Here is a 144,179-nt window from a genome sequence, read left to right as displayed (position 1 = left end):
AATGGAGTCTGCCCGGTAGAGTTGGCTACAGCATTGTTCAAAGCAAATTCGCCCAAAGTAACAAAGATGCCCAGTCATCCTGCCTGGCGGAGACAAAATGTCGCAAGTATGTGACCAGAGTCTGGTTGGCCCTCTCTACCAACCCATTCGTCTCGGGAGGGTATGCAGAAGAGAGATTCAGCTCAATGCTGAGTAAACGACAGAGCTCTCTCCAGAACCGAGACGCAAACTGAGGACCCCGGTCACTGACAATTTTGTCAGGCATGCCATGTAGATGGAAAACATGTCTAATGAACAATGCCGCTAAGGCCTGTGCAGAAGGTGACCGTGGAAGCGGAACCAAGTGCACCATTTTAGAAAAATGGTCAGTGACTATCCAGATAACTGTGCAGCTGCGAGACTTGGGTAAACCTACCACGAAGTCCATCCTGACCATCTCCCAGGGCCTGTCTGCCACTGGCAGGGGGTAAAGTAGCCCAGCAGGCCATGGATGAGGAGACTGATTCTTGTTGCAGGAGACACATGCCTGAATATGGTCCTCGACGTCACGGGCCATTTGTGGCCACCAGTACGTCCTCGCCAAAAGCTCAAATGTCCTGTTGGTCCCAAAATGTCCACCCACCCTGGACAAGTGAGCCCAAGAGAGAACCTGCAGGCGCAAATTATATGGACCGAAAGTCTTGCCTGGGGGAACAGACTCTAGCGCAACCGGAGCCACAGTTCTCGGGCTCTCTGAAGGAACTATAAGTCAAGGCTCCTTCTCTGATGACACTAAGGAGCGGGAGAGAGCGTTGGCATGAGTGTTCTTCTCCCCGGAGAGAAAATGGAGGGTAAAGTGGAACTGCGAGAAGAACAGGGATCATCTGGCCTGGCAAGAGATTAGCCGCTGGGCGGTTTGCAAATACACCAAATTTTTGTGGTTGGTGAAAACTTGGAAGGGAAAATGATCCCCCTCCAGGAGGTGTCTCTACTCCGAAAATGCCAACTTCATGGCTAGCAACTCACTATCCCCGATAGAATGATTCCTCTCCACCGGAGTGAAGGTCTTGGAGAAGAAGCAGCAAGGATGCTTCCGATCTTGAGCATCGTTCTGGAAGAGGACAGCTCCAACACCGACGGAAGAGGCATCCATCTCCATGATAAATGGTTTATCAACATCGGGGCAATGTACAATGGGAGCGCCAGCGAAGTGTGACTTGATAGAGAGGAAGGCCTTGGAGTCCTCCGACCACAATTTGGGAATAGCTCTTTTCTTGGTGAGGGCAACCAGAGGAGCTACCAAAGTTGAGAAGTGGGGAATGAACTGGCGATAATAGTTGATGAACCCCATAAAGCGCTGCACCGCTTTGAGAGAATGGGGTTCCTGCCAGTCCATCACAGCCTGTAGCTTGGCGGGATCCACAGCCAATCCTTGGGCCGAGATGATATAGCCCAAGAAAGGCAAAGACTCCCTCTCAAACACACACTTCTCCAACTTGGCATAAAAGGAATTTGCCCTAGGAGGTCGAAGACTTTGCAAACATCTCTCCGCTGGGCGTCTATATCTGGAGAGTAGATGAGAAGATCATCCAGGTAGACTATAACCGAGGTGGAGAGCATATCCCGGAAGATATCATTCACAAAGTCTTGGAAAATGGCCGGGGCATTACAGAGCCCGAAGGGCATCACCAGGTATTCATAATGCCCATCCCTTGTGTTAAAAGCCGTCTTCCATTCGTCCCCCTCATGGATGTGAATCAGGTTGTAAGCACCCCACAGATCTAATTTAGTAAATACCCTTGCTCCCCATAGCCTATCAAAGAGCTCAGATATCAGGGGTAGTGGGTACTTGTTCTTAACGGAGATGGCATTAAGACCCCTGTAGTCTATGCATGGATGTAGTTCACCACTCTTCTTCTGCACGAAGAACCCAGTCCCAGCAGGTGACACTGACTTCCTAATTAATCCTCTTGCCAGATTCTCTTGGATGTATTCAGACATTGCCTCTGTCTCCGGGAGAGACATCGGGTAGACTCGACCCCGGGGAGGCCCAGCACCAGGCAAGAGGTCAATAGAACAGTCATAGGGGCGGTGAGGTGGAAGGGTCTCGGCAGCCCTTTTGGAGAACACATCCGCATAGGGCCAATATTGCTTGGGGAGAGAGGAAAGATCTGTGGGTACCTCAGTAGTAGCAACCTGAACCCATTCCCTCTGACATTTACCTTCACAAGATTCACTCCATCCCAAAGTTCTGCCTGTGGACCACTCAATATGAGGGGAGTGGTACCGTAGCCAAGGTATCCCTAATAGGACCTCATCAATTCCCTCAGGAATGATGAGCAGAGATATAATCTCCTGATGAGATGGCGACATACATAGAGTAAATGGGATGGTCTGGTGTGTTATCTGTGAGGGCAGTGTCGACCAATTCACCGCTCGTACGGTTACTAGTTTGCCAAGAATCACCAGGGGTATTGCGTGTCTTTGGGCAAAGGCAGATGACATAAAATTGCCCTCTGCCCCGGAATCCACCCAAAGCTCTACCGAATGAGTGGATGAGCCTATGGTAATTGTCCCCTTAAAGGACAGTTTGGAGGCAAACATCGCCGTGTCTAGTGTACCTCCACCTACTACCAATAGACACTGACGATTCCCCTACCACTGGGGATATCTGGTGGCAAGATGTCCTGACTGCCGGCAGACATGACAGACCTTGAATGCACGAGCTGTCCAGGACTTAGATCCCTCTCTTGACACCTCCATGGCCTCATGTGCATGGACCGGAAATTCCAAAGGCTTGGTGAAGGTGGGAGCCAGCCGAAACCTCTCCCTACACTGGGCTCGCTCTAACCTCCGCTCGTTAAAATGGAGGTCAGTGCGAGTGGATATAGCTATTAGCTCCTCCAGTGTTGCGGGAATCTCCCTAGTGGCCAAAGTGTCCTTCATATGGTCAGCCAGCCCCCTCCAAAATACAGGGATGAGGGCTTTATTTGACCACTCCAGCTCAGATGCTAACGTCCGGAGGTGGACGGCAAAATGGCTGACCATGGACGAGCCCTGAGTCAATGCCAACAGTTGGAGTGCCATATCATGGGTGACTCGAGGTCCCAAAAAGACCTGTTTCAGAGTGCTCAAGAACAGTGGAGCACTCTGCACCACATGATCACCATGCTCCCATAGCGGCGTAGCCCACTCCAACGCCCTGGCCGACAGAAGAGATATAAAGAATCCCACCTTTGCCCACTCTGTGGGAATGCATACAGCCAGGAGCCCGAGGTGTATTGCACACTGGCTTACGAAACGCCTACAAGATGCACTATCACCAGAGCATTTATCTGGCAGCGGGGGGCGAGATAAGGTCGGAACAGGGGTGGCAGTGGACAAACTTGCTGCAGCCTGAACAGCTAAGGCGGAAACATCCACAGCTGAGATTGTGTGCTCGAGAGCTGCCAACCTGCCCTCCAGCTGCTGGATGTACCGCAGCAGTTGCTGTTTGTCCGACATTACTAGCCATACCCTAGCGCTAGTATACTGTTAGGGCTAGCGGAACGCACCAAGAAATAGGGTGATAGATACGAGATTTGCAGCCCAGGGTCCACTGTGCAGAGATACCTGCTGCAAGTAATGGCGGATGGACACTGAGCTCACATGTGGGTTAAACTTCACCCCGTATGAAATTAAAGCGAGCTCTGTTGCCTCACAGAGTCGTGCTGTACACACTCTGGAACTCTTCTGTGCTAACCGTACACATGAAGGAACCAGATGCTAAGCCAAGGCTAATTACCCCCACTGATGCTAGCTGCCTGCCTGAATGTACATCCCCAAGGCTAAACAGACTCACACCACTTATATACAGTGTGGCAGAGTATCCACTGGCAACTGCCAAACACAAATTATACTAGCGCATGGCCATGCGGCCATGCAAACCTTTTATAGCTGTAGCAGTTCAGGACCTTCCTAGTGGACCAATAGGAGCTGCTACAGGACCTGAGCGTGTGACCCCCGACCTCCAATGAGAGGTCTTCCCCTGGGCATACTCAGGAAGGGAAAAGCAGGAATTAGACCCAGGAGCACCTGCTCGCCGACGAACAGCACTAGTTATAATGGCTGAATCTGGAAGGGCAGCAGTAACCAAACGTGCAGTATCTGTCCTGGCCAGGTGCTTGGACTCACGTCTCTACTGAGCAGGCTCCACTGCGGCTGGAGAAGAATGGGAGACAGCAGCGGACATGGCTCGAAATTCATTCCCCTTGTGCAGCGGTAGGAACTCGATGCCTAACAGCCGCTATCTCATACCCACTTCTATGAACAGCTCTCACGCTCTTTCCACAGTCTTAAACCACAAAAATTCATTCACTCCCACCACACTTATCTGTTTCTTGGAGACTGGTTGCGGCCAATTTTGGATTACCTTTACTTTGTTCACTTGTGGCTTTATTTCACCCCTCCCAACAATAGAGCCTAAGTATTTTGCCTCCTTCTTCCTCAAAGCAGACTTCTTTGGATTTATGGTAAACCCTACCATCCTCATTGCATCCAGTACTGCCTGGACCTTCTGCAGATGACTTCCCCAATCAGATGAAGATCACAACACTTTGAACACTTCGCATAACCCCTGCCACTGAGCCAGAAATGTACTTTCAACAGTGGGAATCCGCACTTACACCCAATATCCAGGGCTAAATGGTCTCAGTTTTGCCGACCGATTGTAGACTCTTGCCTGGGCCTCTTGTACCTGATGGAGGCTCTCTCAAAATAATCATCACTTGTGCAATCCTTTCCAGCATTTGGACCACATGCTCAATGATACTCTGGTGGGGTGTTATCTCTGCATCCCATGTCTCTGTTGCAATATTCAGAAGTCCCCAAAGGTGCAGGCTGTACAACAGCTCGAAATGTGAGAACCCAGTAGAGGCATATGTAACTTCCCTAATAGAAAACAGCAGATACAGGAGTAGGCAATCCCAGTCTCAGCCATCCTTCTCCACGACCTTCTTAAGCATGGACTTCAAGGTTTGGCTGAACCTTTTCACCAAGCTGTCCATATGTGGATGGTACACTGATGTACTGAGTTGTGTAATCTTGAGAGCCTTACACAAGTCACTCATCACTCTGGACATGAAAGAAGTTCCTTGATCCATCAGGATCTCATTCAGCAGGCCCGTCCGAGAAAAATTATGAACTAGCTCTTAGGTTATACTCCCGGTGGAGGAGTTTCTCAGTGGTACTGCCTCTGAGTTCCATGTTGCGTAGTCCATGAGACCATCAGCATATATAGGTGTCGACAATATCCATGGCGATTCAGTCAAATAGGACCTCTATAATGGGTAATAGCACTAGGGGACTATGGAAGTGAGATGTTATGGTCATGGACGGGATTTGCTTGTCCGTCCTCTTAGGGTTAATTCTGTGTCGCCTCCCTTTGAATTAGGGTTGAATCTCTCTGGCTTCTGACCCCGGCTCGCTTCTTACTACGCTATTTGGCTTTCCCTCCGGTTACCATGCCATCCTCTGGTCTGATCTTGGCTTGCCTGACACTTCTCTTGTCTCTGCTGGCCCGTCCTAAAGTCCTTGGGGGTTCGGGGTATGACTCTGCCTCCAGCCACTTCCCTAGTGGTCATGTGCCGCAGGTCCTGCTCACCTACGGCTCACTCACCACTGATGCCACACGACACGGTAGTAATCCACGAGCATCCCCAGCATTGTCCCCAGACATGAACCGCTGGTTAAGTTGCCCAACACCTTCTCTGGGGACAAAAGTAGTTTAGAGCTTTCAGAGAGGGGTGTAAGCTATTTTTTTTGTTACGACCTCGTTCTTCGGGGAATGAGAGTCAGAGGGTGTGAGTCATAATTTCTTCATTAAGGGAGGCTCCGCAGGCTCGGGCTTTCTCTCTCTCCCACGGCTCCTGAAAGAATGTCAGTGGATGGATTTTTGAGGCCCTCGGGCACAATTAAGATGAGCCTGATCGTGGGCGTCTGGCTGAGGACATGGTTATGAGTATGGAGCAGGGGAAGCACTCAGCCGAGTGGTTTTATTCAGAATTCAGGCATTGGGCTGCTGAGGTGTTCTGGAACAATGCTGCTCTCAGGGATTTGTTCCGCAGAGGTCTCTCCAAGCACCTGAAAGACCTGCCAGAGGAGTGATGCAGCTGGAAACTCCTTTGTATCCCAGTAAAAGTGATACATCATTGACTGCTAAACCTATGGAGATGGGGGCCATTTCATTCAAGGAGAAGGGAAGGAGACGCCTCAAGGATAATCAACTGTGTTTTTATTGCAGAGTGTCAGGACACTGGATAAAAGTCTGTCCTTCCTATTCTTCATCGGCTAAGATGTCGGGAAACGTCTAGGTCTGGGTAACAGTCGAGGAAGTTACCTAGACCCTCAGGTACAATTTTCCTTATTTTCTAAAGTTCTACTTTAGGTGGAGCTGAAGGTAGACGGTTGTCTGTCCTTTACCACTGCCTTTGTTGATTGTGGCTCTACCATCAATTTGATTGACTCTCAGTTGGTGACTCACTGCAAGATAGGGACAGTTAGGCTGGAGACTCTGATTAAAGTTGTGGCCATTGACTCCTCTCCTCTCACCAAAAAGGGATCCTCTTTGTCTTGGAGGTCTTTTTACTTAAGGTGGGTCCTGCACATGTTGAAAACATAAGTTGCTCTGTTTTGGATAAACTACCTGCTGGGTTGGTCTTGGGAATGCCTTGGTTGCAATGTCATAACCTGGTTATCAATTGGTAAACCGGGGAAATTATCCAATGGGGTCAAACTGTACCATTCTATGTTTCAAATCTGCGTACTTGTCTAAAACCTTGAGCTCTGAATCTGTGTCATCTGTCGGTCTGGAAGGTATTCCGGAGTACCTGAAGGACTTTGAAGACGTGTTTTCCGAAAGCAAGGCTAATGTTTTACCGTCACGTTGATATTTTGATTGTGCCATCGAGTTAATTCCTGGGGCTAATTTGCCCAAAGCATGTTTATTTAATCTGTCTGGTCCTGAATGCCTGGCCATGAAGGCGTATATTATGGAGAGTCTTCGTAAGGGGCATATCTGCCCCTCGGTTTCTCCTGTGGCAGCTGGTTTTTTCTTTGTTAAAAAAGATGGTGGTTTGCGTCCTTGCCTCAACGTTTAGGAACTCAACAAAATTACTGTGAGAAACACATACCCACTCCCTCTTATTCCTGATTTATGTAACCAATTTTCCGGGGCTAAATGGTTTTCAAAATTAGATTTACGGGGAGCCTATAATTAGATAAGGGTTCGAGAAAGGGATGAGTAGAAGACTGCATTTCTCACATCTGAGGGGCTTTTTGAAAACCTAGTTATGCCCTTCGGGCTGACTAATGCCCCGGCCATTTTTCAAAACTTTATTAATGTGGTGTTTTCAGACCTGATCAGTCGTTTTGTGTTTATTTACCTCAATGACATCTTGGTTTACTCCTCAGATAGTCTAACCCATTTGCAACGTCTGTGTACTGTCCTTCAGAGACTCAGGGAACACCAACTTTTTGCAAAATTGGAAAAATGTTCATTTTTTGTACAGGAGTTGTCATTTTTGGATTGATCGTTTCTAGTGAGTGGTTTTGCATGGTTCCCAAGAAGATGAAGGCTATTGTTGATTGGGTTCAACCCAGAGTCTTGAAAGGATTGCAACACTTTTTGCGATTCCCAAACTACTATCAAAAATTCATCAAGGGTTTTTCACAGGTGGTTAAGCCTCTTACTGACCTCACACTAAAGGGTGCGAATGTTAAAAATTGGCATACGTCTGCCATGGAATATTTTTTGACATTGAAAAGGTGTTTTATGACCACCCCGGTATTGTTGCAGCCGGATCCATCTAAACCTTTTATTGTGGAGGTAGACGCTTCCGAGGTGGGGGTGGGAGCGCTTTTGTCTCAGGGACCCGCCACATTGACCAATCTCAAACCATGTGCCTTCTTTTCCAAAAAGTTCTCATCAGCAGAGAGAAACTATGATGTGAGCAATAGAGAACTTCTTGGGGTCAAATTGGCGTTTGAAGAATGGAGGCATTTTTTGGAGGGGGCGGCCCACTCTATCACTGCGGTTACCGATCATAAGAATATAGCCTACATCGAGTGCAAAAGATTGACTCCCAGGCAAGCCCGGTGGTCGCTTTTTTTTTTCTCGGTATCAATCCTCCATTACCTTTCACCCTGAATCTAAAAATGTTAAAGCTGATGCATTATCTCGAAGCTTTGATCCAGTGTCTCCTCCTGAGCCTCCATCCTCCATTCTTCAACCCGGGGTGGTTGTGGCCGATATCTCATCTGAGTTGGAATGAGAGATTTTTGAGGCCAAGTCTCTTGCTCCTAATTCTAAGCCAGTTGATGAATTGTTTGTCCCTGAATGTTTTTGTCTTAGACTCCTCTGGGAGTTCCACAAATCTGTGTTGTGTGCTCATTCGGGGATTTTGGCCTCTTGGGAGGCCGGCGCAAGAGTTTTTTGGGAGCCTTCCCTGATAACTGTTATTAAAAAATGTATGTCTGCATGTGGGGTTTGTACCTATTCCCAGAGTTCTCATGGCCGGCCTGCGGGAGAATTGGTGCCTTAGCCAGTTCCAGACAGACCATGGACTCATCTGTCCATGAATATTATCTCCAATCTCCTTCCTTCCAGGGGCAAAACCGTGGTGTGGGTGGTGGTGGACAGATTTTCTTAACCAGGCTCATTTTGTACACTTGTTCGCGTTAAACTCAGTGGAAACCTTTTCCAGGCTGTTTGTGCAACTGCAACATGTGGTGCATCTGCATGGGGTGCCTGTGAATGTGGTGTCTGAGAGAGGTGTGCAATTTGTGGCCAAGTTTTGGAGGGCATTCTGCAAAAAATTGGAGGTTTCTTTGTCCTTTTCTTCTGCTAATCACTCTGAGTCTAATGGGCAGACCGAACATAGTAATCAGTCCCTGGAGCAGATTTTGCAGTGTTTGGGCTCTACCTGGCAAGAGGACTGGTGTGATGCTTTTCCTTTGGCTGAATTTGCTTTCAATATTTGTGTTAGTCAGACCACTGGTATGTCCCGCTTCCTTGTCAACTATGGATTTAATCCACCTTTTTCTGGAGTTTTCACGCTTGGATTCTGGTTGTCCTGGGGCTGAAGGTTCTGTGCAGCATTTGAAGGTTCTGCAGGCTGAGGTTCATCAAAACATCACCAGGGCTCAGGAGAGGTACAAGCTGTTTGCAGATAGGAAAAGGGTGTCAGGTCCTACTTTCCAGGTAGGTGAGAAGGTATGGTTGCCCACCAGTAATTTAAAGCTCAAAATTTCCTCTGCCAAGCTAGGTCCAAAATTAATTGGCCTGTATGAAATTGTGGAAATTATTAACCCGGTGGCCTGTAAGTTATGTCTCCTGGCTTCTTTTAAAATTTCCAACATTTTCCACAAGTCCCTTTTGAAACCTTTGGGTACTGTTGAGGTGGCTTCAGGGTCCACTTTTCCCCAGTATTGGTTCACATGGAATACAAGATGAGACACATTATTGATTCCCAGTGGATGCGCTGTACCTTGCAGCATTTGGTACAATGGAGGGGGTATGGTCCTGAGGATCGGTCATGGGTCCCAGCCCGATCTGTACTTGCTGATCATCTGATTTGGACATTTCATGGCAGACATTTTGAGAAGCATGGGGTCCAGTGGCTCTCCATTAAGAGGGGGGTACTTTTATGGTCATGGACGGGATTCCGTTGTCCGTCCTCTTAAGGTTAATTCTTTGTGGGTTGACCTGAAGGGCTGTACACAGGTGAAGTCCTCAAAATCTAATAAATTAGGAGCTTTACTGCAAGGAAGAGTTGATAATGGTTACCAATTCTAGATGTCTTCCTCAAAAAAGACGAAATGCTGTCATAAACTGAAAGGGTAGTTCAATAAAGTATTAGTTTCAAAGTGTTCATATTAATTCAACCACATTATTTTAGTTCTATAGTTTTCTTTTTTTCACCCAAACAAATTTCAGTGTATTATTCAATTGAATTGTACAGGCCATGGGTGACATTAACCCCTTCCTGACATGTGCCTTACTAGTATTGCTTTGCGGGAACCTTGAGGAAGACGCTTTAAGCGTCGATACGTGTGGGTCACACATTGCGTTAGTCTGCCCTGTCATCTAGTGAGGTGACCCTGTCTGTTGTTGGGGTGGTAAGATTTCGGGCCTCTAGGTGCGGCTTACTCTGAGAGACTTACTTAGGTCTATTACGCCCTTTCAGATACTAAGATATCCCCACTAACTTGTATGGGAGATTGCCTTATAAGTTTGCATGCTATTTGTACATTTAATAGGATATTGGGACATTGAATCTATTTGAAGTTTTGTATCGATAGAAGACACAGCATGCTTATAATGTTTGACCCGCACCATCTTTCATGTGGTCACACTCTGAGAATGGTATTCATAAATGTGGTATAGACTATGCAATGTTCTTCTGAGTATTCAACTTATATATTGTATGGACCCCTATCTCCCACTGTTGTTTATAGGAGTTTTTAATTGTTTTTAAATTACAGTTTTCTTTGTGTGGTGTTGTCTAAAATAATAAAAAAAAATTGTTATATTTTTGTACCTAAACTATTGGTGTGGTGATCCCATTTGTATGATGCTGGTTCCTTTCTTCATATAGTGTCGGTTTACATAGACATGCATCAGGTGATCCCCCCCTCTCTTATTTGAATTGGATGTTGCACACTCAACCTATGCTTTTGTTCTGTATGTGACAGCTAGCACTGATTGTGGGCATTTAACCCCTCTGATGCCACTGTCAGTAGTGACAGCGACATAGAGGAGCATCGCGCAGGGACGGGGGCTCCCTGCACTCTCCCACCGGAGCAACGCGATGCGATCGCATTGTTCCGGTGGTCTCCATGGAGTCCCTCGATCCAAAATGGCCACAGGGCTCCTTCCGGCTCCTTCACGGAGGTGGCTTGCCGGCGCCAGCTGAGAGCAGGTGCTGGAGAGCCTTCTGCATTGCCTGTCAGATCGTTGATCTGACACAGTGCTATGTAAAGTGTCAGATCAGCGATCTGATGTAATATAGTGATGTCCCAACCTTTGACTATGTTATAAAGTAAAAAAAAAGAATCACCACATGAAGAAAAAAAAATATATTTTCCAATAAATTCATTTATTTATGTAAATAAAAAATAAATAAAAGTACACATATTTGGTATTGCCGCGTCTGTAACGACTCGCTCTATAAAACTATCCTACTAGTTAACCCCTTCAGTGAACACCGCAAAGAAATTAAATAAAAAACGAGGCAAAAAAACAATGCTTTATCATCATACTGCCAAATAAAAAGTGCAATAAAATGTGATAAAAAAGACGGATGTAAATAAACATGGTACCGCTGAAAACGTCATCTTGTCCCTTAAAAAAAAGCCACCATACAGCATCATCAGCAGAAAAATAAAAAAGTTATAGCTCTCAGAATAAAGCGATGCAAAAACAATTATTTTTTATATAAAATAGTTTTTATTGTGTAAAAGCGCCAAAACATAAAAAAGATATAATTGAGGTATCGCTGTAATCGAACTGACCCAAAGAATAAAACTGCTTTATCAATTTTATCACACGCGGAACGGTATAAACGCCCCCCTAAAGGAAATTCAGGAATTGCTGGTTTTTGTTCATTCTGCCTCCTAAAAATCAGAATAAAAAGCGATCAAAAAACGTCATGTGCCCAAAAATAATACCAATAAAAATGTCAACTCGTCCTGCAAAAAACAAGACCTCACATGACTCTGTGGGCCAAAATATGGATAAATTATAGCTCTCAAAATGTGGTGATGAAAAAACTAGCTTTTGCAATAAAAAGCATCTCTTAGCGTGTAACAGATGCCAAACATAAAAACCTGCTATAAAAACCTGTTAGAAATAGTAAATCAAACCCCCCTTTATCACCCAATTAGTTAGGGAAAAATAATGAAATAAAAGAATGCATTTATTTCAATTTTCCCATTAGGTTTGGGTTGGGGCTAAAGTTAGGGTTGGGGCTAAAGTTAGGGTTGTGTTATGGACCTGGTGGTTAGGAGCACCCGGAACGACCTGATGGTTAAACTCACACAGGACAAGCTCTGGGAAGTGGGAGCTCTGCTGACCGCAACCCCTAATCCTATCACACAACTAGAAATAGCCGTGGAGCGTACCTAACACGACCTAGACGCCTCTTCACAGCCTAAGAGCTAACTAGATAACCATACAGCTGCAGCTTGGATAAACCAAGCTGTTGCACAACTCTCAGGGTAAATAGTAGATAGCAGCCGGAAGAGTATAACCCAATCCCCGAGGCGCTGACTACATCTTACACGGTGGGGGGTGTCCGTAGTAGGACTCATTTGGGCCTGTCCTTGTGAGGACAGGAGTTATTGCTGGGGCACGACAGGGGTTTAGGAATAAGGTCCCCGTCCCCTCTGTCTGATCCTACAACTACCGGACCCTCCCTGGGACCCTCAACTATTGGCATGGGTACCCTCGTCCACAATTGGTGAGACCAAACCAGTTTTTTAATAGAGCACAGTTTTCGGCGTGAGCACCTTTTTTTGTGTTTGTGTTGTGTATTTTTTGTCCATTTTTAAACAGTATTAGTAAAAGTTATGTTTTAGTTCTATTGGGTTATACTCTTCCGGCTGCTATCTAAGAGCTAACTAGCCCTAAAGATAGAAAATAAAGCCTACCTTGCCTCAGAGAAATTCCCCAAAGGAAAAGGCAGCCCCCCACATATATTGACTGTGAGTTAAGATGAAAGTCACAAACACAGAAATGAAACAGGTTTCAGCAAAGGGAGGCCAGACTTACTAAACAGACTGAGGATAGGAAAGGTATCTTTGCGGTCAGCACAAAAAACTACAAAAGACCACGCAGAGTGTGCAAAAAGACCTCCGCACCGACTTACGGTGCGGAGGTGCCACTCTGCATCCCAGAGCTTCCAGCTAGCAAGAAAAAATCATGATAGCCAACTGGACAAGGAAACAGTGAACAAATAATTAGCTAGCAGGGACTTAGCTTCTGCTGGAGTAGACAGGTCACCAGAAAGATCCAAGAGCGAACTGAACCAGTACAAGAACATTGACAGCTGGCATGGAGTAACGATCTGAGTGGAGTTAAATAGAACAGCCAGCCAAAGAATAAACTACGTCACCTGTGGAAGGAACCTCAGAAGCAGCAGCTCCACTCACAGCCACCAGAGGGAGTCCATGGACAGAACTCGCCGAAGTACCATTCATGACCACAGGAGGGAGTTCGAAAACAGAATTCACAACAGTACCCCCCCCCTTGAGGAGGGGTCACCAACCCTCACCAGACCCCCAGGCCGATCAGGACGAGCCAAATGAAAGGCACGAACTAGATCGGCAGCATGAACATCAGAGGCAAAAACCCAGGAATTATCTTCCTGACCATAACCCTTCCACTTGACCAGGTACTGGAGTTTCCGTCTCGAAATCCAAAATCTTCTCCACCACATACTCCAACTCCCCCTCGACCAACACCGGGGCAGGAGGATCAACGGAGGGAACCATAGGCGCCACGTATCTCCGCAATAACGACCTATGGAACACATTATGGATGGCAAAAGAAGCTGGAAGGTCCAAACGAAATGACACAGGATTAAGAACTTCAGAAATCTTATACGGACCAATGAAACGATGCTTAAACTTAGGAGAGGAAACCTTCATAGGAACATGACGAGATGACAACCAAACCAAATCCCCAACACGAAGTCGTGGACCAACACAGCGCCGGCGGCTAGCGAAACGTTGAGCCTTCTCCTGGGACAATGTCAAATTGTCCACCACATGAGTCCAAATCTGCTGCAACCTGTCCACCACCGTATACACACCAGGACAGTCCGAAGGCTCAACCTGCCCTGAAGAGAAATGAGGATGGAAACCAGAATTACAGAAAAAAGGTGAAACCAAAGTAGCCAAGCTGGCCCGATTATTAAGGGCGAACTCAGCCAAAGGCAAGAAGGACACCCAATCATCCTGATCAGCAGAAACAAAGCGTCTCAGATATGTCTCCAAAGTCTGATTAGTTCGTTCGGTTTGGCCATTTGTCTGAGGATGGAAAGCCGAAGAAAAAGACAAATCAAGGCCCATCTTAGCACAAAAGGACCGCCAAAACCTCGAAACAAACTGAGAACCTCTGTCCGAGACGATGTTCTCCGGAATGCCATGCAAACGAACCACATGCTGGAAAAACAATGGCACCAAATCAGAGGAGGAAGGCAATTTAGACAATGGTACCAAATGGACCATCTTAGAGAAGCGATCACAAACCACCCAAATGACCGACATCCTTTGAGAGACAGGGAGATCTGAAATAAAATCCATGGAAATATGCGTCCAGGGCTTCTTCGGGACCGGCAAGGGCAAAAGCAACCCACTGGCACGAGAACAGCAGGGCTTAGCCCGAGCACAAGTCCCACAGGACTGCACAAAAGAACGCACATCCCGTGACAAAGAAGGCCACCAAAAGGATCTAGCCACCAAATCTCTGGTACCAAAGATTCCAGGATGACCCGCCAACACCGGACAATGAACCTCAGAGATAACTCTACTAGTCCATCTATCAGGGACAAACAGTTTCTCTGCTGGACAAAGGTCAGGTCTATCAGCCTGAAACCCCTGCAGCACGCGCCGCAAATCAGGGGAGATGGCAGACAAAATTACCCCCTCTTTGAGAATACCCGCCGGCTCAGGAACACCCGGAGAGTCAGGCACAAAACTCCTTGACAGGGCATCAGCCTTCACATTCTTAGAGCCCGGAAGGTACGAAACCACAAAATCAAAACGGGAGAAAAACTGCGACCATCGAGCCTGTCTAGGATTCAACCGTTTGGCAGACTCGAGATAAGTCAAATTCTTGTGATCCGTCAAGACCACCACGCGATGCTTGGCTCCTTCAAGCCAATGTCGCCACTCCTCGAATGCCCACTTCATGGCCAACAACTCTCGATTGCCAACATCATAATTGCGCTCAGCAGGTGAGAATTTTCTAGAAAAGAAGGCACATGGTTTCATCACCGAGCCATCAGAACTTCTTTGCGACAAAACAGCCCCTGCTCCAATCTCAGAAGCATCAACCTCAACCTGAAAAGGGAGCAAAACATCTGGCTGGCACAACACAGGGGCAGAAGAAAAACGACGCTTCAACTCCTGAAAAGCCTCTACAGCCGCCGAGGACCAATTGACCACATCAGCACCTTTCTTGGTCAAATCAGTCAACGGTTTAGCAACACTAGAAAAATTAGCGATGAAGCGACGGTAAAAATTAGCAAAGCCCAGGAACTTCTGCAGGCTCTTCACAGATGTCGGCTGAGTCCAATCATAAATGGCCTGAACTTTAACAGGGTCCATCTCGATAGTAGAAGGGGAAAAAATGAAACCCAAAAATGAAACCTTCTGAACCCCAAAGAGACATTTCGACCCCTTCACAAACAAGGAATTCGCACGCAGGACCTGGAACACCATTCTGACCTGCTACACATGAGACTCCCAATCATCATCCGAAAAGACCAAAATATCATCCAAATATACAATCATGAATCTATCCAGGTACTATCGGAAGATGTCATGCATAAAGGACTGAAACACAGATGGAGCATTAGAAAGCCCGAATGGCATAACCAGGTACTCAAAATGGCCCACGGGCGTATTAAATGCTGTTTTCCATTCATCGCCCTGTTTAATTCGCACAAGATTATACGCCCCTCGAAGATCTATCTTGGTGAACCAACTAGCCCCCTTAATCCGAGCAAACAAATCAGACAGCATCGGCAAAGGGTACTGAAATTTGACTGTGATCTTATTAAGAAGGCGGTAATCAATACAAGGTCTCAAAGAGCCATCCTTCTTGGCCACAAAAAAGAACCTTGCTCCCAACGGTGATGATGACGGGCGAATATGACCTTTCTCCAAGGATTCCTTTATATAACTCCGCATAGCGGCGTGCTCTGGCACAGATAAATTAAACAGTCGGCCCTTAGGAAACTTACTACCAGGAATCAAATTATTAGCACAATCGCAATCCCTATGAGGAGGTAAGGCACCGGATTTGGGCTCTTCAAATACATCCCGGTAATCTGACAAAAACTCAGGGACTTCAGAAGGAGTGGAAGGCGAAATTGACAGCAATGGAACATCACCATGTACCCCCTGTCAACCCCAGCCGGACACAGACATAGATTTCCAATCCAATACTGGATTATGGACCTGTAGCCATGGCAACCCCAACACGACCACATCATGCAGATTATGCAACACCAAAAAGCGAATATCCTCCTGATGTGCAGGAGCCATGCACATGGTCAAATGAGTCCAGTACTGAGGCTTATTCTTGGCCAAAGGCATAGCATCAATTCCTCTCAATGGAATAGGATACTGCAAGGGCTCCAAGAAAAAACCACAGCGCCTGGCAAACTCCAAGTCCATCAAATTCAGGGCAGCGCCTGAATCCACAAATGCCATAACAGAATAGGATGACAGAGAGCAAATCAGAGTAACGGACAAAAGAAATTTAGACTGTACCGTACCAATGGTGGCAGACCTAGCGAACCGCTTAGTGCGCTTAGGACAATCGGAGATAGCATGAGTGGAATCACCACAGTAAAAACACAGCCCATTCCGACGTCTGTGTTCTTGCCGTTCAGCTCTGGTCAAAGTCCTATCACATTGCATAGGCTCAGGCCTATGCTCAGAGAATACCGCCAAATGGTGCACAGCTTTGCGCTCACGCAAGCGCCGATCGATCTAAATGGCCAAGGACATAGACTCATTCAGACCAGCAGGCGTGGGAAATCCAACCATGACATCCTTAAGGGCTTCAGAAAGACCCTTTCTGAAAATTGCCGCCAGGGCACACTCATTCCACTGAGTAAGCACAGACCACTTTCTAAACTTCTGACAGTACACCTCCGCTTCATCCTGACCCTGACACAAAGCCAGCGAGATTTTCTCTGCCTGATCCACTGAATTTGGTTCATCATAAAGCAATCCAAGCGCCAGAAAAAACGCATCTACATCACGCAATGCAGGATCTCCTGGCGCAAGGGAAAATGCCCAGTCTTGAGGGTCACCACGCAACAAAGAAATAATGATTTTTACTTGCTGAACGGGGTCACCAGAGGAGCGGGGTTTGAAAGCTAGAAACAGTTTACAATTATTTTTGAAATTCAGGAATTTAGATCTTTCCCCAGAAAACAAATCAGGAATTGGAATTCTAGGCTCTAACATCGGATTCTGAACCACAAAATCTTGAATGTTTTGTACCCTTGCAGTGAGATGATCCACACAAGAGGACATACCTTGAATGTCCATATCTACACCTGTGTCCTGAACCACCCAGAGGTTAAGGGGAAAAGAAAGACAAAAAACACTGCAGAGAAAAAAAAATGGTCTCAGAACTTTTCTTATCCCTCTATTGAGATGCATTAATACTTTGGGCCAGCTGTACTGTTATGGACCTGGTGGTTAGGAGCACCCGGAACGACCTGATGGTTAAACTCACACAGGACAAGCTCTGGGATGTGGGAGCTCTGCTGACCGCAAGCCCTAATCCTATCACACAACTAGAAATAGCCGTGGAGCGTACCTAACATGACCTAGACGCCTCTTCACAGCCTAAGAGCTAACTAGCCCTAAAGATAGAAAATAAAGCCTACCTTGCCTCAGAGAAATTCCCCAAAGGAAAAGGCAGCCCCCCACATATATTGACTGTGAGTTAAGATGAAAGTCACAAACACAGAAATGAAACAGGTTTCAGCAAAGGGAGGCCAGACTTACTAAACAGACTGAGGATAGGAAAGGTATCTTTGTGGTCAGCACAAAAAACTACAAAAGACCACGCAGAGTGTGCAAAAAGACCTCCGCACCGACTCACGGTGCGGAGGTGCCACTCTGCATCCCAGAGCTTCCAGCTAGCAAGAAAAAATCATGATAGCCAACTGGACAAGGAAACAATGAACAAATAATTAGCTAGCAGGGACTTAGCTACTGCTGGAGTAGACAGGTCACCAGAAAGATCCAAGAGCGAACTGAACCAGTACAAGAACATTGACAGCTGGCATGGAGTAACGAACTGAGTGGAGTAAAATAGAACAGCCAGCCAAAGAATAAACTACGTCACCTGTGGAAGGAACCTCAGAAGCAGCAGCTCCACTCACAGCCACCAGAGGGAGTCCATGGACAGAACTCGCCGAAGTACCATTCATGACCACAGGAGGGAGTTCGAAAACAGAATTCACAACAGGGTTGGGGCTAAGGTTAGGGTTAGGGTTTGGATTATGCTTATGATTGGGGTTGGGTTGGGATTAGGGTTGGGATTAGGGTTAGGGGTGTGTTGGGGTTAGGGATGTCGTCAGAGTTATGGTTAGGGTTAGGATCAGGGTTAGGGGTGTGCTTAGGGTTATGGTTGGGATTAGGCTTAGGGGTGTGTTGGGGTTAGAGTTGGAGTTAGAATTGAGGGGTTTCCACTGTTTAGGCACATCAGGGGCTCTCCAAATGCAACATGGCATCCAATCTCAATTCCAGCATTGAAAAAGTAAAATGCTGCTCCTTCCCTTCCGAGCTCTGCCATGCACCCAAACAGTGGTTCCCCCCAAATATGGGGTATCAGCGTACTCAGGACAAATTGGACAACAACTTTTGGGGTCCAATTTCTCCTGTTATTCTTGGGACAATAAAAAATTGTGGGTAAGTGTGGACGGCGGTAAGTGTGACTTGTGATTCAGTGAAGAGGTATTTGGAAAGCCTTTAACAAATACCTGTGTGAATTGGTGTGAGTTGCTGAATTGGGGGTAGCTATATTCATAAGGGGTTAACTTAGCGTGGGGGCTCATAATTAAGGGTTTATAAGGGGCAGCTGTTTGGGGCTCCAGTCCTTTTTGGAAGTGCATTTGGACAGCAAGGTGGATTGCTGTTAAGGGAGAGAAAAAAAAAAATCTTTAAATCTTCAGCATAGCGAGTGTGAGCGAGCTGAGTGTGGCCTGAGCGTAAGTGTGGACGGCGGTAAGTGTGACTTGTGATTCAGTGAAGAGGTATTTGGAAAGCCTTTAACAAATACCTGTGTGAATTGGTGTGAGTTGCTGAATTGGGAGTAGCTATATTCATAAGGGGTTAACTTAGGGTGGGGGCTCATAGTTAAGGGTTTATAAGGGGCAGCTGTTTGGGGCTCAAGTCCTTTTTGGAAGTGTATTTGAACAGCAAGGTGGATTGCTGTTGAGGGGAACTAGAGAAAAAAAAAATCTATAAATCTTCAGCATAGCGAGTGTGAGCGAGCTGAGTGTGATCTGAGCGTAAGTGTGGACGGCGGTAAGTGTGACTTGTGATTCAGTGACTTTGGAGTCAGGGAGTTTCCAAGGGAGGAATTACTGAATTGCTGTCTGATTTTTATTAATACTTTGTATTTATTTTTTATTTTTTTTATTGAACTGTTCTGTCTGGTGCAATCCCCATTAGGAAATGTGCTCCACTCGTGTTAATGTCATCCAGTGCACATCTTGCCACATGTATGCAATCCTTGAGCAGCCGATCGAGGGTGCATACTGCTGTGCGAGATGTGAGCACGTTGTGCATTTGGAAACCCAGATTCTGACTCTAAATATGCAGCTGGCAACACTGAGATCCATAGACAATATGGAGAGGAGTCTTCTGCTCACGGAGCAGACGCTCAATGGGACAGATGAGGGGGGGGATGGTGGGATGGAGCTGCAGGACAATGAATTAGCAAGCTGGGTGACAGTTAGGAAGCGGGGTAGAGGGAAGAGTGCCAGGGAGGCTAGTCCTGACCTGGCACACCCCAATAAGTTTGCTAAGTTGGCAGATGAGGGGGGTGCCAGTACAGGGGTAGCACTGCTGCAGCCAGGCATGTCCTCTGAAAGCCGGAGGAGTGACTGCTCCAGTAAGGAGGGAAATATGAGAGCAGGGCAGGCCAGACAGGTGCTGGTAGTGGGCGACTCAATTATTAGGGGAACAGATAGGGCAATCTGTCACAAAGACAGGGATCGTCGAACAGTGTGCTGCCTACCTGGCGCTCGAGTCCAACACATCGCTGATCGGGTGGACAGATTATTGGGAGGGGCTGGTGAGGACCCAGCGGTCATGGTTAGTGTTGAGCATTCCGATACCGCAAGTATCGGGTATCGACCGATACTTGCGGTATCGGAATTCCGATACCGAGATCCGATACTTTTGTGGTATCGGGTATCGGTATCGGATCAATAGGGATGTGTAAAATAAAGAATTAAAATAAAAAATATTGATATGCTCACCTCTTCGGCGGCCCCTGGACATCACGCTGGTAACCGGCCGGCTTCTTTGTTTAAAATGAGCGCCTTTAGGACCTGAGAATGACGTCGCAGCTTCTGATTGGTCACGTGCCGCCCATGTGACCGCCACGCGACCAATCAGAAGCCGCGACGTCATTCTCATTCACAAAACTCCTAATTCTAGGAAATAAGGACCTGCGAATGACGTCGCGGCTTCTGATTGGTCGCGTGCCGGTCACATGGGCGGCACGCGACCAATCAGAAGCCGCGATGTCATTCGCAGGTCCTAAAGGCGCTCATTTTAAACAAAGAAGCCGGCCGGTTACCAGCGTGATGTCCAGGGGCCGCCGGAGAGGTGAGCATATCAATATTTTTTATTTTAATTCTTTATTTTACACCTCACTATGGATCCCAGGGCCTGAAGGAGAGTTTCCTCTCCTTCAGACCCTGGGAACCATCAGGATACATTCCGATACTTGATGTCCCATTGACTTGTATTGGTATCAGCGATATCCGATATTTTTCGGGTATCGGCCGATACTATCCGATACCGATACTTTCAAGTATCGGACGGTATCGCTCAACACTAGTGTTGAGCATTCCGATACCGCAAGTATTGGGTATCGGCCGATACTTGCGGTATCGGAATTCCGATACCGAGTTCCGATACTTTTGTGGTATCGGGAATCGGTATCGGATCCATATTAATGTGTAAATTAAAGAATTAAAATAAAAAATATTGATATACTCACCTCTCCGGAGGCCCCTGGACATCACCGCTGGTAACTGGCAGCCTTCTTTGTTTAAAATGAGCGCGTTTAGGGACTTCCATGACGTCACGGCTTCTGATTGGTCGCGTGCCGCTCATGTGACCGCCACGCGACCAATCAGAAGCCGCGACGTCATTCTCAGGTCCTAAACTCCTCATTCTAGGAATTTAGGACCTGAGAATGACGTCGCGGCTTCTGATTGGTCGCGTGGCGGTCACATGAGCGGCACGCGACCAATCAGAAGCTGCAACGTCATTCTCAGGTCCTAAACGCGCTCATTTTAAGCAAAGAAGGCTGCCGGTTACCAGCGGTGATGTCCATGGGCCTCCGGAGAGGTAATTATATCAATATTTTTTATTTTAATTCTTTATTTTACACATTAATATGGATCCCAGGGCCTGAAGGAGAGTTTCTTCTCCTTCAGACCCTGGGAACCATCAGGATACCTTCCGATACTTGGTGTCCCATTGACTTGTATTGGTATCGGGTATCGGTATCGGCGATATCCGATACTTTTCGGGTATCTGCCGATACTATCCGATACCGATACTTTCAAGTATCGGACGGTATCGCTCAACACTACTCAACACTAGTCATGGTGCACATTGGCACTAATGACAAAGTTAGAGGTAGGTTGGAGGTCCTTAAAGATGATTTCAGGGAATTAGGCTGCAAGCTGAAAGCAAGGACCTCCAACGTGGTATTTTCCGAAATACTGCCGGTACCACGTGCCACGCCAGAGAGGCAACGGGAGATTAGGGAGGTTAATAAGTGGCTCAAGAATTGGTGTAGGAAAGAGGGGTTTGGGTTCCTGCAGAACTGGGCCGACTTCTCAGTTGGCTACAGGCTCTACGCTAGGGACGGGCTGCACCTCAATGGGGAGGGTGCAGCTGTGCTGGGGGAGAGAATGGCTAGAAGGTTGGAGGAGTGTTTAAACTAGGAATTGGGGGGGAGGGTATTCATTTTATAGGAGGGGAAGATAGTGCAGACAGAGACCTGGGCACAAATAAGGAAGTTGGGGGTGGCGGTGGCATGGGGGGTGGGGTCAGAACAGTTAATAATTTAAGAAATAGAAGTACAGAGAGGAACATAAAGTGCATGTACACTAATGCCAGAAGCCTCACCAACAAAATGGACGAATTAGAACTAATGTTGTTGGAGCATAATTATGACATGGTGGGGATATCTGAAACGTGGCTGGATGAGAGCCATGACTGGGCTGTTAACTTGCAGGGCTATAGCCTGTTCAGAAATGACCGTACAGATAAGCGAGGGGGAGGGGTGTGTCTATATGTAAAATCGTCCTTAAAACCCATCCTGCGCGATAATATAGGTGAATTTAATGAAAATGTAGAATCCCTGTGGGTGGAGATAAGGGGAGGGGGAAAAAATAATAAATTACTGATAGGGGTTTGTTATAAATCTCCAAAAATTATGGAAGCAATGGAGAATATCCTCGTAAAGCAAATAAATGAAGCTGCGACTCAAGGAGAAGTCATTATTATGGGGGACTTCAACTACCCTGAAATAGATTGGGGAACAGAAACCTGCAGTTCCAGCAAAGGTAATCGGTTTTTGACAACTATGAGAGACAATTACCTTTCACAACTGGTTCAGGACCCAACAAGAAAGGGGGCACTGCTAGACCTAATATTAACCAACAGGCCAGACCGCATGTCAAATATAAGGGTTGGGGGTCACTTGAGAAATAGCGATCACAAAATAATAAGTTTTCATGTATCCTTTAAAAAGATGTGTAGTAGAGGGGTTACAAGGACACTAAACTTCAGGAGGGCAAATTTCCAACGGATGAGAGAGGATCTTGGTGCAATTAACTGGGACGATATCCTTAGACACAAAAATACACAAAGAAAATGGGAGACGTTTACTAGCATCCTGGATAGGACCTGTGCACAGTATATACCGTATGGGAATAAACATACTAGAAATAGGAGAAAACCAATATGGCTAAAAAGAGCTGTAAGGGGCGCAATAAGTGACAAAAAGAAAGCATTTACAGAATTAAAGGAAGTAGGTAGTGAGGAGGCATTAAATAAATACAGAAAATTAAATAAATTCTGTAAAAAGCAAATCAAGGCAGCAAAGATTGAGACAGAGAGACTCATTGCCAGAGAGAGTAAAAATAATCCTAAAATATTCTTTAACTACATAAATAGTAAGAAACTAAAAAATGATAGTGTTGGCCCCCTTAAAAATAGTCTGGGTGAGATGGTGGATGAGGATGAGGAAAAAGCCAATATGCTAAATGACTTTTTTTCATCAGTATTTACACAAGAAAATCCCATGGCAGACAAAATGTCTAGTGATAAAAATTCCCAATTAAATGTCACCTGCTTAACCCAGCAGGAAGTGCGGCGGCGTCTAAAAATCACTAAAATTGACAAATCTCCGGGCCCGGATGGGATACACCCTCGAGTACTGCAGGAATTAAGTACAGTCATTGATAGACCATTATTTTTAATCTTTAAAGACTCCATAATAACAGGGTCTGTGCCACAGGACTGGCGTATAGCAAATGTGGTGCCAATATTCAAAAAGGGAACAAAAACTGAACTCGGAAATTATAGGCCAGTAAGCTTAACCTCTACTGTGGGTAAAATCCTGGAAGGCATTCTAAGGGATGCTATACTTGAGTATCTGAAGAGGAATAAACTCATGACCCAGTATCAGCACGGGTTTACTAGGGACCGTTCATGTCAGACTAATTTGATCAGTTTCTATGAAGAGGTAAGTTCCGGATTGGACCAAGGGAACCCAGTGGATGTAGTGTATATGGACTTTTCAAAAGCTTTTGATACGGTGCCACACAAAAGGTTGATACATAAAATGAGAATAATGGGGATAGGGGAAAATATGTGCAAGTGGGTTGAGAGCTGGCTCAGGGATAGGAAACAAAGGGTGGTTATTAATGGAGCACACTCGGACTGGGTAGCGGTTAGCAGTGGGGTACCACAGGGGTCAGTATTGGGCCCTCTTCTTTTTAACATATTTATTAATGACCTTGTAGGGGGCATTCAGAGTAGAATTTCAATATTTGCAGATGACACTAAACTCTGCAGGGTAATCAATACAGAGGAGGACAATTTTATATTACAGGATGGTTTATGTAAACTAGAAGCTTGGGCTGATAAATGGCAAACGAGCTTTAATGGGGATAAATGTAAGGTCATGCACTTGGGTAGAAGTAATAAGATGTATAATTATGTGCTTAATTCTAAAACTCTGGGCAAAACCGTCAATGAAAAAGACCTGGGTGTATGGGTGGATGGCAAACTCATATTCAGGGGCCAGTGTCAGGCAGCTGCTACAAAGGCAAATAAAATAATGGGATGCATTAAAAGAGGCATAGATGCTCATGAGGAGAATATAATTTTACCTCTATACAAGTCACTAGTTCGACCACACTTAGAATACTGTGCACAGTTCTGGTCTCCGGTGTTTAAGAAAGACATAGCTGAACTGGAGCGGGTGCAGAGAAGAGCGACCAAGGTTATTAGAGGACTGGGGGGTCTGCAATACCAAGATAGGTTATTACACTTGGGGCTATTTAGTTTGGAAAAACGAAGACTAAGGGGTGATCTTATTTTAATGTATAAATATATGAGGGGACAGTACAAAGACCTTTCTGATGATCTTTTTAATCATAGACCTGAAACAGGGACAAGGGGGCATCCTCTGCGTTTGGAGGAAAAAAGGTTTAAGCATAATAACAGACGCGGATTCTTTACTGTAAGAGCAGTGAGACTATGGAACTCTCTGCCGTATGATGTTGTAATGAGTGATTCATTACTTAAATTTAAGAGGGGACTGGATACCTTTCTGGAAAAGTATAATGTTACAGGGTATATACACTAGATTCCTTGATAGGGCGTTGATCCAGGGAACTAGTCTGATTGCCGTATGTGGAGTCGGGAAGGAATTTTTTTCCCCAATGTGGAGCTTACTCTTTGCCACATGGTTTTTTTTTGCCTTCCTCTGGATCAACATGTTAGGGCATGTTAGGTTAGGCTATGGGTTGAACTAGATGGACATATAGTCTTCCTTCAACCTTAATAACTATGTAACTATGTAATTTTCACGCTCTACATTATAAACTTTAGTGAAACAATTGGGGGTTCAAAGTGCTCACCACACATCTAGATAAGTTCCTTAGGTGGTCTACTTTCCAAAATGGGGTCACTTGTAGGTGGTTTCCACTGTTTAGGCACATCAGGGGCTCTTCAAACGCGACATGGTGTACGATCTCAATTCCAGCCAATTTTGCATTGAAAAGTCAAAAGGCGCTCCTTCCCTTCAGAGCTCTGCCATGCGACCAAACAGTGGTTTATCCCCACATATGGGGTGTCATCGTACTCGGGACAAATTGCACAACAACTTTTGGGGTCCAATTTCTCTTGTTATTCTTGGGAAAAAAAATTGGGGGCGAAAAGATAATTTTTGTGAAAAAAATATGATTTTTGTTTTTACGGCTCTACATTATAAACTTCTGTGAAGCACTTGTTACCCTTGGTAAAATAAAACAAATTGAATCTGAAGTAAAAATTTTGTGAAAAAAAGTTAAATGTTAAATTTTTTTAAACATTCCAAAAATTCCTGTGAAGCACCTGAAGGCTTAATAAACTTCTTGAATGTGGTTTTAAGTAAATTGAGGGGTGCAGTTTTTAGAATGGTGTCACTTTTCGGCATTTTCTGTCATATAGGCCCCTCAAAGTCACTTCTAGGGTTGAGCAAAACGGGTCGAAATATTTCAAAAGTCGCCGACTTTTGGCAAGGTCGGGTTTCATGAAACCCGACCTGACCCCAGTGTGGGGTCGGCCATGAAGTCGGCGATCTTTTGAATCTGGAATCGGAATTCCGATACCGATTCCCGATATGTTTAAGATATCGGGAATTGGTATCGGAATTCAGATTTAAGTGTAAAATAAAGAATTAAAATAAAAAATATCGCAATACTTACCCTCTGACACGCCCTGGTACTAACCGGCAGCCTTTCTTCCATAGAATCAGCCTTCCAAGACCTTGCGGTGACGTCGTGGCTTCTGATTGGTCGCGCGGCGGTCACATGGGCGGCCGCGCGACCAATCACAAGCCGCGACGTCACCGCGACATCACCGAAGGTCCTTGAAGCGCTGATTCTTAGGAAGGACCTTCGGTGATGTCGCGGCTTGTGATTGGTCGCGCGGCCGCCCATGTGACCGCCGCGCGACCAATCAGAAGCCGCGACGTCACCGCAAGGTCTTGGAAGGCTGATTCTAAGGAAGAAAGGCTGCCGGTTAGTACCAGGGCGCGTCAGAGGGTAAGTATTGCGATATTTTTTATTTTAATTCTTTATTTTACACTAAAATATGGATCGCAGGGCCTGAAGGAGAGTTTCCGCTCCTTCAGACCCTGGGAACCATGGAAACCCAATACACTGCATTGGGTTTCGCGTTTCGGCCGACCCCGACCCCGACTTTTTAATAGGATCGGCCGATTTCACTCGACCCGACTTTTGAAAAAGTCGGGTTTCGTGAAACCCGACCCGATCCTATAAAAGTAAAGGTCGCTCGACCCTAGTCACTTCAAGTGTGAGGTGGTCCCTTAAAAAATGGTTTTGCAAATTTTGTTGTAAAAACGAGAAATTGCTGGTCAGCTTTTAACCCTTATAACGTCCTAAAAAAAAGATGTTTCCAAAATTGTGCTAATGTAAAGCAGGCATGTGGGTAATATTATTTATTAACTATTTTGTATGATATGACTCTCTAATTTAAGGGCATAAAAACTAAAAGTTTGAAAATTGCAAAATTTTAAAATTTTTCACTTTTTCACTAATAAACACAAGTCATATCGAAGAAATTTTACTACTATCATAAAGTACAGTATGTCACGAGAAATCAATCTCAGAATCACCAGGATCCGTTGAAGCGTTTCAAGTTATGACCTCATAAAATGACAGTGGTCAGAATAGAAAAAAATGGCCTGGTCAGGAAGTTGAAAACAGGCTTCGGGGTGAAGGGGTTAAAGGTGGACAAAAATTCTGAATTAATTATTTTTGTTGCGAATTTAGTACATGAAAAAACTGATTTTAATAGTGGTATGTAGACTTTTTTGTGCATATGAGTAGTCAATTCAAACATGTCGGCTGTTAAATTTCACCGTACGGTATTGAAAAACAAATATTTTTAATGAGAATAATTTTTAAAAATCCTCCTGTTTGAAGATATCTATATATATGAGGCATCATGATTACTCGCAAATCCCACCTCTGAACAGTAGCTCCACCTCCCAAACACAATCCCGCCCCCTCCTCATTACCACACACAATCCCGCCCCCAACACATCGCCACACACAATCTTGCCCCCCAACCCAACACCACACATAATCCCACCCCCCAACCCATCACCACACACAATCACGCCCCCAAGCCATCATCACACACAATCCCGCCCCCCAACACATCACCACACACAATCTCACCCCCCCAACCCATCACCACACACAATCTCACCCCCCAACCCATCACCACACACAATCACGCCCCCCAACCCATCACCACACACAATCACACCCCAACCCATCACCACACACAATCCCGTCCCCCAACACATCACCACACACAATCTCGCCCCCCAACCCATCACCACACACAATCTCGCCCCTCAACCCATCACCACACACAATCTCGCCCCCCAACCCATCACCACACACAATCACGCCCCCCACCAAATCACCACACACAATCCCGCCCCCCAACCCATCAGCACCCATAATCCCACCCCCCCACCCCATCACCACCCATAATCCCACCCCCCCACCCCATCACCACCCATAATCCCGCCCCCCCACCCCATCACCACCCATAATCCTGCCCCCCCACCCCATCACCACCCATAATCCCACCCCCCACCCCATCACCACCCATAATACCACCCCCCACCCCTTCACCACCCATAATACCGCCCCCCATCCCATCACCACCCATAATCCCACCCCCCCACCCCATCACCACCGATAATCCCGCCCCCCCACCCTATCACCACCCATAATCCCGCCCCCACCCCATCACCACCCATAAGACCCGCCCCCCCACCCCATCACCACCCATAACACCCGCCCCCCCACCCCATCACCACCCATAATCTCGCCCCCCACCCCATCACCACCCATAATCCCGCCCCCCACCCCTTCACCACACACAATCCCACCCCCCACCCCATCACCATCCATAATCCCACCCCCCACCCCATCACCTGACAAAAACTCAGGGACTTCAGAAGGAGTGGAAGGCGAAATTGACAGCAATGGAACATCACCATGTACCCCCTGTCAACCCCAGCCGGACACAGACATAGATTTCCAATCCAATACTGGATTATGGACCTGTAGCCATGGCAACCCCAAAACGACCACATCATGCAGATTATGCAACACCAAAAAGCGAATATCCTCCTGATGTGCAGGAGCCATGCACATGGTCAAATGAGTCCAGTACTGAGGCTTATTCTTGGCCAAAGGCATAGCATCAATTCCTCTCAATGGAATAGGATACTGCAAGGGCTCCAAGAAAAAACCACAGCGCCTGGCAAACTCCAAGTCCATCAAATTCAGGGCAGCGCCTGAATCCACAAATGCCATAACAGAATAGGATGACAGAGAGCAAATCAGAGTAACGGACAAAAGAAATTTAGACTGTACCGTACCAATGGTGGCAGACCTAGCGAACCGCTTAGTGCGCTTAGGACAATCGGAGATAGCATGAGTGGAATCACCACAGTAAAAACACAGCCCATTCCGACGTCTGTGTTCTTGCCGTTCAGCTCTGGTCAAAGTCCTATCACATTGCATAGGCTCAGGCCTATGCTCAGAGAATACCGCCAAATGGTGCACAGCTTTGCGCTCACGCAAGCGCCGATCGATCTAAATGGCCAAGGACATAGACTCATTCAGACCAGCAGGCGTGGGAAATCCAACCATGACATCCTTAAGGGCTTCAGAAAGACCCTTTCTGAAAATTGCCGCCAGGGCACACTCATTCCACTGAGTAAGCACAGACCACTTTCTAAACTTCTGACAGTACACCTCCGCTTCATCCTGACCCTGACACAAAGCCAGCGAGATTTTCTCTGCCTGATCCACTGAATTTGGTTCATCATAAAGCAATCCAAGCGCCAGAAAAAACGCATCTACATCACGCAATGCAGGATCTCCTGGCGCAAGGGAAAATGCCCAGTCTTGAGGGTCACCACGCAACAAAGAAATAATGATTTTTACTTGCTGAACGGGGTCACCAGAGGAGCGGGGTTTGAAAGCTAGAAACAGTTTACAATTATTTTTGAAATTCAGGAATTTAGATCTTTCCCCAGAAAACAAATCAGGAATTGGAATTCTAGGCTCTAACATCGGATTCTGAACCACAAAATCTTGAATGTTTTGTACCCTTGCAGTGAGATGATCCACACAAGAGGACATACCTTGAATGTCCATATCTACACCTGTGTCCTGAACCACCCAGAGGTTAAGGGGAAAAGAAAGACAAAAAACACTGCAGAGAAAAAAAAATGGTCTCAGAACTTTTCTTATCCCTCTATTGAGATGCATTAATACTTTGGGCCAGCTGTACTGTTATGGACCTGGTGGTTAGGAGCACCCGGAACGACCTGATGGTTAAACTCACACAGGACAAGCTCTGGGATGTGGGAGCTCTGCTGACCGCAAGCCCTAATCCTATCACACAACTAGAAATAGCCGTGGAGCGTACCTAACATGACCTAGACGCCTCTTCACAGCCTAAGAGCTAACTAGCCCTAAAGATAGAAAATAAAGCCTACCTTGCCTCAGAGAAATTCCCCAAAGGAAAAGGCAGCCCCCCACATATATTGACTGTGAGTTAAGATGAAAGTCACAAACACAGAAATGAAACAGGTTTCAGCAAAGGGAGGCCAGACTTACTAAACAGACTGAGGATAGGAAAGGTATCTTTGTGGTCAGCACAAAAAACTACAAAAGACCACGCAGAGTGTGCAAAAAGACCTCCGCACCGACTCACGGTGCGGAGGTGCCACTCTGCATCCCAGAGCTTCCAGCTAGCAAGAAAAAATCATGATAGCCAACTGGACAAGGAAACAATGAACAAATAATTAGCTAGCAGGGACTTAGCTACTGCTGGAGTAGACAGGTCACCAGAAAGATCCAAGAGCGAACTGAACCAGTACAAGAACATTGACAGCTGGCATGGAGTAACGAACTGAGTGGAGTAAAATAGAACAGCCAGCCAAAGAATAAACTACGTCACCTGTGGAAGGAACCTCAGAAGCAGCAGCTCCACTCACAGCCACCAGAGGGAGTCCATGGACAGAACTCGCCGAAGTACCATTCATGACCACAGGAGGGAGTTCGAAAACAGAATTCACAACAGGGTTGGGGCTAAGGTTAGGGTTAGGGTTTGGATTATGCTTATGATTGGGGTTGGGTTGGGATTAGGGTTGGGATTAGGGTTAGGGGTGTGTTGGGGTTAGGGATGTCGTCAGAGTTATGGTTAGGGTTAGGATCAGGGTTAGGGGTGTGCTTAGGGTTATGGTTGGGATTAGGCTTAGGGGTGTGTTGGGGTTAGAGTTGGAGTTAGAATTGAGGGGTTTCCACTGTTTAGGCACATCAGGGGCTCTCCAAATGCAACATGGCATCCAATCTCAATTCCAGCATTGAAAAAGTAAAATGCTGCTCCTTCCCTTCCGAGCTCTGCCATGCACCCAAACAGTGGTTCCCCCCAAATATGGGGTATCAGCGTACTCAGGACAAATTGGACAACAACTTTTGGGGTCCAATTTCTCCTGTTATTCTTGGGACAATAAAAAATTGTGGGTAAGTGTGGACGGCGGTAAGTGTGACTTGTGATTCAGTGAAGAGGTATTTGGAAAGCCTTTAACAAATACCTGTGTGAATTGGTGTGAGTTGCTGAATTGGGGGTAGCTATATTCATAAGGGGTTAACTTAGCGTGGGGGCTCATAATTAAGGGTTTATAAGGGGCAGCTGTTTGGGGCTCCAGTCCTTTTTGGAAGTGCATTTGGACAGCAAGGTGGATTGCTGTTAAGGGAGAGAAAAAAAAAAATCTTTAAATCTTCAGCATAGCGAGTGTGAGCGAGCTGAGTGTGGCCTGAGCGTAAGTGTGGACGGCGGTAAGTGTGACTTGTGATTCAGTGAAGAGGTATTTGGAAAGCCTTTAACAAATACCTGTGTGAATTGGTGTGAGTTGCTGAATTGGGAGTAGCTATATTCATAAGGGGTTAACTTAGGGTGGGGGCTCATAGTTAAGGGTTTATAAGGGGCAGCTGTTTGGGGCTCAAGTCCTTTTTGGAAGTGTATTTGAACAGCAAGGTGGATTGCTGTTGAGGGGAACTAGAGAAAAAAAAAATCTATAAATCTTCAGCATAGCGAGTGTGAGCGAGCTGAGTGTGATCTGAGCGTAAGTGTGGACGGCGGTAAGTGTGACTTGTGATTCAGTGACTTTGGAGTCAGGGAGTTTCCAAGGGAGGAATTACTGAATTGCTGTCTGATTTTTATTAATACTTTGTATTTATTTTTTATTTTTTTTATTGAACTGTTCTGTCTGGTGCAATCCCCATTAGGAAATGTGCTCCACTCGTGTTAATGTCATCCAGTGCACATCTTGCCACATGTATGCAATCCTTGAGCAGCCGATCGAGGGTGCATACTGCTGTGCGAGATGTGAGCACGTTGTGCATTTGGAAACCCAGATTCTGACTCTAAATATGCAGCTGGCAACACTGAGATCCATAGACAATATGGAGAGGAGTCTTCTGCTCACGGAGCAGACGCTCAATGGGACAGATGAGGGGGGGGATGGTGGGATGGAGCTGCAGGACAATGAATTAGCAAGCTGGGTGACAGTTAGGAAGCGGGGTAGAGGGAAGAGTGCCAGGGAGGCTAGTCCTGACCTGGCACACCCCAATAAGTTTGCTAAGTTGGCAGATGAGGGGGGTGCCAGTACAGGGGTAGCACTGCTGCAGCCAGGCATGTCCTCTGAAAGCCGGAGGAGTGACTGCTCCAGTAAGGAGGGAAATATGAGAGCAGGGCAGGCCAGACAGGTGCTGGTAGTGGGCGACTCAATTATTAGGGGAACAGATAGGGCAATCTGTCACAAAGACAGGGATCGTCGAACAGTGTGCTGCCTACCTGGCGCTCGAGTCCAACACATCGCTGATCGGGTGGACAGATTATTGGGAGGGGCTGGTGAGGACCCAGCGGTCATGGTTAGTGTTGAGCATTCCGATACCGCAAGTATCGGGTATCGACCGATACTTGCGGTATCGGAATTCCGATACCGAGATCCGATACTTTTGTGGTATCGGGTATCGGTATCGGATCAATAGGGATGTGTAAAATAAAGAATTAAAATAAAAAATATTGATATGCTCACCTCTTCGGCGGCCCCTGGACATCACGCTGGTAACCGGCCGGCTTCTTTGTTTAAAATGAGCGCCTTTAGGACCTGAGAATGACGTCGCGGCTTCTGATTGGTCACGTGCCGCCCATGTGACCGCCACGCGACCAATCAGAAGCCGCGACGTCATTCTCATTCACAAAACTCCTAATTCTAGGAAATAAGGACCTGCGAATGACGTCGCGGCTTCTGATTGGTCGCGTGCCGGTCACATGGGCGGCACGCGACCAATCAGAAGCCGCGATGTCATTCGCAGGTCCTAAAGGCGCTCATTTTAAACAAAGAAGCCGGCCGGTTACCAGCGTGATGTCCAGGGGCCGCCGGAGAGGTGAGCATATCAATATTTTTTATTTTAATTCTTTATTTTACACCTCACTATGGATCCCAGGGCCTGAAGGAGAGTTTCCTCTCCTTCAGACCCTGGGAACCATCAGGATACATTCCGATACTTGATGTCCCATTGACTTGTATTGGTATCAGCGATATCCGATATTTTTCGGGTATCGGCCGATACTATCCGATACCGATACTTTCAAGTATCGGACGGTATCGCTCAACACTAGTGTTGAGCATTCCGATACCGCAAGTATTGGGTATCGGCCGATACTTGCGGTATCGGAATTCCGATACCGAGTTCCGATACTTTTGTGGTATCGGGAATCGGTATCGGATCCATATTAATGTGTAAATTAAAGAATTAAAATAAAAAATATTGATATACTCACCTCTCCGGAGGCCCCTGGACATCACCGCTGGTAACTGGCAGCCTTCTTTGTTTAAAATGAGCGCGTTTAGGGACTTCCATGACGTCACGGCTTCTGATTGGTCGCGTGCCGCTCATGTGACCGCCACGCGACCAATCAGAAGCCGCGACGTCATTCTCAGGTCCTAAACTCCTCATTCTAGGAATTTAGGACCTGAGAATGACGTCGCGGCTTCTGATTGGTCGCGTGGCGGTCACATGAGCGGCACGCGACCAATCAGAAGCTGCAACGTCATTCTCAGGTCCTAAACGCGCTCATTTTAAGCAAAGAAGGCTGCCGGTTACCAGCGGTGATGTCCATGGGCCTCCGGAGAGGTAATTATATCAATATTTTTTATTTTAATTCTTTATTTTACACATTAATATGGATCCCAGGGCCTGAAGGAGAGTTTCTTCTCCTTCAGACCCTGGGAACCATCAGGATACCTTCCGATACTTGGTGTCCCATTGACTTGTATTGGTATCGGGTATCGGTATCGGCGATATCCGATACTTTTCGGGTATCTGCCGATACTATCCGATACCGATACTTTCAAGTATCGGACGGTATCGCTCAACACTACTCAACACTAGTCATGGTGCACATTGGCACTAATGACAAAGTTAGAGGTAGGTTGGAGGTCCTTAAAGATGATTTCAGGGAATTAGGCTGCAAGCTGAAAGCAAGGACCTCCAACGTGGTATTTTCCGAAATACTGCCGGTACCACGTGCCACGCCAGAGAGGCAACGGGAGATTAGGGAGGTTAATAAGTGGCTCAAGAATTGGTGTAGGAAAGAGGGGTTTGGGTTCCTGCAGAACTGGGCCGACTTCTCAGTTGGCTACAGGCTCTACGCTAGGGACGGGCTGCACCTCAATGGGGAGGGTGCAGCTGTGCTGGGGGAGAGAATGGCTAGAAGGTTGGAGGAGTGTTTAAACTAGGAATTGGGGGGGAGGGTATTCATTTTATAGGAGGGGAAGATAGTGCAGACAGAGACCTGGGCACAAATAAGGAAGTTGGGGGTGGCGGTGGCATGGGGGGTGGGGTCAGAACAGTTAATAATTTAAGAAATAGAAGTACAGAGAGGAACATAAAGTGCATGTACACTAATGCCAGAAGCCTCACCAACAAAATGGACGAATTAGAACTAATGTTGTTGGAGCATAATTATGACATGGTGGGGATATCTGAAACGTGGCTGGATGAGAGCCATGACTGGGCTGTTAACTTGCAGGGCTATAGCCTGTTCAGAAATGACCGTACAGATAAGCGAGGGGGAGGGGTGTGTCTATATGTAAAATCGTCCTTAAAACCCATCCTGCGCGATAATATAGGTGAATTTAATGAAAATGTAGAATCCCTGTGGGTGGAGATAAGGGGAGGGGGAAAAAATAATAAATTACTGATAGGGGTTTGTTATAAATCTCCAAAAATTATGGAAGCAATGGAGAATATCCTCGTAAAGCAAATAAATGAAGCTGCGACTCAAGGAGAAGTCATTATTATGGGGGACTTCAACTACCCTGAAATAGATTGGGGAACAGAAACCTGCAGTTCCAGCAAAGGTAATCGGTTTTTGACAACTATGAGAGACAATTACCTTTCACAACTGGTTCAGGACCCAACAAGAAAGGGGGCACTGCTAGACCTAATATTAACCAACAGGCCAGACCGCATGTCAAATATAAGGGTTGGGGGTCACTTGAGAAATAGCGATCACAAAATAATAAGTTTTCATGTATCCTTTAAAAAGATGTGTAGTAGAGGGGTTACAAGGACACTAAACTTCAGGAGGGCAAATTTCCAACGGATGAGAGAGGATCTTGGTGCAATTAACTGGGACGATATCCTTAGACACAAAAATACACAAAGAAAATGGGAGACGTTTACTAGCATCCTGGATAGGACCTGTGCACAGTATATACCGTATGGGAATAAACATACTAGAAATAGGAGAAAACCAATATGGCTAAAAAGAGCTGTAAGGGGCGCAATAAGTGACAAAAAGAAAGCATTTACAGAATTAAAGGAAGTAGGTAGTGAGGAGGCATTAAATAAATACAGAAAATTAAATAAATTCTGTAAAAAGCAAATCAAGGCAGCAAAGATTGAGACAGAGAGACTCATTGCCAGAGAGAGTAAAAATAATCCTAAAATATTCTTTAACTACATAAATAGTAAGAAACTAAAAAATGATAGTGTTGGCCCCCTTAAAAATAGTCTGGGTGAGATGGTGGATGAGGATGAGGAAAAAGCCAATATGCTAAATGACTTTTTTTCATCAGTATTTACACAAGAAAATCCCATGGCAGACAAAATGTCTAGTGATAAAAATTCCCAATTAAATGTCACCTGCTTAACCCAGCAGGAAGTGCGGCGGCGTCTAAAAATCACTAAAATTGACAAATCTCCGGGCCCGGATGGGATACACCCTCGAGTACTGCAGGAATTAAGTACAGTCATTGATAGACCATTATTTTTAATCTTTAAAGACTCCATAATAACAGGGTCTGTGCCACAGGACTGGCGTATAGCAAATGTGGTGCCAATATTCAAAAAGGGAACAAAAACTGAACTCGGAAATTATAGGCCAGTAAGCTTAACCTCTACTGTGGGTAAAATCCTGGAAGGCATTCTAAGGGATGCTATACTTGAGTATCTGAAGAGGAATAAACTCATGACCCAGTATCAGCACGGGTTTACTAGGGACCGTTCATGTCAGACTAATTTGATCAGTTTCTATGAAGAGGTAAGTTCCGGATTGGACCAAGGGAACCCAGTGGATGTAGTGTATATGGACTTTTCAAAAGCTTTTGATACGGTGCCACACAAAAGGTTGATACATAAAATGAGAATAATGGGGATAGGGGAAAATATGTGCAAGTGGGTTGAGAGCTGGCTCAGGGATAGGAAACAAAGGGTGGTTATTAATGGAGCACACTCGGACTGGGTAGCGGTTAGCAGTGGGGTACCACAGGGGTCAGTATTGGGCCCTCTTCTTTTTAACATATTTATTAATGACCTTGTAGGGGGCATTCAGAGTAGAATTTCAATATTTGCAGATGACACTAAACTCTGCAGGGTAATCAATACAGAGGAGGACAATTTTATATTACAGGATGGTTTATGTAAACTAGAAGCTTGGGCTGATAAATGGCAAACGAGCTTTAATGGGGATAAATGTAAGGTCATGCACTTGGGTAGAAGTAATAAGATGTATAATTATGTGCTTAATTCTAAAACTCTGGGCAAAACCGTCAATGAAAAAGACCTGGGTGTATGGGTGGATGGCAAACTCATATTCAGGGGCCAGTGTCAGGCAGCTGCTACAAAGGCAAATAAAATAATGGGATGCATTAAAAGAGGCATAGATGCTCATGAGGAGAATATAATTTTACCTCTATACAAGTCACTAGTTCGACCACACTTAGAATACTGTGCACAGTTCTGGTCTCCGGTGTTTAAGAAAGACATAGCTGAACTGGAGCGGGTGCAGAGAAGAGCGACCAAGGTTATTAGAGGACTGGGGGGTCTGCAATACCAAGATAGGTTATTACACTTGGGGCTATTTAGTTTGGAAAAACGAAGACTAAGGGGTGATCTTATTTTAATGTATAAATATATGAGGGGACAGTACAAAGACCTTTCTGATGATCTTTTTAATCATAGACCTGAAACAGGGACAAGGGGGCATCCTCTGCGTTTGGAGGAAAAAAGGTTTAAGCATAATAACAGACGCGGATTCTTTACTGTAAGAGCAGTGAGACTATGGAACTCTCTGCCGTATGATGTTGTAATGAGTGATTCATTACTTAAATTTAAGAGGGGACTGGATACCTTTCTGGAAAAGTATAATGTTACAGGGTATATACACTAGATTCCTTGATAGGGCGTTGATCCAGGGAACTAGTCTGATTGCCGTATGTGGAGTCGGGAAGGAATTTTTTTCCCCAATGTGGAGCTTACTCTTTGCCACATGGGTTTTTTTTGCCTTCCTCTGGATCAACATGTTAGGGCATGTTAGGTTAGGCTATGGGTTGAACTAGATGGACATATAGTCTTCCTTCAACCTTAATAACTATGTAACTATGTAATTTTCACGCTCTACATTATAAACTTTAGTGAAACAATTGGGGGTTCAAAGTGCTCACCACACATCTAGATAAGTTCCTTAGGTGGTCTACTTTCCAAAATGGGGTCACTTGTAGGTGGTTTCCACTGTTTAGGCACATCAGGGGCTCTTCAAACGCGACATGGTGTACGATCTCAATTCCAGCCAATTTTGCATTGAAAAGTCAAAAGGCGCTCCTTCCCTTCAGAGCTCTGCCATGCGACCAAACAGTGGTTTATCCCCACATATGGGGTGTCATCGTACTCGGGACAAATTGCACAACAACTTTTGGGGTCCAATTTCTCTTGTTATTCTTGGGAAAAAAAATTGGGGGCGAAAAGATAATTTTTGTGAAAAAAATATGATTTTTGTTTTTACGGCTCTACATTATAAACTTCTGTGAAGCACTTGTTACCCTTGGTAAAATAAAACAAATTGAATCTGAAGTAAAAATTTTGTGAAAAAAAGTTAAATGTTAAATTTTTTTAAACATTCCAAAAATTCCTGTGAAGCACCTGAAGGCTTAATAAACTTCTTGAATGTGGTTTTAAGTAAATTGAGGGGTGCAGTTTTTAGAATGGTGTCACTTTTCGGCATTTTCTGTCATATAGGCCCCTCAAAGTCACTTCTAGGGTTGAGCAAAACGGGTCGAAATATTTCAAAAGTCGCCGACTTTTGGCAAGGTCGGGTTTCATGAAACCCGACCTGACCCCAGTGTGGGGTCGGCCATGAAGTCGGCGATCTTTTGAATCTGGAATCGGAATTCCGATACCGATTCCCGATATGTTTAAGATATCGGGAATTGGTATCGGAATTCAGATTTAAGTGTAAAATAAAGAATTAAAATAAAAAATATCGCAATACTTACCCTCTGACACGCCCTGGTACTAACCGGCAGCCTTTCTTCCATAGAATCAGCCTTCCAAGACCTTGCGGTGACGTCGTGGCTTCTGATTGGTCGCGCGGCGGTCACATGGGCGGCCGCGCGACCAATCACAAGCCGCGACGTCACCGCGACATCACCGAAGGTCCTGGAAGCGCTGATTCTTAGGAAGGACCTTCGGTGATGTCGCGGCTTGTGATTGGTCGCGCGGCCGCCCATGTGACCGCCGCGCGACCAATCAGAAGCCGCGACGTCACCGCAAGGTCTTGGAAGGCTGATTCTAAGGAAGAAAGGCTGCCGGTTAGTACCAGGGCGCGTCAGAGGGTAAGTATTGCGATATTTTTTATTTTAATTCTTTATTTTACACTAAAATATGGATCGCAGGGCCTGAAGGAGAGTTTCCGCTCCTTCAGACCCTGGGAACCATGGAAACCCAATACACTGCATTGGGTTTCGCGTTTCGGCCGACCCCGACCCCGACTTTTTAATAGGATCGGCCGATTTCACTCGACCCGACTTTTGAAAAAGTCGGGTTTCGTGAAACCCGACCCGATCCTATAAAAGTAAAGGTCGCTCGACCCTAGTCACTTCAAGTGTGAGGTGGTCCCTTAAAAAATGGTTTTGCAAATTTTGTTGTAAAAACGAGAAATTGCTGGTCAGCTTTTAACCCTTATAACGTCCTAAAAAAAAGATGTTTCCAAAATTGTGCTAATGTAAAGCAGGCATGTGGGTAATATTATTTATTAACTATTTTGTATGATATGACTCTCTAATTTAAGGGCATAAAAACTAAAAGTTTGAAAATTGCAAAATTTTAAAATTTTTCACTTTTTCACTAATAAACACAAGTCATATCGAAGAAATTTTACTACTATCATAAAGTACAGTATGTCACGAGAAATCAATCTCAGAATCACCAGGATCCGTTGAAGCGTTTCAAGTTATGACCTCATAAAATGACAGTGGTCAGAATAGAAAAAAATGGCCTGGTCAGGAAGTTGAAAACAGGCTTCGGGGTGAAGGGGTTAAAGGTGGACAAAAATTCTGAATTAATTATTTTTGTTGCGAATTTAGTACATGAAAAAACTGATTTTAATAGTGGTATGTAGACTTTTTTGTGCATATGAGTAGTCAATTCAAACATGTCGGCTGTTAAATTTCACCGTACGGTATTGAAAAACAAATATTTTTAATGAGAATAATTTTTAAAAATCCTCCTGTTTGAAGATATCTATATATATGAGGCATCATGATTACTCGCAAATCCCACCTCTGAACAGTAGCTCCACCTCCCAAACACAATCCCGCCCCCTCCTCATTACCACACACAATCCCGCCCCCAACACATCGCCACACACAATCTTGCCCCCCAACCCAACACCACACATAATCCCACCCCCCAACCCATCACCACACACAATCACGCCCCCAAGCCATCATCACACACAATCCCGCCCCCCAACACATCACCACACACAATCTCACCCCCCCAACCCATCACCACACACAATCTCACCCCCCAACCCATCACCACACACAATCACGCCCCCCAACCCATCACCACACACAATCACACCCCAACCCATCACCACACACAATCCCGTCCCCCAACACATCACCACACACAATCTCGCCCCCCAACCCATCACCACACACAATCTCGCCCCTCAACCCATCACCACACACAATCTCGCCCCCCAACCCATCACCACACACAATCACGCCCCCCACCAAATCACCACACACAATCCCGCCCCCCAACCCATCAGCACCCATAATCCCACCCCCCCACCCCATCACCACCCATAATCCCACCCCCCCACCCCATCACCACCCATAATCCCGCCCCCCCACCCCATCACCACCCATAATCCTGCCCCCCCACCCCATCACCACCCATAATCCCACCCCCCACCCCATCACCACCCATAATACCACCCCCCACCCCTTCACCACCCATAATACCGCCCCCCATCCCATCACCACCCATAATCCCACCCCCCCACCCCATCACCACCGATAATCCCGCCCCCCCACCCTATCACCACCCATAATCCCGCCCCCACCCCATCACCACCCATAAGACCCGCCCCCCCACCCCATCACCACCCATAACACCCGCCCCCCCACCCCATCACCACCCATAATCTCGCCCCCCACCCCATCACCACCCATAATCCCGCCCCCCACCCCTTCACCACACACAATCCCACCCCCCACCCCATCACCATCCATAATCCCACCCCCCACCCCATCACCACCCAAAATCCCACCCCCCACCACATCACCACCCATAATCCCGCCCCCCACCCCATAACCACCCATAATCCCAACCCCCCACCCCATCACCACCCATAATCCCAAACCCCATCACCACCCATAATCCCACCCCCACCCCATCACCACCCATAATTCCGCCCCCCCACCCCATCACCACCCATAATCCTGCCCCTCCACCCCATCACCACCCATAATCCCACCCCCTACCCCTTCACCACCCATATTATCACCCCCCACCCTATCACCAACCATAATCCTGCCCCCCACCACATCACCACACATAATCCCGCCCCCAACCACATTACCACACATAATCCCTCCCCCACCACATTACCACACATATTCCCGCCCCCCACCACATTACCACAGATAATCCTGCCCCCCATCACATTACCACACATAATCCCACCCTTCACATAATCCCGCCCCCCACATTACCACACGAGGCCCCATCCCCACACATTACCACACGAGGCTGCGTCCCCACACATTACCACACGAGGCTTCGTCCTCACACATTACCACACAAGGCTGCATCCCAACACATTACCTCACAAGACTCTGTCCCCCCACATTACCACACAAGGCTTCGTCCTCACACATTACCACACGAGGTTGCGTCCCCACACATTACCACACGATGCTCTGTCCCCACACATTACCACACGAGGCTGCGTCCCCACACATTACCACACGAGACTCTGTCCCCACACATTACCATACGAGGCTCCGCCCCCACACATTACCACACGAGGCTCCGTCCCCACACATTACCACATGAGGCTCCGCCCCCCACATTACCACAGGTAGCACTTCCTTTCTATGTAATTCAACCACTTCAGCCAAAGTAAACGTACATTTAATTGCATCCGCATTCTCCCAAACAAAATGAGCCAAGAAAAGTTGCCAAGTCCATCTCACAGGCCACAGGAAAATCCGGACAACGATGCAGTAGCTGATCGACAACAACAATATCGATAAAATCATAGGATTGGTTATCAACAACGAACACCTGATCCGATTGATAAGGACAGAGAGAGATATCACAAGGTTTATATTAGATACCAATGAGCGTGCCGAGCGTTAGCTGGCTGGAAACAGCTAGTATCTTTTATATACTTGTTATTGTGCCCTTTAGTGTTCTCTTGTCTCTTTTCTATGAGAATCCACTAAGTATGTTCACAGCTGGTCAGAAGAATCTATCCTATCCTATTCAGTGTACTGTCTACACGATAGAAGAAATCACTCTTATGCCTATGAACAATGTATCAGATAGGTGATACTAAAGTCCCCTATGCAGAAAATATAGTTTAAAACCAAGCTGTTCAGCCCACAGCTTTCTTTTCTGACACCCCAATACACAGGAACTTGTCTGGCAATTGCTTATCTCCAGTGAGATCAATTCAGTTAGCTAGATCATTCTTTTTCTTGACATCAATGTCAACCTATCCTGCCGACATTGGAGTTTGTATACTGGTATCAAGCATCTGGCCTACTTTCCAACTCTCAAAAAATTTCTAGGAGACACCCAGAAAGACTAAATCTCCCATATGAGCTGGTTAATCTCCCAGATGGCACACTTCACTCTATCCTTTCCTGCCTTTCCATCAAGACGTCTTTCAGTAAGTATCAACACTTGTTACTAAAACACCCATGGAACATGGTTGCTGTGATTATCTCCTGCTAACCTAAATATTAAGTTTCAGGTCAATATCATCATTGCAGCATTATGCTTGATATCGAGCCAGCACTACTAATCAGTAAAGACATTGGGGATGCTGGAAGGTAGGTGGAGATTCGAAGGGCTCAGTTTAATGGACTACCAACGTGTTTGCTGGATGAGGGTCCTACACAATTTTTTTTGCTTATTTTTATTTCACACACTTTATATAGATTTTTCTGAATGGGAACTTTTGACTTTTGGTTGGAGGCAAGAGTTATGCAAATAACACAAAAATGTTAATACGAAATCTTTCCTACTGCATGTAATAAATGCATGAATTTTACATTTCCATTTAAAATGAGATTATTATGTCTGTCCAGTATACACTATGGTTCATAACACATAGTGCATACTGCATGCATTACTAGGTTAGAACTTGTCTTCTTTCTTCACATATACTCTTTCCAGCTTTTGCCATTGTACTTATTGCTTTGAATGTTTCATGTCATCCTGAAAAATTCCTACCTGCATAATAGGTGTTTATTTCATTTTGCTAGTTTTGCCTCAGTCCATTGTTCAGCTCTATAGCCCTCTCTGTCCTGTCTATCTTCTCCTTTGCATCTCCAGTGCTACCTACTAGACAGAAAAGGAAATCAGAGATAAACACAGAATTGGCAACAAATCCATGCTTTCATGGGACAATTATGAAGTGGCCTATTTTGGAAGGTCTTTAAAGTACTAAGCGCTTCTCCATCTTTTCTGTATCGTGTCTTTGTCACATTGGTAATTGTATCTTCCAACCCCCAGGCTCAGACTTGCTGTACGCAGCACTGTATTAGCCATTTGATTTTCTTTCTTCTTTTTTTTCTTCTTTTAGCCAGCAGCCTCCTCTTGAAAAGAAAAGCAATTGTACTTAAACAAAGCAATCTACCATCCATCTGCGTACCGCACACTCCATGCTCAAAGTTGTGTCAAGGTCACATAGCCCTGTTCATATGGATGGAAGGGCAGGAATTGTGTTTACCAGCCATCTTCTTAAGATGAAAAAGTTAGAAGATCACTTTGCGGATACAAATCATGTCATATCCACGAATGAGTTTGGTTAGACATGAGGAAAGGATGAACTGTGTAATAACCTTTTCTCCAGATAGCTTAGGCTTGGAAACCATGTGGGTGAATGAGAGGTGAATCAACTGACCTAGGAAGATGTACTGTATTATCCATCATCATACAAGTCTTAACCTTTTCTGAGACCTTTTGTGATATGTCTTAGATTAGAAAATGTAAAAGTTCCTAGAAGTTATAATCAAGCTTAGGGCTAATTTAGGCGTCAGTTTTTCTTGTATGACTGCTATCCAAGTTTTTCACAGTTAGAACTCATACCTGTAATAGTCAATTGGGTAGTTAACATGTCTGATACTTTCCTCAAACTGAGTGGTCCGCACCACAATATGGAGACTTGGGCAATAGTGATTCAATTTTGGATCAAACTTGCCAATGCAAGTCTATGGATCCAAGAAAAAAATCGAACAGCTCTCAAACTTGAGAAAATGTCATCAATTTTTTTTCATACGAGAAATCTGATGAAACTTTGACCAAACTCTGATTGTAAAAATTAACACACCAGCAAACCTATGATGACTCTCTGATCAAAATCACTGGTCAAACTCAGATTTTTTTTGAGTGCCTGAAAAATCACTGACGTGTGAATGAACCTTTACTTAAGGTGCTCTTCCCTACTGAAATCTAACAGGCCATAGCTAATACCTCCACTTATTCCAGTGCTCCATGTTTACCACAGGCCATTTTTTCCCTACTCCTAAAGACTCTCTTTGCAATAAAGTGTTACAGCTCTTGCCCCTCTGAGGGAGGCCAAGCATAGTTCTGTCATAGTCGACAAACCAGCCAGGGGCTAACATGGGTGTGCAATTTGAGTGGGCATACAGGTTGCATTACAAAGCAGCAAACAGTTATTTGAAGCTGCTGGTGCCTCTGGAGTCCCTCAAACCTCAAGGTGTATGATCCTTCAAAGGCTTGCTGTGGTGCATAAACCTACTATTCGGCCACCCCTAAACTGTGTTCATGAGCAGAAATGGTTGCAGTGGGCCCAGACATACATGAAGACTAATTTTCAAACAGTATTGTTTACTGATGAGTGTCCAGCAACCCTGGATGGTCCAGATGGATGGAGTAGTGGATGGTTGGTGGATGTCCACCATGTCGCAACAAGGCTGCGACGTCAACAAGGAGGTGGAGAAATCATGTTTTGGGCCGGAATCATGGGGAAACAGCTGGGGGGGCCCTTTAAGGTTCCTGAAGATCTGAAAATGACCTCTGTAAAGTAAATAGCGTTTCTGACTGACAACTTCCTTCCATGGTCTAAAAGCAGAAACGTGCCTTCAGGAGCAAAATCATCTTCATGAATGACAATGCCCCATCTCATGCTGCAAATAATACCTCTGAGTCATTGGCTGCTATGGGCATGAAAGGAGATAAACTCATGGTGTGGCCACCATCTTCCCCTGACCTCAACCCTATAGAAAACCTTTGGAGTATCATCCAGCACAAGATATATGAGGGTGGGAGGCAGTTCACATCAAAACAGCAGCTCTGGGAAGCTATTCTGACTTCATGCAAAGACGTACAAGCAGAAACTCTCCAAAAACTCAAAAATGCAAGAATTGTGAAGGTGATATCAAAGAAGGGGTTCTATATTAACATGTAACTTGGCCTGTTAGGATGTTTTGGAGTTAAATAGCTTTTTTCTTCAGTGAATGTGACCTCCTAATGCTGCAAATTCCACAAATGGCATTTTTAGTTCTTTAAAACATATCAAATGTTTAGAAATTCTACTGTGCCTAATAATTTGGAACAGTGCATTTTGAGTTTTTATTCATTTTGGAGATTATACTGTTATCATTGGGAGGTTTCTTCAATAAAATTCGATGTTTATTCTAACGGGTGATGACTTTTATTAGACTGACTGTCATTTGCACCGACCATTTAGGAAAATCTGAGAAAAACGTCATCTACATAATAATTTGGAACATAGTGTAGATCTTTTTACTATTGATGCTGCATAGGCAGCATCAATAGTAAAAAGTTGGTCACTCAGAGTTAATAGCAGCGTGATTTAAATCCCGCTTCGCTGATTGATTGCTCCGGCTGAGCGCTACCAATCAGCGAAGCGGGATTTAAATCCAGCGCCAATGTCGCTGATTGGGCACGACCAATCAGCGAAGCAGGATATAAATCCCGTGCCTATGTGGCTGATTGGGCGCGACCAATCAGCGAAGCTGGATTTAAATCTCACGCCAATGTCGCTGATTTGTCATGCACGCCGGCTGGGTGCGACCAATCAGCGAAGCGGGATTTAAATCCCGGGCCAATGTTGCTGATTGGGCGCGTGCTCCAGCTGGGCACGACCAAACAGCAAAGCGGGATTTAAATCCCACGCCAATGTCGCTGATTGGGTGCGACCAATCAGCGAAGCAGGATTTAAATCCCGCGTCAATGTCGCTGATTGGTCGCGCGTGCTGGCTTGGCGCGACCAATCAGTGAAGCAGGATTTAAATCCCGCGCCAATGTGGCTGATTATGCACGACCAATCAGTGAAGCGAGATTTAAATCCCGCGGCAATGTCACTAATTGGTCGCGCGGTGCATTGCGGTCTCGCGACTTGATGACGTAGTGGTCTCGCGAGACCGCCACGTCATCATCTCGCGAGACCGCAATGCATGGACCCGAGCATCGCGAGGAGCAGGAAAGGCCTGGGCTGGATCCGGGGGCCGACAGAAGGTGAGTATATAATGATTTTTTATTATTTTTTATTATTTTTAACATTTAATCTTTTTACTATTGATGCTGCATAGGCAGCATCATTAGTAAAAAGTTGGTCACTCAGGGTTAATAGCAGCGTGATTTAAATCACGCTTCGCTGATTGGTCGCGTCCAGCTGGCGCAACCAATCAGCCACATTGGTGCGGGATTTAAATCCCACTTCTCTGATTGTTTGCTCCGGCTGGGCGCTACCAATCAGCGAAGCGGCATTTAAATCCCGCGCCTATGTGACTAATTGGGCGCAACCAATCAGCAAAGCGGGATTTAAATCCCACGCCAATGTGGCTGATTGGGGGCACGCGTCAGCTGGGCGCGACCAATCAGCGAAGTGGGATTTAAATCCCGCGCCAATGTCGCTGATTGCATTTCAAAAACCTGACCGGCACATCCAAACATAGACTAAGTGTGAACAGGTGCTGAACCTAGAGTCGCCAACTCGTATATAGTTAAGTAAATAAGGCAGCACACTGCAGCGCTAGAACATGCAAACTTGAAATACGAAATTTGAACTGCATTACTGCACTAGAAATATGAAAAATGAGAGCATTTAGTGCATAAAAATGGCCAATTTTATGTGTACCTGGTAGCCCCTTTACGGCATCTCTCTTATACCAGGTCCTACACTTGCCTTACCTCGCTGAGAATAAACATCTCCATCTGAATGGGTACATGTGAAACCTCTTCCTACACTAAAATTCTCTCTCTCTGTGGAGGGGTATTGGACCTGCTGTAATTAAAACACCTGTGGCTAGGAGGCGGAGTACACGATCAGAAGGCTAAAGAATACATTTCAAAAACCTGACCGGCACATCCAAATATAGACTAAGTGTGAACAGGTGCTGAACCTAGAGTCGCCAACTCGTATATAGTTAAGTAAATAAGGCAGCACACTGCAGCGCTAGAACATGCAAACTTGAAATACGAAATTTGAACTGCATTACTGCACTAGAAATATGAAAAATGAGAGCTTTTAGCGCATTAAAATGGCCAATTTTATGTGTACCTGGTAGCCCCTTTACGGCATCTCTCTTATACCAGGTCCTACACTTGCCTTACCTCGCTGAGAATAAATGTCTCCATCTGAATGGGTACATGTGAAACCTCTTCCTAGACTAAAATTCTCTCTCTCTGTGGAGGGGTATTGTACCTGCTGTAATTAAAACACCTGTGGCTAGGAGGCGGAGTGCACGATCAGAAGGCTAAAGAATACATTTCAAAAACCTGACCGGCACATCCAAACATAGACTAAGTGTGAACAGGTGCTGAACCTAGAGTCGCCAACTCGTATATAGTTAAGTAAATAAGGCAGCACACTGCAGCGCCAGAACATGCAAACTTGAAATACGAAATTTGAACTGCATTACTGCACTAGAAATATGAAAAATGAGAGCGTTTAGCGCATAAAAATGGCCAATTTTATGTGTACCTGGTAGCCCCTTTACGGCATCTCTCTTATACCAGGTCCTACACTTGCCTTACCTCGCTGAGAATAAACGTCTCCATCTGAATGGGTACATGTGAAACCTCTTCCTAGACTAAAATTCTCTCTCTCTGTGGAGGGGTATTGGACCTGCTGTAATTAAAACACCTGTGGCTAGGAGGCGGAGTGCACGATCAGAAGGCTAAAGAATACATTTCAAAAACCTGACCGGCACATCCAAACATAGACTAAGTGTGAACAGGTGCTGAACCTAGAGTCGCCAACTCGTATATAGTTAAGTAAATAAGGCAGCACACTGCAGCGCTAGAACATGCAAACTTGAAATACGAAATTTGAACTGCATTACTGCACTAGAAATATGAAAAATGAGAGCGTTTAGCGCATAAAAATGGCCAATTTTATGTGTACCTGGTAGCCCTTTTACGGCATCTCTCTTATACCAGGTCCTACACTTGCCTTACCTCGCTGAGAATAAACGTCTCCATCTGAATGGGTACATGTGAAACCTCTTCCTAGACTAAAATTCTCTCTCTCTGTGGAGGGGTATTGGACCTGCTGTAATTAAAACACCTGTGGCTAGGAGGCGGAGTGCACGATCAGAAGGCTAAAGAATACATTTCAAAAACCTGACCGGCACATCCAAACATAGACTAAGTGTGAACAGGTGCTGAACCTAGAGTCGCCAACTCGTATATAGTTAAGTAAATAAGGCAGCACACTGCAGCGCTAGAACATGCAAACTTGAAATACGAAATTTGAACTGCATTACTGCACTAGAAATATGAAAAAGGAGAGTGTTTAGCGCATAAAAATGGGCAATTTTATGTGTACCTGGTAGCCCCTTTACGGCATCTCTCTTATACCAGGTCCTACACTTGCCTTACCTCGCTGAGAATAAACGTCTCCATCTGAATGGGTACATGTAAAACCTCTTCCTAGACTAAAATTCTCTCTCTCTGTATTTCAAGTTTGCATGTTCTAGCGCTGCAGTGTGCTGCCTTATTTACTTAACTATATACGAGTTGGCGACTCTAGGTTCAGCACCTGTTCACACTTAGTCTATGTTTGGATGTGCCGGTCAGGTTTTTGAAATGTATTCTTTAGCCTTCTGATCGTGCACTCCGCCTCCTAGCCACAGGTGTTTTAATTACAGCAGGTCCAATACCACTCCACAGAGAGAGAGAATTTTAGTCTAGGAAGAGGTTTCACATGTACCCATTCAGATGGAGACGTTTATTCTCAGCGAGGTAAGGCAAGTGTAGGACCTGGTATAAGAGAGATGCCGTAAAGGGGCTACCAGGTACACATAAAATTGCCCATTTTTATGCGCTAAACGCTCTCATTTTTCATATTTCTAGTGCAGTAATGCAGTTCAAATTTCGTATTTCAAGTTTGCATGTTCTAGCGCTGCAGTGTGCTGCCTTATTTACTTAACTATATACGAGTTGGCGACTCTAGGTTCAGCACCTGTTCACACTTAGTCTATGTTTGGATGTGCCGGTCAGGTTTTTGAAATGTATTCTTTAGCCTTCTGATCGTGCACTCCGCCTCCTAGCCACAGGTGTTTTAATTACAGCAGGTCCAATACCACTCCACAGAGAGAGAGAATTTTAGTCTAGGAAGAGGTTTCACATGTACCCATTCAGATGGAGACATTTATTCTCAGCGAGGTAAGGCAAGTGTAGGACCTAGTATAAGAGAGATGCCGTAAAGGGGCTACCAGGTACACATAAAATTGGCCATTTTTATGCGCTAAACGCTCTCACTTTTCATATTTCTAGTGCAGTATTGCAGTTCAAATTTCGTATTTCAAGTTTGCATGTTCTAGCGCTGCAGTGTGCTGCCTTATTTACTTAACTAATGTCGCTGATTGGACGTGACCAATCAGGGAAGCAGGATTTAAATCCTGCATCAATGTGGCTTATTGGGAGCGACCAATCAGCGAAGAGGGATTTAAATCCGATGCCAATGTCACTGATTGGTCGCGGCATGCCGGCTGGGCGCGAGCAATCAGCGAAGTGGGATTTAAATCCTGCGCCAATGTTGCTGATTGGTCGCGCGGTGCATTGCGGTCTCGTGAGATGATGACGTAGTGATCTCGCGAGATGATGACGTAATGATCTCGCGAGACCGCAATGCATGGACCCGTCACCGGAACGTCACGAGGATCGGGAAAGGCCTGGGCTGGATCCGGAAGGTGAGTATATAATGATTTTTTATTTTTTTTATTATTTTTAACATTAGATCCTTTTACTATTGATGCTGCGTAGTCGCCGAAACGCACGTCGGGGTGGACGGGATTGGTGTGCACATGCATTGTGACCCCCTACTGTGGTATGTACTTAATTTATATGTGTAAACATAGTCACATGTACCTATGACAGGCGTCTTTATATTTTAATTGCTATGCATGATGCAATTGTATATTTATTACGGACTTTGCAATCACTGTCTATGACTATTTAAGTGCACCCTATCCGGTCCTTTTTGATGTGCGTGCGGGTTTGTGGAGGGGATTCGTTTGCCTGCCATGCTGCATACCTGTGTTTTATCTATATTTCTTAATAAAGTTTTTGCATATTTATATTAATTGGGACTTTTTTGACTGCTTTTCTGGTGCTTTAAGTATATTCTATGTATATATGCAGTTGTTCAAACATAGTCCTAGTCTGTCTTAGTGAATATGATGGCTATACTAAAGTGACAGAGTAACTAGACAGAGCATGTATTCCATTGATTATTTCTGGTCAGTATGTCCAACCTGACAGAAAGGGATGTTAATTTTGCTACATTTCCCATGAGGTCTTCTCATTTTTTATTGCTCCACTTGCCACTATTCTAAATGAACCAAACTTTCCCTCCACATAGTCTTAGGGTCACCTAAGAGTGTGCCCAGACATGACAAGCTCTCATATAATGTATATCTTACTTATAGTATTCGTATGAATATTTTTAGATGCTGCTGTAATTCTAAGCAACAGTTATATATATATATATATATATACATATATATATATGCTTGTCTTTCCCCTATTTGTATAGGGGTCTTTTCCTTGACTCCTTTCCTTTTCTGTTTATCCCCCTCCCCTACCTTCGATCCCTAACATAAAAATTTCAATAAATATTTATTGGAATAAAAACAAAACCAAAACGGATTTTCCTGGGAATTATGTTAAGGAACATTCTTTTCCAGGGTAATGACTTGTATATAAGGCAAAATAAATATCCAAAAACAAAAATCCTCCTCCACATCTTGGGCTGTGTTGACACGTAGCGTTTTTGATGTGATTTTGAACTTTAGCATTGCATTCAACCAAGACAAATACATTCACTGGGAAATGTCATTTTAACATTTTACAACCTTATCTGGCCATGTGATGTGTAATACATCATCAGACACATCCTGTTTCATTTATGAAGGAAGGACTCTGAGAGTCACAAAGCCTATTTTTATAGGGCCATCAGGCGGCCTTTACTATTCCTAGAGAGCCATCATCCGCCTATGCTTTTTTGTTCTTATTATTAAACAGTGGGCCTCCTAAATTGTTATTGCATATGCAGTTAGTGGCAGGGCTGCCCAAAATTTGGACGCACCCCAATACCCCTTTGAAGAGATGTAGAGGTCAGAGGGTCTCCTGAAAACAATGTTCCCATTATTAGGAAGTGGGTCTCCCATAGTGTTTTCCTCTGCAGTGAGTGCAAGGGCTGCCAAAAATATAGAGGAACTCCAATGCCCCTTGGAAGAGACATAGAGGTCAGAGGGTATCCTGAAAACAATGTTCCCATTATTAGGAAGTTGGTCTCCCATAGTGTTTTCCTATGCAGTGAATGCAAGGGTTGCCAAAAAGTTGGAAGAACTCCAATGCCCCTTGAAAGAGACATAGAGGTCAAAGGGCCTCATGGAAACAATATTCCCATTAGGAAGTGGGTCTCGCATAGTGTTTTTCTATGCAGTGAATGCAAGGGCTGACAAAATTTTGGAGGAACTCCAATGCCCCTTGGAAGAGACATAGAGGTCGGATGGGCTAACAAACATTTACCCCGGGGGTGTACATGAACATACTGTATAATAAATTTATTTTAAGGGCATCATAAACACCCTGATAAAAGAAATTATCTGGCTGTTGCATCACGTACCACGGTCACCTTGGTGATATGATAGTGGAAGGATAAGAAGGAGAAGGACAATAGCAAATAGCCAAAATCAGGAAGCATGTACCCATGTGTGGGTGTGAAGAGGTGCATGGGAATAGACCTCCTCAAAAAACCCACTGGATTTCAGTTTATGTTATGCTGCTATCATTCGGTGGTGTTGAGAAGTCTGGCCCAATCAAGCCCATGTTAATTTTTATAAGAGTCAGCCTGTCAGTATTTTCAGTTGACAGGCGGATGTGCTTATCAGTTATAATTCCACCAGTTATAATTCCAGCCTGTATCAATGGGGGCCTGCTGCATCCTGCTAGTGCATTTGTCATTAGACAGGGTTTTGGGAGTCTGTTTTTATGATGTTTTTTTTTTAGTTTCTCTATGTTAGCTGAATTTAGTAGTTTGGCCTGTGGGGCGTTGGCAGCGTATTTGCACTTGCTTTCCAAGGACTGGGGTATGGACAACTGAATGCTGAGCTGGGACAAGGACGTGCATGTGCTTGCTGATGGTGCTAGTTGAGTGTGTGCAATGACAGGTGCAGGACAGGAGGCATCTTTGCATGCTCCATGGACAGGGGATTATCTTACATGCACAACAGTGGAATAAGCAGTTGTGTCACCCGTAGACACTGTTCCTGGACCCTGAGTTTCGGCCCACAAAGTCTGGTGCTTTACTGCCATGTGCCTTATCATGCTGGTGGTGGTCAGGTTGGTAGTTTTGCTCCCCCTGCTGATGCTGGCCTAGCAGGTGGTGCAAATCACCTTTTTGAGGTTATTGGCAGAGTCTTTAAAAAACAACCAGACTCAGGAAGACCTAAGAGTTGGACTGGCAACGTCCATCGTGTTGGTGTTATGGGGAATGGTTGCCCGCCTTCTGTCTGCGGCCACCACACTGCTTCTTCCTGCCTGTTGGAGTGCTATGCCTCCCTCCCCCTGTGTGCTGCTGTCCTCGCACTGCATGTTTTCCTGCAAGGTTAGGTCATTTACTATATCATCCACCACCTCGTCTTCCACTTCCACACCCTGGTCCTCCTCCTGACTTTCTGGCAATTGTCTCATCATCATTCACCTCTTGTGACACTTTCCCACCACCCCCTTCGTGTGACCATGGCTGCTCAAATATTTGGGCATCGCTGCATGCGGTCTCCTCTTGCCTCGCTACAAGTGGACTGTGGGCGAGAGGCCCGAATCTGTAAATGGAATAGTGAACAGCTCTTTGGAGTGACCAAGTGTAACATCAGTTGTCCCTGAGTACTCGGCATGGTGGGAGGAAGGAGGATCAGGGTGAGGAATATACGGTCCAGACTCACAGATACAGAGACTTGACCATGTGGAAGACATGGTGGTGGTGGCGGCAAAGTGACTGGAAGTATTATCCGCTATCCAACCAACAACCTTTTTGCACTGTTCTGGGTTCAATAGTGGTGTGCTGCAGTCCCCTAGTAATTGGGACAGGAAGGTCGGGTGAGAAGATGTGAGTGTTTGTTGTGGCACAATTTCAGCTTGGCCTCGGCCTCTGCATGCACCATCACCATGATCTTGACATCTAGTTCCCCATCCCTTGCCACGCGCTTTGCCCATTTTAAATGGAGGACAATATTTTTCACGTTCATTACAAATAGCAGAATTTGGAGGGAACTTATATGTGATCCATGTGATGGACAAACCACAGTTTTAGATTGCTGGCCTGTAGGTAATTATTTTTACCAGCAAACTGGTGTCAATAACTTCACTAACACACTGCAACAAAATTTAAATGGATGCCAGAAATGGCAGAATTTGGAGCACAATTATATGTGATCCGTGTGATGGACAAACCACAGTTTTAAATAGCTGGCCTGTAGGTAATTATTTTTACCAGCAAACTGGTGTCAATAACTTCACTAACACACTGCAACAAAATTTAAATGGATGCCAGAAATGGCAGAATTTTTAGAGCAATTACGTGTGATCCGTGTGACACACAAACCACAGTTTTTAATAGCTGGCCTGCAGGTAATTATTTTTAGTTTCAATATATTTTATTTAAATGCTTGAAGTTAAACAATTTATAACATATAACAGTTGATAACTGTTTAGAAATGGTCTCCTTCGCAGAGGAGAAATACAACTTATAAAGAAGTAATGAATATGAAATATCAGACTCACATATGGGGAGACAGGACAAAGACAAATGCAGCGCCCCAGAGACCTGGTTGTTGCAGTAACATTGCTCTGCCACTAAAGGGAGTGATGGTACGTCTGATGGCACTAAAGGAGTTCTTCTGACCAGGTATCACCAGCACACATTACACTTCACACTCCGGCCACTAGGGGGAGCAAAAGGTTTTATTTATTAGGCAGGTACCTAGCGACAAGAACAGAACGTTACGGAACCGCACCTGCACTACCCCCGGCGGTATCCTAAGAAAGAGACACGAAGCGAAGGATATTGTGGACAGTGAGAAACGAGATCAAGCACAAAGGAGAGCCAGTAGGATTCGTGCCCGGAGAACGGCAGCATCCTACTGAGGCGCGTAGCCGATGCCCGGAACACAGAGGAAGTGACTGACTTTATGCCTTACTTCAAATACCACAGGACAGTTAATTATAGGTTGGCTGTCTACCTTACATCACCTAAGCAGATATAGGGAGCAACGCGTGGAGAGGGGCGTCTCTAGGGTCCCGGAAGAGCTCTGAGCCTACCCGTCAAATGGGTGCGTCCTAGCCATAACATACTGGGGGACGGAGAACTAGAAAGAACTGGAATGAATTAGAACGAACGAGAATAGAAGTTGTGAGGACTATCCCGAATGCTCAGCAGGGAAGCACTACAACACAGAGGCGCTAGTGGTAGGCAACGATTTCCACCTGCAAAGGGAACTCTGGATGTGCCTTCGGACCGGCCGGTCTCAGACAGCCCTGTTAACTGTGCTCTGGATTGCAGATCCTGAAGTCTTCAGTAAAGAGACTGCAACCCTGTGTCCTCGTTATTGTCTGCACCTCACACCATCACCATTCACCTTACTGGGAAGCCCTGGGGACATACTTCACCTGTGGGAAGGTATACCATCTAGCTGCCATCACATCACCCCAGTGGACCCCAAGCAGCGTCGGTCACCCTGACCGAACACCACAGGTGGCGTCGCAAACCCTTGACAGACTTGTATCACCTTTCATTGGGCGCCCCTTAGCAGGGTCACGGACCGGGTCCAGCCACCGTGACATCCCCAGAACTGAGCCAGCAGAGGACCGGTACCGAGTAACCCGCGGCCCTGCATCTGGGGGCGCTCCACAAAGGGTCAGCGACATAGAAGAAGACAAATAGGTAACACAGATTTTTTTTTTAATTAGAGTTTAAGTAGATTGACATTTTACATCCACGTCAGCAAAAAAAAAAAAATGTACGGTAATTCAATTGTGGGAAGGCAGAAGTAGGGGTAGCTTGTCATCATGTCCAGTACTGTCATGGAGATAAGGTGAAAACTTGATTCAGTTGAGCGTTGGGATCCAATTCGAGCCAAGGAGACCACACCTGGAAAAAAGTAGTCCACGTGTCGCTAGTATGCGCTCATATAATAGAATTACTTTCATTCTATCACGGACTAAAGAAATGGAAAGTGAAGAGGATCTCCATTTTGAAGCTATGTGGATTTTAGTGGCCATGCATAGTAGACTCGTTAACCTATGCAAGCCATTGGAGAACCCCGGGTATTTCGCTCCTAATAAGAAAACAGAAGGGTCGAGTCGGATAACTTTACCAAACATATGCTCAACTATAAGTTTTACTTCATGCCACAAATTGGACACTACTGGGCAGCTCCACCAGATGTGTTGAATATCCCCAGGAGAGTTGCAGCCTCTGAAACATCTGTCAGATATATTTGGGTAAATGGTGTGGAGTTTCGCCGGCACATGATATGCCCTGTGAAGAACCTTAATAGAAGTTTCTACAAGAGAGGTTTGAGGGCTGCCCTTTGACAGAGCATTAACGCATTTCCGACAATCATCCATGGACATCGAGATCCCCAAGTCCTCCTCCCATTGCCGCATATATTTTAATTTTTCTTCACTAGGTTGGGCATTAATAGAGGAATATAGTAGAGAAATTGTTCTTCTTCCCAGGGGATTATTTAGGCATTTTTGTTCAAAACTAGAGATGTGGAGATTAGTTTTATGTGATAAAACTTGTTTGGCGAATTGAAAAATTTGGTTGAGACGTAAGGCTTCTTTGGCAGGTGGTTCATATTTCTGAATAAATTCTTGTTTGGTAAATAGTATGTTAAATGGGGAAGGTGTTTTAGAATGGTGATTGTTAGGAGTCGAGTTTCCTCTGCTGCACAGGGGGAATCTCGATCCGTCTCCGCTGCGGTCTCCCATTCTCCTCCAGCCGCAGTGGAGTCTGCTCAGCAGGGACGTCGCTCCCAGTGTCTTGCTCGCTCTCACTCTCTACAGAGAGTTACTGCTGCTTCTTCAGCTCCTGCCATTAAAGTCAGTGCTGGTCAGCGGCGAGCGGACTTCCCTGGGACTAAGTCCTTGTTTGCGCACACTGAGCATGCCCAGAGCAAGATCTCCCGTTGGAGATCGAGGGTCATGTGCTCTGGCTCTGCAGCGCATTCCATTGGTCCTCTTGGCAGGTCTTGGAAGGGCAAAGTTTCTGTGGCCACTTCCTGTCCTGCAATTATATAAACTGCGCATGACCGCACGGCCATGCGCTAGTGTACAATTGAATGCGTGTGTTTGTTGTGAGTGCAAGTCGTTCATTAAATACCCCTACCCTATTGTATGACTGTTCGCGTATGGAGTATGGCTGCTATCTAGCGCCCGACAAATCACTCAACGTGTCACACACGTATCAGCGTCTATTGCTGTGACCGCCAGTGCGGCGCCACGCGCCAGTAGTGCGCTTCCTGACCCACGTCTGGGTGCTTAGTGGTGCCTGCCAGCATGGCACAGTTCGCACTTCGGTGCTCTAATTATAAGAGTTGCCTAACACACCCTGTTGCGGTGTTGTGCCAGCAAGGGTCTAATCGGACTTCAATCCTAGTTGGGGTTAAGTTCGCTGACTGCTTGCTCGCCTTCTATGTGCGGTACCGCGACCCTGTGACGCAACAGGATCGCTTCCTTCACGTTGGGTGAAGTTTAACCCACGCGAGTATACTTATGAGTACCGCCATATAGTCCGTCATTACTCAGCAGCAGGTTCCATCTCTGCACGGTGGACCCCGGGCTACGAACGCACCGTACACTATCAGTCTTATTATTTGGTGCGTTCCGCTAGCCCTAACAGTGATTCTTCTCAGCACCCACCACAAAAAGTGGCGAGGGTCAATACCAGGCGTGAACATTGGGTTATGAAATAATGAAGTCGGCAAGGAGGGTTTAGATTGTAAGCTAAATTTAAATCTCTCCTTCCTCCAAAGAATTAGTGAGTGTGCAGAGAAGGGAGCAGAGATAGACAGATTTTGTGGGAGTTTCTCCATGGTCCACAAATGGCCCGATAATGAGAATGGTCTCATTAGGAAGGACTCCAGAGTGACCCATCTAGGCTCATTAGTTCATGAGCAAATGTTAGTCAATTGAGCCATCTGAGCAGATTTGAATTATAGTGCAAAATTAGGCAATGAGAGTCCCCCATGCTTTCTATGCAAAAACATGTTTTTTTGTGAGATCCTGGGTCTCTTACCTTGCCAAAGAAACCTAGAGATCATAGTATGAATATTATGAAATACCTTGGATGGTACCGCAATGGGGAGTGAATGGAACAAATATAAAAAGCGAGGTAATGATATCATCTTAATGTTATGGAGTTTTCCTAGCAAGGACAGCATCATAGAAGACCATCTGGTTAGGTCAGCTTGAAAGTTCCTTATTAACGGGGAGCAGTTCCATTTGAAAAGGGTTGACTTATTAGATGTAAGGTTAATTCCGAGATAAGTCAAAAAATGCTCTTTTTCATGAATCCAAATTGGGAGACTATATTCGTTTGTAACTCTCTGGGGGTGTTAATAAATAATGCTTCAGATTTATCTACATTGATTTTAAGGCCAGATATGGACTTAAAGTCATGCAGGAGGGAAAATAGATTGGGAAGCGTAGTAAGAGGACTGGTCAGAGCCAAAAGGAGATCGTCAGCGAATAGGCTGACTTTATACTGGTCTCCGAGGTTACTGGGTCCTAGTATGTTGGGGTTGTTCCTTATGGCTTCTGCTAAGGGTTCCATAGCCAGTGCGAATAAAGCTGGAGATAATGGGCAGCCTTGTCTTGTTCCTCGTTGGATATTTATAGGTGTGGGATGAGTTGAAGGGCGTTTTAGATAGGCTGTAGGGTTGTCATATATTAGTCTAAGGCAAGAAATGAGCTTGGAAGAAATGCTAAATTTGGACAGTACCGTGAAAAGGTAGGGCCATGCTAGAGAATCGAAAGCTTTTTCAATATCTAAAGCTAACATTAAAAGTGGTTTTTGAAAATGCTTTGCTGATTGGATGATATTCAGATTCTTTCTAATATTGTCTGGGCCTTGTCTCGTGGGTATGTAGTGAGCTGGCCGGCTGTGACTGTTCTATTATCATTGACGTAGAATCTGTGACAGACACTGCCCCCGTGTGGCCAGAAGTTATACCTATGCCGAATGTGATTACAGAGAAACAAACTGTACTGGCAGAACTTCCCCCTGTGATGTCATGTGAACAGGAAGGGGAGGGAAAAAGAGAGCCCGGGAAACTGGTGTGTGCAGAGAGAGGTCGGTGTGTGCTGGCGTCCTCCTGTAGAGGCGATATAGAAGATTGCCTGGATGACCGCTATCTCTTGGAAGCTGACATCCAGATTGTTCCCAGCTCCCACACTGCGGAGCACCCAACGGTGACATCTTCACAGACCCTGGAGCCCATGAACTGTAAGCGGGTCCTCTGTTGAGAGGCCGAACATTCCACCCTTACCTGTTGAACCCCAAGGACTACAGTCTGGACCTGAGGGACGGAGTTTTGTTTAATCCCTGTTGTTTTTCTCTTCGGCTGGAACGTCCCCCTGCAGTGACAGACAGGCCTGCGACGTGGGAAGATAACCTCTTGGAACAAAGGAACTGGTAACGTGTGGATAGGGAAAGTGAGGGACAGTTTGTTATTACACGTTATCTCTGTGAATAGGCATATTTTGTACTGTCTATTATTGTGTTCCGCTGTGTTAAGGAAAATGTATAACAGTAAAGATACGGTTGTTAAAATAGAATCTGAGTGTGGAAGTTTTGCTGGGCCAGATCATGGATATACATGGGTGACCTTGCCCTCGGTCACTTCATCTGGCGTAGTCGGCAGGATCTGTGCCCAGCAAGATTCCCACCCAGTGTACAGTCAGAAACCGCCGCCGGTGTCCATTGTAAACCAGGTCAGGAAGTTTGGCGGGCGAAACTACCCCGTACCAGAATGGGCGGAACAAGTGCGGATACTGGGAGAAATGTATAATATTGACCCTAAGACCTTGGCAGAAATGGCGGTACTGACGCTAGAGGGGGAGGCATGGACGACAGTCAGACTGGAGACGGTCAGGGGGCAGTGTACGTTGGAGGATTTGGTGCGGGTGCTGGAAAAGACCTATGGACCTACTACGTACCAGGGAACACTGCGATACCTGTTCTTTAGACGGACACAGCTTGAATGGGAAGACATCCCCCAATATGCAAATGCCCTTCAGGTACTCCTTGAACAAGTCTGTGCAAAAGGGGAACAACTGGCTACTATAGCTCCTCGCGACCTGGTACTGAGAGACCAATTCGTTATAGGGCTGAGAGACCAGTATCTTAACCGTACGCTACAGGACTTGATTCGGATGACGCCGACTCTCACCTTCGCTGAAGTCAAGCAGGAAGCCATAGAACGTTCTAGGGGACCCGTCATGGATGTGGGGACTCAAAGCGCTGCGTGCAGATCCATATTAGACATTAAACAGCCCAACAGTGACACTGAGGAGCTGAAACAGATGGTAGCAGATTTACAGCAACAGGTGTCACAGTTAACACTAGAACGACAGAGAGACCAGCGGATGCAACCTAGCCGTCCCGCAGGACCGTGTTGGTCATGTGGTGATCCTCGTCATAGGGCAAACCGTTGTCCTCAACGAACAAACCATCAGTTACCACGACGAACGCAATATCAGCTACATCCACGAGCAGAGCCGCCACGCCAGGTCTCACCACAATGGCCGCCGTTAAACTAGGCACCCCTGCAGCTGAGGTTCGAGCAGGGGGGGATAGAGAATGGGGTGTAGAAAAACAGAGCCAGCAACGGAGTACTCTTGCCTCGAATAGTCCTACACTTGAAGTTATTCTGGAGGGAGTTGCAGTACAAGGATTGATGGACACTGGGCCGCAAGTGACCACGATCTCTGAACAGTTTTATGAAAAGTACCTCACACCAAGAACTGCTTGTGATCCAGATACCACCATTAAGATAATTGCGGCTAATAACCTACCCATCCCAGTAACCGGAGTCGCCTGGATGGATACGAAGGCCTGCGGACAAGACCTAGGGAAACGAGGAATCGTCATTATCAAGGAAGGCTTCGGCTCCGAGACCCCAGTAATAATCGGAATGAATATCTTGAAAGACCTGGATCTTATGCTGTTGACAAGAAAAGGGCCCAAGTACTGGCGGAAGGTTACGAAACATAAACCGACTCGTCTGGCGTTCCAGCGCGTAATCCGGACCGTTGGACTTCAACAGATGGCAAAGGAACAACTACCCCTAGCAGCCATTAAGGTGCCCCGCTGTACCCGGATTACTTTGCCTGCTGAAAAAGAGACAGTCATTTCCCTGCCTCTTAACACCAACCGACAGCTTGAAGGAGTTGAAGTGTTAATCGAGCCGAGGGCTCCAAGTGGGGGTAAGCTAAACCCACTAGTCACCCGCACCCTAGCCGTCGTGAGGAACGGAAGAGTCCCTGTCCGGCTGAACAACACCGCAGACGTAGGTGTAGCCCTTGAAGCTGGCACGCAACTTGCCAGAGTATATGCTCTACCCACAGAAGTGAACCCCATGGGGCCCTTACAATTCACCCCGTCTACAGAAGATGGCTGGACGGTAACTGTCTCAGCCATAAATGCTCAAGCAGATGATGAAGACATTGGGCGAAAATTACTGGAAAAAGTGCAACTGGACCCGTCCCAGTACACCAAACAGGAAGTGTCTCAAGTGGAGAGACTACTGCGAGAACACCAAGACTCCTTTGCAAAGCATGACACCGACTTCGGGTACACCACCAGTATCCAACACGAGATTCCCACGGGCGATACTGCCCCTATTCGCGAGAGGTACCGACTAGAGTTGAGCGACCTTGACCTTTTTAGAGTCGAGCCGGGTTTTGCGAAACCCGACTATGTCCAAAGTCGGGTCGAGTGAAATCGGCCGATTATGACGTAAAGTCGGGATCGACCGAAACACGAAACCCAATGCAAGTCAATGGGGCAGCATAGTCGGCAGTGAGTGGGGGCCAGGAAAACACCTAGAGTGGCCATTTTAATGTCAAAACCATCCATTCTTCTTAATGAAGCTTGTCAAGCGTAATTTACCTTATAATAATTGGAAGGCATTTGAAATTGGGGGTCATTTGGCTAAAGTTGTGGGGGGTAGGGCTGGTTCAAGTAATTAGTGGGCCCAGGAAATCTGGACCACGTCACGGCAGTGGAGCAGGGAGAGGTAAGTATTTCAACTTTGCAAGTGCTGTGAACCTGAGCAAGCAGGGGGGGCCCACTCGTTGGCATTGGCACTGGCACAGGGCCCCTCAAAGTACAGCGGTGTGTTTGCACGGCGGGGGCGCCTCCCACCGGCAGCAACACTTTTGCGTACTATGAGAGGCCCTGTGCCAGTGACGTCGCCAACTAGTATTCCTCCCCCCACCTGATGAAGGAACCTGCACTTTCATCTGCACCTTCCTCTTTGTCCCCGTGTAAGGTGGTATGGTATGCGGGAAGAGCAACCTGACTTTCAGCAGGGTCACAATGTTGTTGTGTAGCGTGCACGGGGAATGTTGCGTTATGGGTCAATGTACCAGCAGACTCATCTATCACTGGCTGGGCAATGGGCACGATGAAGTGGAAACACAGATATAGGCCCAAAGAAGAAAGTGGGCTAAATGCAGTTCAAAATTGGTAACACAGGAATAACCAGGGGGCATTGCAGTGGAGGACAACTGGAATGAGAGGCTGACACAGAGAGTAGGGCCAAATCAGTAAGTAGTCGAAATGCAGTTCAAAATTGGCAACCGTAGTAAACAGGCGGCACAGCTTTGTTCAGTGGAGGAGAACAGCAAGGAGTGGCAGACACCGATAGTAGGCCCCAAACCAACTAGTACGCCAAATGCAGTTGTTCCATTTAACCACAATTTAATGAGAGCCTGAAGATAGAAGCTCAGGAAAGGCAACCTGGGGAACACCTTGGAGTGTAACACACCATCTCTCTCCACCCCATACCCATTTTGTATGGCCTAATGCAGTGTACTTTTCTACAACTACTAAACGAGAGTCGGAAGACCGAAGCAATGGCAAGGAAACCTGGGGAACACCTTAGAGTGTAACACACCCTCTCTCTACACCCCATACCCAATTTGAAGGCCTAATGCAGTGTAGTTTCCAAGAACTACTAAACGAGAGCCGGAAGATCGAAGCTCAGGAAAGGCAACCTGGGGAACACCTTGGAGTGTAACACACCCTCTCGCTACACCCCATACCCAATTTGAAGGCCTAATGCAGCGTAGTTTCCAACAACTACTAAACGAGAGCCGGAAGATCGAAGCTCAGGAAAGGCAACCTGGGGAACACCTTGGAGTGGAACACACCATCTCTCTACACCCCATACCCAATTTGAAGGCCTAATGCAGAGTAGTTTCCAAGAACTACTAAACGAGAGCCGGAAGATCGAAGCTCAGGAAAGGCAACCTGGGGAACACCTTGGAGTGTAACACAACGTCTCTCTACACGACGGAAGGGCTGATTCTTAGGAAGGAAGGCTGTTGGAAATAAGCATTGCGCGTCCGAGGGTGATTATATTCTTATTAGGTATATACTCACCCTCGGACGCGCCCTGCTTCTTTATTTGGAATGAATGTTTATTTGCAATGTGGTGTTGACTTTCTCTATTATTTTGGTAATTAATGATTTTATTATTTTCATTATTTTGCATCTTCTCGGCAATAATATAAAGAAGACGCGACAGGACAACACTCGGTGGATGCCATATGTGTGTTTTCAATTTAAAAAAACTTTCAGTTAACTACTTGCAGGAGAAAGTAATTGTAGCTGGTGGCCATTTTTAGTACTGTACCAGATTAGAGTTGTGTGTTTGTTTTTAATGTTAAAATGTCTGCATTTGATATCTCACCAGTATTTTCTTTTTTATAAGCAAAATACTTATTTTTATATTTTCTGATGTTGGTTCCAGGGGTACACGGCCAGCAGTGCCCTGGTCAGTGTAGTAGTAGTTGAAAGAATGGACCGCAGACAGGCATCGAAGGCCTAAAATAATAACACATGGCTGTAGGCAATTTTAAATTGGTTCCAGGGGTACACGGACAGCAGTGGTGTGGTCAGTGGAGGCCTAGTGGAAGGAGTGACCGCAGACAGGCATCGAAGGCCTAAAATAATAACACATGGCTGTAGGCAATTTTAAATTGGTTCCAGGGGTACACGGGCAGCAGTGACCTGGTCAGTGTAGTAGTAGTTGAAAGAATGGACCGCAGACAGGCATCGAAGGCCTAAAATAAAAAAATTGGGCTGGCTGTAGGCAATTTTAAATTGGTTCCAGGGGTACACGGGCAGCAGTGGTGTGGTCAGTGGAGGCCTAGTGGAAGGAGTGACCGCAGACAGGCATCGAAGGCCTAAAATAATAACACATGGCTGTAGGCAATTTTAAATTGGTTCCAGGGGTACACGGGCAGCAGTGACCTGGTCAGTGTAGTAGTAGTTGAAAAAATGGACCGCAGACAGGCATCGAATGCCTAAAATAATAACACATGGCTGTAGGCAATTTTAAATTGGTTACAGGGGTACACGGACAGCAGTGACCTGGTCAGTGTAGTAGTAGTTGAAAGAATGGACCGCAGACAGGCATCGAAGGCCTAAAATAAAAAAATTGGGCTGGCTGTAGGCAATTTTAAATTGGTTCCAGGGGTACACGGACAGCAGTGGTGTGGTCAGTGGAGGCCTAGTGGAAGGAGTGACCGCAGACAGGCATCGAAGGCCTAAAATAATAACACATGGCTGTAGGCAATTTTAAATTGGTTCCAGGGGTACACGGACAGCAGTGGTGTGGTCAGTGGAGGCCTAGTGGAAGGAGTGACCGCAGACAGGCATCGAAGGCCTAAAATAATAACACATGGCTGTAGGCAATTTTAAATTGGTTCCAGGGGTACACGGACAGCAGTGACCTGGTCAGTGTAGTAGTAGTTGAAAGAATGGACCGCAGACAGGCATCGAAGGCCTAAAATAAAAAAATTGGGCTGGCTGTAGGCAATTTTAAATTGGTTCCAGGGGTACACGGGCAGCAGTGGTGTGGTCAGTGGAGGCCTAGTGGAAGGAGTGACCGCAGACAGGCATCGAAGGCCTAAAATAATAACACATGGCTGTAGGCAATTTTAAATTGGTTCCAGGGGTACACGGACAGCAGTGGTGTGGTCAGTGGAGGCCTAGTGGAAGGAGTGACCGCAGACAGGCATCGAAGGCCTAAAATAATAACACATGGCTGTAGGCAATTTTAAATTGGTTCCAGGGGTACACGGACAGCAGTGACCTGGTCAGTGTAGTAGTAGTTGAAAGAATGGACCGCAGACAGGCATCGAAGGCCTAAAATAAAAAAATTGGGCTGGCTGTAGGCAATTTTAAATTGGTTCCAGGGGTACACGGACAGCAGTGGTGTGGTCAGTGGAGGCCTAGTGGAAGGAGTGACCGCAGACAGGCATCGAAGGCCTAAAATAATAACACATGGCTGTAGGCAATTTTAAATTGGTTCCAGGGGTACACGGACAGCAGTGGTGTGGTCAGTGGAGGCCTAGTGGAAGGAGTGACCGCAGACAGGCATCGAAGGCCTAAAATAATAACACATGGCTGTAGGCAATTTTAAATTGGTTCCAGGGGTACACGGACAGCAGTGACCTGGTCAGTGTAGTAGTAGTTGAAAGAATGGACCGCAGACAGGCATCGAAGGCCTAAAATAAAAAAATTGGGCTGGCTGTAGGCAATTTTAAATTGGTTCCAGGGGTACACGGGCAGCAGTGGTGTGGTCAGTGGAGGCCTAGTGGAAGGAGTGACCGCAGACAGGCATCGAAGGCCTAAAATAATAACACATGGCTGTAGGCAATTTTAAATTGGTTCCAGGGGTACACGGACAGCAGTGGTGTGGTCAGTGGAGGCCTAGTGGAAGGAGTGACCGCAGACAGGCATCGAAGGCCTAAAATAATAACACATGGCTGTAGGCAATTTTAAATTGGTTCCAGGGGTACACGGGCAGCAGTGACCTGGTCAGTGTAGTAGTAGTTGAAAAAATGGACCGCAGACAGGCATCGAATGCCTAAAATAATAACACATGGCTGTAGGCAATTTTAAATTGGTTCCAGGGGTACACGGGCAGCAGTGACCTGGTCAGTGTAGTAGTAGTTGAAAGAATGGACCGCAGACAGGCATCGAAGGCCTAAAATAAAAAAATTGGGCTGGCTGTAGGCAATTTTAAATTGGTTCCAGGGGTACACGGACAGCAGTGGTGTGGTCAGTGGAGGCCTAGTGGAAGGAGTGACCGCAGACAGGCATCGAAGGCCTAAAATAATAACACATGGCTGTAGGCAATTTTAAATTGGTTCCAGGGGTACACGGACAGCAGTGGTGTGGTCAGTGGAGGCCTAGTGGAAGGAGTGACCGCAGACAGGCATCGAAGGCCTAAAATAATAACACATGGCTGTAGGCAATTTTAAATTGGTTCCAGGGGTACACGGACAGCAGTGGTGTGGTCAGTGGAGGCCTAGTGGAAGGAGTGACCGCAGACAGGCATCGAAGGCCTAAAATAATAACACATGGCTGTAGGCAATTTTAAATTGGTTCCAGGGGTACACGGGCAGCAGTGACCTGGTCAGTGTAGTAGTAGTTGAAAGAATGGACCGCAGACAGGCATCGAAGGCCTAAAATAAAAAAATTGGGCTGGCTGTAGGCAATTTTAAATTGGTTCCAGGGGTACACGGGCAGCAGTGGTGTGGTCAGTGGAGGCCTAGTGGAAGGAGTGACCGCAGACAGGCATCGAAGGCCTAAAATAATAACACATGGCTGTAGGCAATTTTAAATTGGTTCCAGGGGTACACGGGCAGCAGTGACCTGGTCAGTGTAGTAGTAGTTGAAAAAATGGACCGCAGACAGGCATCGAATGCCTAAAATAATAACACATGGCTGTAGGCAATTTTAAATTGGTTACAGGGGTACACGGACAGCAGTGACCTGGTCAGTGTAGTAGTAGTTGAAAGAATGGACCGCAGACAGGCATCGAAGGCCTAAAATAAAAAAATTGGGCTGGCTGTAGGCAATTTTAAATTGGTTCCAGGGGTACACGGACAGCAGTGGTGTGGTCAGTGGAGGCCTAGTGGAAGGAGTGACCGCAGACAGGCATCGAAGGCCTAAAATAATAACACATGGCTGTAGGCAATTTTAAATTGGTTCCAGGGGTACACGGACAGCAGTGACCTGGTCAGTGTAGTAGTAGTTGAAAGAATGGACCGCAGACAGGCATCGAAGGCCTAAAATAAAAAAATTGGGCTGGCTGTAGGCAATTTTAAATTGGTTCCAGGGGTACACGGGCAGCAGTGACCTGGTCAGTGTAGTAGTAGTTGAAAGAATGGACCGCAGACAGGCTTAGAAGGCCTAACATAACAAACTTGGGCTGGCTGTAGGCACTTTTAAATTGGTTCCAGGGGTACACGGGCAGCAGTGGTCTGGTCAGTGGAAGTCTAGTGGAAGGAGTGACCGCAGACAGGCTTCCAAGGCCTAACATAACAAACTTGGGCTGGCTGTAGGCACTTTTAAATTGGTTCCAGGGGTACACGGGCAGCAGTGGTCTGGTCAGTGGAAGTCTAGTGGAAGGAGTGACCGCAGACAGGCTTCCAAGGCCTAACATAACAAACTTGGGCTGGCTGTAGGCACTTTTAAATTGGTTCCAGGGGTACACGGGCAGCAGTGGTCTGGTCAGTGGAAGTCTAGTGGAAGGAGTGACCGCAGACAGGCTTCCAAGGCCTAACATAACAAACTTGGGCTGGCTGTAGGCACTTTTAAATTGGTTCCAGGGGTACACGGGCAGCAGTGGTCTGGTCAGTGGAAGTCTAGTGGAAGGAGTGACCGCAGACAGGCTTCCAAGGCCTAACATAACAAACTTGGGCTGGCTGTAGGCACTTTTAAATTGGTTCCAGGGGTACACGGGCAGCAGTGGTCTGGTCAGTGGAAGTCTAGTGGAAGGAGTGACCGCAGACAGGCTTCGAAGGCCTAACATAACAAAATTGGGCTGGCTGTAGGCACTTTAAATTGGTTCCAGGGGTACATGGGCAGCAGTGTATGGTCAGTGGAAGTCTAGTGGAAGGAGTGACGGCAGACAGTCTTCGAAGGCCTAACATAACAAAATTGGGCTGACTGTAGGCACTTTTAAATTGGTTCCAGGGTAACACGGCCAGCAGTGGCCTGGTCAGTGTAGTAGTTGTAGAAAGAAGGGACCGCAGACAGGCTTCGAAGGCCTAACATAACAAAAATGTCAAAACAATGGTATTGTCAGTGCCAGGCATTGAAGGATGTCAGCGGCTAGACTACACATTGGTGAAGCTGTGAGAGATAATTTTGCTAGTGGTAGAGCACTGTTTGAGCTGGGGGGGGGAACTGTCTTGTGGCCGGCGGTACAGGCACAGGGCCCCTCATATTACAACGGTGTGTCTGACGTTGGGTGCGCACCACCACCGCCAGAGACACTTTATTGTACTATGAGGGACCCAGTGGCAGTGCCGTCGACCAAAAGCGGCCACACCCACCTCTTCAGACAAACAGCACTCTCAAGGGTCCAAGCGCAAAGTGGCGATAGCACGGCCCCGTGTGGGGAGTTTGGCCATTTCGTGAGGTGGAAACATGTCGTATGCTGGACAATCAGGTGAAGAAAATTACGAGATTGGAAAAGTCATTCAGAATAGTCCACAGGCAAGACCTTTTCATAGGAAAGCTAGGTGTCAGCCGGGCAGGGTGGGGCAAAAGATTTTGAAATCCAGTTGTGGTTCATTTTAATGAAGGTTAGATCATCTACATTTTGGGTAGCCAGACGAGTCCTTTTTTCTGTTAGTATTGAACCTGCAGCACTGAATACTCTTTCTGATAGGACACTAGCTGCCGGGCAAGCAAGCTCCTGCAATGCATATTCTGCCAATTCTGGCCAGGTGTCTAATTTGGATGCCCAGTAATCAAATGGGAATGACGGTTGAGGGAGAACGTCGATAAGGGATGAAAAATAGTTTGTAACCATACTGGACAAATGTTGTCTCCTGTCACTTTGAATTGATGCTGCAGTACCTGTCCTGTCTGCGGTCATAGAAAAATCACTCCACAACCTGGTCAGAAAACCCCTCTGTCCAACGCCACTTCTGATTTCTGCCCCTCTAACACCTCTGGTCTGCTGGCCCCTGGAGCTCGTGTGAGAACGATCACGGGCGCTGTGTGCAGGGAATGCCAGAAGCAAACGGTCAACAAGAGTTGATTGTTTTGTTGCTAATATTAGTTCCAAGTTCTCATGTGGCATAATATTTTGCAATTTGCCTTTATAGCGAGGATCAAGGAGGCAGGCCAACCAGTAATCGTCATCGTTCATCATTTTTGTAATGCGTGTGTCCCTTTTGAGGATACGCAAGGCATAATCCGCCATGTGGGCCAAAGTTCCCGTTGTCAAATCTGCGGTTGTGCTTGGTTGAGGGGCAGTTGCAGGCAAATCTACGTCACTTGTGTCCCTCAAAAAACCAGAACCCGGCCTTGCCACGCCACCAATTTCCCGTGCCCCCGGGAAAGCTTCCTCATTAAAAATATACTCATCCCCATCATCCTCCTCATCCTCCACCTCCTCTTCGCCCGGTACCTCGTCATGTACACTGCCCTGACCAGACAATCGCTGACTGTCATCAAGGCTTTCCTCTTCCTCTGGTGCAGACGCCTGATCCTTTATGTGCGTCAAACTTTGCATCAGCAGACGCATTAGGGGGATGCTCATGCTTATTATGGCGTTGTCTGCACTAACCAGCCGTGTGCATTCCTCAAAACACTGAAGGACTTGACACATGTCTTGAATCTTCGACCACTGCACACCTGACAACTCCATGTCTGCCATCCTACTGCCTGCCCGTGTATGTGTATCCTCCCACAAAAACATAACAGCCCGCCTCTGTTCGCACAGTCTCTGAAGCATGTGCAGTGTTGAGTTCCACCTTGTTGCAACGTCTATGATTAGGCGATGCTGGGGAAGGTTCAAAGAACGCTGATAGGTCTGCATACGGCTGGAGTGTACAGGCGAACGGCGGATATGTGCGCAAAGTCCACGCACTTTGAGGAGCAGGTCGGATAACCCCGGATAACTTTTCAGGAAGCACTGCACCACCAGGTTTAAGGTGTGAGCCAGGCAAGGAATGTGTTTCAGTTGGGAAAGGGAGATGGCAGCCATGAAATTCCTTCCGTTATCACTCACTACCTTGCCTGCCTCAAGATCTACAGTGCCCAGCCACGACTGCGTTTCTTGCTGCAAGAACTCGGACAGAACTTCCGCGGTGTGTCTATTGTCGCCCAAACACTTCATAGCCAATACAGCCTGCTGACGTATGCCAGTAGCTGCCCCATAATGGGAGACCTGGTGTGCAACAGTGGCAGGTGCGGATGGAGTGTTTGTGCGACTGCGGTCTGTGGACGAGCTCTTGCTTCTGCAGGAGGACGAGGAGGAGGAGGAGGAGGGGGTGCGAACGGCTACAGACAACTGTTTACTAGACCGTGGGCTAGGCAGAACTGTCCCAAACTTGCTGTCCCCTGTGGACCCTGAATCCACCACATTTACCCAGTGTGCCGTGATGGACACGTAACGTCCCTGGCCATGCCTACTGGTCCATGCATCTGTTGTCAGGTGCACCTTTGTGCTCACAGATTGCCTGAGTGCATGGACGATGCGCTCTTTAACATGCTGGTGGAGGGCTGGGATGGCTTTTCTGGAAAAAAAGTGTCGACTGGGTAGCTCGTAGCGTGGTACAGCGTAGTCCATCAGGTCTTTGAAAGCTTCGCTTTCAACTAACCGGTAGGGCATCATCTCTAACGAGATTAGTCTAGCTATGTGGGCGTTCAAACCCTGTGTACGCGGATGCGAGGCTAAGTATTTCCTTTTTCTAACCATAGTCTCATGTAGGGTGAGCTGGACTGGAGAGCTGGAGATCGTGGAACTAGCGGGGGTGCCGGTGGACATGGCAGACTGAGAGACGGTGGGAGATGGTATTGTTGCCGCCGGTGCCCTAGATGCAGTGTTTCCTACTACGAAACTGGTGATTCCCTGACCCTGACTGCTTTGGCCTGGCAAAGATACCTGCACAGATACAGCAGGTGGTGCGCTAAATGGTGGTCCTACACTGCCGGAAGGGATGTTGCGTTGATGACTAGCTTCATTGGCCGAGGGTGCAACAACCTTAAGGGACGTTTGGTAGTTAGTCCAAGCTTTCAAATGCATGGTGGTTAAATGTCTATGCATGCAACTAGTATTGAGACTTTTCAGATTCTGACCTCTGCTTAAGGAAGTAGAACATTTTTGACAGATGACTTTGCGCTGATCAATTGGATGTTGTTTAAAAAAATGCCAGACTGCACTCTTTCTAGCATCGGATACCTTTTCAGGCATTGCAGACTGAGCTTTAACCGGATGGCCACGCTGTCCTCCACCAGGTTTTGGCTTTGCCACGCGTTTTGGGCAAGATACGGGCCCGGCAGATGGAACCTGTGGCGATGTTGATGCCTGCTGCGGCACCTCCTCCGCCTCTGCTTCAGAACTGCTGCCGCCTGCACCCTGTTCCCCCAATGGCTGCCAATCGGGGTCAAGAACTGGGTCATCTAATAACTCTTCTTGTACCTCCTGCGCAACTTCGTCTGTGTCACCGTGTCGTTCGGTGGTATAGCGTTCGTGATGGGGCAACATAGTCTCATCAGGGTCTGATTCTTGATCAGCACCCTGCGAGGGCAATGTTGTGGTCTGAGTCAAAGGACCAGCATAGTAGTCTGGCTGTGGCTGTGCGTCAGTGCACTCCATGTCAGATTCAATTTGTAATGGGCATGGACTGTTAACTGCTTCACTTTCTAAGCCAGGGACGGTATGTGTAAAGAGCTCCATGGAGTAACCCGTTGTGTCGCCTGCTGCATTCTTCTCTGTTGTTGTTTTTGCTGAAGAGGACAAGGAAGTGACTTGTCCCTGACCGTGAACATCCACTAACGACGCGCTGCTTTTACTTTTACCAGTTTCACGAGATGAGGCAAAAGAGCTAGAGGCTGAGTCAGCAAGATAAGCCAAAACTTGCTCTTGCTGCTCCGGCTTTAAAAGCGGTTTTCCTAATCCCAGAAAAGGGAGCGTTCGAGGCCTTGTGTAGCCGGACGACGAACCTGGCTCCACAGCTCCAGACTTAGGTGCAATATTTTTTCCCCCACGACCACCTGATGCTCCACCACTACCACTACCCTCATTACCAGCTGACAATGAACGCCCCCGGCCACGACCTCTTCCACTAGACTTCCTCATTGTTTTAAAAACGTAACCAAACTAACGTTATTTGTTGCAGTCACACAACTTACACGGTGAGCTATAACTTCAGTATGATTTAGCTACCCCTTTACAGGTTGGTGAGACCACAGCGAAAATCAGGCCCAATGTTACACACTCTTTTTTTGGTGGCTGCAAATTAGAGAGATGCCCCACACGCAGGACTGTCACTGAAGCACAAATGTTAATATTAATGTCACACTATTATTTTTTTTTTATTTTTATTTTTTTCAGGAACACTTTAGAAACCCCCCCAAAAAAAAAAAATAGATTTTTGCAGGGAGAATTTAGAAAACAAATGTAACAAACTATATGCTTTCTATGGGCCACTGAGTGAGAGATGACGCACACAGGAATCAGGAGTGGCACACAAGCCCAGAGGCCAATATTTTTCTACCAATGATTGATGGAGTTATTTTCTCTGGTAGATTTTGGAACCCAAATCAAGGAAAAAAAATGTAGGCTTTCTATGGACCACAATTGGAGAGAGAGAGAGAGAGAGATGGCACACCCAGGAGTCAAGACTGGCACACAAGCAGAAAGGCCAATATTAATCTCCCACTGTTTTTTTTTTGTTTTTTTTTTTTTTTTTTTTTTTCAGGGAGACTTTAGAAAAAAAAATAATAAAAAAAATATGATTTTATCAGGAAGAATTTAGAAACCAAATAAAATAAAATGATTTTTTCAGGGAGAATTTATAAAACAAATAAAACCAAAAATAGGCGTTCTATGGCCCACTGACTGAGAGATGACGCACACAGGAGTCAGGAGTGGCACACAAACCCAGAGGCCAATATTTTTCTACCAATGATTGATGTAGTTATTTTCTCTGGTAGATTTTAGAACCCAAATCAAGGAAAAAAAATATAGGCTTTCTATGGACCACAATTGGAGAGAGAGAGAGAGAGAGAGAGAGAGAGAGAGAGAGAGAGATGGCACACCCAGGAGTCAAGACTGGCACACAAGCAGAAAGGCCAATATTAATCTCCCACTGTTTTTTTTGGTTGTTTTTTTTTTTTTTTTTTTCAGGGAGACTTTAGAAAAAAAAATAATAAAAAAAATATGATTTTATCAGGAAGAATTTAGAAACCAAATAAAATAAAATGATTTTTTCAGGGAGAATTTATAAAACAAATAAAACCAAAAATAGGCGTTCTATGGCCCACTGACTGAGAGATGACGCACCCAGGAGTCAAGACTGGCACACAAGCAGAAAGGCCAATATTAATCTCCCACTGTTTTTTTTGGTTGTTTTTTTTTTTTTTTTTTCAGGGAGACTTTAGAAAAAAAAATAATAAAAAAAATATGATTTTATCAGGAAGAATTTAGAAACCAAATAAAATAAAATGATTTTTTCAGGGAGAATTTAGAAAACAAATAAAACCAAAAATAGGCGTTCTATGGCCCACTGACTGAGAGATGACGCACCCAGGAGTCAAGACTGGCACACAAGCAGAAAGGCCAATATTAATCTCCCACTGTTTTTTTTTTTTTTTTTCAGGGAGACTTTAGAAAAAAAAATAATAAAAAAAATATGATTTTATCAGGAAGAATTTAGAAACCAAATAAAATAAAATGATTTTTTCAGGGAGAATTTAGAAAACAAATAAAACCAAAAATAGGCGTTCTATGGCCCACTGACTGAGAGATGACGCACACAGGAGTCAGGAGTGGCACACAAACCCAGAGGCCAATATTTTTCTACCAATGATTGATGTAGTTATTTTCTCTGGTAGATTTTAGAACCCAAATCAAGGAAAAAAAATATAGGCTTTCTATGGACCACAATTGGAGAGAGAGAGAGAGAGAGAGAGAGAGAGAGAGAGATGGCACACCCAGGAGTCAAGACTGGCACACAAGCAGAAAGGCCAATATTAATCTCCCACTGTTTTTTTGGTTGTTTTTTTTTTTTTTTTTTCAGGGAGACTTTAGAAATAAAAATAATAAAAAAAATATGATTTTATCAGGAAGAATTTAGAAACCAAATAAAATAAAATGATTTTTTCAGGGAGAATTTAGAAAACAAATAAAACCAAAAATATGCGTTCTATGGCCCACTGACTGAGAGAGAGAGAGAGATGGAACGCTTAGTACTGGCACACAAGCCCAAAGGGCAATATTAATCTCCCTTTTTTTTTCCAGGGAGAATTTCTGAAACCCAAAAAAAAAATAAAATAGGCTTTCTATGGCCCACTATTTGTGAGAGAGATGGGACGCTCAGGACTGGCACAGATGGCACGCTCAGGACTGGCACAGAAGCCCAGAGGCCAATATTAATCTCCCTTTTTTTCTGGGAGAATTTATAAAACCAAAAAAATATTTAAATAGGCTTTCTATGGCCCACTATTTGTGAGAGAGATGGCACGCTCAGGACTGGCACAGATGGCACGCTCACAACTGGCACACAAGCCCAGAGGCCAATATTAATCTCCCTTTTTTCAGGGAGAATTTCTAAAACCCAAAAAAAAAATAAAATAGGCTTTCTATGGCCCACTATTTGTGAGAGAGATGGGACGCTCAGGACTGGCACAGATGGCACGCTCAGGACTGGCACAGAAGCCCAGAGGCCAATATTAATCTCCCTTTTTTTCTGGGAGAATTTATAAAACCAAAAAAATATTTAAATAGGCTTTCTATGGCCCACTATTTGTGAGAGAGATGGCACGCTCAGGACTGGCACAGATGGCACGCTCACAACTGGCACACAAGCCCAGAGGCCAATATTAATCTCCCTTTTTTCAGGGAAAATTGATAAAACAAAAAAAAAAATTAAATAGGCTTTCTATGGCCCACTATTTGTGAGAGAGATGGCACGCTCAGGGCTGGCTGGCACAGATGGCACGCTCAGGACTGGCACACAAGCCCAGAGGCCAATATTAATCTCCCTTTTTTTCTGGGAGAATTTATAAAACCAAAAAAATATTTAAATAGGCTTTCTATGGCCCACTATTTGTGAGAGAGATGGCACGCTCAGGACTGGCACAGATGGCACGCTCACAACTGGCACACAAGCCCAGAGGCCAATATTAATCTCCCTTTTTTCAGGGAAAATTGATAAAACAAAAAAAAAATTAAATAGGCTTTCTATGGCCCACTATTTGTGAGAGAGATGGCACGCTCAGGGCTGGCTGGCACAGATGGCACGCTCAGGACTGGCACACAAGCCCAGAGGCCAATATTAATCTCCCTTTTTTTCTGGGAGAATTTATAAAACCAAAAAAATATTTAAATAGGCTTTCTATGGCCCACTATTTGTGAGAGAGATGGCACGCTCAGGACTGGCACAGATGGCACGCTCACAACTGGCACACAAGCCCAGAGGCCAATATTAATCTCCCTTTTTTCAGGGAAAATTTATAAAACAAAAAAAAAAATTAAATAGGCTTTCTATGGCCCACTATTTGTGAGAGAGATGGCACGCTCAGGGCTGGCACAGATGGCACGCTCAGGACTGGCACACAAGCCCAGAGGCCAATATTAATCTCCCTTTTTTTCAGGGAGAATTTATAAAACCAAAAAAAAAAATAAATAGGCTTTCTATGGCCCACTATTTGTGAGAGAGATGGCACACTCAGGACTGGCACACAAGCCCAAAGGCCAATATTAATCTCCCACTGTATTTTTATCAGGGAGAATTTATACACCCCACAAAAAAAAATACTGAAAAATGAAAAGGCTTTCTATGGCCCACTATGTGAGAGAGATGGCACACACAGGGATGGCACTCTAGCAGAAATGCCAAATTGCCAATCTTAATCTCCCACCAAAAAAAAAAAAAAAAAAAAAACAGGGAATGTCCTACAATTACTATCTCCCTGCCTGCAGTAATCTCAGCCAGGTATGGCAGGCAGCTACTATCTCCCTGCCTGCAGTAATCTCAGCCAGGTATGGCAGGCAGCAATAAGGAGTGGACTGATGCACAAATGAAATAAAAAGTGTGGACAAACAAAAAAGATAGCTGTGCAGAAAGGAAGGAACAAGAGGATTTGTGCTTTGAAAAAAGCAGTTGGTTTGCACAGCGGCGTACACACAGCAATGCAGCTATCAGGGAGCCTTCTAGGGCAGCCCAATGAGCTACAGCGCTGAGGGGAAAAAAAAAAAAAAAAAAACTTCCACTGTCCCTGCACACCGAGGGTGGTGTTGGACAGTGCAAATCGCTGCAGCACAAGCGGTTTTGTGGTTAATGGACCCTGCCTAACGCTATCCCTGCTTCTGACAAAGCGGCAGCAACCTCTCCCTAAGCTCAGATCAGCAGCAGTAAGATGGCGGTCGGCGGGAACGCCTCTTTATAGCCCCTGTGACGTCGCAGACAGCAAGCCAATCACTGCAATGCCCTTCTCTAAGATGGTGGGGACCAGGACCTATGTCATCACGCTGCCCACACTCTGCGTTTACCTTCATTGGCTGAGAAATGGCGCTTTTCGCGTCATTGAAACGCGACTTTGGCGCGAAAGTCGCGTACCGCATGGCCGACCCCGCACAGGGGTCGGATCGGGTTTCATGAAACCCCGACTTAGCCAAAAGTCGGCGACTTTTGAAAATGTTCGACCCGTTTCGCTCAACCCTAGTACCGACAAATACCACCTCAACAATACCAGGAGGTGAAAAGCCTCTTAGAATCTATGCTACACGCTGGAGTGGTGCGGGAGAGCCAGAGCCCATGGGCTGCACCCTTGGTGATAGTCAAAAAGAAAGATGGATCCCTGAGATTTTGCGTAGACTACCGTCGGCTGAACGCTTGCATGATCCGGGACTCCTATCCACTCCCCCGGATCGAAGAGTCACTGACCGCCCTGAAGAAGGCCAAATATTTTTCGTCTCTAGACTTGGCCAGAGGATATTGGCAGGTCCCCATGAGTGAGAAGGACAGAGAAAAGACCGCCTTCATCCTTCCCATGGGCCTGTACGAGTTTGACCGGATGCCATTCGGCTTGAGTAATGCACCAGGGACCTTTCAGAGACTGATGGAACGCTGTCTGGGAGATTTCAACTTCGAATTCACACTGATATACCTTGATGACATCGTGGTATACTCCGCCACCTTTGAGGATCATCTTCACAAGCTTGGCAAAGTGCTCCAGCGCTTGAAGAGACACGGCTTGAAGTTGAAGCCCAGCAAGTGCCGTCTATTCCAGCAGGAGATCGATTACCTGGGACACCGGATCTCAGCCGAAGGTGTCCAACCCTCTCCAGAGAAGATAGCAGCTGTCCGAGAGTGGCCACAACCAACTACCATCAAAGAAGTCCAGGCTTTCCTGGGGCTAGCGGGCTATTACCGCCGATTTGTCAAGGACTTTGCCCGGCTTGCGGAACCACTGCATGAGACTCTCCGAGGGACCGCGAACAGTCCCAGAGGACGATGCACCAGCTGGGGGCCCGACCAAGAAAAATTATTCCGGGCGCTTCAAGCTGCTTTGACATCGCCCCCTATTCTGGCATTTGCAGATTACACCCTGCCGTTCCAGTTATACACCGACGCCAGCCTTCAAGGTCTCGGGGCGGTCCTCTCCCAAGTCCAAGATAACAAGGAACGTGTAATAGCCTATGCCAGTAGATCCCTCCGTGACACCGAAAAGAACCCGTCAACTACAGCTCTTTCTGCCTGGAACTCCTGGCCCTGACCTGGGCTATGACAGAGAAATTTGCTGGCTACCTGACAGGGGCGGAGGTGCTGGTCGTGACAGACAACAATCCTCTTGCCCACCTAGAAAATGCCAAACTAGGGGCAATGGAACAGCGCCGGATGGCAAGGCTCTCTAGATTCCAATACAAAATTAAATACAGAGCGGGGACGGAGAATCAGAATGCTGACAGCCTTTCCAGAGTGACATCATCCCCGCCAGTGGGGGACCGGGATGAAGAGTTGGAGGAAGATGAACTGCCCGACTTTGCCTGGCTAGCTAAACAAATAGAAGATAGCCGCCAGTATGCTGTAGCCGTAGTGGGGTCCCCCCTGTCCCAACAAGAATGGGCCAAGCTTCAAGATCGAGACCCTGAACACGTCTTACTGAAACAGTACGTGAAGACACAAGAGAAACCACCCTCCGAAGTAAGAGCCCGACTATCAACCAGGACCTTTGCCCTACTTGCCCAATGGGATCGGCTGATCGTGAAGGATGGAGTCTTGTATCGCAGGGCCCTTTTATCCCACATGCTGGAAGAATGTTTGCAGATTGTTGTCCCGGTGCAGCTGGCCCATGAGATGGTGGCTGAAGCCCACAGAAGGAATGGCCACTTCGGCATAGACAAGACCCTCCGGTGGACCCAGCAATTCATTTTTGCCCAGGACTCCGTAAGCTGGTTGAAAACGTCTGCCTAGGATGTCGTACATGTGAACTCCACAAGTCTACTGAGCAGCGTGCACCCGTCCAGACTATTAGCACATCCAGGCCCCTCGAATTGTTGATGGTGGACTATCTGTTGATTGGAATGGCGAATAGTGGCTACCAGTACTGTCTGGTGATGGTAGACCACTTCACGAAATTCGCCGTCGCTGTTGCTACCAAAGATCAGACTGCCGAATCAGCTGCACAGGCCATCTGTCAACACTTCGTTCGGGTCTACGGGTGTCCGGAGCGGCTGCACTCTGATCAGGGGGCGTGTTTCAAAGGGCGAGTCATTGAAGAACTCCAGCAGATGTATGGAATCAAGAAGTCCAGGACCACCCCGTATCATCCACAAGGGAATGGCGCGTGTGAACGTTTCAACCGGACCCTCTTACAACTGATCCGAACCTTAGCAGAAGACAAAAAGCCCGACTGGCCTCGATTCCTCCCAGAACTGCTGTGGGCCTATAACAATCAAGTCCATTCTGTCACCGGATACACGCCTTACACCCTCCTTTTTGGCAGCCCAGGCAAAGGCATCCATGAGCTACACCTGTCTAACTCTGATGAAGACATCTGTGGTACCTATCCTTCCTGGCTACAAGCACACCGTCAAAGGATGGAAACTGTCTACCGGCTGGTGGAACAGCAGATCCAGGACCAGGTCCACGCTGATCCACTTCCAGTACAAGAAGACCTACTGAGTGTGGGTCAACTGGTCCTAGTTCGTATAAAGAAACCGCAAGGAAAACTCCGGCCCAAGTGGGAGACCGAAGTCTATTGAATAATTGGACACCCGTACCCTGGTGGCCCCGTCTACCAAGTACAAGGCGAAGACAGCGGCAGCCTCCGCACCCTGCACCGCAACATGTTGCTCCCCTGTCGTTCTCAGCCTGACTCCCCTCCTGTAATACCTGGAGAGATGGATATCACTAATGCTGTGGGAGACACCGATACCGGGGGTGTAGAGGTGGAAGACATCCCTACCCCTGCTCGCCTGACTGACGCGTCTGAACCGCTTACCTCCTCGACTGACTTACCGACTGGGGTGACTGATCGGGGGGAGGGGCTGGCACCCGTTAGGCGGACAACGAGGACTACCGCCGGAGTGCCCCCGGGACAGTCCTACAGAGACCAATATGTGTGGCCTTTTCCGCAGCCGGGTCCTACAATCTCCACAGCCATCGCCGCCCTGGGGACAGTCGTTGACAGGGACTGCCAACCTTTAAGCGGGGGGGCGTGTAGTGAGCTGGCCGGCTGTGACTGTTCTATTATCATTGACATAGAATCTGTGACAGACACTGCCCCCGTGTGGCCAGAAGTTATACCTATGCCGAATGTGATTACAGAGAAACAAGCTGTATTGGCAGAACTTCCCCCTGTGATGTCATGTGAACAGGAAGGGAAAAAGAGAGCCCGGGAAACTGGTGTGTGCAGAGAGAGGTCGGTGTGTGCTGGCGTCCTCCTGTAGAGGCGATATAGAAGATTGCCTGGATGACCGCTATCTCTTGGAAGCTGACATCCAGATTGTTCCCAGCTCCCACACTGCGGAGCACCCAACGGTGACATCTTCACAGACCCTGGAGCCCATGATCTGTAAGCGGGTCCTCTGTTGAGAGGCCGAACATTCCACCCTTACCTGTTGAACCCCAAGGACTACAGTCTGGACCTGAGGGACGGAGTTTTGTTTAATCCCTGTTGTTTTTCTCTTCGGCTGGAGCGTCCCCCTGCAGTGACAGACAGGCCTGCGACGTGGGAAGATAACCTCTTGGAACAAAGGAACTGGTAACGTGTGGATAGGGAAAGTGAGGGACAGTTTGTTATTACACGTTATCTCTATGAATAGGCATATTTTGTACTGTCTATTATTGTGTTCCGCTGTGTTAAGGAAAATGTATAACAGTAAAGATACGGTTGTTAAAATAGAATCTGAGTGTGGAAGTTTTGCTGGGCCAGATCATGGATATACATGGGCGACCTTGCCCTCGGTCACTTCAGGTATGAAACTAACTTGGTCCCGGTGTATAAGAGAGGGTAATATTCTGTGAAGCCTATCGGTGATAATTGATGTAAAAATTTTATGGTCTACATTAAGTAGCGAAATGGGTCTGTAGTTTTTAGTCAATAAATGGTCTTTTTTTGGCTTAGGAATCACGGTCACATGAGCCACATAGAACTCAGGTGGCATCTTAATAAAGAATTGCAAAATTTATTTATATGAAGTGTAAGTAGGTCGCTAATTTTTTTTTATAATAAAGTGCCGTAAGGCCATCAGGACCAGGGGCCTTTCCATTTCTTAATTTTTTGATTATCAAGTTTATATCCTCATCAGAGATATCTGATTGGAGTTGTTGGGCTATATTCTTAGTAATTTTAGGAAGCGAGAGATCGTCTAAGAAGGATTTTAAGAGTGGTGGTGGGGAGGGTCGTGGGGAGGCATATAATTTCTGATAGTAATCGCGAAATGTATTATATATCTTATCAGGGTGTGCCGAGACTTGACCTTTATCGTCTTTTATAAAATGGATGCTATTTAAAAGTTCTCTCAGCCTAAGTTTTCGCGCCAACATTCTGCTAGGTTTGTTAGCTTGTCTGTAAAAGGTGGCATTGATCCAAGTCAGGGCTCTTTCTGTCTGACTAGCGAGAATAGTGTCTAATTGGAGTTTAGTGTCTTGTATCTGTTTGATTAGATAGAAAGATGTAGAAAGCTGGTTAGCCTGTTCAAGTTTTAAGAGTTTGTCTTCTAATTTAGACTGTAGCTCAGTCCTATTTTTCATTTTGTTTGAAGTTAGTTTAATTAAGGAGCCCGTAATACATTTTTTGTGCGCCATCCAAATGGATCCGGGGGATGAGTCTTCTGTGGTATTAGTTTGGAAAAAAAGCTTCAGTTCCTCTTTAAGTTGAGTGGCAACTTAAAGTAGGATCAGTAAGCAGCGACTCATTTAACCTCCATCTAAAGAGTCTAGATGTGGTGATATTAAACTTAAATACGGATAGCACAACATCATGGTCAGACCAAGAAGATGGAATATGACGCGAGTACAGAGCAGCTGGGAGTGAATTAGCAATGGTTAGGTGAAGGTCTATTCTGGAATATGATTTATGAGCTGGAGAGAAATATGTGTATCCTCTTCTAGTCCCATTTACCTCCCTCCATAAATCCACTAGGTGGTTTTCTCTCATAAGGCGGAGGACATTTTTCCTATCCGCTTTAAGGTACCTTCACACATAACGATATCGTTAACGATATCGTTGCTTTTTGTGAAGTAGCAACGATATCGTTAAGGAAATCGTTATGTGTGACAGCGACCAACGATCAGGCCCCTGCTGGGAGATCGTTGGTCGCTGAACAAAGTCCAGAACTTGATTTCGTCGCTGGATCTCCCGTGGACATCGCTGGATCGGCGTGTGTGACACCGATCCAGCGATGTTTGCACTGGTAACCAGGGTAAACATCGGGTAACTAAGCGCAGGGCCGCGTTTAGTAACCCGATGTTTACCCTGGTTACCAGCGTAAAAGTAAAAAAAAACAAACACTACATACTTACCTACCGCTGTCTGTCCCCAGCGCTGTGCTCTGCACTCCTCCTGTACTGGCTGTGAGCGTCGGTCAGCCGGAAAGCAGAGCGGTGACGTCACCGCTCTGCTTTCCGGCCGCTGTGCTCACAGCCAGTACAGGAGGAGTGCAGAGAAGCAGAGCGCCGGGGACAGACAGCGGTAGGTAAGTATGTAGTGTTTTTTTTTTTTTACTTTTACGCTGGTAACCAGGGTAAACATCGGGTTACTAAGCGCGGCCCTGCGCTTAGTAACCCGATGTTTACCCTGGTTACCCGGGGACTTCGGGATCGCTGCAGCGATCCGGATCGTTGTCGGTATCGCTGCAGCGTCGCTTAATGTGAAGGGGCCTTTAGTAATGTCTGAGCGTCTCAATGCACTGCTATCTAAATTCGGGTTTATGGTGAAGTTGAAGTTGCCACACCAAATCAGATGGTGAAACGAGAGAGAGGGGAGCTTAGATAATATTAATTTGAAAACAGACATTTGAGAAGATGCTGGTAGATAGCTATTTATTATGCAAATATTCTGGCCCTGTAAGGAACCTTGGACTATAAGAAATCTCCCCTCCAAGTCTGAGTACGAATTAACTAGCTGAAAGGGGAAACTATTCCTAATGAAAACAGCTACCCCTCTTGTTTTGTGCTCCCAGGACGATAAGAATACCTGCGAATAGTTGGAGTCAAAATATTTGGGACGGGAAGAAGTGGAGAAATGAGTCTCTTAGAGACAGATTATATCAGGGTTCTGTTTGCGATAATCTATAAAAGCTTTATTACCCTTTAAGGGCAAGTTGAACCCCCGGACATTGTGAGATAAGACTTTGCACATAACCAAATGTATGTTTCCTGCTGATAATTAACATAACCCAAATTACCTTCCAGAGGACGCTTGCACTAGGGCTGTGAGAAAAGCATATATGACTTGGGCGAGGGTGGCCGAATCTGTGGAGAGAGAATAGGGAAGAGACAAAAAGGGGGAAGACGAAGACACTTAACAAATAAATAACATTACACATAACTAACTGGGCTTAAAGCCCTAAGTGTATAGTGAACTGGAAATCCATATTATGAGAAAGTCCAGAGGTCACTACAGGTGGGCAGCATGTATTCCAACCCGAGAGCCAAACCCCTAACATAGAATACTTATTGCATCAGGCGATGCTCGTTAACATGCTTGAAGCCAGCAGAGGGTAGAGAAGGGATAGAGAGAGAGAGAGAGAGAAGAAGAGAAAAAAACCCCTCCGTCTAATCATGTGTTATAGTAGTTGAGACCAGTTGGTCTGGCTGAGGAAGAGCTAACAACTTGCAAGTTCGGTCGAAACAAACTCCAGTGAAGTCACCAGAATTAATAAATTGCAGTGCTGAATCACTATACACGGGAAGAGAAAGAGGAAAGAAAAGAAAAAAAAGGGGAACATTTTCCTCCCCCCTCTTCCCCTCTCCCCCTCCCCCCCTCCCCCCTTGGTAGAAGAAACAGAAAAAAGTTTTTTCAATTGAAATCCATTTTCCCAGACCCAGTATGAATCTTAGGCGACCGCATGTGACGAAAATCAGACATTGGTACTGGAGGAGTGGTGAGCAGGAGTCCAGCTAATGATCAGTCAAGTAATGCGTGCATTCTGGCTCCTTGTCCTGGGAATGGTCTTCTCATCTCTTGATGGTCGCGACTTGCCTTGTGGTAAGGGTGGTATAGCGTCCAAGATTGGGATCCCGGCTTGCTCAAGTGCTTGTTTACCTTCTTCTAGGGAACGGCATGTGTAGGATTTATTTTTATGAGAAAAAAAGAGAGCAAAGGGGAAACCCCAGCTGTATTTGACTTGCATAGCTTGCAGGGCGGCTATGACTGGTTTTAGGGTTCTCCTTCTAAAGAGAGTGGCTAGTGCAATGTCTGCAAAGAGGCGGACTGAGTATGGCAGCCCAGGTAAATTGGTAATATCTCGAGCTGCTGTAAGTTTTAAATCCCTGGATTCTTCGTGGTGCAACTATAAAACCACATCTCTGGGAAGGTAATTAAATCTCGGTTTACCAAGAGCCCTGTGGATCCTGGTGATATGCAGCAAAAATGGATCCTTACCTGGTAGTAAGGCTGTAAATAGTGCAATGGCTGTATCCCGGAGGGCTAGAATATTTTCAGGCAGGCCACGAATGCGCACATTTCCTCTACGGGATCTGTTTTAGTAGTCTTCGCATTTTTCGCATTTTAATTCCAGCTCCAGGATGCATTTTGTGTGGAGTTTTAAGGTTTCATGATCTTACTCCAAAGCACCTGCCGCTGCATCCATTTTTTCCTCTAGGTCTGTGGTACGTTGTATAATGTCTTGCAGCTGAGAGGAGATATTTTGCATAGCTGCAGAGAGTTCAGAGCGAAAGGTCTCTTGAAGGGTTTTAATTAGCGCTGCTGTGTATATGATTATGTCTGCCCAGGATGCTGTAGCTTCAGAGTCTGTGCCAATATCTGACTGTGACAGTGACATGGAGGCAGGAGAGGGAATAGCTGCGGCAGCCATCTTGGGATTGTTACCGCTCACAAGGAGCTCGGAAATTGGGCTGCTTACAGGCTGTGCAATGCCTCCTTTCTTCGGCATTTCAGGCCCCGGGGCTCTAGGAGGTGAGAGGGATCCGCCGGAGATAATCTCGCCATGGAGCTAGCGCTGGACGGGGTAAAACAGGCTGGTCGGGTAGCGGAGCTCAGCAGAACATGTCTGCCACCGCCGAGATACGCACATGCGCCCCTGCAGGAAATTATTTTTAACCAGCAAACTGGTGTCAATAACTTCGCTAACACGGTGCAACAAAATTTAAATGGAGGCCAGAAATGGAAGAATTTTGAGCGCAATTACAGTATATGTGAACTGTGTGACAGACAAACAACTGTTTTAACCCCTTAGTGACAGAGCCAATTTGGTACTTAATGACCAGGCCAATTTTTGCAATTCTGACCACTGTCACTTTATGAGGTTATAACTCTGGAACGCTTCAACGGATCCCGCTGATTCTGAGATTGTTTTTTTCGTGACATATTGTACTTCATGTTAGTGGTAACATTTCTTCGATATTACTTGCGATTATTTATGAAAAAAACGGAAATATGGCGAAAATTTTTAAAATTTTGCAATTTTCAAACTTTGTATTTTTATGCCCTTAAATCAGAGAGATATGTCATGAAAAATAGTTAATAAATAACATTTCCCCCATGTCTACTTTACATCAGCACAATTTTGTAAACAAAATTTTTTTTTGTTAGGGAGTTATAAGGGTTAAAAGTTGACCAGCAATTTCTCATTTTTACAACACCATTTTTTTTTAGGGACCACATCACATTTGAAGTCATTTTGAGGGGTCTATATGATAGAAAATAATGAAGTGTGACACCATTCTAAAAACTACACCCCTCAAGGTTCTCAAAACCACATTCAAGAAGTTTATTAACCCTTTACGTGCTTCACAGGAACTGAAACAATGTGGAAGGAAAAAATGAACATTTAACTTTTTTTTGCAAACATCTTAATTCAGAACCATTTTTTTTATTTTCACAAGTGTAAAAACAGAAATGTAACCATAAATTTTGTTATGCAATTTCTCATGAATACGCCAATACCCAATATGTGGGGGTAAACCACTGTTTGGGCGCACCGCAGAGCTTGGAAGAGAAAGAGTGCCGTTTAACTTTTTCAATGTAGAATTGGCTGGAATTGAGATCGGACGCCATGTCGCGTTTGGAGAGTCCCTGATGTGCCTAAACAGTAGAAATCCCACACAAGTGACCCCATTTTGGAAACTAGAACCCCCATGGAACTTATGTAGATGTGTGGTGAGAACCTTGAATGCCCAAGTGCTTCACAGAAGTTTATAATGCAGAGCCGTGAAAATAAAAAATATTTTTTTTTCCACAAAAAAGATTTTTTAGCCCCCAAGTTTTTATTTTCACAAGGGTAACAAGAGAAATTGGACCCCAAAAGTTGTTGTCCAATTTGTCCTGAGTATGCTGGTACCCCATATGAGGGGGTAAACCACTGTTTGGGCGCACGGCAGAGCTCTGAAGGAAGGAGCGCCGTTTTGGAATGCAGACTTTGATAGAATGGTCTGCGGGTATTATGTTGCGTTTGCAGAGCCCCTGATGTACCTAACCAGTAGAAACCCTCCACAAGTGACCCCATTTTGGAAACTAGACCCCCCAAGGAACTTATCTAGATGTGTGGTGAGAACTTTGAATGCCCAAGTGCTTCACAGAAGTTTAGAATGCAGAGTTGTGAAAATAAAAAATATTTTTTTTTTCCACAAAAAAGATATTGTAGCCCCCAAGTTTTTATTTTCACAAGGGTAACAGGAGAAATTGGACTGCAATAGTTGTTGTCCAATTTATCCCGAGTACGCTGATGCACCATATGTGGGGGTACACCACTGTTTGGGCGCACGGCAGAGCTCGGAAGGGAAGGAGCGCCTTTTTGGAATGCAGACTTTGATAGAATGGTCTGTGGGCATTATGTTGCGATTGTAGAGCCCCTGATATACCTAAACTGTAGTAACCCCCCACAAGTGACCCCATTTTGGAAACTAGACCCCCAAAGAACTTATCTAGATGTGTGGTGAGAACTTTGAATGCCCAAGTGCTTCACAGAAGTTTAGAATGCAGAGTCGTGAAAATAAAAAATATTTTTTTTTTCACAAAAAAGATATTGTAGCCCCCAAGTTTTTATTTTCACAAGGGTAACAAGAGAAATTGGACCCCAGAAGTTGTTGTCCAATTTATCCCGAGTACGCTGATGCCCCATATGTGGGGGTAACCCACTGTTTGGGCGCACGGCAGAGCTCAGAAGGGAGGGAGCACCATTTGACTTTTTGAGCGCAAAATTGGCTGTCGTGTTTGGAGACCCCCTGATGTACCTAAACAGTGGAAACCCCCCAATTCTAGCTCCAACCCTAACCCCAACACACCCCTAACCCTAATCCCAACCTGATCCATAATCCTAATCACTAACCCTAACCATAATCACAACCCTTACCCCAAAACAATCCTAATGTCAACCCTAACCATAACCCTAATCAAAACCCTAAATCCAACACACCCCTAATCCTAATCTCAACCCTAACCTCAAACCTAACCCTAATCCCAATACACCCCTAATCACAACCCTAACCTTAACCCTAATCCCAAACCTAACCCTAATCCCAAGCGTAACCCTAATGCCAACCCTAACCCTAATACCAACCCTAATCCAAACCCTAACCCTAATCCCAGCTCTAACCCTAACTTTAGCCCCAACCCTAACCCTAGCCCTAAGGATACTTTCACCCTTGCATCGTTTGGCATTCCGTCGCAATCCGTCGTTTTGGACAAGAAACGGATCCTGCAAATGTGCCCGCAGGATGCGTTTTTTGCCCATAGACTTGTATTGCCGACGGATCGTGACGGATGGCCACACGTCGCGTCCGTCGTGCACTGGATCAGTTGTGTTTTGGCGGAGCGTCGGCACAAAAAAACGTTCAATGAAACGTTTTTTTGTACGTCGCATCCGCCATTTCTGACCGCGCATGCGTGGCCGTAACTCCGCCCCCTCCTTCCCAGGACATAGATTGGGCAGCGGATGCGTTGAAAAACTACAGCTGCTGCACACGTTGTGCACAATTTTCACAACGTGCGTCGGTATGTCGGGCCGACGCATTGCGACGGCCCCGTACCGACGTAAGTGTGAAAGAAGCCTAACCCTAAATTTAGCCCCAACCCTAACCCTAAATTTAGCCCCAACCCTAACCCTAAATTTAGCCCCAACCCTAGCCCTAACCCTAACCCTACCCCTAACCCTAACCCTACCCCTAACCCTACCCCTAACCCTACCCCTAACCCTAACCCTACCCCTAACCCTAACCCTAACCCTACCCCTAACCCTACCCCTAACCCTACCCCTACCCCTAACCCTACCCCTAACCCTACCCCTAACCCTACCCCTAACCCTACCCTTAACCCTAGCCCTACCCCTAACCCTAACCCTACCCCTAACCCTACCCCTAACCCTAACCCTACCCCTAACCCTAACCCTAACCCTACCCCTAATTTTAGCCCCAACTGCTGTTCTCCTGCCGGCCGGCAGATGGAGACAGATGGCGGGCGCACTGGGCATGCGTCCGCCATGTTCTTCTGCCGGCGGCCAGGAGGAGCAGCAAGAGGATCCAGGGACCTAGGTGAGTATGCTAGGGTCCCCGAATCCCCCTATTTCTCTGTCCTCTGATGTGCGATCACATCAGAGAACAGAGAATTACACTTTACTTTTTTTTTTTTTTTTTGCGGTCGCCGGTAAACAGTTAATTACCGTCGATCGCAAAACAGGGGTCGGTAATACCGACTCCGATCATGCTCTTTGGGGTCTCGGCTACCCCCGGCATCCGAGACCCCAAAGATTCTCCCGGTGCCGGCCGGCGGGGCGCACTGCGCATGCGCCCGCCATTTTGAAGATGGCGGCGCCCACCGGGAGACACGAGGAGCATCGGGGGAGCTAGGTGAGTATTGGGGGGCCACCTGGGACCCCTTTTCTCTGTCCTCCGATGTACGATCACATCGGAGGACAGAGAAATTAAAAAGAGATCGCGTTTTTTTTTTTTTTGCGATCGCCGGTAAACGGTTAATTACCGGCGATCGCAAATGCGGGGTGGGTTAAAAAACCCCCGAATCATGTTCTCTGGGGTCTCGGCTACCCCCGGCAGCCGAGACCCCGGAGAAAATCGGCCTCTGGGGGGCGCTATTGACTTTTTCCACAGCGCCGTTAATTAACGGCGCTGTGGTTTAAGTACCCTTAGCGGCCGCCGCTAAAAGGCGTATCGGCGGTCGCTAAGGGGTTAAATAGAGGGATTTTTAGTGCTGTAATATGGAAAAGATCTGGCTGTATTCTGTAGTTCCAAAAAGCAAATAGAGCAGAAAAACGGTGTTCTCTGGATTGCTTTTTTAAATCCCCCCAAAAATTATTCCTGGACCCTGATACCTGGGGCTATGTCTAGAAATATCTGTCAATGCAGCAGCAGCAGCAGCAGCAGCAGCAGCAGACCGAACTGGAATGGACCCTTTTGTTATATGCACTGCAATCTGCCACATACACTACCTGCCTGCCTAGCACTGATATCTATGCAGCTGGATTAGTCCTCAGAAGGACTGTTAGTGTAGGCATACCACAATATATTACAATATATCCATCTCAACTAAGACACAAGGAAATCTCTCCCTAGCTCTGCAGCAACTCTCCCTACACTGCCTGATTCCAGAGTAGACTGTGACGACCATAGTGGTGCCAGGTCTGATATAGCTCCAAGCATCTCGAGCAGCGAGATGCTCGAGCGCGTACCAAGTAGTGGCGAGCATGCTGGTCCTATCTTGTTATACGTCATTATTCATTGGTATGAAAGGGAAATAAACTCAGGAAGAAATTGCAATAAGAAGTCAGCCCGACATCCTCCATTCTTTCCCCTCCTTTAGTGACTGTGCCTAAACATGTTTTCCATCAGCTAATAAATAGGCCCCAGAAAGTGACCGCACTCTGCAGTATAATGAGGGGGAATGGAATCCATGTTTTTATTTTCATTCTTACAGTCTCCAAGGCAATTTTCTGTCTGAAGCAGCATTTTCATCTGCTCTCTAAAACCAGCTTGCTCACTTTGTATCATCTTTAACACAATGAGTGCTGCAGCTTGGGAGACATGGACGTATTAATAGTTTTCTAAGAGCTTCAAGCAGTCACTTAACACTATAGTATGTTTTACTCTATGACATATTCATACTGATATCAGCAAAGTTATAAAACTTACATTATACTATTTAAAGGGCAACACTAACACCTTTAGGCCAGGGCCATTTTCCATTTTCGTGCTTCTCGTTTTTGCTCACCTTCTTCCCAGAGTCACACTTTTTTTATTTTTCCATCAATATAGCCATGTGAGGGCTTGTTTTTTGTGGTGCTAGTTGTAATTTTTAGCAACATCATTGATTTTACCATATAATATACTGGAAAATGAGAAAAGAAATTCCAAGTGCGGTGAAATTGCAAACAAAAGAGCAATTACATAATTTTTTTTTAACCATGTTCACAAAATACTAAAGCTGATCTGCCTTTATGATTCTCCAGGTAATTATGAGTTGGCAGACATATCTAGCTTCTTTTTTATTTAAGTGGTGAAAAAAAAATCCAAAGTTTGTTTAATAAATAAAAAAAGCATCATTTTCCAAGATCCGTAGTGCCTCCATTTTTCGGGATATGGGACTGGGTGACGGGTTATGTTTTGCGTGCCAAGCTGACATTCTAATTGGTATCATCTTTTGAACGCCTGTCATTGTATTTTAATGCAATGTTAGGGATACCCAAAAAACGTAAGGAGGAGGAGGGACAACGAGGTTCTTCTACGGCTGTGCTCCATATTTCTATTCTGGTAATACACTCCCTGACAGAAGTTATGTCGCTTATCCACGTTATGTAAATAAAAGCTTATATCCTGACGTTAAATTCATCCATTGGTTGTATAAATTATTCTTTTGAAAACTAAAACCCTAGTTTTAACCCTAGGTTAAGAAAATAAATTGGCATCAATGCAGAAATATTGATCGGTTAATGGACACAGAATGGTCAGATTTTGGCAAGACAAAAGTTTTGTCGCCCACAGAAAGTAATGTGATATTCAAACAAATAATTACCTTAAAATACAAATATATGTTGCATAACATTGGTGAATGAAGTTGTGGTGCTATTAGAGTCATATTTAATATTTTCTGTGACTTCCATGAGCTTGAAGGACTGCATCCATGTGGTTCAACAATGATTCATACAATTTATTAATGAAGTAATCAGGAATAGCAAAGAATTCAGTCTTACATGCCTCCCAGAGTTCATCTAGATTCTTTGGTTTTGTCTTCCAAGCTTCCTCTTTCATCCTACCCCAAACATGCTCAATGATGTTCATGTCTGGTGACTGGGCTGGCCAGTCCTTGAGCACTTTGATCTTTTTTGCCTGGAGAAACTTTGTTGTAGAGATGGATGTATGAGATGGAGCAACATCCTGCTGCAGAATTTGACCCCTTTTATGATTTGGAATATAAGAGGTAGCTAATACTTCTTGAAATTTTAGGCTATTGATATTGCCTTCCACCTTGCAAATGTTTTTTCACAACCCATACTGAATGTAACCCAAGACCATGATCTTTCCACGACCAAATTTAACTGTTTTCTGGGTGTATTTTGGATCCATTCGGGCTCCAGTAGGTCTCCTGCAGCATTTGCGGCAGCTGTGGTGTAATTCTACTGAAGATTCATCAGAGAAATCCACCTTCTGCCACTTTTCCAGCATCCATCTGTTTAGCAGGCTGTGGGACTTTGCAGTTCAAGTGAAGGTCTGGGGTGCTGGGTTTCTTTTTATACATACACTACTTAACCGATCATTTACTGAGCACAGGTGAGGATGTAAACTAGGATTGGGTGCATTACATGACCAGGCAACAAAACTTTTGTCTTGCCAAAATCTGACAATTCTGTGTCCATTAACTGATCAATATTTCTGCATTGATGCAATTTATTTTCTTAACCTAAACCACATTTCGGAGGGTTTCAGCTTTCAAAAGAATAATTCATACAACCAATGGATGAATTTAACGTGAATTTATAAGCTTTTATTTACATAACATGGATAAGTGACATAACTTCTGTCAGGGATTGTATGTATCATTTTCATTTATTAATCTTTGCACTACTTGTGCCTTTATCTTACTATGTTATACAGGGTTGGACTGGGGTGCCTAGGGCCCTCCCGTGGAATTGACTCTAGGGGCCCACCCTATGGCTACCATAAACGGTTTTATTACTTGTTCATTTTTTGGCCTCTCACTAAACTTGTGCCTTTTAGCAAACTATACGGTGTGTAAAAGAGAACACTATTGTGCACTGCACTATATCAAAGTGTTTCTTGTTAAGCAACTTATTTATTGTAGTTGATAAAGGAATCTGTTATTTATAATCAGTAGTAGTTTTTACACACATTGACATTCCTTGTCCTAGGTAGACCACCTAGCCCCTCAGCCAATTTACAGGGAACCTGTCAGGTCCCTGGTGCCCTCAGAACTGCCACAGTTGCGTCTGCATATATAAACATCCTGCCTAACAGTCCCTTCATTACAATACATTCATAACAGATCTGTAAAAAAAGTATTTCTAAAGTCTGTTTATTATATGTAAATGAGGACTTTGACCAGTCTATCTGCAGTCCCGATCATGCACAGTGCACCTCTCTGAGGCCGGGACGTGTACACCCAACTTCAGAGGATCAATGCAGTGAGGGGAAGAAGCGGCGCATGCACGAGTTAAGTATAGAGCTAGCGATGCCGCCAGCGCTTGCAAGGGGCGTGATAATGTAGTGTCCCAGTCGAGTGTGTGTCCTTCTCTTTAAGTAATCCTGCATTGTGAGAAGCTTCTGTACACTACAGCTCACTCTCTAACTGCCCCTCTACATTATCCCCTGAATTTGTCAGCTGTAATTCTCCATTTCTAGTCACCTCCATTTTAGATGCAATGCATTTCTCATTTGCTGTGTTCTGGCATCATCTACTGGTGAAAGTGTACAATGACTCATAATTATTGTTTTGTAAGGATCTGAGATGTGAATCCAGTTTCCTATTGGCCACCTCCTAGTCACATGGTCAGTAGGAAGATCTGTTTTCCAGGCAAGTCTAGAATGTTCTTTAGTCTGAGGGATGCCCTCAGGGAGAGCCGAATACACTTGGAGGCTCTTTTCACTACAAGATCTCCTGCAGGTCTAAGAGCCTTGGTTCCCTCTAACCTCTACAGACATCATTCTAAAGTCTTTCTGACTGGAATTGTGGCGCCCCAGGGTCCTGGTCGTCGCAGTGGGATTGCTTTCCTCTCGGGGAGAGTGATGCTACATTTGGAGGCAATGTAGGGGAAACCTTTGTCAGGTAACACAATGCATGCAACATGCATGGTGTGATTTCCAGCCACCTGTTTTGCTGGCTTGCGACCAGCCTCCCATTATAGTCAATAGGAGCATCTGGCTGCATCTTGAAAGTGCTGGATCACGTAAATTCCATCCGGCTTTTCCTAGACAGAAGAGCCTGCCGGATTTCACAACAAGTGTGAAAGTAGCTTTACAGTGTGAGTGACTTTTTATGCCCCAGCATCATCACTGCAGTAACAAAACTACAACTCCCAGCAGGGCCTGAAGGTTTTAATCTGACAGGACATGCTGGGAGTTGTTAATTTTCAGGGGGGAAGGTTAGCAATATAATCGCTCAACATGGGGGCAGTCCGGCATGCCTGAAGCACGTCCCTCTCTCCTCAGCCGGAATCACATGCAGTTACAGCCTGCCGCCGCGCTCTGCAGACTGGGGGTGGGCCACGGGGTTCCTCACTGTCTGCCTTTCGCCACATGCGCGAGAAGCAGGGAGGGAGAAAGTACATGTCAGGAGGCCGGGCCCAGTGTCACACTGTCAAGAGCACAGGATGTCCAGCAGGTTGACATACAGGGCCAGGCTGGGACAAAAAAGCCACCCTGTCACACAAACCCCACCAGCCCATATACTATAACACTCCCCACCCCGATCAGTGAGTTTTGCATTACTCAGTTGTGCCCCTCACAACTCTCTTAAAGTAGATATTTGAAGAGTCACATGTGAATGGCGCCGCAGTGCATATGATTGACCACAGCTCCATTATATGGTGCTCTTCAGGGTCGTGGTGGTCGCAGTGGTCGGACCTCAGCGATTGGAAAGATATCACCTATCCAGAGGAGAGGCAATTATTTTTATTTGCCCTTAGGAATGTAGAAAATTATAAATAGATAATTTGCCTATGACTCACGTTGCGTCCAAAGATCACATTACAAACCGACATCAATGCACCAGAACGTAAGTAAATGTGATCGCTGGTTGCTGGTGCAAAAAAATCAAAATGATTTGGCCTTTTTCCACTTGCGTGCTGTGGTCCAGAAAACTTGCCGGATGCAATGCAACCACATTCCCTTACATTATAGTGCATTGTAGCTGCAGCATAATGTGATTATTGACCGCACACTGAATTACGGCCAAAGTTGTTGAGTAGCCCCAGCAAAGCTCTGTGCAGTATAGGCTCTGCAATGCAATTCATATACAGCATCTTATTAAGGCCTCGCTCACACGGCCACAGAAATTGGAAAGAGAAATGTACTGTACATGCTGCTGTCTGGAGAGACGCGCCGCTTGTGCGTCTCCGTGGGTGAGCCGCAGGCGTCGGTGCACGCATAGTGGGCATGGGATTTCTTGAAATCCCATCCACTATGCTGTAACATTTGGACGCTGAGGGTTGGACGCTGTACAAGTACACAACGGCCAACCAGAAGAGTTTACTGATCATGTGCACATACCCTTTGACGTTGTAGTATATGATAGAAGATTAATGCTATTAAGGCTATATGCACACGTTGCAGAATTGCCGCAGAAATTTCTGCGACAATTCTGCAACTCCCTGCCATGGGTAAAACGCATGCAGAATTGGCATGCGTATCTCCGCTAAACACTAGCATTTTGCAAGCGTAATTAGCTTTCAGAATGCTACCATTTTCCAAGCAATCTGTAGCATCGCTTGGAAAACTGATTGACAGGTTGGTCACACTTGTCACACATAGTTTTTGACAAGTGCAACCAACTTTTTACTATTGGTGCTGCCTGTGCAGCAGCAACAGTAAAAAAATATACTGAAATCCCATCCACTATGCTGTAACATTTGGACGCTGAGGGTTGGACGCTGTACAAGTACACAACGGCCAACCAGAAGAGTTTACTGATCATGTGCACATACCCTTTGATGTTGTAGTATATGATAGAAGATTAATGCTATTAAGGCTATATGCACACGTTGCAGAATTGCCGCAGAAATTTCTGCGACAATTCTGCAACTCCCTGCCATGGGTAAAACGCATGCAGAATTGGCATGCGTATCTCCGCTAAACACTAGCATTTTGCAAGCGTAATTAGCTTTCAGAATGCTACCATTTTCCAAGCAATCTGTAGCATCGCTTGGAAAACTGATTGACAGGTTGGTCACACTTGTCACACATAGTTTTTGACAAGTGCAACCAACTTTTTACTATTGGTGCTGCCTGTGCAGCAGCAACAGTAAAAAAATATAATGTTAAAAATAATAATAAAAAAAAAATCATGATATTCTCACCTTTCAGCAGCCTTCCCGCTCCTCGCGATGCTCCCAGCAGCTCCTGTTCCCAGTAATGCCTCTCGGCAATGATTCCAAATGACGTAGCATCATACAAGACCGCTATGTCATCACAGGTCATTGTCGCAAAGCATTACGCGGAACGGGAGCATCGCGAGGAGCGGGAAGGCTGTTGGTGCCGCCGGAAGGTGAGAATATCACGATTTTTTATTTTAATTCTTTTTTTTTTTAAACAGGTATATGGAGACTAAGAGCATTTGTGTGTTCGAAATGCGTACAGTTTATACAGGCACTCTCCTTCCGGTATATCCGTTTTTTTGCATATCTTATAGCCTATTTCTATTTTAAATGAAAACTATTAAAGTTAAGTGATTTTATCTCTTGGAGCTGGATTCCCTTTTTTCCACATATGGTTCCCAGGGCCTGGAGGAGTGTTTAACACGTCAAACCATAAGAGCAAGGTGTATACACATAAGTGAGTCGCCCACCCGGGCCGTGGGGTACTCGGTACCGGGTCTGGTACTTATAGGGGATGTCATGGTGGTTGCGACCCGGTCCGTGGCCCTGGGTGCCCAATTAAAGGGGAAAGGTCTTTAAAGCGTTACTTTAGTTGGCGAGGTCCCTGCCGCTTGAATCTTGGTTGCAAAGTCCCCTCTCTCCTGTCCTAAGACAGATGTCTACGATGGGCAGTGCGAGTCGGTTTATAGGGTCTTTATCATGACCTTCACCTCAGACTTCATGCGGGCAATTGACACAGAGTCCTATGCCCTCCGGTTCTGTCGTGCGTCCTGGAGAACAACACGACCTCGGGCTCCCGGTACCCAGTTTCTGCGCTCTGGCTCTTAGGGTGTCCTTCCGCTGTTCCCCACCTGAGCCTCTTCCTCCTCTGTGCTCCTTTCCTCTAAGCTCTTCCACTATTCAACTTCTTCAAATTCTCACTCTTTCCAGAGGCTGCGGCTCCCACGTGGCTGCTGGCCTCTCTGTCTGTTCCAGACGTCCTTCCTCTATCTCTCCCTCCTGGAGACTAACTCTGACTGACTAACTCCTCCTCCAGACTAGGATACATAAAGTCTAAGGAAGCTCCCCTGAATCCGGGTCCTGAGCTCCCCCTCCTGGCCTGGATTCAGATTGTGTTGAATGTGAGTTCTTTACCTGATAGAGATAATCCCCCTTGCCTCCAAGCATGATATCACTCTCCCCAAAAGGAAGGCAACATTACTGTAGCAACCGATTACCTGGGGTGTTACATAAGCACCATGCACGCTCGTCACACAAACACCATGCACGCTCATCACACAAGCACCATGCACGCTCGTCGCACAAGCTCACATGAAACAAGTGCAGTGCACACAAACATACAGTACAGAATATACACAGCACAAACACATTGCAAAAATGACAGTAAAGCCTCATTATTACTTACCTTATCTGATCCTGTCTCCATACCAGCAAGATGCATCCTGCACTTAGAGTAGTTGGGCCGTAAATGGTAAGCTCCGCCCCCAAAACAACAAATTTAAAGAAATTATAACACGCTTCTTAAAAGTTTATGCCACTGTGCAGCTGCTCTGAGCCTGGGGACTCCTTACTGCACACAGATGCAGAGCAGTCTGCAGTCTCCTGTATTAGGCTATGTGCACACCGTGCGGATTTGGCTGGGGATCCGCTGCAGATTGGCCCCTGCGGATTCGCAGCTGTTTTCCATATGGTTTACAGTACTATGTAAACCTATGGAAAACCAAATCAGCAGTGCCCATGGTGTGGAAAATATAGAGCGGAAACACTGCATTGTATTTTCCGCAGCATGTCAATTCTTTGTGCGGATTCCACAGTGGTTTACACCTGCTCCTCAATAGGAATCTGCAGGTATAAAATCCGCACACAAAATCCGTGGAATCCGCACAAAAAATGTAGGAAATCCACAGTAAATCCACAGGTAAAACGCAATGTGTTTTACCTGCAGATTTTGAAAAAAACGGTGCGGAAAAATCTGCACACGAATCTGCAACGTGTGCATGTACCCTTAATCAGACAGCACACAGGATGAGAAGAGGAGCTGTACAGTGAAGCAGCCATAGCTCTGCCCTCATAGGATGTGCTGCTGCTGGCGCCTCCCGCAGGAGAAGGACACTGTGCTCTACTGACTGCAGGAGGTGTCAGGAAATGGAGATGTATCTCTCTCTCTGCAAGTGCCCACCGGGGGTTTCACCGATACCGCGCCAGGACAGACCGAGCCTGAATTCATATGTTTGGTGCATTATATCTTTCGGAGATCACTGATTTGAATACTATTTGATATACTATCCCTATTGTTTTTGTGCAACTTCTTTCTCAGTATTAATTATGGCATAGTAGCATAGCACAGTGCCCCCCCTGGGCGCTCATGCTTTTGTTATAGGTACATTTCTCATTTTTCAACATTTTTAACTGTGCATTAATAAAATAGAATAATTTTAGCTTACTGTTCCGGTCCTCTTCATTCGCCCCTCATCTTGATAGTCCAAATTTGTGTTTATCCCTTTCCAGGGGCAGCATCTGACAACATGGCAACACACTAGTCAGCACTATTTCTAACCCTAAGAATACGGGGATCATGTTACAGATAGTGCAGCAAGAAGGCTCTTGTGTTGGGCGCTTCCATGGGGTCCAAGTCCATGGTGTACTGGTGGTGAGGTAACACTCACGCTTCCTTACTCCATCCCCTCCCGCCATCCACGGACAACAGAGAGAAGATCTTTCATCTCCTGACTGTTGCGCAGTTGCGCACCAATCTCCTCTTCCTCCTTGACCTCCTTCATTTGTTCCTTGGCTACAGACCCATCTTGTTTAATTTATGAAGGAGGGACTCTTAAAGTCACAGAGCCTATTTTTACTGGTGCATCAGGCGGCATTGATCTTCTTAAAGGGCCATTATTAAACAGTGGGTCTCCTAAACTGTTGTAGTCTACGCTGTGAGTGGATGGGCTATCAAGAATTACAACGCACCACAATACCCCTTTCATAAGATGTCCAGGCGGGCCTCCTGAAAAAATGTTGCATTGAATGTAAGGCCTGCCCTGCTACCAATTCATATACACCCCAATAAGCCTTTGAACCCACATACTAGATGGGCCCATGCAAATCCACTTCATAATATTCATTTTGCACTCCCGTACTCCTTTGTTTTACACATTCGCTGCAAGGCCAGCCCTGCTGCATAGTCAGTCATATTAACCCCATTTCGCCTTGGAACCCACATACTGCATGTGGAGCGCCCCCAGACACAGGGCCACGACGTTTCGGTACCGGGCCTCTCTGGTTCGGTTCTGAGGCTGTCACGGTGGCTAGATCCGGTCCGCGACCCTGCTAAGGGGCGTCCAATGAAGGTGGTAGTACAGTCTGTCAGGGGTTCGTGACGCCACCTGTGGTGTTCGGTCAGGGTGACCGACGCTGCTGTGGGGTCCGCTGGGGTGATGGAATGGCAGCTGGATGGTATACCTTCCCACAGGTGAAGTAAATCCCCAGGGCTTCCCAGTAGGTTGGATGGTGATGGTGTGTGGTGCAGGCAATAACAAGGACACAGGGTTGCAGTCTCTTTACCTTTTACTGAAGGCTTCAGTACACTCAGTCCAGAGCACGTTCAAGCGGGCTATCAGAGACCGGCCGGTCCGATGGGCACATCCAGAGTTTCCCTCGCAGATGGAAATCGTTGCCTACCAATAGCGCCTGTGTGTTGTAGTCCTACCCTGCTGAGCATTCGGAATAGTCCTCACAACTGCTGCTCTCTTTCGTTTGTTCTCTACAGCTTTCTCTCTCTCTCTTTCTTTGGTTCCAGATGTTGCTAGTTTCTAACGTCCCCCAGATATGTTATGGCTAGGACGCCACCCGTTTGACGGGAAGGCTTGGAGGTCTTCCGGGACCCTAGAGACGCCCCTCTCCCAATGTTGCCCCCATGTCTTTGTAGGTGTAGAAGGTAGACAGCCAACCTTTAATTGACTGTCCAGCGGAATTTGAAGTAATGCGTGAAGTCAGTTACTCCTACGGTGATCCGGCCACTGACTACTCGCCTCAGTAAGATGTTGCCTTCCTCTCTCGGCACGACTCTTACTGGCTCTCCTTTGTGCTGATCTCGTTTACACTGTTCCACAATCTTCTTCCCCTCTTGTCTCTTCCTTAGGATACTGCCGCAAGGTGTGCAGGCGCGGTTCCATAACGTTCTGTTCTGTCGCTAGGCACCTGCCAGGTTCCCACGCCTGACAGGGACCCCCCTGTGTCTTCTCCCCGCAACACTCCCTGCCACGGGATGTTGCCTGGTTCCAGCCCAGTCAGCTTCTGACTAACTTCCTCCCCAGCCCCTAGTTTTACCAGTGTGAGGAGTGGCCCAATAAATGAAGCCTTTTTCTCCCCCTAGTGGCCGGAGTGTGAAGTGTAATGTGTTCTGATGATACCTGGTCAGGAGAACTCTTTAGTGCCATCGGACGTACCGCTACTCGCCTTGGGGCCATACTGCAACGACCAGGTCTCTGGGGCACTGCACATGGGCCCATGAAAATCCACTTCACGATATTCATTTTGTACTCCTGTACTCCTTTGTTTTACACATTGGCAGCAAGACCAGCCCTGCTGCATAGTGTTATGTACCCTATTATATCTTGGAACCCACATACTGGATGGGCCCATGAAAATCCATTTCACAATATGCATTTTGTAGTCCCGTACTCCTTTGTTTTACACATTGGCAGCAAGGCCAGCCCTGCTGCATAGACATATGCACCCCATTACGTCTTGGAACCCACATACTGGATGGGCCCATTAAAATCCACTTCACAATATGCATTTTGCACGCCGGTACTCCTTTGTTTTACACATTGGCAGCAAGGCCAGCCCTGATGCATAGTCAGTCATATGCACCCCATTATGCCTTGGAACCCACATACTAGATGGGCCCATGAAAATCCACTTCACAATATTCATTTTGTACTCCCGTACTCCTTTGTTTTACACATTGGCAAAAAGGCCAGCCCTGCTGCATAATCATATGCAGCCCATTACGCCTTGGAACCCACATACTGGATGGGCCTATGAAAATCCACTTCACAATATGCATTTTGTAGTCCCGTACTCGTTTGTTTTACACATTGGCAGCAAGGCCAGCCCTGCTGCATAGTCATATGCACCCCATTACGCCTTTGAACCCACATATTGGATGGGTCCATTAAAATCCACTTCACAATATTCATTTTGTACTCCAATACTCCTTTGTCTTACACATTGGCAGCAAGGCCAGCCCTGCTGCACAGTTATATGCACCTCATTACCCCTTGGAACCCACATACTGGATGGGCCCATTAAAATCCACTTCGCAATATACATTTTGTACGCCCGTACTCCTTTGTTTTACACATTGGCAAGAAGGCCAGCCCTGCTGCATAGTCATATGCACCCCATTACGCCTTGGAACCCACATACTGGATGGGCCCATGAAAATCCACTTGTATTTTTTAATGGTATGATGGTTCCCTATTTGCAGAATTATTTACAGGAGAATTTGGCAATTTTATTTGCCATGTTGTTAACACTAAGGTTCAGATACGGCTTTAAAGAAGGCTAATACTTGCAATACAGCGCAATTTTATTGCAAAGTACAAAATTCAAGGAATAGTATGATTGAATATTATGAGTGCGTACACTTTTGTATATGTTAACATACAAAGGTTAATAAGTACATATAAGGATTAAACACATATAATGATTATGTATATATAAAGATTAACTACATACAGTATACTTACATCATCAACAAGAGGCTTTTAAACATCATCCGTCTGGAATATCAGAGAAGCAACACCAAGACAGAGAACCCCTGGGAGAGTCATGTTTCTCTGGTCTTATATAGTGATTTACACTATGTAGTAACTCTAGTTTCACCCAGCCCTTCAAGTGACCAGCTTTTAAGGTTATATGAAACTGAGATATCATGGAGTCATAAGACGAGGGTCCATAAACCCCTAGAATATAAAAGCCACCAGGATTTAAATCAAACCGCCACAGGCAGAGTTTCAGTAAACCTTAATGTTTTACAATGACAAACAGCAAACATATAGAGGCTTAGAACTGTTTGTGAAGTGAATAAACAAACCTTTCTCAAGATTGTGTCACTATGAGCATTGTCTGTCACATCTGTAAATGTTTTACAAGAAATGCAGCTATGTAATTGTGTGAATGCATTTGGTATACAGTATTTTAATCTGGATTCCAAATCGCCATTTGTATATTCGCCATTTGTACATTTGATGCAGCCAAAGTTATGGCTCTCAAGGAAAGAAACTAATATAGTGGACAAAGAAATATTTGTAATGAACTACTGACCCAAACTAACAGCATTGCTTTATCAAATTTATATGAAGTGCATTGTGTCCAATGTGAGCAACCAAGCAACACAAAAAGGAGCTTTTCAAGTGAGCTCTTTAAGGTACACAAATGTTATGAAGTCTTTGCCAACAAGGATGTGGTTTCACCAATGGGGGTAACTTTTTTCAAAATATACTATTGCCATCACAGCCCCCCCCCCCTTGCTCAAAATTCTGTCACCTATAACAGTACAGAACACGTTCACCCAGGTCATGTCGCCGGAGATAAGGAAGAGACATTGCAGGAAACAGAGTTAAGAAGTAGGCCCAATATGGTGGTGTGGGTCTCTGAGACCTGTAATGGAGTGCATGAGCTGACAAACAATTCCCAACGGGGGGTACTTTTTTAAATAAATAAAATAGTGCCATCACAGCCCCTTTGCCCAAAATTCACCGGCCTATAACAGTACAGAGCGTGTTCACCCTGGTCATCTAGTGGCAGTTAAAGAAGAGACATTGCAGGAGACAGAGTTAAGAAGTATGCCCAATGTAGGGGTGTGGGTCTTTGAGACTTGTAATGGAGTGCATGAGCTGACAAACAATTCCCCAATGGGGGGTCCTTTTTTTAACAAATAAAATAGAGCCATCACAGGCTCCTTACCCAAAATTCACCAGCCTATAACAGCACAGAGCACGTTCACCCTGGTCAACTAGTGGTTCTGGATGATGAGGATCAGAATAAGTAGGAGGATAAGAACAAACAGACAAAATCTGGAAGCGTATATCCATGTGTGGTTGTGAAGAGGTGCATGAGAATACACCTCCCCAAAACAGAGAATGTATTTGAGGTTATGTTTCGCTGTTTTCACTTGGTGGTGTACAGAAGTCTTTTCCAATCCAGCCCTTGTTCATTTTTATAAGAGTCAGCCGGTCAGCATTTTCAGTTGACAGGCGGATGCGCTTAGCTGTTATAATTCCACCAGCTGCACTAAAAACCTGCTCTGACAGAACGCTAGCAGCAGGGCAGGCCAGGACCTCCAGAGCCAGTTCATGCCACGTGTCCAGCTTGGATGCCCAATAATTAAAAGGCACAGAGGAATCACGGAGGACCTTTGTATGATCTGCAAGGTACTCCTCACCATCTTCCCAAACATTGCACTTCTTGTGACAGCACACTTTGCCTCTGTGCCATCACGATGGGAGGGTCTGAGAAAACTGTCCCAGAGCTGGATTGTACTTCTGTCTCTCTCGCTTGGACTCCTTGGTTGTACAACAAACTCTGACGTCTGCTGCCAGCGTTCTCACATGAAAATTTTCTAAGTAATTCCACTACAAGGGCCCTCTGGTACTGCAACATTTTAGTACACCTCTCTGCCTCCGGCAGAAGCGATTGAAAGTTATCCTTGTAGCAGGGGTCAAGGATAATCACCAACCAGTAATGAGTGTCACCCAAAATTTTTATAATGCGAGGGTCACGTGAAACGCAGTGCAGCATAAAGTTAGCCATGCGTGCCAGACTGCTAACAGGCAAGAATTCCCTGTCCTCACCAACAGGATGGCTGACCATGCTGTGCTCCTCCTCTTCCTCCCTGTCCGGTATGACAGCTGTGCTTGCAGTACCATCTATAGATCATGAAAGTAGCTCCTGTTCCTCCTCCTCCTCCTCCTCCTCATTGCCTACCAATCAACATTGGGAAGACATGAGGCTGGGCTGAGTGTGATCCCCCTGTATGTTTCCTTGATCCATGTCCTCGTGCTCTGCCTGCAATGCATCCACTTTAATTGTGAGCAGAGAGGTTTTCAGAATGCTGAGAAGCGGGATGGTGATGCTAATTATGGCATCATCGCCACTCACAATCTTGGTGCAGTCCTCTAAGTTTTGGAGGATGGTACATATGTCTGACATCCATGTGCACTCCTGAGGTCTTATGTGTGGAGTCTGAATTGAATATCGATGGCCTTGTTGATGTTGGTAGTCAACAACTGCCCTTTTCTGCTCACAAATCCTTTCCAACATATGCAGCTTAGGGTTCCAGCGCGTGGGGACATCACATACCAGTTGGTAAGCTGGAAGCTACAAATGCTGCTGAAGCACGGCAAGGGCAGCTGAAACTGTAGCTGACTTTCTAAAATGGGCAGACAGATGGCGTACTTTCACTATCAGATCCGGCAGTTCCGGGTAGCTTTTCAGAAAACATTGAACCATGAGGTTAAGCACATGAGCCAAGCAATGTACCGTATTTTCCGGTATATAAGATGACTTTTTAACCCCTGAAAATCGTCTCAAAAGTCGGGGGTCGTCTTATACGCCATGTACGGTGTGTGCATGGAGCGATCCTGAATGGTTCCCAGGGTCTGAAGGAGAGGAGACTCTCCTTCAGGCCCTGGCATCCATATTCATGTAAAAAATAAAGAATAAAAATAAAAAATATGGATATACTCACCCTCTGACGGCCCCTGGCTCTCAGCGTTGCAAGCAGCAGCCTCCGTTCCTAATAATGCATTGAGCGTAGGACCTGCGATGACGTTGCGGTCACGCGACCACGACATCATCGCAGGTCCTACGCTCAATGCATTCTTAGGAACGGAGGCCGCTGCTTGCAACGCTCAGAGCCAGGGGCCTTCAGAGGGTGAGTATATCCATATTTTTTATTCTTTATTTTTTACATGAATCTGGATCCCAGGGCTTGAAGGAGAGTCTCCTCTCCTACAGACACTGGGAACCATACTCACCGCACATGCCGTATAAGATGACTGGACGTATAAGATGACCCCCGTCTTATATGGCGGGTATATCTGTTGTGAATTCTGTAGCTGAATTCACTCCTGTGGTCACAAGTGGTACTGCAGCTTCTGAGCTTCCTCCCTCAGGTGTTCTGGTGAGCTCGTTAACTGCTTCATTACTTAACTCCGCCTGATGCTGCTATCCTTGCTCCTTGTCTATGTTTCAGTGTTGGATCTGAGCTTCTCCTGATTGTTCCTGTGACCTGCTGCTCTGTATAGCTAAGTGCCTTTTGCATTTTTGTTGCTTTTTTTCTGTCCAGCTTGTCTTTTGTTTTGCTGGAAGCTCTGAGACGCAAAGGGTGTACCGCCGTGCCGTTAGTTCGGCACGGTGGGTTTTTTTTGCCCCCTTTGCGTGGTTTTGCTTTAGGGTTTTTTGTAGACTGCAAAGTTCGCTTTACTGTCCTCGCTCTGTCCTAGAATATCGGGCCCCACTTTGCTGAATCTATTTCATCCCTACGTTTTGTCTTTTCATCTTACTCACAGTCATTATATGTGGGGGGCTGCCTTTTCCTTTGGGGAATTTCTCTGGGGCAAGTCAGGCCTATTTTTCTATCTTCAGGCTAGCTAGTTTCTTAGGCTGTGCCGAGTTGCCTAGGTAGTTGTTAGGCGCAATCCACAGCCGCTTTTAGTTGCGTTTAGGATAGGATCAGGTGTGCAGTCTACAGAGTTTCCACGTCTCAGAGCTCGTTCTTGTATTTTTGGGTATTTGTCAGATCACTGTGTGCGCTCTGATTGCTAAGCACACTGTGTTTCTGGATTGCCTTCATAACACCTGTCATTAGCAAACATAACAGTACAAGGAGCAAAACTAATGATTCTCAATAGAGGGAAAGAAAAAGTTCTGACATCATTTTTTTTTTTTTTCTGCTCTGTGTTCACTTTTTTTTTTCCCCTAGACATTTGGGTGATTCTGGACACAGGTGTGGACATGGATATTCAGGGTCTGTGCTCTTCAATGGATAATCTCGTTATAAATGTACAAAAAATTCAAGATACTATTGATCAGAAATCTATGTTAGAACCAAGAATTCCTATTCCTGATTTGTTTTTTGGAGATAGAACTAAGTTTCTAAGTTTCAAAAATAATTGTAAGCTATTTCTGGCCTTGAAACCTCATTCTTCTGGTAATCCTATTCAACAGGTTTTGATTATTATTTCTTTTTTGCGCGGCGACCCTCAAGACTGGGCATTTTCTCTTGCGCCAGGAGACCCTGCATTGAGTAGTGTCGATGCGTTTTTCCTGGCGCTCGGATTGCTGTACGATGAGCCTAATTCAGTGGATCAGGCTGAGAAAAATTTGCTGGCTTTGTGCCAGGGTCAGGATGATATAGAAGTATATTGTCAGAAATTTAGGAAATGGTCAGTACTCACTCAGTGGAATGAATCTGCGCTGGCAGCTTTGTTCAGAAAGGGTCTCTCTGAGGCTCTTAAGGATGTCATGGTGGGATTTCCTATGCCTGCTGGTTTGAATGAGTCTTTGTCTTTGGCCATTCAGATCGGTCGACGCTTGCGCGAGCGTAAATCTGTGCACCATTTGGCGGTACTGCCTGAGGTTAAACCTGAGCCTATGCAGTGCGATAGGACTATGACTAGAGTTGAACGGCAGGAATACAGACGTCTGAATGGTCTGTGTTTCTACTGTGGTGATTCCACTCATGCTATTTCTGATTGTCCTAAGCGCACTAAGCGGTCCGCTAGGTCTGCCGTCATTGGTACTGTACAGTCCAAATTCCTTCTGTCCATTACCTTGATATGCTCTTTGTCGTCGTTTTCTGTCATGGCGTTTGTGGATTCGGGCGCTGCCCTGAATCTGATGGATTTGGATTATGCTAAACGTTGTGGGTTTTTCTTGGAGCCTTTGCGGTGTCCTATTCCATTGAGAGGAATTGATGCTACACCTTTGGCCAAGAATAAACCTCAATACTGGGCCCAGCTGACCATGTGCATGGCTCCTGCACATCAGGAAGTTATTCGCTTTCTGGTGTTGCATAATCTGCATGATGTGGTCGTGTTGGGGTTGCCATGGCTACAAACCCATAATCCAGTATTGGATTGGAATTCCATGTCGGTATCCAGCTGGGGTTGTCAGGGGGTACATGGTGATGTTCCATTTTTGTCGATTTCGTCATCCACCCCTTCTGAGGTCCCAGAGTTCTTGTCTGATTATCAGGATGTATTTGAAGAGCCCAAGTCCGATGCTCTACCTCCGCATAGGGATTGTGATTGTGCTATCAATTTGATTCCTGGTAGTAAATTCCCTAAAGGTCGATTATTTAATTTATCCGTGCCCGAACACGCCGCTATGCGCAGTTATGTGAAGGAATCCCTGGAGAAGGGACATATTCGCCCATCGTCATCACCACTGGGAGCAGGGTTCTTCTTTGTAGCCAAGAAGGATGGTTCGCTGAGACCGTGTATTGATTACCGCCTTCTTAATAAGATCACTGTTAAATTTCAGTATCCCTTGCCATTGTTATCTGACTTGTTTGCTCGGATTAAGGGGGCTAGTTGGTTCACTAAGATAGATCTTCGTGGTGCGTATAATCTGGTGAGAATCAGGCAAGGAGATGAATGGAAAACTGCATTCAATACGCCCGAGGGTCATTTTGAGTATCTAGTGATGCCGTTCGGACTTGCCAATGCTCCATCTGTGTTTCAGTCTTTTATGCATGACATCTTCCGTGAGTATCTGGATAAATTCCTGATTGTTTACTTGGATGACATTTTGATCTTCTCAGATGATTGGGAGTCTCATGTGAAGCAGGTCAGAATGGTTTTTCAGGTCCTGCGTGCTAACTCTTTGTTTGTGAAGGGATCAAAGTGTCTCTTTGGTGTGCAGAAAGTTTCATTTTTAGGGTTCATCTTTACCCCTTCTACTATCGAGATGGATCCAGTTAAGGTCCAAGCCATCCAGGATTGGATTCAGCCGACATCTCTGAAAAGTCTGCAAAAGTTCCTGGGCTTTGCTAATTTTTATCGTCGCTTCATCTGTAATTTTTCTAGCATTGCCAAACCATTGACCGATTTGACCAAGAAGGGTGCTGATTTGGTTAATTGGTCTTCTGCTGCTGTGGAAGCTTTTCAGGAGTTGAAGCGTCGTTTTTGTTCTGCCCCTGTGTTGTGTCAGCCAGATGTTTCTCTTCCGTTTCAGGTCGAGGTTGATGCTTCTGAGATTGGAGCAGGGGCGGTTTTGTCACAGAGAGGTTCTGATTGCTCAGTGATGAAACCATGTGCTTTCTTTTCCAGGAAGTTTTCGCCCGCTGAGCGTAATTATGATGTGGGCAATCGAGAGTTGCTGGCCATGAAGTGGGCATTCGAGGAGTGGCGTCATTGGCTTGAAGGAGCTAAGCATCGCGTGGTGGTATTGACTGATCATAAGAACTTGACTTATCTCGAGTCTGCCAAGCGCTTGAATCCTAGACAGGCCCGTTGGTCGTTATTTTTTGCCCGCTTCGACTTTGTGATTTCGTACCTTCCGGGCTCTAAAAATGTGAAGGCGGATGCTCTGTCTAGGATTTTTGTGCCCGACTCTCCGGGTTTATCTGAGCCAGCGGGTATCCTCAAGGAAGGAGTCATTGTGTCTGCCATCTCCCCTGATTTGCGGCGGGTGCTGCAAAAATTTCAGGCGAATAAACCTGATCGTTGTCCAGCAGAGAAACTGTTCGTCCCTGATAGGCGGACTAATAAACTTATCTCTGAACTTCATTGTTCGGTGTTGGCTGGTCATCCTGGAATCTTTGGTACCAGAGAGTTAGTGGCTAGATCCTTCTGGTGGCCATCTATGTCACGGGATGTACGTACTTTTGTGCAGTCCTGTGGGATTTGTGCTAGGGCTAAGCCCTGCTGTTCTCGTGCCAGTGGGTTGCTTTTGCCCTTGCCGGTCCCAAAGAGGCCTTGGACACATATTTCGATGGATTTCATTTCTGACCTTCCCGTTTCTCAAAAGATGTCAGTCATTTGGGTGGTCTGTGATCGCTTTTCTAAAATGGTCCATCTGGTGCCCTTAGCTAAATTGCCTTCCTCCTCTGATTTGGTACCTTTGTTCTTTCAGCATGTGGTTCGGTTGCATGGCATTCCTGAGAATATTGTTTCTGACAGAGGTTCCCAGTTTGTTTCAAGGTTTTGGCGAGCCTTTTGTGGTAGGATGGGCATTGAGCTATCCTTTTCCTCGGCTTTCCATCCTCAGACTAATGGCCAGACCGAACGAACCAATCAGACCTTGGAAACATATCTGAGATGTTTTGTTTCTGCAGACCAGGATGATTGGGTGTCCTTTTTGCCGTTGGCTGAGTTCGCCCTTAATAATCGGACCAGCTCGGCTACCTTGGTTTTTCCATTTTTTTGCAATTCTGGGTTCCATCCTCGTTTCTCTTCAGGACAGGTTGAGTCTTCGGACTGTCCTGGTGTGGATTCTGTGGTGGATAGGTTGCAGCAGATCTGGACTCAGGTAGTGGACAATTTGATCTTGTCCCAGGAGAAAGCTCAACTTTTCGCTAATCGCAGACGCCGTGTGGGTCCCCGACTTCGTGTTGGGGATCTGGTTTGGTTATCTTCTCGTCATATTCCTATGAAGGTTTCCTCTCTTAAATTTAAACCTCGTTTTATTGGTCCGTATAGGATTTCTGAGGTTCTCAATCCTGTGTCTTTTCGTTTGACCCTCCCAAACTCCTTTTCCATACATAATGTATTCCATAGGTCGTTGTTGCGGAGATACGTGGCACCTATGGTTCCATCTGTTGAGCCTCCTGCCCCGATTTTGGTGGAGGGGGAATTGGAGTATATTGTGGAGAAGATTTTGGATTCTCATGTTTCTAGACGGAAACTCCAGTATCTGGTTAAATGGAAGGGTTATGCTCAGGAAGATAATTCCTGGGTTTTTGCCTCTGATGTTCATGCTTCCGATCTTGTTCGTGCCTTTCATGCAGCTCATCCTGGTCGGCCTGGGGGCTCTGGTGAGGGTTCGGTGACCCCTCCTCAAGGGGGGGGTACTGTTGTGAATTCTGTGGCTGAATTCACTCCTGTGGTCACAAGTGGTACTGCAGCTTCTGAGCTTCCTCCCTCAGGTGTTCTGGTGAGCTCGTTAACTGCTTCATTACTTAACTCCGCCTGATGCTGCTATCCTTGCTCCTTGTCTATGTTTCAGTGTTGGATCTGAGCTTCTCCTGATTGTTCCTGTGACCTGCTGCTCTGTATAGCTAAGTGCCTTTTGCTTTTTTGTTGCTTTTTTTCTGTCCAGCTTGTCTTTTGTTTTGCTGGAAGCTCTGAGACGCAAAGGGTGTACCGCCGTGCCGTTAGTTCGGCACGGTGGGTTTTTTTTGCCCCCTTTGCGTGGTTTTGCTTTAGGGTTTTTTGTAGACTGCAAAGTTCGCTTTACTGTCCTCGCTCTGTCCTAGAATATCGGGCCCCACTTTGCTGAATCTATTTCATCCCTACGTTTTGTCTTTTCATCTTACTCACAGTCATTATATGTGGGGGGCTGCCTTTTCCTTTGGGGAATTTCTCTGGGGCAAGTCAGGCCTATTTTTCTATCTTCAGGCTAGCTAGTTTCTTAGGCTGTGCCGAGTTGCCTAGGTAGTTGTTAGGCGCAATCCACAGCCGCTTTTAGTTGTGTTTAGGATAGGATCAGGTGTGCAGTCTACAGAGTTTCCACGTCTCAGAGCTCGTTCTTGTATTTTTGGGTATTTGTCAGATCACTGTGTGCGCTCTGATCGCTAAGCACACTGTGTTTCTGGATTGCCTTCATAACACCTGTCATTAGCAAACATAACATATATCCCAAATTCCATATTTTATATGGAAAAGTTGGGGGTCGTCTTATACGCCCAGTCATCTTATGCACCAGAAAATACGGTACATGTGTGAGCTTACCTTGCCTCAGAGCCACCACCAGGTTACGGCCATTGTCACACATAACCATGCCTGGCTGCAGGTTCAGCGGTGTCATCCAAATATCTGACTGCTCTTTCAGTTGGAATGACAACTTCACTCATGTTGATGTTACGGGGTACGGATGCACGCCTTCTGTTTATGGCCACCACACTGCTTAACTGGCATTTGCACTCGTCCTTTAGCTGCAAAATGGCACTTTGTAAGTGGAATGCACACATAGCGGCAGCTGGAACGCACAGCCATGTTGTTCCAGTTTGTGGCTTCCAGGTCTTCGGCTCTAACAGCCTCATTCGCTGGCATCTTTTTAGACCCTACTCTCTCCTACTTAGGCCGGCTTCACACTTGCGAGTTTTACGGACGTAAGAGCGCAGAAACTACGTCCGTAAAACTCACAAAAAATACGGCACAATTATTCTCTATGCCCCTGCTCCTATCTGCCGTATTAAACTGATCAGTATTATACGGCTTTCTACGGCCGTAGAAAATCGCAGCATGCTGCGTTTGTCACCGTATTGCGCAAATAAAACGTCAATGAAAGTCTATGGAAGCCCCAAAAATACGGATTACACACGGACCAGCAGTGTGACTTGCGAGGAATACGCAGCGCTGTTAGAGAGAAAAGCCGGCAATTCAGTGCGGTGTACAGTAAAATCACACTGACAGCTTACAGTAGAATAGGTAGAATAAATGTGTACACATAGAATAGGTATATATATATATATATATATATATATATATATATGTCATTGAGACACATATATGTATATATATTAATATTTCATCCAGCGCGATATAGCAGAAAGCCGGTAATTCAATTACCGGCTTTTGCTTTCTCCTTCCTAAAACCCGACATGATATGAGACCTGGTTTACATACAGTAAATCATCTCATATCCCCATTTTTTTTTGCATATTCCACACTACTAATGTCAGTAGTGTGTATATGCAAAATTTGGACGTTCTAGCTAGTAAATTAAGGGGTTAAATGGCAGAAAAAATTGGCGTGGGCTCCCGCACAATTTTCTCCGCCAGAGTAGTAAAGCCAGTGACTGAGGGCAGATATTAATAGCCTGGAGAGGGTCCATGGTTATTGCCCCCCCTGGCTAAAAACACCTGCTCCCAGCCACCCCAGAAAAGGCACATCTGGAAGATGCGCCTATTCTGGCACTTGGCCACTCTCTTCCCATTCCCGTGTAGCGGTGGGATATGGGGTAATGAAGAGTTAATGCCACCTTGCTATTGTAAGGTGACATTAAGCCAAATTAATAATGGAGAGGCGTCAATTATGACACCTATCCATTATTAATCCAATACTAGTAAAGGGTTAAAAAAAACACACACACATTATTAAAAATTAATTTAATGAAAAAAACACAAAGGTTGTTGTATTAATTTATTCTACTCTCAATCCACTCACTGAAGACCCTCGATCTGTAAATGAAAAAAAAATAATAAACCAAGAATATACATACCTTCCGAGGATCTGTAAGGTCCAACGATGTAAATCCATCTGAAGGGGTTAAAATATTTTGCAGGCAGGAGTTCTGTTAATGCAGCGCTACTCCTGCCTGCAAAACCCCAGCGAATGAAGGTAAAGTAGGTCAATGACCTATATTTAGCTTCATTTGCGGTGAGGCGCCCTCTGCTGGCTGTTCCTAGATCGTGGGAACTTTCCTAGAAAGCTCCCTGGCTCGAGATCATAAGAGGGCGCCCTCTGCTGGTTGTCCTCATATGAACTCGAGCCAGGGATCCTCGGAAGGTATGTATATTCTTGGTTTATTATTTTTTTTTTATTTACAGATCGAGGGTCTTCAGTGAGTGGATTGAGAGTAGAATAAATTAATACAACAACCTTTGTGTTTTTTTCATTAAATTAATTTTTAATAATGTGTGTGTGTTTTCTTTTTAACCCTTTACTAGTATTGGATTAATAATGGATAGGTGTCATAATTGACACCTCTCCATTATTAATTTGGCTTAATGTCACCTTACAATAGCAAGGTGGCATTAACCCTTCATTACCCCATATCCCACCGCTACACGGGAATGGGAAGAGAGTGGCCAAGTGCCAGAGTAGGCGCATCTTCCAGATGTGCCTTTTCTGGGGTGGCTGGGGGCAGGTGTTTTTAGCCAGGGGGGGGGGGGGCAATAACCATGGACCCTCTCCAGGCTATTAATATCTGCCCTCAGTCACTGGCTTTACCACTCTGGCGGAGAAAATTGTGCGGGAGCCCACGCCAATTTTTTCCGCCATTTAACCCCTTAATTTACTAGCTAGAACGGCCAAATTTTGCATATACACACTACTGACATTAGTAGTGTGGAATATGCAAAAAAATGGGGATATGAGATGGTTTACTGTATGTAAACCAGGTCTCATATCATGTCGGGTTTTAGGAAGGAGAAAGCAAAAGCCGGTAATTGAATTACCGGCTTTCTGCTATATCGCGCTGGATGAAATATTAATATATATATACATATATGTGTCTGCTGACATATATATATATATATATATATATATAGGCAGTATATATGTTTTTTTTTAATTTTTTTTACACATGGATCCCTTGTATAGCCGTATGTCGGTTTTGCAAGCCTGCGATAAAAACACGCATTACGGCTGCCATACGGATTACATACGGAGGATGCCATGCGCAAAAAACGGTGACACACCCTGCCTACGGAGAAGCTACGGACCACTATTTTCGGGACTTTTCAGCGTATTACGGCCGTAATATATGGACCGCATTTTCATATGCTGAGTGTGAAGCCGGCCTTATACTTACACACTCACACGCTGGTGACAGACTAGCGGTGGATGCCGTGTCTGGAAGCATGTCTGCTTAAGGTAATATATCATTCAGCTCTCCTAGCGCACTTTCCACTTACTAAAGGACAGCACTTAGTTTCATTTTTATTTTCCATAGGAACTATTACTCCTTGTTTCTCCAGCTTATGGGTGCTAAATAACGGATTTTTCTAGTAAGTGCAATAACCCTCATCGTTCTATATGTACCTTATGGCAATCTACATCATTCTACTCTATTTTTTTTCTCTTAGGGGCTAAACACATACTGAACCACAAACTTATACCTGTCTACTGCACATTAGTGATACAGTATGCCTAATACCTTTTTGAATTTTTTCCACTCCCCACCTTTATTCTGCTTCACTCAGCTTTGAATTGTGTGAGATACCTGATAGGCTCTGCATTAATAAATGTATCATAAATATGACCTTTGATCATATCCTGTAAATACTTTCGTTGTTTTTGCACTTTGACATATATATTTCTGTTCCTTTGTGGATTTTGATATGTATTGTAACTTTTGTAACTTTATTTCCTCTTGTAGTAACAGATGAAGGTCTCACCAGACTGAAACGTCTTCATGTATACTACAATAAATTTTTCTGCATATATATTTAAGTTGAGTGCTAGGTTTTTATTTACTATTTAAAAAATAACCAGACTCGGGAAGATCTAACAGTTGGAGTGGCAACTTCACTCATCTTGGTGTTACAGGGAACGGATGCAAGCCTTCTGTCTGTGGACACCACACTGCTTCTTCCTGCCTGTAGGGGGGATATGCCTCCTTCCCCATGTGTGCTACTGTCCTCGCTATGCATGTCCTCCTGCCAGGTTGGGTCAGTCACGTAGTCATCCACCACCTCGTCTTCCACATCCGCACTCTGCTCCTCCTCCTGACTTTCTGGCAATTGTGTCTCATCATCGTCCACCTCTTGTGACACTTTCCTTTCCCACCTCTTGGGACACTTTCCTTTCCCACCATTGATTTCTTGTGACCGGGGCTGGTCAAAGCTTTGGGCAGCTCTACATGCGACCTCATCTGTCCCCATTTCAAGATGACCAGCCAACAGTTCTGAATCTTGAAATGGAAAACTTCAGAGTGTCCAAGTGTGGGATCAGTTGTCTTAGAGCACTCGGCATGGTGGGAGGAAGGAGGATCAGGGTGAGGAATATCCAGGCCACACTCACGGCTACTCAGACTTGACCATGTGAAAGACATGGTGGTGATGGCGGCTAAGTGACTAGAAGTATTATCCGCTATCCAACAAACAACCGTTTCACACTGCTCTGGCTTCAATAGTGGTGTGCTGCGGTCACCTACAAACTGTGACAGGAAGGGCGAGGAAGAAGATGTGGGTCTTTGTTGTGGCCCACTTTCCCCTTGGCCACGGCCATGTCCTCTGCATGCACCATCAGCATCATGTCCACTTCCCATCCCTTGCCTTGCCCATTTTAAATGGACTACTGTACTATTTCAAACGCTTGACCCAAATGTATTTATTTGGAGATAAAGGATATCTGATCAGTATGCCTGCAAAGCTACGATTTTTCAAACACAAACACCAGGCCTCAGCCTGACATAACAGACTGTATTAAATTTTGGGGGGCTTTTTGGTGAATTTAACCCCCCTCCCCCCCAAAAAAAAAGATTGGCACAAGGCTATCAAATAGAATTATGTTACGTATGCCTGTTGAAATACGATTTTTCTAAACCAGATACAACAGGACTCAGCCTGAAATGACAGACTGTATTAACATTTTTTTTAGGGTTTTGTATAATTAAAAAAAAACAAAAAAAAACACAAGGCTAGCAGACAGAACTATGAAACTTATGCCTGTCAAACTACGATTTTTCCACAACAGATACAACCGGCCTCAGTCTGACAAAACAGACGCTGCTTAGGGGTCCGCTGGGGTGATGTTATGGCAGCTAGATGGTATACTTTCCCATAGGTGAAGTGTGTCCCCAGGGCTTCCCAGTGTGTAGATGGTGAATAGTGTGAGGCGCAGTGAAGAACGAGGACACAAGGTTGCAGTCTCTTTACCTTTTTACTGAAGGCCAGAGCACCAGATCACAGGGCAAGCAGAGTCCGGCCGGTCTAAAGGAGATCCAGAGTCCCCTTATCCAGGTGGAAATCAGTAGCCTTCCTCTAGCACCTGGGTGTTGTAGTCCCTTACTGCTGAGCGTCTCATAAGGTCCTCACAACTGTTGTAGATGTTATGTCTCTCTCTCTCTGTCCCCCAGATGAGATGGATAGGAACAAACCTATATGACTAGTGGCCTGAGGCTTTTTACAGGGACTCTAGCACGCCACAGCCCCCACAAGTTGCCACCGTGCCTCCTGGGTATAGGTCGGGCAGGTAACATAAAATTAGCTGTCCTGCCGGTTTCTGGAGCAAGGCATGGAGACGATAGCTCCCTCGGTGTTCCGGCTACCGGATCCTGCGCCTCAGAAGGAGGCAGCCTTTGTAGGGCAGAACTCCCTCTTGTGTTCTCCTGTGGTAGTGGGGTTCAGTAATGTCAGCTGCTCCCCTGCTGTGTTTCCGGCAATCTGTCCTGCGACCGCCACGCTGACACTACAACAGATATTAAACTGGCTCGAGTGCAGGCCTCGGCCTACACCCTTATTGACCCTGGGCTCCAACACTGCCAGTTGATGCTCGGAAGTGCTGTCTGCACAGAGAAAAACACTCACTCCTGATAGTGGGGTTCAGTAACGTCAGCTGCTCCCCTGCTGTGTATCCGGCAATGTATCCTGCGACCGCCACGCTGACACTACAACAGATATTAAACTCGCTCCAATTAGGCCTCGGCCTACACCCTGATTGACCCTGGGCTCCAACACCACCAGTTGGTGCTCGGAAGTGCTGTCTGCACAGAGAAAAACATTCGCTCCTGTGTTAGTGGGGTTCAGAAACGTCAGCTGCTCCCCTGCTGTGTATCCGGCAATGTGTCCTGTGACCGCCACGCTTACACTACAACAGATATTAAATTCGCTCGAGTGCAGGCCTCAGCCTACACCCTGATTGACCCTGGGCTCCAACACCGCCAGTTGGTGCTCGGAAGTGCTCTCTGCACAGAGAAAATCACTCGCTCCTGTGTTAGTGGGGTGTTAGTGGGGTTCAGTAACATCAGCTGCTCTCCTGCTGTGTATCCGGCAATGTGTCCTGCGACCACCACGCTGACACTACAACAGATATTAAACTGCCTCGAGTGCAGGCCTCGGCCTTCACTGTGCTTCTCCTGCATTCCCTGGGCTCCAACACCACCAGTTGCTGCCCGGAAGTACCGTTTGCACAGTCAACACTTGCTGCTGTGTTATTGGGTTTCAGTAACGTCAGCTGATTCTCTGCTGTGTATCTGGCAGTGTGTCCTGCGACCTCCACGCTGACACTAAAATAGAAATTAAAGGGAACCTGTTCCCTCCGACCAGTCGTTTGTATCTGAAAGAGCCACCTTGTGCAGCAGTAGTGCTGCATAAGGAAAAGGTGGCTCTTTTAGTTATGCTCCTTGCACACGCTGACCTTAACACTTATAAAATGTGTCCCCTCATACCGTGAAACAGTCCCAGAGGTGGGACTTTCCTTCGTAATGAGACACAGCACAGCCGTCATTCCTACTTTCTTGGCGCCGGGCGCCACCTACTCAGTGTTGTTTGAATCTGTCCCGGAGCCTGCGCTGTTATGTGAAACCTTGGGCATGCGCAGTTAGCGTTGCCCGTCTTCTACATCATTTGGTGTCAGGCTGACTGTGCTTGTCCGGCCGCGCTGCCAGAGATGCCGCCTCGCAGTGTCTTCTGATTTATTCACATTACGGGGCCGGGATTCATATGCATGATTCGTGTGCACTGTGCATATCTTCGCCTCAGGCTCTCACTCATCTCCTTCCGCCTTCTTGAGACTGTGCGGCATCAGCTGATCCCTAATCGAATGCCACGGCCATGACGCCGCACAGTCTGAAGAAGCTGGAAGGAGATGACTGAGAGGCGAAGATATGCACTGTGCATACCCATGAATCCAAGCCCCATAGTGTGATTAAATCAGAAGACAGTGCGAGGCGGGATCTCGGGCAGCGTGGCCGCACAGGCACAGTCAGCCTGACACCAAATGATTTCAGAAGATGGGCAGCACTAACTGCACATGCCCAAGGTTTAACATAACAGCGCAGGCTACGGGACAGATTCAAACAACGCTGAAAGGGCGGCGCCTGGCGCCAAGGGGGAGGAATGCCGGCTGTGCTGCGTCTCATTACGAAGGAAAGTCCCACCTCCAGGATGGTTTCACGGTATGAGGAGACACTTTTTATAAGTGTTTAGTTCTGCATTTGTTAGGAGCATAATTAAAAGATCCACTGTTTCCTTGTGCAGCATTAGAGCTGCACAAGATGGCTTTTTCAGTTACAAATGCCTGGGGGGGTTAAAGGTCCCCTTTCAACTTGCTCCAATTAGGCCTCAACCTACACTCTGATTCTCCTGCATTCCCTGGGCTCCAACACCACCAATTGCTGCCCGGAAGTGCCATTTGCACAGGCAACACTTGCTGCCGTGTTACTGGGTTTCAGTAACATCAGCTGATCCCCAGCTGTGTATCCGGCAATGTGGCCTGCTACCTCCACGCTCACACTACAACAGATATTAAACTGGCTCAAGTGCAGGCCTTGGCCTACACTCTGCTTCTCATGCATTCCCTGGGCTCCAACACCGCCAGTTGCTGCTCGGAAGTGCTGTCTGCACGGTCAACAGTTGCTCCTCTGTTATTGGGGTTCAGTAATGCCAGCTGCTCCCCTGCTGTGTGTGCGACAAGTTCTCCTGCTCCCTCCACACTAAGACTACAACAGATATTAAATTTGCTCCAATTATGCCTCGGCCTACACTATGCTTCTAGCATTGACACTGGGCTCCAGCACCGCCTGTTGCTACTCGGAAGTGCTGTCTGCACAGTCAACAGTTGCTCCTCTGTTATTGGGGTTCAGTAACACTAGCTGCTCCCCTGCTGTGTGTGCGGCAATAACTCAAGTCTGCTCCTCCTGCTTTCCCTGGGCTCCAACACCACCAGTTGCTGCTTGGAAGTGCTGTCTGCACAGTCAACAGTTGCTCCTCTATAATTGGGGTTCAGTAATGCCAGCTGCTCCCCTGCTGTGTGTGCAGCAATGACTCGACTCTGCTCCTCCTGCTTTCCCTGGGCTCCAACAATGCCAGTTGCTGCCCGGAAGTGCTGTCCGCACAGTAAACAGTTGCTCCTCTGTTATTGGGGTTCAGTAATGCCAGCTGCTACCCCTGCTGTGTGTGCGGCAATTTCGCCTGCTCCCTCCACATTCACACTACTACAGATTTGAAACTTGCTCAAATTAGGCCTCAGCCTACACTGTTTCTCATGTAATCCCTGGGCTCCAACACCACCAGTTGCTGCCCAGAAGTGCCGTTTGCACAGTCAACACTTCCTGCCGTGTTATTGGGGTTCAGTAACGTCAGCTGCTACCCTGCTGTGCATCCAGCAATGTGTCCTGTGACCTCCATGCTGACACAACAGAAATTAAAGGGAACCTGTCCCCCCCAGGCGTTTGTAACTAAAAGAGCCACCTTGTGCAGCACTAATGCTGCATTTGGACAAGGTGGCTCTTTTAGTTATTCTCCTTGCGCACGCTGAAGTTAACACTTAGAAAATCTATCCCCTCGTACCTTCAAACCGTCCCGGAGGTTGGACTTTCCTTCTTAATGAGACGCAGCACAGCCGTCTTTCATACCCCCTTGGCGCTGGGTGCAGCCTCCTGAGCTTTATTTGTTTGTGTACGGAGCCTGTGCTCTTATGTTATCTGTCATGATCCCAATGGCAGGGGATCACAAAAGGACAAGCACAAAAGCAAAACAAGCTCTAGGGTGATGGAACCTGAGCTGACCGCGATCCTGAACCTAAACACACAACTAGCAGTAGCCGGGGAACGTGCCTACGATGATTCCTAGACGTCTCGCGCCAGCCGAAGGATTAACTTCCCCTATAAGAAGAAACACAGACCTCACTTGCCTCCAGAGAAACACCCCACAGAAATAGCAGCCCCCCACATGTAATAACGGTGAAATGAGAGGAAAGCACATACGTAGTTATGAAAAAAGAATCAGCAAAAATGAGGCCCGCTAAAGCTAGATAGCAGAGGATACAAAAGTGAACTGCGCGGTCAGCGAAAAACCCTTCAAAAAACCATCCTGAAATTACTTGAACTCATGTGCCAACTCATGGAACATGAGGAGTAATTTCAGCCCACTAGAGCAACCAGCAGCAAGGAATCACATCTCTGCAAGCTGGACTAAGACAAAAATTAAGCAAAACGTGGAACAGGAAAATCAAAACTTAGCTTGTCCTGATGATAACAGACGCAGGGAGCAGAGGAAAAAGACACGCTGATTACATTGATAGCCGGCGAGGAAATGACAAAAAAGCCAGGTTAAATAGGAAACTCCCATAACCTGATGGAACAGGTGGACACCAGAGACCGCAGAGAACACAAGTCACCCAGTACCATCAGTAACCACCAGAGGGAGCCCAAAAACAGAACTCACAACAGTACCCCCCCCTTGAGGAGGGGTCACCGAACCCTCACGAGAACCACCAGGGCGACCAGGATGAGCCCTATGAAAAGCACGGACCAAATTGGCAGCATGAACATCAGAGGCAATCACCCAAGAATTATCCTCCTGACCATAACCCTTCCACTTGACCAAATACTGGAGTTTCCATCTGGAAACACGAGAATCCAAGATCTTCTCCAAAACATACTCCAATTCACCCTCCACCAGCACCGGTGCAGGAGGCTCAAGCGAAGGAACGACAGGTACCTCATACTTCCGCAACAACGACCGATTGAACACATTATGAATAGCAAACGATGCCGGGAGATCCAAACGAAACGACACAGGGTTAAGAATTTCCAAGATCCTATAGGGACCGATGAACCGAGGCTTGAACTTAGGAGAAGAGACCTTCATAGGAACAAAACGAGAAGACAACCACACCAAGTCCCCAACAAGAAGTCGAGGACCCACGCGGCGACGGCGATTAGCAAACTGCTGAGCCCTCTCCTGGGACAACTTCAAATTGTCCACCACATGACTCCAAATCCGATGCAACCTATCCACCACCATGTCCACTCCAGGACAATCAGAAGGCTCCACCTGACCAGAGGAAAAACGAGGATGAAACCCCGAATTACAAAAGAAAGGAGAAACCAAGGTAGCAGAACTAGCCCAATTATTAAGGGCAAACTCGGCAAGCGGCAAAAAGGAAACCCAGTCATCTTGAACAGCAGAAACAAAACACCTTAAATAAGTTTCTAAAGTCTGATTAGTTTGTTCCGTCTGGCCATTCGTCTGGGGATGGAATGCAGACGAAAAGGACAAATCAATGCCCATCTTAGCACAGAACGTCCGCCAAAATCTAGACACAAACTGGGATCACCTGTCAGAAACGATGTTCTCCGGAATGCCATGCAAACGGACCACGTTTTGAAAAAACAGAGGGACCAACTCAGAGGAGGAAGGTAACTTAGGCAAGGGTACCAGATGAACCATCTTAGAAAAGCGGTCACACACAACCCATATGACGGACATTTTTTGAGAGACAGGGAGATCCGAAATAAAGTCCATGGAAATGTGCGTCCAAGGCCTCTTCGGGATAGGCAAAGGTAACAACAATCCACTGGCCCGAGAACAGCAAGGCTTAGCCCGAGCGCAAACTCCACAAGACTGCATGAAAGAACGCACATCCCTCGACAAGGAAGGCCACCAAAAAGACCTGGCCACCAAGTCTCTAGTACCAAATATTCCAGGATGACCTGCCAACACAGAAGAATGGACCTCGGAGATGACTCTACTGGTCCAATTATCCGGAACAAACAGTCTTTCCGGCGGACAACGATCAGGTTTATCCGCCTGAAACTCCTGCAAAGCACGTCGCAAGTCTGGGGAGACAGCCGACAAAATCACCCCATCCCTAAGGATACCAGTGGGCTCAGAATTTCCAGGGGAGTCAGGCACAAAACTCCTAGAAAGAGCATCCGCCTTCACATTCTTTGAACCTGGCAGGTATGAAACCACAAAATTGAAACGGGAGAAAAACAGTGACCAACGAGCCTGTCTAGGATTCAGACGCTTAGCAGACTCAAGGTACATCAGATTTTTGTGATCAGTCAAGACCACCACACGATGTCTAGCACCCTCAAGCCAATGACGCCACTCCTCAAATGCCCACTTCATGGCCAAAAGCTCCCGATTACCAACATCATAATTCCGTTCAGCGGGCGAAAATTTTCTAGAAAAGAACGCACATGGCTTCATCACTGAGCCATCGGAGCTTCTCTGTGACAAAACCGCCCCCGCTCCGATCTCGGAAGCATCAACCTCAACCTGAAAAGGAAGCGACGTATCTGGCTGACGCAACACAGGAGCAGAAGAAAACCGGCGCTTAAGTTCCTGAAAGGCCTCCACAGCCGCAGGAGACCAATCAGTAACATCAGCACCCTTTTTAGTCAAATCCGTCAAAGGCTTAACAACACTAGAAAAATTAGTTATGAAGCGACGATAAAAATTAGCAAAGCCCAAGAACTTCTGTAGACTCTTAAGAGATGTAGGCTGCGTCCAGTCACAAATAGCCTGAACCTTGACGGGATCCATCTCAATAGTAGAAGGGGAAAAAATATACCCCAAAAAAGAAATCTTCTGGACTCCAAAGAGACATTTAGAACCCTTTACAAACAAAGGATTGGCCCACAGGACCTGAAACACCTTCCTGACCTGCTGAACATGAGACTCCCAGTCATCAGAAAAAACCAAAACATCATCCAAATACACGATAATAAATTTATCCAGATATTCACGGAAAATATCGTGCATAAAAGACTGGAAGACAGAAGGAGCATTAGAAAGTCCAAAAGGCATCACCAAATACTCGAAATGGCCCTCAGGCGTATTAAATGCGGTTTTCCACTCATCACCCTGCCTTATCCGCACAAGATTATACGCACCCCGAAGATCAATCTTAGTGAACCATTTAGCCCCCTTGATGCGAGCAAACAAATCAGTCAACAATGGCAAAGGATACTGATATTTGACTGTAATCTTATTCAAAAGACGATAATCTATGCAAGGCCTCAAGGAACCATCTTTTTTGGCCACAAAAAAAAAACCTGCTCCCAAAGGGGACGAAGATGGACGGATATGTCCCTTTTCCAAGGACTCCTTAACCCTCCGTCACATACAATATTCGGACTAACGAGTTCACATACAATGTGCCTGTCAGGCGCCTGCTGGAAAAATACCTATAATATCTAATGTTTGCAATTTCAGTGCTCTAAAAGTGATCAGTGACCTTCATAGGGATGTAATAAAAGAGACTACACATAATCAGTTGCAAAAAAAAACATTTACTTAACATAAAACTAATAACTATGAAATACAAACTTTTCAAAACTCCCGCCAAATAGTCCCCAGTTCGACTCTCTCAAAAAAATGTACAAAGAAAATTTTTGAACACAAACTTAATTTTAAGGTACCTTAAGTACTATTAAAAACATATTCAATCAGAAGTAGATGCTGAGGTTTCCCCAGAAAAGTCACACTTGCAGAGCAAATAGCAAGAATTACACACCATTTTTGCATGTGTCAGGCAAATTGCTTTATGACATTTGAGACATTCATAATTTGAAAGCCTTCTGGTTCCACTTTCCGTTTGGCAGGTGGTGCATCTCCTTCTTTTGTGAGGTGGTGCAGATGGTGACTTTTCACCATCATCTTCTGGGCGGAACCTTTTGAGCTGAACTTGAAGGCGAGAGGGGATACCGATTGTTTTCACGCTTCACCTGCGTAGCTCTCCAAGTACTAGTTCATGGGCCAATTTTTTCAGATACAATCGTCTACGGAGTGGTTCAAGCTTGTTTTCAAGATAAATTACTTGTGAATTTATACCACCCAAATTCAACATAGCAAAAAATATGACCATTGGCCAGCGTTTGATGTTTCTGCTGACGTTGAAAGTGGAGCACATCTGATCTGCTGTATCCACACCCCCTTTGGTGGCATTGTAAAATGTAATTATCTCCGGTTTTTTTTCTGCCCCAGTCCCAGGATCGATGGCAGCATCATCATGAAGTGTTGATAGAAGAAGTACGATTTTTTTGGCATGTGGTACATAGGAAACTAAAGCCTTTCCATTATGGAATGCAAACATACTGCTGTACTGTTGTCTCTCTTTCACACTTACAAACTGTGGCGGCAATTCCCTTTTGTTTTTTCTTACAGTTCCCACATATGACAGCATAAACTTCCAGGTTGTAAGTGTAGGTCTTACTGGCATCAACAAGGGCATAAATTTTTATTCCATATTTGTTTGGCTTTGATGGAATATATTGACGAAAGGCACATCTACCACGAAAACCAGGGAGCATTTCGTCAATAGTGAGATTCTCTCCAGGGTAATAACTTTGTTTACAGTTTACAACAAATCTTTGAAATATATCACGAATTGGAGCAAGTCGGTCATGTGTTTTGCGTTCGGTTCGGGTAGTTCTGTCGTCAAACCGAAGGCAGCGAATTAGAATCTTGAATCTGTTTATGGACATAACAAGGCTAAATTTTTCAACTCCATCCCCATCTTTACCCCAAAGTTCCTCCAAACTTTGTCTATTTGCCCTATAAGCTCCTGCAAGGTACAGTAATCCAAAAAAAGCACGCAGTTCTATTTCATCTGTGGGCTTGATGGTTCTGTTGCAGATGTACTTGTCCTTTATAATGTCTATATATTGGTTGGTATATGTGACAATAGAGTCCAGAATGTCATCTGTAAATATACTGTTCCAGCATTCAACTGCAGTTTTTGCATTACGTGCAGTTCCTATTACTGCAGGAAGGTGAGTAATAATGTTTAAAGGTTCCCTACGTTTTTTCTGGAATGGCTTCTTGTTCCATTTAGTATTTTTATCTTTTCCAATATAATATGATCCAACTTCTTCATCCTCACCACTGTCACCATCTTGCTCTGTTTCAGAATCCAGGACACATTCTTCCACCTCATCATGAGAATCAATCTCACTTTCCTCTCCTAAATCCTCATTCAGTGTGAGGTCTCTATCATCTAACAGCATGTTTGTTACTTCCTCAACATCAAGTTGTTTGGATAAATTGTACATTTTCCTCTCCATTTCAGCAGATAATCTGAAGCAAGAGAAGGAATATGTTAGGGAACTACTGTATATGCCTGAGCAGCACACTTTCTTTTATAAAATTTCCCTTATTTCTATGAAATATCCTCACATTTTGTGCTATACATTCATAAAACAAGCTAAATAAACTATTGTGATGAATAAAAACATAAAATACCAACCTTACTGAATGTGACGTATTTACATACAATGAGCCTGAGAGATCTGTGCAGCTATATCCTCTCCCCTGAAGCTCTGAAATCCAACTGTGATATTAGGTTTCACAGACCTTCAAGAGACAGGAGACTACCTGGAGGGAGGGGGTTTCCTCACAATCTGGTGAGGAAGGAGAAATGAAAGTAAAAGAGAAGCGCCTGTCAGATCAGTTGTATGTGACGGAGGGTTAACGTAATTCCGCATAGCAGTATGCTCTGGCACTGACAGATTGAACAAACGACCTTTAGGGAATTTACTGCCAGGAATCAAATCTATAGCACAATCGCAATCCCTGTGAGGAGGAAGCGAACTGAGCTTAGGCTCCTCAAAAACCTCCCGATAATCAGACAAAAATACCGGAACCTCAGAAGGAGTAGATGAAGCGATAGAAATCGGAGATGCATCATCATGAACCCCCTGACATCCCCAGCTTAACACAGACATTATTTTCCAGTCCAGGACTGGGTTATGAGTTTGTAACCATGGCAGACCAAGCACTAAGACATCATGTAAATTATACAGTACCAGGAAGCGAATCACCTCCTGATGAACGGGAGTCATACGCATGGTCACTTGTGTCCAGTACTGAGGTTTATTCATAGCCAAAGGTGTAGAGTCAATTCCTTTCAAAGGAATAGGAACTTCCAGAGGCTCCAGACTAAACCCACAGCGATTGGCAAATGACCAATCCATAAGACTCAGGGCAGCGCCTGAATCCACATAGGCATCGACGGAAATAGATGATAATGAACAAATCAGCGTCACAGACAGAAGGAACTTAGACTGTAAAGTACCAATGGCAACAGACTTATCAACCTTTTTTGTGCGTTTAGAGCATGCTGATATAACATGAGCTGAATCACCACAATAAAAACACAATCCATTTTTCCGCCTATAATTTTGCCGTTCACTTCTGGACTGAATTCTATCACATTGCATTATCTCAGGTGCCTGTTCAGAAGACACCGCCAAATGGTGCACAGGTTTGCGCTCCCGTAAACGCCGATCAATCTGAATAGCCATAGTCATGGACTCATTCAGACCTGTAGGCGCCGGGAACCCCACCATAACATCTTTAATGGCCTCAGAAAGGCCATCTCTGAATTTTGCAGCCAGAGCGCACTCATTCCACTGAGTAAGCACCGACCATTTCCGAAATTTCTGACAATATATTTCTGCTTCATCTTGCCCCTGAGAGAAAGCCAATAAAGCTTTTTCAGCCTGAATCTCTAGGTTAGGTTCCTCATAGAGCAAACCCAATGCCAGAAAAAACGCATCCACATTGAGCAACGCAGGATCCCCTGGTGCCAATGCAAATGCCCAATTCTGAGGGTCACCCCGCAGGAAAGATATAACAATCTTGACCTGCTGAGCAGGGTCTCCAGAGGAACGAGATTTCAAGGAAAGAAACAACTTGCAATTGTTCCTAAAATTCAGAAAACTAGATCTATCTCCAGAAAAAAACTCTGGGACAGGAATTCTAGGTTCAGACATAGGCGTATGTACAACAAAATCTTGTATATTTTGAACCTTAGCAGCAAGATTATTCAGGCTGGAAGCCAAACTCTGGACGTCCATGATAAACAGCTGAGGTCAGAGCCATTCAAGGATTAAGAGGAGGAAAGAAGCAGTCAAGCTGCAATTAAGGCTAGGCAGCAAACACTGAGGAGGGGAAAAAAAAAAAAAACTTCCTCAGACTACTTTTCCTCCTACTTCAGCCAAAACGATGACCATTTTTTTCAGGCCGGCTATACTGTCATGATCCCAATGGCAGGGGATCACAAAAGGACAAGCACAAAAGCAAAACAAGCTCTAGGGTGATGGAACCTGAGCTGACCGCGATCCTGAACCTAAACACACAACTAGCAGTAGCCGGGGAACGTGCCTACGATGATTCCTAGACGTCTCGCGCCAGCCGAAGGATTAACTTCCCCTATAAGAAGAAACACAGACCTCACTTGCCTCCAGAGAAACACCCCACAGAAATAGCAGCCCCCCACATGTAATAACGGTGAAATGAGAGGAAAGCACATACGTAGTTATGAAAAAAGAATCAGCAAAAATGAGGCCCGCTAAAGCTAGATAGCAGAGGATACAAAAGTGAACTGCGCGGTCAGCGAAAAACCCTTCAAAAAACCATCCTGAAATTACTTGAACTCATGTGCCAACTCATGGAACATGAGGAGTAATTTCAGCCCACTAGAGCAACCAGCAGCAAGGAATCACATCTCTGCAAGCTGGACTAAGACAAAAATTAAGCAAAACGTGGAACAGGAAAATCAAAACTTAGCTTGTCCTGAAGATAACAGACGCAGGGAGCAGAGGAAAAAGACACGCTGATTACATTGATAGCCGGCGAGGAAATGACAAAAAAGCCAGGTTAAATAGGAAACTCCCATAACCTGATGGAACAGGTGGACACCAGAGACCGCAGAGAACACAAGTCACCCAGTACCATCAGTAACCACCAGAGGGAGCCCAAAAACAGAACTCACAACAGTTATCCCTTGGTCATGCGCAGTAAGCGCTGCCCGTCTTCTGACATCATTTGTTGTCAGGCTGGCTGCGCCTGTGCGGCCGCCCTGCCCGAGATCCCGTCCCGCAGTGTCTTCTGATTTATTCACACTGTGGGGCTGGGATTCATGGGCATGTGCAGTGCATATCTTCACCTCTCACTCATCTCCTTCCACCTTCTTCAGACTGTACGGTGTCACGGCCCTGGAATGTGATTAGGGATCAGCTGACACCGCACAGTCTGAAGAAGACGTAAGGAGATGAGTGAGAGACGAAGATATGCACTGCGTAAGGACATGAATCCCAGCCCCGCAGTGTGAAGAAATCAGAAGACACTGCGGGGCTGGGATTCATGGGCATGCGCAGTGCATATCTTCGCCTCTCACTCATCTCCTTCCGCGTTCTTCAGTCTGCGCCCCGCAGTGCATGACCTTGGGCAGCACGACCGCACAGGCGCAGTCTGGCTGACATCAAATGATGTCAGAAGACTGGCAGCGCTAACTGCACATGACCAAGGGATAACATAAAAGGGCAGGCTCCGGTACACAAACAAACAATGCTCAGGAGGCTGCGCCTGGCACCAAGGGGGTATGAATGACAGCTGTGCTGCGTCTCATTATGAAGGAAAGTCTCGCCTCCGGGACGGTTTCATGGTATGAGGGGCCAAATTTTCTAAGTGTTTCATTCAGCGTGTGCAAGGAGCATAATTAAAAGAGCCACCTTTTTCTTGTGCAGCATTACTGCTGCACAAGGTGGCTCTTCTACTTGCAAACGCCTGGGGGGGTTAAAGGTTCCCTTTCAACTTACTCCAATTAGGCCTCAGCCTACACTCTGTTTGTCATTTAATCCCTGGGCTCCAACACCGCCAGTTGCTGCTCTGAAGTGTCTTTGGCACGGGTACTCCCTCCTGCCCAGCCTGGTTCCAGCACGCCAGCTGTTTCCAGGTAGTGTCAAGGTCACTTTGCCTCCAATACGTTGTCCTGTCATGTTGCGGTCAGGCTAGCCGACTCTATGGTGCCTGCAGTTTTGGTGCTTCCTATGTGTTCTGTGGGAACTGGCAATCAAGGCTGGTTCCGTAGTGCCAATAGGACAAGCTCCTCCTGTAGGACTGTGGATTTTCGGTAACTACAGCCGGCTCGCGGCCTAGCAATTTTTGTTTTTCTGTGGCCCTTCTGCTGCCTTTCTGAGTTCCAGCACCATTAGCTGGTTCTTAGGAAGACAATCTTGAATAGGTCCCCCTGGTTCCAGTACAGTCAGCTGGTTCTAGGCAGAGCCTTTGGCTTAGGTGCCTCCTTCTGCGTATCCGAGTTCCACCAATGTCTGGTGGTCCTTCGTAGTACTTTCTGGCATGGGTACCTCCTGCTTAGTAACCGGGTTCCAGTAATGTCAGCTGGTCCTCGGTAGTTCCATTGGCTCTTGTACCTTCGGGTTCCAGTACCATAGCTGGTTCTCGGTAGTGTCTTTGGCTCTTATACCTTCTGCTCCCCATCCTGGTTCCAGTACCGTCAGCTGGTTCCGGGCAGAGCCTTTGGCTTAGGTGCCTCTTACTGGGTATCCGAGTTCTACCAACGTCAGGTCGTCCTTGGAAGTGCTTTCTGGCACGGGTACCTCCTGCTTAGTAACCAGGTTCCAGTACCGTCAGCTGGTCCTCGGAAGTTCCATTGGCTCTTGGACCTTTGGGTAGCCATCCGGGTTACAGTACCGTCAGCTGGTTCTCGGCATTTCCTCATCCTTCTTGTACCTTCTGCTACATTTCCAAGTTCAAGACCCTAAAGACGACAACCCTGAAGACAAACCCTAAGACAACGACGACCCCAGAGACAATGACCATGGAAACGATGACCCTGAAGACCACCCCGAAGACGACGACGACCCCGGAGACGACGACCCTGGAGATGACGACCCTGGAGACAACGACCCTGAAGACCGAGAAGCAAAAGTACAAGAAGCTGCAGAACAAAGAGCAGAAGAACATTAAGCATAAGACTTAAAATCAGAGCAAAGGATATCATCTAAATTATAAGCAGAAGAAGACTAAGCAGTGACATTGAGTCCGTTCCTCCTCGTGGTGCCCCTGAAAAAAGCCTGCTGCTGCAGGTCAAACTGAACACGGACAAATCCTGTTGTAACTCTTTTGTGACAGGCAAAACGGAAGGTGTAATCTTCAAACTTTTATAGATAACAACTAGGGTTGAGCGAAACGGATCGGACAAATTCAAAAATCGCCAACTTTCGGCAAAGTTGGGTTTCATGAAACCCTACCCGATCCTAGTGTGGGATCGGCCACAAGGTCAGCGATCTTCGCGTCAAAGTCGCATTCCGTATGACGCGTTCAGGGCCATTTTTCAGCCAATAAAGGAGGACGCAGAGTGTGGGCAGCGTGATGACATAGGTCTTGGTCCCCACCATCTTAGAGAGCGACATGACAGTGATTGGCTTGTTTTCTGCGGCATCACAGGGGCTATAAAGGGGCGTGCTGCAGCTTCATCAGAAGAAGGGATATAGTTAGGGAGGGAAGATTAACCCCCAAACCGCTTGTGCTGTAGCGATTTCCACTCTCCAACACCACCTTTTCTTTGCAGGGACAGTGGAGGCTATATTTTTGTGCATCAGCTCTGTAGCTTATTAGGCTGCCTTATAAGGCTCCCTGATAGCTGCATTGCTGTTTGTACGCTGCTGTGCAAACCAACTGCTTTTTTAAAAGCAAAAATCCTGTTGCTCATTTCTGCAATTATCTTGTTTATTTGTCCACACTTTAGTGTGCAACAGTCCTTTTTATTGCTGCCAAACTTGTCCTGAGATCATTGTAGGGAGATTGAAATTGTACTACAGTCCTTGTATTTTTTCATATATCTTCCAGCCACGTTCTGCCACTTACATTGTGTAGTATTATACACTGGGCCTGAGTTTTGGTGCAGTCTCCCCCCCAAAAAAGGGAGATTCAAATCGTCACAAAGTGGATCTACGTCAGTTCTGTTAGTTTGTCGTATATCAGCCAGCCACGTTCTGCCACTTACATTGTGTAATGTTATACACTGGGCCTGAGTTTTGGTGCAGTCTCCCCCCCAAAAAAGGAGATTCAAATTGTCACAAAGTGGATCTACGTCAGTTCTGTTAGTTTGTCGTATATCAGCCAGCCAAATTCTGCCACTTACATTGTGTAGTGTTATACACTGGGCCTAAGTTTTGGTCCAGTCTCCCCCCCAAAAAAAGGGAGATTTAAATTCTCAACAAGTTGATATACACCTTCTACCTTGTTTTACAGTACCATATAACGGTTGTTATTTTGGTTAGATTTTCCCAAAAATGAGGAGGTCTGTTGGAAGAGGCCATGGGCGGTCGTTGCCAGCTGGTACTGATGGTGGTGGTGGTGGTGGAGCATCTGGTGGTAGTGGGAAAAGCAAAATAGCACCTAAGGCTCGAGGTGTTGAGCCAGTGTCATCGTCTGGCTACACAAGGCCTCGAAGGCTCTCTTATCTGGGAGTATGTTGTGAATTCTGTGGCTGAGTTCACTTCTGTGGTCACAAGTGGTATTGCAGTCTCTGGGCTTCCTTCCTCAGGTGTTTTGGTGAGCTCGTTGGCTGCCTTGCTATTTAGCTCCACCTGAGTCTGTCTTCCTTGCTCCTTGTCAATGTTCCAGTGTTGGATCTGAGCTACTGCATCTTTCCTTGGGCCTGCTGCTCTGCTAGATAAGTGCTTCTAGTTTGTTTTCTGTTTTTTTCTGTCCAGCTTGTTATTATCTTTTGCTGGAAGCTCTGAGAAGCAAAGGGGTGCACCGCCGTGCTGTTAGTTCGGCACGGTGGGTCTTTTTGCCCCTTTGCGTGGTTTTCGTTTTAGGGTTTTTTGTAGACTGCATAGTTCTCTTTGCTATCCTCGCTCTGTCTAGAATATCGGGCCTCACTTTGCTGAATCTATTTCATTCCTACGTTTGTCTTTTCATCTTGCTAACAGTCATTATATGTGGGGGCTGCCTATTCCTTTGGGGTATTTCTCTGAGGTAAGTCAGGCTTGTATTTCTATCTTCAGGCTAGTCAGCTCCTCAGGCAGTGCCGAGTTGCATAGGTAGTTGATAGGCGCAATCCACTGCTGCTTCCAGTTGTGTGAGGATAGATCAGGTACTGCAGTCTACAGAGATTCCACGTCTCAGAGCTCGTCCTATTGTTTTGGGTTATTGCCAGATCTCTGTATGTGCGCTGATTACTGCACGCTGTGTTGTCTGATTGCCAGCCATAACAGGAGTAGGAAAACCGCTTTTAAAGCCAGAGCAGCAGGAAAAAGTTTTGGCTTTCCTTGCTGACTCAGCCTCTAGCTCTTTCGCCTCTTCTTCAGAAAGTTCGAAATATAAAAGCAGTGAGTCGTCAGTGGATACTTCCGGTCAGGAACAAGTCGCTTCCTTGTGTCCTTCACCCAAACCAAAATTGAAGGATGTGGCAGGCGACACTACAGTTTACTCCATGGAGCTCTTTACACATACCGTGCCTGGGTTAGAAAGGGAAATTTTTAACAGCCCATTACAAGATGAATCGGACATGGAGTGCACTGATGCACAGCCACAGCTAGATTATTATGCTGTTCCATTGACTCAGATCACTACATTGCCCTTGCAGTGTACTGAGCCAGAATCTGACCCTGATGAGACTATGGTGCCCCGTCCCGAATGCTATAGCACCTTACATGGTGATACAGAGGAAGGTGCACATGACATTGAAGAGGAGGTGATAGGTGACCCAGTTGTTGACCCAGATTGGCAGCCATTGGGGGAAGAGGGTGCCGCTGCCAGTAGCTCAGAAGCGGAGGAGGATCCACAGCAGCCATCTACATCACAACAGCTTTCATCTGGCAGGCCCTATCTGGCCAAAAACATTTGTCAAAAACAAAAACAGTTTTAAGACAGCGTGGCCATCCGGTGAAAGTAGCACAGCGTGCAATGCCTGAAAAGGTGTTCCATAGTAGGAAGAGTGTAGTGTGGCAATTTTTTAACCAAGATCCGAATGATCAGTGCAAAGTTATCTGTAAGAAATGCTCAAAGACCTTTAGCAGAGGGAAGAAACTCCAAAATTTAAATACAACGTGCATGCCTCTGTAGAGAAGATAGTATTCTGCTACAGATGGATCTGGATCTGGATAAGTTGGAAACTTGGGCTGAAAGGTGGCAGATGAGGTTTAACAATGATAAATGTAAGGCTATACACATGGGAAGAAGGAATCAATATCACCATTACACACTGAATGGGAAACCACTGGGTAAATCTGACAGGGAGAAGGACTTGGGGATCCTAGTTAATGATAAACTTACCTGGAGCAGCCAGTGCCAGGCAGCAGCTGCCAAGGCAAACAGGATCATGGGGTGCATTAAAAGAGGTCTGGATACACATGATGAGAGCATTATACTGCCTCTGTACAAATCCCTAGTTAGACCGCACATGGAGTACTGTGTCCAGTTTTGGGCACCGGTGCTCAGGAAGGATATAATGGAACTAGAGAGAGTACAAAGGAGGGCAACAAAATTAATAAAGGGGATGGGAGAACTACAATACCCAGATAGATTAGCGAAATTAGGATTATTTAGTCTAGAAAAAAGACGACTGAGGGGCGATCTAATAACCATGTATAAGTATATAAGGGGACAATACAAATATCTCGCTGAGGATCTGTTTATACCAAGGAAGGTGACGGGCACAAGGGGGCATTCTTTGCGTCTGGAGGAGAGAAGGTTTTTCCACCAACATAGAAGAGGATTCTTTACTGTTAGGGCAGTGAGAATCTGGAATTGCTCGCCTGAGGAGGTGGTGATGGCAAACTCAGTAGAGGGGTTCAAGAGAGGCCTGGATGTCTTCCTGGAGCAGAACAATATTGTATCATACAATTAGGTTCTGCAGAAGGACGTAGATCTGGGGATTTATTATGATGGAATATAGGCTGAACTGGATGGACAAATGTCTTTTTTCGGCCTTACTAACTATGTTACTATGTTATTATGCTTAGACATTTGACCAGCATGCACTTGCAAGCCTGGACTAACTACCAAACGTCCCGTACTGTTGGTGCACCTGCTGAGAATGAAGGTAGTCAGCAATGCTACATTGCTTCCCTCACTGTAAGCCCACCGGTTAGGACACCACCAGCAGCAAATGTGGAGGTATCGTCGCAAGGCCAAAGCTGTCAGGGAATCACAAGGTTCTTGGTAGGAAACACTGTATGTAGGCCAACATCAAGAATACCATCACCAACCCTCTCTCAATCTGCCATGTCCACCACCACCCCGCTAGCTAAACTCGTTAGAGATGATGCCCTACCGGTTGGTTGAAAGCGAAGCTTTCAAAGACCTGATGGCCTACGCAGTACCATGCTATGACCTACCCAGTCGGCACTTCTTTGCGAGAAAAGCCATCCCAGCTCTCCACCAGCATGTCAAAGACCGCATTGTCCATGCACTGAGGCTATCAGTCAGTGGAAAGGTGCACCTCACAACAGATGCATGGACCAGTAGGCATGGCCAGGGACGTTACGTGTCCATCACGGCACACTGGGTTAATGTGGTGGATGCAGGGTCCACAGGGGACAGCTATAGTGGGACAGTTCTGCCTAGCTCACGGTCTAGGAAACAGTTGGCTGTAGGCGTTCGCCACCCCTCCTCCTCCTCCAGAAGCGAAAGCTCGTCCACAGAGCGGAATCGCATGACCTCTCCATCCACAGCTGCCAGTGTTGCACACGAGGTGTCCCATTATGGAACAGCTAGTGGTAAGCGTCAGCAGGCTTTGTTAGAAATGAAGTGTTGGAGCGACAACAGACACACCGCGGAAGTACTGGCCGAGTACTTGCAGCAAGAAACTCAGTTATGGCTGGGCAGTGTACATTTTGAGGCAGGCAAGTTAGTCAGTTATAATGGAAGGAATTTTATGGCTGCCATAGCCCTTTCAGAACTGAAACACATACCTTGCCTGGCTCACACCTTGAACCTGGTGGTGCAGTGCTTCCTGAAAAATTATCCAGGGTTACCAGCCCTGCTCCTGAAGGTGCAAAGACTTTGCTCGCACATCCGCCGGTCGCCCGTACACTCCAGCCGTATGCTGAACCATCAGCGATCGCTGAATCTTCCCCAGCACCGCCTAATGATTGACATTGCAACAACTCCACTCTGCACATGCTTCAGAGGCTGTGCGAACAGAGGCGTGCTGTAATTTATTTGTGGGAGGATACACATACACGGGCAGGCACTTGGATGGCAGACATGGACTTGTCTGGTGTGCAGTGGTCGAAGCTACAAGACCTCTGTCAAGTCCTTCAGTGTTTTGAGGAATGCACACGGCTGGTAAGTGCAGATAACGCCATCATAAGCATGAGCATCCCACTAATGAATCTGCTGATGCAAAGTTTGACGCACATTAAGTAGCAGGCGTCTGCAGCCGAGGAGGAGGGAAGCCTTGATGACAGTCAGCCATTGTCTGCTCAGGGAACTCTCCTGGATGAAGTGGTGGACAAAGAGGAGGAGGAGGAGGATGGGGATGAATATTTATGGGAGGAGGATGCTTCTCAGGGGGCAATAGAAACTGGTGGCGTTGCAAGGTCAGGTACAGGGTTTTTGCGGGCCACAAGTGATGTTGATTTGCAAGAAAGTGCTCCTCATCCCAGCACAAGCAGTGAATTGACACCTGGAATATTGGCCCACATGGCTGAGTATGCCTTGCGTATCCTAAAAAGGGACCCCCACATTATCAAAATGATGACTGATGACGATTACTGGTTGGCCTGCCTCCTGGATCCACGATATAAAGGAAAATTACAAAATATCATGCCACATGAGAACCTTGAGCAAATATTGGCTACCAAACAAGCAACTCTTGTAGACCGTTTGGTTCAGGCATTCCCAGCACACAGTGGTGGTGATGGTTCTCATATGAGTTGTAGGGGGCAACATGGCAGAGGTGTTAGAGGTGCACAAATCCAAAGAGGCATTGGACAGAGGGGTTTCATGACCAGGTTGTGGAGTGATTTCGCAATGACCGTAGACACGACAGGTACTGCTGCATCGATTCAAAGTGACAGGAGACAGCATTTGTCCAGTATGGTTACAAACTATTTTTCCTCTCTTATCGATGTTCTCCCTCACAGGTCATTCCCCTTTGATTACTGGGCATCTAAAATATACACCTGGCCTGAATTGACAGAATATGCATTACAGGAGCTTGCTTGCCCTGCTGCTAGTGTGCGATCAGAAAGAGTCTTCAGTGCTGCTGGTTCAATACTGACCGAAAAAAGGACACGTCTGGCTACACGAAATGTTGATGATCTAACCTTCATTAAAATGAACCAGTCATGGATTTCAAATTATTTTGCCCCACCTTCCCCTGCTGACACGTAGCTTGCCTGAAAAATGTCTTGCTTTTGGCCTCCTCTTACTGACTGCTCCAATTCCTCCATTTGCAGCTACTGAATGTCCACCATAGGCCATTTTTATACCTCCCTAAATGGGCTGACTCCCCCCACAGGGCCGTGGTCACCACTTGGCGCAAGCACCCGTGTGAGTGCCGTTTGCCTGGACAGGTGGGTGTGCCCACTCTTAGGCGACGGCACTGGCACAGGGTCCCTCATAGTACAATGAAGTGTCTCTGACGGTGGTGATGCACAACCACCGTCAGACACACCGTCGTAATATGAGGAACCCTGTGCCAGTACCGCCGCTCTTGAGAGAGTTCCCCCCCAGCTCGAACTGTGCTCTACCACTTGCAATACTTACCTGCCTTATGAGTCTGCCACTCACTACAGTTTTCCTCCACTGAACAAAGCAATGCCGCCTGTTTAGTCCTGTTACCAATTTTGAAAGGCATTTAGCCTACTTACTTTTTTGGGCCTACTAACTGTGTCAGCCTCTCATTACAGTTGTCCTCCGCTGAAGAAAGCAATGCCGCCTTTTTAGTCCTGTTACCAATTTTAAATGGCATTTAGCCAACTTACTTATTTGCGAGCGACTACGGAGGGTGAGTATAGCAGGTTTTTGTTTTTTTTAAATTATTTTTAACATTACGTTTTTCAATATTGATGCCGCATAGGCAGCGTCAATAGTAAAAAGTTGGAGACACACAGGGTTAATAGCGGCAGTAAAGGAGTGCATTACCCGCGGCATAACGCGATCCATTACCGCCGGCATTAATTCTGTGTTAGTGGTGACCGGAGTGGAGTATGCGGGCAACAGGCACTAACTGCGGGGAATAAGGAGCGGCCATTTTCATCCGGACTGTGCCCGTCGCTGATTGGTCACGGCAGCCATGACAGGTGAGCGGTCAGGTGACCGGTCACCTGACCCCGATGTCATTGAAGGTCCTTCACGGAGGCGGACGCTTGCAGCGGTGACAGCCAGGGTTCTTCGGAGGGGTGAGTATAGCCATATTTTTTAGTTTTAATCTTTATTTTTTACATTAATATGGATCCCAGGGCCTGAAGGAGAGTTTCCTCCTTCAGACCCTGGGAACCATCGAAGATACATTCCGATATTTGTGTCCCATTGACTTGTATTGGTATCGGAACTCGGTATCGGCGAGATCCGATATTTTGCCGGTATCGGATAATAAAAATATACACTGCTCAAAAAAATAGAGGGAACACTTAACAGAATATAACTCCAAGTAAATCAAACTTCTGTGAAATCAAACTGTCCACAAAAAAATAAAGGAAACACAAACAACAGAATATAACTCCAAGAAAATCAAACTTCTGTGAAATCAAACTGTCCACTTATAATAATAATAATAATAATAATTTTTATTTATATAGCGCCAACATATTCCGCAGCACTTTACAATTAAGCGGGGACATGTACAGACAATAAATTCAGTATAAGTTAAGACAATTTAAACAGTGACATTAGGGGTGAGGTCCCTGCTCGCAAGCTTACAATCTACAAGGAAATGGGGGGACACAATAGGTGAAAAGTGCTTGTTATTTCAGGTCTGGCAATTATCATAAACTAGATGGCAGCCCGATTCTAAAGAATCGGGAGTCTAGAATCCATATATACTTTATTTATTCAAATGTAAGAATAATACAATTAATAAATAATAGTAAGAAAGAACAAAAAATGGCTGCACTCACCAGCTCTTGACAATTCTTGTTATTTAAGTAAAAATTAAAAAATCACACCAAAATGGCGGGCGGAGTGTGTCACAGTACGGCACGTTTCTGATTGGTCGCTCGCAGCAGGCGGCAACCAATCAGACACTGGACACTGTTGACGTCACTTATCTCCGGACATTAGCTCCGGACATTAGCTCTGGACATTAGCTCCGGACATTAGCTCCGGACATTATCTCCGCACATTAGCTCCGGACATTAGCTCCGGACATTAGCTCCGGACAAAGCTACGGAAGTTGGCACAAATTGCAGGAAGTAGTATTCTAGGCAATTAATCTCCGGACATTAGCTCCGGACATTAGATCCGGACATTAGCTCCGGACATTAGCTCCGGACAAAGCCACGGAAGTTGGCACAAATTGCAGGAAGTAGTATTCTAGACAATTATATATTAGACTAGATTGTGGCCCGATTCTAACGCATCGGGTATTCTAGAATATGCATGTCCCCGTAGTATATGGACAATGATGATTCCAGAATTCGCGGCAGACTGTGCCCGTCGCTGCTTGGTCGAGGCAACCTTTATGACATCATCGTCGCCATGGCAACCATTATGACATCATCGTTGCTGTGCCCGTTGCTGATTGGTCGAGGCCTGGCGGCCTCGACCAATCAGAGACGCGGGATTTCTACGTCGATGCTGTGCCGGTCTCTGATTGGTCGAGGCCTGGCGGCCTCGACCAATCAGAGAGCCGGGATTTCCAGGACAGACAGACAGACAGACAGACAGACGGAAAAACCCTTAGACAATTATATATATAGATGTGGCAAAGAAGAGGTTAATAAACGGCAGTCTCTCAGTATAACAGTCAGTGAATAATAGGCAGTATATGGAGAAAACACCAAACAAAAGTTCAAAATTGGTGTGAAAATGTCACTGAACCACTTCACAACTAAATATATATAGTTTTGGTAAATGGTATTATCATTTTTTTGACGAAATTCAGCAGGAGCTTGAAGAGCAACGTCACTGGGCCCGCCTCCACGCAGTAGAAACTTGCTGTGAGGTAAAAATTCAAAAATCACACCAAAATGGCGGGCGGAGTGTGTCACAGTACGGCACGTTTCTGATTGGTCGCTCGCAGCAGGCGGCAACCAATCAGACACTGGACACTGTTGACGTCACTTATCTCCGGACATTAGCTCCGGACATTAGCTCCGGACATTAGCTCCGGACATTAGCTCCGGACATTAGCTCCGGACAAAGCCACGGAAGTTGGCACAAATTGCAGGAAGTAGTATTCTAGGCAATTATATATTAGATAGGGATTTTCATATGAAGCTGCATGATCCGGTCATCAGCCCATGTGTTTAAGTGCAATAGTCAAGTATCAAGTGCAGTTATCGTGTGCATGGAGGGTGTGGGGACAGATGAATAGTAGGGTGCAGATTCACATGCAGATAATATTTGGAAGGAGGGAACAGGACGTTAGTTTACTGAGTAGTTGATGTGGTAGGCTTGTTTGAAGAGATGGGTTTTTAAAGCGCGCTTGAATAGGTCGGGGCTAGGTATCAGTCTGATCGTCTGGGGAAGTGCATTCCAGAGAGCTTGTGCAGCACGAAAGAAGTCTTGGAGACGGAGGTGCGAGGTTCGGATTACGGGGGATGTTAGTCTTAGGTCATTTGTAGAACAGAGGGCACGTGTAGGGCGATAGACGGAGATGAAAGAGGAGATATAAGGCAGTGCAGAACTGCGGAGAGCTTTGTAGGTGAGAGAGATGAGTTTATACTGGACCCTGTAGCGAATGGGTAGCCAGTGTAATGACTGGCACAAGATGGAGGCATCGGTGAAGCGGTTGGCACTTAGGCCACTTAGGAAGCAATACTGTTTTACAATCAATTTCACATGCTGTTGTGCAAATGGAATAGACAACAGATGGAAATTATTGGCATTTATCAAGACACACTCAGTAAAGGAGTGGTTCTGCAGGTGGGGACCACAGACCCTATCTCAGTACTAGTGATGAGCGAATATACTCGTTGCTCGGGTGGTCTCCGAGGATTTGTGACTGCTCGGAGATTTAGTTTTTGTTGATTCAGCTGCATGATTTACAGCTGGTAGCGAGCCTGAGTACATATGGGGGTTGCCTGGTTGCTAGGGAATCCCCACATGTCATCAAGCTGTCTATCAGCTGTAAATCATTCAGCCACGGCAAAGAAAACTAAGTCTTTGAGCACTAACAAATACTCGAGCAACGAATATATTCGCTCATCACTACTCAGTACCAATGCTTTCTGGCTGATGTTTTGGTCACTTTTGAATGTTGGTTGTGCTTTCATACTCAAGGTAGCATGAGACGAACTCTACAACCCACACAAGTGGCTCAGGTAGTGCAGCTCATCCAGGATGGCACATCAATGTGAGCTGTGGCAAGAAAGTTTGCTGTGTCTGTCAGCGTAGTGTCCAGAGGCTGGAGGTGTTGAGGGAGGATCTAAAGTGATCCTTCACGGTTGACTCAGTGATTTCCAAATTAATCTACAGGGCATTGCCGTCAACTGAAAATGACCAGACGGAGACTCGTGCCTCTGTATGGGGGATCGAGCAGATCTCTGGGCCCCCGTTTATTGTGTATGAGTTTTCATAGTCATAGAAATTATACTTCAACCAATCAGCATAAGAACACGCTCACAATTCTTAACCTATAAGAATGCAGGAAAAACTTAACCCATGAGGATACAGGAAAAATGGAAACTACAGATATGGTCGTGTCTTTTTGGCATAAAAAACATATTAACAGATGCCTCAGTCTTGTATAGCGATACACCCACGAGTCTCTTATCTGGCTCACTCGAGTTAGAACACTCAAGGTCTTTATACCAATTGTGAACCATGGCCTAGTTGAATAACAAAATGTTATCTTCGTGAGAAACAGGACAGAGTTACTTCACGGCAGCTGTAACCTTCTACCTAAGTAAATAACAGAATTTATCTTTAACCAACAAGAAAATGGAGTCAAAGCACAAAATGGAGAATCTTTCATAATTTGTTCCTTCACAGAGGCACTACCAGGAGACAGGCCAGTACACCGGGAGACATGGAGGGGGCCATAGGAGGGCAACAACCCAGCCTTTGTGCAAGGAAGAACAGGAGGAGCACTGCCAGAGCCCTGCAAAATGACCTCCAGCAGGCCACAAATGTGCATGTGTCAGCACAAATGGTTAGAAACCGACTCCATGAGGGTGGTCTGAGTGCCCGACATCCACAGATGGGGGTTGTGCTCACAGCCCAACACCATGCAGGATGATTGGCATTTGCCACAGAACACCAGGATTGGCAAATTTGCCACAGGCACCCTGTGCTCTTCACAGATGAAAGCAGGTTCACTGTTATGTTTGCTAATGACAGGTGTTATGAAGGCAATCCAGAAACACAGTGTGCATAGCGATCAGAGCGCACACAGTGATCTGACAAATACCCAAAAATACAAGAACGAGCTCTGAGACGTGGAAACTCTGTAGACTGCACACCTGATCCTATCCTAAACACAACTAAAAGCGGCTGTGGATTGCGCCTAACAACTACCTAGGCAACTCGGCACAGCCTAAGAAACTAGCTAGCCTGAAGATAGAAAAATAGGCCTGACTTGCCCCAGAGAAATTCCCCAAAGGAAAAGGCAGCCCCCCACATATAATGACTGTGAGTAAGATGAAAAGACAAAACGTAGGGATGAAATAGATTCAGCAAAGTGGGGCCCGATATTCTAGGACAGAGCGAGGACAGTAAAGCGAACTTTGCAGTCTACAAAAAACCCTAAAGCAAAACCACGCAAAGGGGGCAAAAAAAACCCACCGTGCCGAACTAACGGCACGGCGGTACACCCTTTGCGTCTCAGAGCTTCCAGCAAAACAAAAGACAAGCTGGACAGAAAAAAAGCAACAAAAAAACAAAAAGCACTTAGCTATACAGAGCAGCAGGTCACAGGAACAATCAGGAGAAGCTCAGATCCAACACTGAAACATTGACAAGGAGCAAGGATAGCAGCATCAGGCGGAGTTAAGTAATGAAGCAGTTAATGAGCTCACCAGAACACCTGAGGGAGGAAGCTCAGAAGCTGCAGTACCACTTGTGACCACAGGAGTGAATTCAGCCACAGAATTCACAACAGTACCCCCCCCTTGAGGAGGGGTCACCAAACCCTCACCAGAGCCCCCAGGCCGACCAGGATGAGCCGCATGAAAGGCACGAACAAGATCGGAAGCATGAACATCAGAGGCAAAAACCCAGGAATTATCTTCCTGAGCATAACCCTTCCATTTAACCAGATACTGGAGTTTCCGTCTAGAAACACGAGAATCCAAAATCTTCTCCACAATATACTCCAATTCCCCCTCCACCAAAACCGGGGCAGGAGGCTCAACAGATGGAACCATAGGTGCCACGTATCTCCGCAACAACGACCTATGGAATACATTATGTATGGAAAAGGAGTCTGGGAGGGTCAAACGAAAAGACACAGGATTGAGAACCTCAGAAATCCTATACGGACCAATAAAACGAGGTTTAAATTTAGGAGAGGAAACCTTCATAGGAATATGACGAGAAGATAACCAAACCAGATCCCCAACACGAAGTCGGGGACCCACACGGCGTCTGCGATTAGCGAAAAGTTGAGCTTTCTCCTGGGACAAGATCAAATTGTCCACTACCTGAGTCCAGATCTGCTGCAACCTATCCACCACAGAATCCACACCAGGACAGTCCGAAGACTCAACCTGTCCTGAAGAGAAACGAGGCTGGAACCCAGAATTGCAAAAAAATGGAGAAACCAAGGTAGCCGAGCTGGCCCGATTATTAAGGGCGAACTCAGCCAACGGCAAAAAGGACACCCAATCATCCTGGTCTGCAGAAACAAAACATCTCAGATATGTTTCCAAGGTCTGATTGGTTCGTTCGGTCTGGCCATTAGTCTGAGGATGGAAAGCAGAGGAAAAGGATAGGTCAATGCCCATCCTACCACAAAAGGCTCGCCAAAACCTTGAAACAAACTGGGAACCTCTGTCAGAAACAATATTCTCAGGAATGCCATGCAACCGAACCACATGCTGAAAGAACAAAGGTACCAAATCAGAGGAGGAAGGCAATTTAGCCAAGGGCACCAGATGGACCATTTTAGAAAAGCGATCACAGACCACCCAAATGACTGACATCTTTTGAGAAACGGGAAGGTCAGAAATGAAATCCATCGAAATATGTGTCCAAGGCCTCTTTGGGACCGGCAAGGGCAAAAGCAACCCACTGGCACGAGAACAGCAGGGCTTAGCCCTAGCACAAATCCCACAGGACTGCACAAAAGTACGTACATCCCGTGACAGAGATGGCCACCAGAAGGATCTAGCCACTAACTCTCTGGTACCAAAGATTCCAGGATGACCAGCCAACACCGAACAATGAAGTTCAGAGATAAGTTTATTAGTCCACCTATCAGGGACGAACAGTTTCTCTGCTGGACAACGATCAGGTTTATTCGCCTGAAATTTTTGCAGCACCCGCCGCAAATCAGGGGAGATGGCAGACACAATGACTCCTTCCTTGAGGATACCCGCTGGCTCAGATAAACCCGGAGAGTCGGGCACAAAACTCCTAGACAGAGCATCCGCCTTCACATTTTTAGAGCCCGGAAGGTACGAAATCACAAAGTCGAAGCGGGCAAAAAATAACGACCAACGGGCCTGTCTAGGATTCAAGCGCTTGGCAGACTCGAGATAAGTCAAGTTCTTATGATCAGTCAATACCACCACGCGATGCTTAGCTCCTTCAAGCCAATGACGCCACTCCTCGAATGCCCACTTCATGGCCAGCAACTCTCGATTGCCCACATCATAATTACGCTCAGCGGGCGAAAACTTCCTGGAAAAGAAAGCACATGGTTTCATCACTGAGCAATCAGAACCTCTCTGTGACAAAACCGCCCCTGCTCCAATCTCAGAAGCATCAACCTCGACCTGGAACGGAAGAGAAACATCTGGCTGACACAACACAGGGGCAGAACAAAAACGACGCTTCAACTCCTGAAAAGCTTCCACAGCAGCAGAAGACCAATTAACCAAATCAGCACCCTTCTTGGTCAAATCGGTCAATGGTTTGGCAATGCTAGAAAAATTACAGATGAAGCGACGATAAAAATTAGCAAAGCCCAGGAACTTTTGCAGACTTTTCAGAGATTTCGGCTGAATCCAATCCTGGATGGCTTGGACCTTAACTGGATCCATCTCGATAGTAGAAGGGGTAAAGATGAACCCCAAAAATGAAACTTTCTGCACACGGAAGAGACACTTTGATCCCTTCACAAACAAAGAGTTAGCACGCAGGACCTGAAAAACCATTCTGACCTGCTTCACATGAGACTCCCAATCATCTGAGAAGATCAAAATGTCATCCAAGTAAACAATCAGGAATTTATCCAGATACTCACGGAAGATGTCATGCATAAAAGACTGAAACACAGATGGAGCATTGGCAAGTCCGAACGGCATCACTAGATACTCAAAATGACCCTCGGGCGTATTGAATGCAGTTTTCCATTCATCTCCTTGCCTGATTCTCACCAGATTATACGCACCACGAAGATCTATCTTAGTGAACCAACTAGCCCCCTTAATCCGAGCAAACAAGTCAGATAACAATGGCAAGGGATACTGAAATTTAACAGTGATCTTATTAAGAAGGCGGTAATCAATACACGGTCTCAGCGAACCATCCTTCTTGGCTACAAAGAAGAACCCTGCTCCCAGTGGTGATGACGATGGGCGAATATGTCCCTTCTCCAGGGATTCCTTCACATAACTGCGCATAGCGGCGTGTTCGGGCACGGATAAATTAAATAATCGACCTTTAGGGAATTTACTACCAGGAATCAAATTGATAGCACAATCACAATCCCTATGCGGAGGTAGAGCATCGGACTTGGGCTCTTCAAATACATCCTGATAATCAGACAAGAACTCTGGGAGATCAGAAGGGGTGGATGACGAAATCGACAAAAATGGAACATCACCATGTACCCCCTGACATCCCCAGCTGGATACCGACATGGAATTCCAATCCAATACTGGATTATGGGTTTGTAGCCATGGCAACCCCAACACGACCACATCATGCAGATTATGCAACACCAGAAAGCGAATAACTTCCTGATGTGCAGGAGCCATGCACATGGTCAGCTGGGCCCAGTATTGAGGTTTATTCTTGGCCAAAGGTGTAGCATCAATTCCTCTCAATGGAATAGGACACCGCAAAGGCTCCAAGAAAAACCCACAACGTTTAGCATAATCCAAATCCATCAGATTCAGGGCAGCGCCCGAATCCACAAACGCCATGACAGAAAACGACGACAAAGAGCATATCAAGGTAATGGACAGAAGGAATTTGGACTGTACAGTACCAATGACGGCAGACCTAGCGGACCGCTTAGTGCGCTTAGGACAATCAGAAATAGCATGAGTGGAATCACCACAGTAGAAACACAGACCATTCAGACGTCTGTATTCCTGCCGTTCAACTCTAGTCATAGTCCTATCGCACTGCATAGGCTCAGGTTTAACCTCAGGCAGTACCGCCAAATGGTGCACAGATTTACGCTCGCGCAAGCGTCGACCGATCTGAATGGCCAAAGACAAAGACTCATTCAAACCAGCAGGCATAGGAAATCCCACCATGACATCCTTAAGAGCCTCAGAGAGACCCTTTCTGAACAAAGCTGCCAGCGCAGATTCATTCCACTGAGTGAGTACTGACCATTTCCTAAATTTCTGACAATATACTTCTATATCATCCTGACCCTGGCACAAAGCCAGCAAATTTTTCTCAGCCTGATCCACTGAATTAGGCTCATCGTACAGCAATCCGAGCGCCAGGAAAAACGCATCGACACTA

This window comes from Ranitomeya imitator, chromosome 3 (genome assembly GCF_032444005.1).
Source record: "Ranitomeya imitator isolate aRanImi1 chromosome 3, aRanImi1.pri, whole genome shotgun sequence".
NCBI classification, from domain to species: domain Eukaryota; kingdom Metazoa; phylum Chordata; class Amphibia; order Anura; family Dendrobatidae; genus Ranitomeya; species Ranitomeya imitator.
The sequence above is the reverse complement of the archived record's forward strand: the minus strand, read 5'-3'. Positions refer to the sequence as shown.